Source organism: Henckelia pumila, chromosome 1 (genome assembly GCF_033568475.1).
Source record: "Henckelia pumila isolate YLH828 chromosome 1, ASM3356847v2, whole genome shotgun sequence".
Classification (NCBI taxonomy): domain Eukaryota; kingdom Viridiplantae; phylum Streptophyta; class Magnoliopsida; order Lamiales; family Gesneriaceae; genus Henckelia; species Henckelia pumila.
The window spans coordinates 127,445,301-127,589,479 of record NC_133120.1 but is presented as its reverse complement, the minus strand read 5'-3'; the positions used below and the strand labels follow the sequence as shown (position 1 = coordinate 127,589,479).

The window sequence follows — 144,179 nt, the reverse complement described above, 5'->3', positions numbered from 1 at the left end:
GATGGACATTTTTGGAAACCACTGAATTCGGATTCAGGAAAATTTATCTTGACTTTATAATGTGCGGAAATGATTTCTGTGCACATTGGTGAAATCGGTTCATCAATCAGAGTCACGATGAATTTTATATTAATTTCTGAACATGTGGGCTTTGCTTGTCGGGCCTCAACTTATGACTAATGGGCCCTAAGGGGTTAGTGGCCTGCATTATAAATAAGTTATTACAGTACAGAAATTACACACAACAGGTCATAATTTGAGAGACAAAAATCGAAAACCCTAGTCTCCCTCTCTCAATTTTCGGCCGACCCCTCCCTCTCTCTGTCAGAGAAATTCCGGTCTGTGATTTTGAATTGCAGTCTGGAATAAGCGAATCAAATTCGTTATTCTCTTCGCAGAAAACTTCTGATAGATTTTCTAGTGCAATCTATCAGAGGGATTAAACCTCTATTCGTGGACCTGATTGAAGGAGTTCATCGGTTCCAGGGAGAGACAACAAGAGCAGAGAAATCTGTTGGAGTCCAATAATCTCGCTTCGAGATTGAAGGTAAAATTTAATAATTGTTATTTAATTTTACACACACTTATAATTTAATCGTTGAACGGTTGATACCCACACTATGGAATTTTTCCATAATAAAATTTTAAACTTCCGCTGCACCGGGTATCAATCGTGATTGATCTGAGAGCCGCGTTTCCAACAGTGGTATCAGAGCCAGGTTGATCAGATCAAACGATTAAATTAATCCATTGTACAAAAATTTTTGAGTCTCGGTTTTTGAAACAATATAAATATTTTTAAATAAAAAAAAAAAATTTTCGGGGCAAAACCCGGGCAGCGATTGGATCGCTGCCCGGTGGGGCAGCAATTGTTGCTGCCCCGGGCGGCGCACGGCGCCGCCCAAAGGGGGCGCACGGCGCCGCCCACGGCGGCGCACGGCGGCGCCAGGGCAGCAACTGTTGCTGCCCTAAAGGGGCAGCCGGGCTGCCCCGGCCCGCGCCCACGGGTGCGGGCCGGCCCGGGAGTGTCCCGGGCGGCCCGCGGGAAAAATTAAATTTTTTATTTTAAAATTAATTTTAATGTGTTAAAATTTTATTTTTGGTCCGGTCAAAAATTGTTTTTGATTGGTTCACGAGATTTCGGATCGAATTGTTCGAGTCCGTAAACTTTAAAATTGATTTTTGGATAAATTTGAATTTTTGGAAAATTTTAATATTTTATCCTTAAATTGAATTTTGAAATCAATTATTTTTGGTACAATTGATGATAAGATTTGATCTTATGAATATATTAAGTAAAATATGATTTTATCTATAAAATTGGATTTTGTAGATAAAATATGATTTTATTTGATAAAGAGATAAAATATGATTTTATATGTAAAATGAGATTTTATATATAAAATATGATTTTATCCTGTTTAAATTTGAAATGCCACTGCATGTTATCCAATAAATTAATTTTGAATTAAATGTTATTGGATAAGGATGATCGATTGTCATGACCAATTTTGTAGGTGTATGTTAGGAATTTACATTTGTTTTTATTGTTGTTGGTTTTATTAATGGGCCTGGTTTATGGCCCGATATGAATGTCATATGTAATAAAAGTGGGCTTGGTTTATGGCCCGTTCCCACCCCTAAAAATGTATCCCCTGCTTGTCATTGTTATTTATTGTAAATACATTAGATTTAGTGGGAGATCAAGATTTGAAGATGGTGGGCCCAGCAGACAATAAAGACGAAGAAATGTAGATTGGAAGCTAATGTAATAGGATTGCATTGCATACTGCATATTACCTAGGATTGGACTAAGACTCGTGATTGGCAACCACGGGTCAATTAGAAATGGAATCGATCATCCTATATAATATATGATATTATGATTGTATGCATGTTTTAGACATAATTGCGTGAATCCGGCAAGCATGCAATAATTCGAAATTGATGAGACAAATTTTTATAATTAAAATCCCTCATTTTAAATATGATTTAAAATTGATATCAAGATAAATAAAGGAAATTTAAATTTGTTTAAATGTTCCTACCTTCCATCAACGGTCAATGTATGTGATGCTACCCGCGGATACGGTCCGGCTCATATTATTGGGGGGGCCCGTCCGTCGGAAAGCTGTACATTGGATCGACAAATGTTGTAAGTTGGGTGGAACTCCCATGGGATCGGCTCATATTATTGGGGATCCACATGGCGACCGTCCATCACAACTTAATATTGATGGGTCATCTTGACATGTCACTATAAACGGCGTCATATTATTGGGCCCTTATTGGACATGAGGTAAAAACATGGGGGTTGCTTTGGAAGCAATTGGGCTCTACCTTTTGAGAATTATGGTTGGCTGATATTATTCGGGACCATAAGTTTGTCAATTGGACTCCATGTTCTCACTAAGGAAAAAGTTTCCCGTTTTCACTAGAGGGTAGTGAAATCGTTAAAATAGTGGGAGTGAGATTCATAAAATTAAATTCGCCTATTTTATGTCTTAGTAAATTGCTTAAACAATCATTGATATATGTCTGTTTTTCTTTTCAGTATTTCATACAATGAATTCGCGTAATCCATTATTCTCGATCCTCGAACAAAACAAGTTAACTGGCGCAAACTATACGGAATGGTTCCGGAAGTTGAAGATTGTCTTGACTTCGGAGAAGATGCTCTACGTGTTAGAGAAATCACCTCCGAAGGAAGCACCAGCTGACGTAAGTCCGGAGGAATTGGCCAAACTTGATACATGGTGGGACCATGACATCAAGACCAAATGCTATATGCAAGCCTCGATGTCTGATGAACTCCAGAGGCGATTTGAGGACACCGTGAATGCTGCTGACATTCACGCTCAACTCAAGGAACTTTTTGGGGCTCAATCGAGGGCTGAAAGGTTCGCTACTGTTAAGGAGCTAATGACGTGTCGCATGCGTGAAGGGACTTCGGTCCGTGATCATGGGGTACGAGTGATTTGGCTCATACAAAAGTTAGCGACCCTTGATTTGGTATTGGAGCATGAACTCAACGTGGATTTACTGCTTCTGTCTCTTCCTTCTTCGTTTGACGGATTTGTGGTAAATTTTAATATGAACAAGATAGAGGCCACCCTTGAAGAGATGGTCAATATGCTTGTGACATATGAATCCACACTTAAGAAGGATAAGCTAGCTTTCTTGGTGGGCTCCTCATCTTCTGCAAAGAAGGGGCCAAGTATGAAGGGCAAGAAATGTTCTGCCCCACCCAAGAAAGTCGAGCCCGAGAAGAAGCACAAGACAAAGGCTTCAAACAATGCAAAATCCAAGGATGTTTGCCATTACTGCAAGAAGCCCGGTCATTGGAAGCGCAACTGCAAGGAATATCTAGAGCAGTTGGGAACTGCAAAGGGTATGTTCTATATTGAAATAAACATTTCACTTAATACAACTTCTTGGGTATTGGATACCGGATGTGGATCTCACATTTGCAATGATTTGCAGGTGATGACAAGAAGTCGCAGGCTTAGAATGGGTGAGACCCAGCTGAGGCTCGGGAATGGTTCCAGAGTTGAAGCTACGGCCATTGGAGATGTTTGTTTAACTTTGCAGAATGGTTTTAAGTTATTTTTAAGAGATGTTTTATTTGTTCCGGATTTAATTAAAAACATTATTTCTGTTTCTATGCTAGATAGAGATGGTTATTCTTGCAATTTTGTGAATGGGATTTGCAATATTTACAAGAATGAATGTTTGATTGGAAATGGACAACTTGAAAACGATCTATACAACTTAAAACTAAAATACGTTCCAATAAATTATATTGATAAACCGGAGACAACAAACAAAAGAAAAATGGATAGTCAAAACCCAGCAAACCTTTGGCACGCTAGACTAGGTCATATTTCCTCAAGGAGGATGAACAAGCTAGTGGGAGAGGGCATGTTTGATATGTCTGATATTAACTCTCTACCTACTTGTGAATCCTGCCTAAAAGGAAAAATGACTAAATCTCCTTTCAAGGGGAAACCTGAGCGTAGTCAAAATCTGTTGGATTTGATCCATACAGATGTTTGTGGACCATTTAGAGTTGGGACTCAATATGGCCACACCTACTTCATTACCTTTACTGACGATTATTCAAGGTATGGGTATTTATATTTAATGAAATATAAGTCTGAAGCATTTGAAAAGTTCAAAGAATTCAAGGCTGAAGTAGAAAACAAGCTAGGTAAAAGTATTAAAGCACTTCGATCGGATCGAGGTGGAGAATACTTAAGTACCGAGTTTTTGGACTATCTAAAAGAGAATGGGATTCTCTCTCAGTGGACTCCTCCTATGACACCACAGCTTAATGGTGTATCGGAGCGTCGTAATCGAACTTTGTTGGACATGGTTCGATCCATGATGAGCTTCACTGAACTTCCACCTTCGTTTTGGGGCTATGCGCTTGAAACGGCGGTATTGTTGTTGAACAACGTCCACACTAAAGCAGTGGACAAAACACCATACGAGTTATGGAATGGCAAAGCTCCTAAGTATTCGTACTTGAGGATTTGGGGATGTCCTGCTTACGTGAAGCGGACAGTGGGAGATAAGTTGGATAGTCGATCCAGCTTATGTTATTTTGTAGGGTATCCGAAGAATTCAATCGGATATTATTTCTATTATCCTGCTGAAACAAAGGTGTTTGTTTCTAGGAATGCCACCTTCTTGGAGAAGGAGTTCTTATTGGATAAGAAAGGCGAGATGATGGAACTCGAAGAAGTTCGAGAAGAACCCGAAATACAAAATAACGATCCTACGCCTCAGGAACCATTACCGGACACGCCTGAACCTAGAAGATCCGAGAGGACTTCTAGACCTCCTGTTCGATATGGTCTTCTTCTTGAAGGGGATCAAGATGAACCCGACATTGGATGTGATCCAAGAAACTTCAAGGAAGCAATTTCTGATGCGGATTCAAATTTTTGGCTTGAAGCTATGCAGTCTGAATTGGATTCGATGCATACAAACCAAGTTTGGTCTTTAGTAGATCCTCCTGATGGAATTGTTCCAATAGGGTGTAAATGGATCTACAAGAGAAAGCTTGGGCCTGATGGTAAGGTATTGACCTACAAGGCACGATTGGTGGCAAAAGGTTATACTCAAAGACAAGGAGTTGACTATGATGAAACTTTTTCACCAGTTGCAATGTTCAAGTCCATAAGAATCCTTATTGCCATAGCTGCATGGTATGACTATGAGATATGGCAAATGGATGTGAAGACTGCCTTTCTTAATGGAGACATTAAGGAAGAAATCTATATGAAGCAGCCTGAGGGGTTCACATCCATGGGAAGCGAGCATAAGGTATGCAAGCTTCAGAGATCAATTTATGGTCTAAAACAAGCATCAAGAAGTTGGAACCAGAAATTTGATGAAACAATAAAAGATTTTGGTTTCATCAAGAACCCGGAGGAACCGTGCGTGTACAAGAAAGTAGTTAAGGATGCTGTGAAATTCTTAGTACTTTATGTTGATGACATCCTACTCATTGGGAATGATGTAGGGATGTTGCAATCAACAAAGATATGGTTATCAGGTAGATTCTCGATGAAGGATTTGGGTGAGGCATCCTACATTCTTGGGATACAGATCTATAGAGATAGATCTAAGAGAATGATAGGACTCACTCAATCAACCTACATCGACACCATATTGAAACGGTTTTCAATGGATGGGTCCAAGAGAGGACATCTACCCATGTGTCATGGAGTTTCTTTATCCAAGTCTATGTGTCCCAAGACTGATGCAGAGATAGAGAATATGACACATGTACCATATGCGTCAGCTATAGGTAGTATCATGTATGGGATGATATCTACCAGACCGGATGTAGCATTTGCTCTGAGTGTCACGAGCAGATATCAGTCTAATCCTGGTCAAATGCATTGGAAAGCCGTGAAGGACATTCTTAAGTACTTACGAAGGACTAAGAATATGTTCATGGTATATGGAGGACGAGATCTGAAATTGGAAGGCTATACCGACTCTAGCTTCCAAAGTGACGTGGATGACTCGAAGTCAACCTCTGGATTTGTGTTCATGCTCAATGGCGGTGCTGTCTCTTGGAAAAGTTCCAAGCAGGACACCACAGCGGATTCCACCACTGAGGCTGAATACATTGCAGCATCAGCTGCTGCTAAAGAGGCCGTTTGGATGAGGAAGTTCGTCCAAGAGTTGGGCGTCATTCCTGAATTTGTTGGTCCAGTCCCGGTGTACTGTGACAACACGGGTGCCGTTTCTCAAGCAAAGGAACCAAGGTCTCATCAAAGATCCAAACACGTACTGAGGAAATACCACATCATCCGGGAGATTGTGGAAAGAGGAGACATCACTGTCGAACGAGTGGCCTCTGCAGACAATATCGTTGATCCGCTTACTAAGCCCTTGCCAGGACCATTGTTTGACAAACATCGCGAAGCAATGGGTCTACGTAGTATGACTAGTTGGCTATAGGGCAAGTGGGAGATTGAAAGAGTGGGTGCCCAGTGAGCCAACTTGTGGCTATGGGCTTTGATGACTCTTTGTACAAACAATCTTTTGTTTAATATAATTTACACTTTTATTAATGGCAATGACTTTATCTTTCTTCATATTGTTATATTGTGATATACTATTGTTGTTTTGATAAAGACCTTGAATATACTATAGTGTATGTAAGATGTGGTAGAACATGGGGATGTCTATCATGAAATACATCTTATAGTCACTGTATATTCTAAACTGTTCCTAGTCGATTGAGCCGTCCGAGAATAAGGATAAGGATCGCTCGAGTTTGAGACTAGCATTTGCGATGCGGAGTACCACGTTTCATTGGTAGGGAACATGGAGATGTTCGAAGCATGCAAATGGATATTCATAGGATGAATAATCGAACTACCCTATCCGGACTTTCCAAGTGGTTATCACTTATCGAGTGGATAAAGTCCGCGGTTTTGGTTGTACACCATTAGTCCTTACTACTTGAAACATCATGGAGACTCTATATGCTAGTACTGTGCTTTGACTCGTTTACCGACTCTATGGGGGTCATCAGGTGTCGGGATTGGGTACAGTTACAACACATATAGGAGTCGATGTATTGTTGTCAAGGATTCACCACATACTTGCGAGTGTGGATATCCTATGCGATCTGAGGAGATATTAGTGTGACGAATCTCTGGCCAGAGTACTTGATGTGATTTAAGAAATGGTTTCTTAGTAGCACATGCGATGTCACTAATTGGATCTTCAAGATGTATTGCATAGTTATCGAATCTTGAACGACTCTCGATATACCAATGGTTGTTGATTCGATCGGGATATATGGATGAAGGGACCGTATTGTACGCTAACCAAAATCTACTGGTTCTTGTAGGCACTATCAGTGATACCTAGGGAATCATGGGGCGATGTTGCTAGGCGCTTTACCATGATTCGTTGGGCAAGTCGGAAATCGTTGTTCCGAGTCACAAGGAGTTGTGAGCCCACGGCTAGCTGTATCCCTGAACCATTGAGGGTCACACAGTGTAATGGAGTTTTAATCCCCGTTGAGATAGTTAAATTTAAAGAGTTAAATTTAATGAATAAAGAAGTTGGACTTCTTAAATAAGAGTAAGGGAGTAGGATTTCCTAAAATGACATAGGGATGGACATTTTTGGAAACCACTGAATTTGGATTCAGGAAAATTTATCTTGACTTTATAATGTGCGGAAATGGTTTCTGTGCACATTGGTGAAATCGGTTCATCAATCAGAGTCACGATGAATTTTATATTAATTTCTGAACATGTGGGCTTTGCTTGTCGGGCCTCAACTTATGACTAATGGGCCCTAAGGGGTTAGTGGCCTGCATTATAAATAAGTTATTACAGTACAGAAATTACACACAACAGGTCATAATTTGAGAGACAAAAATCGAAAACCCTAGTCTCCCTCTCTCAATTTTCGGCCGACCCCTCCCTCTCTCTGTCAGAGAAATTCCGGTCTGTGATTTTGAATTGCAGTCTGGAATAAGCGAATCAAATTCGTTATTCTCTTCGCAGAAAACTTCTGATAGATTTTCTAGTGCAATCTATCAGAGGGATTAAACCTCTATTCGTGGACCTGATTGAAGGAGTTCATCGGTTTCAGGGAGAGACAACAAGAGCAGAGAAATCTGTTGGAGTCCAATAATCTCGCTTCGAGATTGAAGGTAAAATTTAATAATTGTTATTTAATTTTACACACACTTATAATTTAATCGTTGAACGGTTGATACCCACACTATGGAATTGTTCCATAATAAAATTTTAAACTTCCGCTGCACCGGGTATCAATCGTGATTGATCTGAGAGCCGCGTTTCCAACAGTTCCCATTCGTTTCATTGTCGACTTTTACCTTTTCTCAAAACTTCAAGTGATTCCTGTCAATAAGAGATAACTCGATATCATAGTCTATTCGGATAACAAACTCAAAGTCGATACAACAATCAATAATATATCGTCTTTAATTCTTCAATCGATAAACAAGTCTCCAAGTTCGATCAACTCCCAAATCCTCAATCAAGTGCCAAAACATCGAATACGGACTCAAAATCAATTCGGAATTCAAACTCAATCAAATTCGATATACAACTAAACCGAACCAAAAACCGACAATTCAAACTCGATTTCGACGACATAACGGCTATAAATTGACTACCCGGAAATACAAACCATCAAACAACAATCACAATAACTCAATCATCATCCCAATTCATCAAAACAACTCAAATCCAACCTCAATCAAAATCATCATTTTTGAATTTCACCTCTAAAATCATATAAAATCCAAACTTCGTTTTTTTTTTCCAAACCGACTTCGAATACACGATCTATACTAGCTCAAAAATGACATACTCCAATATTATCAAATTTTGACAACCCAACAAAATTCAAAGTTCGAGGATCGAAGCAAAACTTACGTCAGAATGAAGCCCTCGCTGCGGTGATCGTGAATCTCAACTCGGAATGAAAATCTAACGGTCGGATCGAGCGAATCGAAGGAAGAAGAAGCTCAAAATGGCGTCTCCCATGGCTTCCTGTTCGGTACGTGAAGGGAGAGGGAAGGAGAGAGTGAGGGTGATGGGTTGAAGTGACTTGAAAGTCAACTTGCCAAAGATAATATATAAAATCCCACTTTTTGCATTTCAGTCCTTTATTTCTCAAAAGTTTAAAAGTGACCCTCTACGAAATATCAAAACAATCCTCAATTACTGAAAACCCTGATTAACTCGATTAAACTTAATTATAATAAAATCGGGGCATTACAGGTTATATGAGATTTTATTATACCATCCTCCGATTAGTGGACTATCAGATGTGATTATCCAGATTTCCGAGGTATTCTCATAACTATAGTACTAGATTTGATATTAGCTGATTAACTTTCTGCCACTTGATTACTACCTGTGACAGCTATCTAATAGATATAGAGACGGTGTTTTGTTTATCAGATGATAAGAAAAGTATAATTATCTTTATATTGAAAAGATATTTCAGAAGTATCAGCTATCAGATCAGATATAATTCAAGAAAATATAGAGAATGTGAAGATTTATCCGAACAAAATAAGAACAAAGCAGAATCAACAGAGATAGCAGAAGAATAACAGATACAAATTTTGATCTGTGAACAGAATGATCAGCCAGAAAATTTCTTTTCAGAGCATTATCCAATTCAGAAAGGGATTTCAGAAGTTATTTAATAATTGATTCTTGTGAGTATTCAATCTAGCTTCTTGATTCATACTCAATCCAGAATTGTCAGATATATGAAATGTGATCCATATGCATAAGCTGAAGAACATCAGCTAGAATATGTTATGTGAATTCAATCAGATAAAGCAGAAGCTGATATGATTATGAGTTAAGCAGAATATCCGATGCATATTTTGATCTGGAGGAAAAGTAGCTCAGCTATAAGTTGACGTAGTGATTACAACACAATGGATAGATATGATTGAAAAAGTGATCAGATAAAAGAATAAGAGAAGATGTCAAAACAGATATCTAAAGCTCACAGAATTGAAGTAAGTATTACTTCAGTTAGCTATACAGCTTACGAGATTCAGTAATAAGATCGAATGCGATTTTGAGAAAGAAATCACCTTAGAGGGGGGGAATTGTAAGACCCAAAAATATTAAGTTATTAATTACGGAATTAAAGATTTAAATTTCGGGTCGAAAATATTTAATTTGAGGATTTATGAATTTTAAGATTTTAATATCCGAAATTCTTAAATTAAAAGATTACAATATTTGAATTGATTAATTATGGGATTGAAGATTTAAATTCCAAGTTTCGGGAATTAAAGAAGATTTTATTTGAAGGTGAAACTCGCGCAGGAATCGAATTGTAATTATCGAAGTGTCAGTGGTAAGGCCCGAGATTATTTAATTTTAATTCGAAAATATTTAATTTGAGAATTTTTAGAGTTTAGAAGTAAATTCTAATATTTTTAAATTATATAGGATTGAAATTGAATTAAAAAATTGGTCGAGGATTGATTTGCAATTACTGAAGAGTTCAGGGGCTAAATTGTAAATAGATAAATATATATCTAAATTGTCACCCTTTTCCTTTCAATTCACGTGGAATCAACAGAAGCTAAGGAGAGAAGTCTGAAAACCAATTTCACGCCATTTTCAACCTTTTTAAGCTCCGATAAAAATTGATCCGCCCAGTAGAATTTTCGATTGATCATATATTTGCGATCACGGCTTCGAGTGCTACGTTTTGACGTAAGTTTAAGAAGTTTTACCATATTTGAATTTTAAGATGTTGTTAGAATTAAGATTTGATTGTATAAACATGTTCTAGTATATACGACGATAACATATCTAAGACGGATCGAGAAAAGATCGTCGTTTGGACATGTTTTCGAATTATTGAAGAATTTTGTAAAACCTGAATTTTTGGGGTTGTTGATCACGTGTATGACTTGATGAATTGGTGATGATATAATGTTTAAATGTTGGTATAATTGATGTTCAAGCTTTTGAAAATACTGAGTTCGAACCGTTATGCCGGCGGTTTGCTTTTTAATAAGATTTCAGCTATAGATTGAACTTAGCAATGAATATCAGATTCGATAAAGATATTAGACATGTTGTACACTTCATTTCAATTGGGAATTGAAGTTATCAAAGTCGAGTCATCGAGTTCGAGCCATTTGGAATATTGAATCAGAAATGAGAGCAACAAAGAGCTTGAGCTATCAAGGTTGAGTTGAGCAGAATTTGATGACAGATTTGGCTAGCTTGAAGTTGATCAGTATTTGCAAGAGTTTGCAAAGATTCAAGTTGTTTGAATCAAGATCAAAGGTATGAATAGACATTAGATTTAATGGAAAGAATAACTCGAGATTGATTTTGATTATCGAGTTTCCAAAATCACATACTTAAATGTTTATGTGCTTTTATATGCTTTAATTAACATTGTTGCCTTGAATGATTATTGAATTATGTGTTCAAGATGTTTTACAGTATTTGTATGGTTTAATGCATCAATATTATGTTTCATTCATCTTGAACCCTACCTCGAAAAAATCATAGAGGGATGATTGGCCTAGATTGCGAAATGACGTTTGGAGGGCTATAGTTGAGTGGCACGGAATGTAGATTTACTTCCAGAGCTAGATGACTCACTATAGTTGCACAAAGTTAGGGGAATTGAGATATTTAACGCCACCTCGATTGGGTAAGTTGGTGGTCGATTAAAGATTTTACTTCCCCGGGATCCCAAGAACTATGATTTATTGATATCAGATTTGATAGCCTATTCCTTGAAACATGCATTACATTTATACATTAACCTAGAGATTTCTACGATTTAGAATATGCGTTTATAAATGCTAGCATGTTATTATACGCCATTCAAGATATGAATGTGTTTATATGTTTGGTGTGATATTGCCATAGATGAACAGCTATGCTTTAAGAATTTAAGAATTGATTACGCTTTTATGATTTACATGTTATTACATGTTTATAATTTAAGATTATTATGGCATATAGATTCAATATGTTTATATGATGTATATGCATGCCGTTCATACTGAGATGTATTCTCACCGGAATTATTCGGTTGTTGCTTTGTTTGTATGTGTGCATTGCATCAGGTTGGGGCATGAACGAGTCAGATATGACTTGGATTGTACGGGATTGAAAGATTAGAAGTGGTGACTCGGATTTTAAGCATATGACATGTATTTTATGATTTATGAAACATGTTAGAAAAACAAGAAATATTGTATATGTTTTTGTTGTCGAGTATTGATTAATACTGGAGATCTCATGTATTACAGATGTGTAGATTGATGTTGAAATGCATGTCAATTATGTAGAATCATGTTGAAAAACTTATATGATAGATTGTATCATTTTTTAGATTTGAAAAGCTTAAATGTTGAATTTTGAGTACAGGGCACGGACCACGTGCATGCCCTGTGCATGGGTCCGTGTACCCGAATGATGTTGAAGATGTTCAGAATAAAGAAGGCACGGACCCCGTGCCAAGATCCGTGTAGGGGTCCATGTGGTCTGGAATGAAATCAGTAGCTTCAGAAATTTTGAAACTTGGGCACAAACCCGGGCATGGAGGCTGGCACGGGGTTCGTGTACCTTGCATCTTTTAATTGTGCGTACAGGTTAATGCACGGACCCGAGAACGGACCTGTGCACGGAGTCCATGTACTTTTAAAAAATAATTCAGTCTTTGATTATATTGTTTCTAGTTTGATTCAATTATGATTAATTATTAATTTGCCCTAAGAAAATATTAGTAACCCGAGGTCCCCACACCATCTATTACCAACAAACAATGCATTGGTCCAACTCTGTGGGTCAGAATTTACAATAAACCCTCTGGCAAGTGTCATTGACTCAAATATATATTTTTTATATGTTGTTCGTACTCTTGAAAAGACGGAGCATACACAGTTTTCTTGAATACCGAAGACCAATGCTTTTTGTTATGTATGGGATAACTTCTCAACACCTAAAAATATTAATAATAATTTAGATTGAGCTTAAAAATGATCAGATGATATGAAAAAATTAAATTAAAATTGCTCAAGGATACGCAATTTTGAACTTACCTGCTTCACAAAATTATCCACTAAATGTCTCAAACAATAAGCATGGTGACTCCCAAAAAATACTTGATTCACTGCCTTGATGATATTGGGATGTCTGTCCGAGAAAATTGTGAACTCGCCGAATGGAATGCATTGATAGTAAAGGAGCACACGACTCAAATGATAACAAAACCAATCACAGTTTGCATCATTCTCCGCATCTACTATGGCATAAGCAATTGTGAACAGATCATCGTTCACATCTTTCGACACAACAACTAAGATACATCCTTTATACTTATTATTTATATGAGTATCATCCAAAAATATCAATGGCCTACAACCACTAACAAAACCAACGGCACATGCATGAAAACAAATGAACAACCGTCTGAATTTTTTCGTCAAAGGTTCTATCTCACACTCTACAACACTACCAAGATTAGTCTTTTTAACAGCATCACAGTACCATCTTAATCTATCATAGCATCCTTCATCTGTGCCATGAATTTCATGCATCGCCAACTCCTTACCCTTCCAAATTTTGCGGTATTCTAACTCTACCCCAGAAATCTTTTTGCAAGTCCATCTACATTGTACACGGACGATAAGAGGGCTCTTCTCTCAATTTTTCTTTCACAACATTCGCTATCCAATAGGCATCGGCTCTAGGATGCCCTCTGCTACGTAGATTGTTCTCACCACAACTATGTAGCAGTTTACATTTTTTGATGTCAAAAAGATCGTCTCTTTTATGTTTCGAAGCATAAATTCTCCAATCACAGCTCTTTTCACCAAAAATCACAATAACCTTCTCGTTGTCATTTTTTACATACACAAATAAGCGTATTATAGCAACAGAAAAGTTTTTCAAACATTTTCTAAATTCACCGGCACCCTTGAATGTTTGTCCTACACCACGAATGCAATTAATCAAGGCATCTATAGTGTTGGAGCAAGGGGTCTGTTCAACCTCGTTATCACTTTTCGACTGCATGTCTTCCTCATCAACCCTTACCAGTTTAATATACAATTAATAAGATAAAAAAGAACAATAACCACAAAAAGAAATTTTAAATTTTTAAAAATTAATCTTGGTTTCAAACAACTAATTGATAATTTATACAAAGAAATCTAAAATATTTTAACTTTATTTTTTTTATTAAACATGTTACTAAACATATCAAAATAGGAGAATGAAAATACGTCTAATAATATATTTTACCTCCCATCATTCAAGTTGTTGAAGTGTTCATTTCTTTTCTCTGCCCTCAATTCAATCGTCGTAAGCTTTACATACATATGAAGATGAATCATATTCAAGACACCATCATCATCATTCAAAGACACAAGCATCTTATGCAATGGAGCTACGTATTGAAAAATAATGGATTTCGGAGATATTTCTGCACATTTTTTACTCAGACTCGCAAAAACATCCATCAAGCTACAACCATTGAAGATTGAGATGACAAACAACTGCTTCTTGAATTTACAGCAATCCAAAAATGAAAGATTGCAAGGACCACTTTCAAATTTCATTCTCAAACTACAAAAGGGGAATGTTCTTCAATACAGTAAATCAAAGCATAATACATTCTTTCATAATATATTACACACAAACAGTACAAAATAACAACTTTTCAGAATACTAGATTTTAATTCTAATAATTTTATTCACAGTATAAATATAATAGTACAGCACAAAAACCCCCAAATTAAGAATTAAAATATTGTAATCGAGAACAATACGAAATATCAGCTAATCTATCATAAATGCTCATCAAATGAACTGCATTCCCAGCAACAAACGTAAAAATTAATATTGATAAGCTAATCTGTAAAACTAACGCAATGCACGAAAACTCAACACCACCTCTATAATCATAAAAAATCTCAAACAATTCCATCAATTTAACATTTTAAATTTGTAAGACATACATCAAACTGTGACAATAATTTATTCGCCCAAAATTTAAAAAATTTCAAATCTAAAATCTAACCTGCAAATCTGTGAAAATTTCACTTTGAGCACAAAGATGGGCAATTTCCTTCAACCCACGTCAATGCAGATCTTCAACATTGTCGGAGTAAACACAGATCTGCGACATTTTTGTTGATGGATTAAAACGTTTAAGATTGAGAGAGAAACGCTCGGGAGAGAAGAATCAAGAAGGATTGAGGGAAAGTAACAATTTCCCAGGAGAATCTTGTTTTATTTTTTTTTCAGTAAACAATATCAGGAAATTTTGGTAAATTGCCCAAAATAGGGAGTTGAAATAAATGACAGACTTTTGTCAGGGATTGAGAACAAAAAATTTCTGAAACAGAAACTGAGGAAGTATGTAAGTTTGCTGTTAAAGATTTATTACAAATTTCACCAATTTTTAATGTATTTTTTTCATGTAGTTATAATGTATTTTTTTTTTTTGAAGGCGTAGTTATAACGTATTTAATTCTACAAGGTAGTGAAAAATGATTGAGCGAGCAGCCCCGTCCAAAACTACAAACAGAAAAGGTAGATATGTCCAGGTTCAATGTACTAAGCCTTTGATGCCTTCTCCAGGATTTCCTTTACTAATGTCTTTGACTCATACGACCTGTGTTCTTTACCTCACGCGCTTCTTTTTCCTTTGTTGTTAAAAAAAAACATTTTCATTCATTTTTTTTTTGCTGTTGATTTTCTTATTGGTATGAATAGCACTTAAAAAATCGGATTTCCAAACTCTTAACACCTTCAACTTCAATTATTTCATTTTAATTAGTTTTTTCCCTCAAAACTTAACTAATAAGTAAAATATAGACACGTCCATGACTTATAGAAAATCTCATATCTCATATTAACGTCATATTATTAGAACGAAATTTCATGTTCAATACTCAATTATCATAAATTTTTTTCTAACTCAATACATATAATATGATAAATTCCCTAATCATCCGAAGTTTGTATAAAAATAAATAAAAAATTCTCTTTCTTTTAAAAAATAAACTATTGTTTTTTTATATATATTAAGTAAGATTTGTGAGATGTATATTAGTGAGAGAGATCGACTTAATTTATATTAACAATGAAAAATAATATTCTTAATATAAAATATAATAATTTTTTAATAAGTTATATTAGATCAACGATTCATTTCATAAAATTTATTCATGATATCGTGTTATAATTGGAATTGATGAAGGGGTAAATCAAAAAAAAATTTATAAATAAATCAATTTAATTTTAGCCTTTGACGAAATTTAGAGGAGCGTGCGGACCAAGCGTGGATGGAGCGCGTGGAGGGCCACAAAAGCTAAAAAAATGCGATTCAAGTGGCAGCCACGTGACAGATTCCGTTGTAGAGTTGAGTCATTCATCACCTCCAGTTGAGTTGCTGTTCTTCATCCACCAAAAATATCTCTCAATCGATCGAAACCCTAGCTGCGAGGATTTTTCTGACTGTTTTCGCGCAGCATGACAACGTCGTTTGGGGCACCGAACGCAGCAATCGCCAAAGATCCGAAGTTGCAGATTGCTAGAAGCTTTAGTGGCTTGAAAAATGTGTCCAGTTTGATTCTGCTTACGAAATTCCCTCGCGCATCATCCCCTGCTTGCAATTTGGCCTCGCCTACTGCCATTAGAGCTGTTTCCACGGTAGCACTTCGATTTTCGCTTCTCAATAGAGTTGCTTCTTTTTTTCTTTTTCTTTTTTTTTTTTCCTTTTTTCGATGTTTATAGATTGGTCATCCTCGATTTTTCGGATTGGGGATGGCAAAAAGATATTATTGTTAGCTTGTGGAAACAAATTTCTTTAAGTTTGGAAGTTTTGGTATTTTGTTTAATGGATAAAGATGTTTTTCTTCTTTTCTGTTGAAGGAAAGGGTGGAAAATGTGTGCAGTTATTTGTGTTCTGTTTTTGGTAGATGTCATTGAGAATATTTACATTTCCAGTCAAACTCGGGAGCAGGGGAGGTTGCCGCCCGGCCCGCCCCTACTGCATGGGAAAAAAGTTCGAAAATCCTGTATTTCTGGAGTAAACTTTGCCATCCCTAGGACAAGATGTAGTGATGTTTCGGCCATGCAAGGGGTGCACCATTGGGTTATTGCTTGTATTGCAATGAACACGAATATGTTTTACATAGAAAAATCACATTATTGGTGTTGTCATGACTCATTGATGGTATGGTCAATATTGCAAGAATTTGCATTTAAAAAATTATAATCTCGATTCATGTAATCAACAAATTATTGATTATGTTTGTGCTGCAACTTGTTTTTATTCCACGTGGCTTGTCCAATTTTGTTTGTGGGATCATTGTTTCTTTCCATCTTAGTTCTAACCAATTTGACTTCTATGCAGCTGACACAATATTTTTTTATTTTACTACCTTTTTTGCAGCCAATTAAACCAGATACTTCAGTCGAGCATAAACGCAGTAAGGTCGAAATCATCAAAGAGCACAGTAACTTCATAAGATATCCTCTCAACGAGGAGTTGTTAACTGATTCTCCAAATGTTAATGAAGCTGCTACACAAATAATCAAGTTCCATGGTAGCTATCAACAGTATGACCGAGATGAACGCCGCACAAGGTCTTACTCATTTATGCTTCGAACAAAGAACCCGAGTGGGAAGGTTTCGAACAAACTCTATCTGGTTATGGATGATCTAGCTGATCAGTTCGGGATTGGAACACTTCGTTTGACAACTCGGCAAACATTTCAGCTCCATGGTGTTTTAAAAAAAGATCTTAAGACAGTTATGAGTGCGATCATTAAGAGCATGGGCTCGACACTTGGTGCTTGTGGTGATCTCAACAGAAATGTTCTTGCCCCGGCAGCACCTTTGGTTCGAAAAGATTATCTTTTAGCACAGAAAACTGCGGAAGATATCGCTGCACTTTTAACTCCACAATCAGGGTTTTATTACGATATGTGGGTGGACGGAGAACAATTCATGTCTGCTGAATCTCCAGATGTAGTGAAGGCTCGAAATGATAACTCCCATGGTACAAATTTTCCCAATTCGCCTGAGCCCATATATGGAACGCAGTTCATGCCAAGAAAGTTCAAGATTGCAGTCACCGTTCCGACAGACAATTCGGTGGATCTTTTTACTAATGATATTGGAGTTGTTGTTGTATCTGATGCTGATGGAGAGCCACAGGGCTTTAACATATATGTAAATACAATTCTTCTTCTTTTTCTTTTTCTTTTTCCCCACAGAAATTGTCAGCTTCTATTTCTGATATTTGATGGTTGCACATGATAATATCTGCAGGTTGGTGGTGGGATGGGAAGAACACATAGATTGGAATCAACTTTCCCTCGATTGGCAGAACCATTGGGTTATGTGCCGAAAAATGATATATTATATGCAGTCAAGGCCATCGCTGTCACACAAAGAGAAAATGGAAGGAGAGATGATCGAAAGTATAGTAGAATGAAATACTTGCTTAGTTCATGGGGGATCGAAAAATTCAGAAGTGTGGTCGAAGAATATTATGGGAAGAAGTTCAAACCTTGCCATGAGTTACCCGATTGGGAATTTAAAAGCTATCTTGGATGGCATGAGCAGGTTGGTCGTTGGCTTGGCATTTTATTTATGAGATAAAGCTTTTACGAGAAACTTTTTGATCTTTTTGCGGCATCATGCCATTTAGTTAATCCATCTATCATGTGACTGGCTTGTTCTGCTATTGATTGTTCAAATGCTTGTCTTGTAGGGAGATGGTGGTTTATTTTGTGGTCTTCATGTGGATAATGGCAGAATCAAGGGAACAATGAAGACGATTTTGAGGGAAATTATTGAGAAGTATAATTTGAATGTGCGCATCACGCCGAACCAAAATATTATCTTGTGCGATGTCCGACAAGCATGGAAGCGCCCTATCACCACAGCTCTTGCTCAGGGTGGTCTACTGGTAAACTATATTTAGAAGTTTAGATTTTATAAATTCTATAACTTTTGAGAGTATTCTTCCTGTGTTTGTAATTAGTATTTCAAAAATGTATTAGTATTTCCCAAGGATTCATTTAAAAACAAATTTGGGTCTGCAGCAAGGAGACAGTGGGAAGGGATGCATTCAAAACTTGCGAATCTTAAAAAAGTTGTTACATTCGAATTTTTAGCATTGGTTTTATCTTGAAATTTGTGCTACTATTCTTTTCTAGAAATCTGATTTCTTGAATTCTGAGGCGGCCATATGAACCGAACTTTTTTCCTTTTGGAACAGCAACCAAGGTTTGTAGATCCTCTCAACTTGACAGCAATGGCATGCCCTGCTTTTCCTCTTTGCCCTTTGGCTGTTACTGAAGCTGAACGAGGAATTCCTGACATCTTGAAGAGAATTCGAGCTCTTTTTGAAAAGGTGACATCTTCCACCTCTTTTTCTCTACAAATACTAAACTGAAAATACACAGAAACTCCAGTTCAACATGCTCCAATTGGAGTTGTCATTTGAGGCTTGTCAAACAAAAAACCTTCCCATTTCAGGTTGGTCTCAAGTATAATGAATCCATGGTAATAAGGATAACAGGTTGCCCCAATGGTTGTGCTAGACCGTACATGGCTGAGCTTGGGCTTGTTGGTGACGGTCCAAATAGTTACCAGGTAAACTAACCACATCATCATTTTACAACTCAAATGAATCGAAACTCTTTCATTTAAACAAGTGCTGCTGCTCCATCTGTGGTACAGATTTGGCTAGGTGGAAATCAAAACCAAACTTCTTTAGCAAAAGCATTCAAGGATAAGGTTAAGCTGCATAGTCTTGAGGAAGTTCTTGAACCTCTATTTTACAACTGGAAACGCAAGCGACTTTCAAAAGAATCATTTGGAGACTTCACAGTTCGGATGGTAAGTCATGATAAATACAAGGTTATGAAACTACACTAGGGTCTAAAAATTCTGAAGAGTCTTTGATCCATTATTGCAAGGTGGCCGAGCCAGAAAATTGTGTTGAAAATTTGAAAAACTTTTGGAGAGTGAAATCATATTTTTGTATATATAATATAATGCATAAAAATACCCAAGTCAAAATATGAATTAATTGCTAGTTCAAGCATCCGAATGAACATATTGGCCAGGGAATGGAGAAGCTTTCGGAGATGGTGGACAAATGGGAAGGAATACCGGTATCAACATCGCGGTATAACTTAAAACTCTTCGCAGACAAGGAGACATTTGAAGCCATGGATGCTCTAGCAAGACTGCAAGATAAGAATGCCCATCAGTTGGCAATGGAAGTCATACGCCATTACGTTTCTACACACAAAAAGCATCATTGAATAATCAAATCCAAAATACGATTCAATCTACCCTTGCAATGGTACATGAAGATGCACAAAATCTTACCTGTTACTGGTCGGTAACAGCTAAAACACTGATGGAGCACCATTCGGTATCCGGCAGCGAGTTTTTAACCTGTATGTGAACCTTAGTTTTGCATTCAGTTTTTTGAGTATAAGAATTTTGGATTATTCCTGAGGGTTCCTCTGCAGTTTTTACCCTTTTTTCTTTTTATGTTTGGAATTGGGCAAGTTAATGCCATCTTGTGCGTGAAACCTTCATTAATTGGATTTGGGAAGTTGAATCTAGTTTATGTTAACATGAGCCATTTTTTTGTGTAGATTTGGTTATTTCATGATAGGATGATGTTGCGGTATTTTCGCTCGCAAGTGTATGGTTCCAAGTTTTATTATAGTTGGATTGAAGTCCGAGTCGATCCATAGTGAATGAATTAAATGTATTATACTAAATATTCGAAATTAATATGATTTTAATCATATTCATAGCTACGAGAATGAGTTGATTTTAATTAATTAATTATTGCAATAAACAAAATAAATAAATTTGCAAGATGAAAGGATCAAGAAGAGACAAATTCTAGAGGTTTGATATCAACCAGTTAAATTCCTAAAGATATCCATATCATAAATTGTTTGAGTTTACTGACCAAGAACGTTAAATCTCTTAGTTTTGATAATAACAAACAATAATTCATTGTTGTAGAACTTGTTGTCTTGCTTTGTAAAACAGGTTATCGATTGCTTGCTTTGAAGATCTATCGCCCAGTCTTGAGAAGTGAATTGCTCGTGTGGAATAGCACTCGCACGGTTGCATTAAAAGTTGGCACTCACCCGGTCGCATTTAAGAAGAAAATAACTCGACTGCTCACCATACATATATATACTTGCCTACTCTAGACAGTCCTCGATCGTTCACCATTACGAGCATATTTTCACGATGACATAAAGGGATGTCTTCTTATTCAAACTACACATTGTTCAGAGTTGTCTCACTTTTTAGAAAAAGTATATTGGCAAGGCATGCATAGGCAACAAGATATCCAAAAAATTAAAATGTTTTCTTGAATTGCACGCTAATAAGCTTACGATTAGAGATTGTCTGCTATCGTTGCTTACTTGATTTGGAAAGAGTCAAATTTCACATTTATTAAAACGTACTACATTTCAAGAAAGGACAAATTCAACAGTACTTTTGCATTAATACTCTCCATATGAACGTTGAGTCTTTCCATGCAAAAGTCATTAAAATAGAGATTACTTGAAGAGAAAAAAAGTACTGAAGCTTTATTTCTGCAATTTGAATATCTCTCTTGCTCACTGAACTAGCAATCTCGCTACTCCTTTGAGCACTCAGAAAAGTTCTATCTACCTTGAAAATCAATCCTCACTTATAAGAAATATATCAGATCTTCAAGGATCAGTCCAGGGTTTTTCAAGCTCCTCGATCGCTTCATAAAAAAAGCTTGTGAATGAGAGTTTGATAGTTTGGATCTAATGATTCAAACAATGACATTGTGTTTATTGTTGTTTGATAAGAACTGTAATCTTATCTTGTGGTGTACTACAAGTTTCGACTTATCTTGAGTGGAAGGAGAGACGTAGAAAAATTCAACTTTCGAACTTCCATATCTCTTGTATTCCTTACTCTCTTAGTCTCTTTTATCTTGTTGATTTACCTGTGATTTGAGTATAAAGCTTCATTGAAAGCTATCAAACTATTTTCGCACTTTTAAAGTTGTTAGAGTACCTTCATTTAAGAGTATGTATTCCTCCTCCCCCCACCCCCCTGCACACAACCGATCCCAACAAAGAATTCTATTATCTTTCCCAATTAAAAAGTAAAACTTCATATCTAATATAAAATTCAATTCTTATCAAATGTTAAATATTAAATCCGATAAATAGCACGTCAATTTTTCTAACAGTTCCAATGGAGTTATAGGCCTCTCGAACTATATATTTACTACCATACCCTATTCCTCCTTTATCAAAGCTACATTTTTGCATGCTCAGTAGATTGTTTAATTTATTACTACTTGTAGTAACCCAGAACCCATTTTAAGGTAATAATATGTTAAACATGATTAAGGATTAGTAATTAACCAATTTTGGCGCTTAAAGATGATTTGACGAACGGAGCTTCCGTTGGCAATCGGACGCAACGATGGAGGGGCAGAACGGACGCAACATTCCTCAACGGACGCAAAGTTCCTTGAGATACAGGCAGACATGAGGTGGCTTGATGACTAAGCTACGAGTTTTGACAAGTGTCAAACATACAGGAACAGACGCAATGAACCCGAACAGACGCAACGTTCATATCCGGAAATTTTGGTTATAAATAGGGGTCTCCGGAGTTCATTTTCAAATACGAATTCCAAGTTTCCTTCTTCGATCAATTATATAGAGTGAGTTATACACTTGAGGGCCCTATCGGTTATAATAGAGGTTCTGGAATAACCAAGGTGTGGTTATAGTCATCCGGGACTAGCGACTCCAAAAGGCTATCTACGGACGAATGTATGGTCCGGGAATCTATTTAATTTTTGGGAGTACTTATTAGCTTAGTTAAGGCTTATAGAACTTGTGTAGTGATACGGTGAACTTTTGAATATAGGCTTGGAACCTAGGATCTACTATACTTGAACTAGCCTAGAGGTACATACACATTGACTGAGATTGCCAGCGAGTATACATGTTTATATGTTGCATTTATTTGGTATTATTATATGGCATGATATATGATTTACCGCTTTCTATACTCATATGTCATGTGCATATACACGTTGAGCTTATACCTTGTTATACCTGATTATAGAGCCGCTCAGCTCTATACTCGATAGTCTGTCACTGAGAGTACCGCGATGGCGCGAATATGTATGTCTGACTACTCTGGTGTACTAGAAAAGTGTGGTTGCACCCAGAGGTTGATCCGTGCTGTGGCAGCACTCATGTGGCGCCGGTACTGAGCATGACTTTTCAGATGACCCTTTACCAGTCATCATGTTGCATGCACTATATACATATGTTTACTCATGTTTATGTACTGGGCGTTAGCGCTCACGTCCTAGTTGTTATCTTGGACATCCTATTTTACGGGGCAGGTCGCAGGATGGACGGAGCTGGTAGTTCAAGGCAGGACTAGGGAGCAGGAGCCTTGAGGAGTTAATTATACAGCAGGATCCGATATAGCTATATAATGTTTACTTTTAAGTTTTTCGATATGGTTGTATCACTACAGTATTAAGCCTGGATATATTTTACTAAGCTGATATGTAATTTATGGATTATGTTTCCGCACATTTTACTCTGTTAAGTATTTTGCTATATTAAGTTTAATGCATGCTATTAGTTGCCAGTTAGTAGGTGATTCCATGCAGGGTCACTACATTTTTGCTATCAGAGCATGCATAGATTTTGGAAATTAGTACTTGGGATTTAGAATTAGTCTTGAGTAATTATTGCGCATTTGGGATTTTAATGTGCAATTCTTTTCAGGATATGACTGACGAGAGTCACGGTAGTGTTGGCCAGGGAGGTGGTCATCATCGTCATCATCGCCATCGTGATGATCAGTATCGTCCTCATTAGGGTAGTCGTCGCTACACTATCAATAAATTCATGCAAGTAGGACCAAAACCCTTGGTGGGAGGCGAGAATCCAGAACAGGAAAGAGGCTGGATGTCTAAACTCGAGAGTGCGTTTCGAGCTTTTAAGTGTACTGAAGAGCAGAAATTGGAAGTTCTAGAATTCGTTCTAGAGGATCGAACACGCTTATGGTGGGATTCCAAAGCTACCCAGGCACGTACTGAGAGAGGACAGGTGACTTGGGGGGATTTCTGTCAGCAGTTTCAGAAACTGTATTTTCCTCCAGCTGTTCGTCAAGCACGATCTATGGAGTTGCTGACTCTGAGGCAAGGATCAATGACTATTGATCAATATCAGCAACGATTTCTTGATATGCTACCTTTCAGTCCTCATTTTAGTGACAGTGATGCGTCCAAGTATGATATCTTTCTGCAAGGATTGAATCAAGATATCTACTCACAAGTTGTCGTCTGTGATGATCCGATATCTTATGAGATTTTGGTGAACCGTTGCCGTCAAGTGGAGAACAGCAATAGGCGGGCACTGTTGATGATGCCAGGATAGCCTAGTGGATCTTTTGAGCCTAGGGATCAATCTGTTGTGCAATCTGGACCTATGTCTTCTTCTACTACTATTATTTCATCTGGTTCTCGTGGTTCATGAGGTACATTCCGTTTTGGGAAAAAGAAGAAGGAGGAGGAGTTTTGCAGTCACTGTGGTGGGAAGCATCCTGCAGCTTCATGTCGGAAGGCTACTGGTGCTTGTTATATTTGTGGTGAGCGGGGACATCTGCGGAGAGATTGTCCTCAGCGTATGAGTTCTGCTAGTGGATCAGGATCTCAGGTTGGATCTCAGGCTTCTACTTTTCCACGTCAGCAGCCAGCACCATAGAGTTCTTCTGGTTACCGACCACAGTCACGAGGGCAGGTGTTTGCTCTGTCTCAGGATCAGGCTACTGAGGGAAGCGATCGCATGTTGGCAGGTACCTTTTTGTTATGTGGTATTCTTGCACTTGTTTTAATTGATACTGGAGCATCGCATTCCTTTATTTCTAGCCATTTTGTTAAGAGACATAGATTACCTTATGTATAATTAGATATAGATTTAGTTGTATCTACTCCGCTAGAGCAGGAGGTAGTAACTAAGCGTCTAGTGATGGGTTGCCTTCTAGAGTTTGAGGGTCATGTGTTATCGGCTAATTTGATGATATTAGCGATGGCAGATTTTGATTGTATTTTGGGAATAAATATGCTGACTTTGTATCATGCTACTGTGGATTGTTATTAGCGTCTGGTACAGTTTCATCCGGATGAGGGTGATAGTTGGTACTTTTATGGTGAGGGTGCACGACCTCCGATGCCACTTGTTTCGGCTCTGAAGGCATGCCATGTTTTGGAGTCAGAAGGGGAGGGCTACCTCATTTATGCAGTTGATATGTCCACGAGTAGTCCGGGTATTGATCAGCTATCGGTTGTCAGCGAGTTTCCTGATGTATTTCCTGATGAGATTCCTGGTTTTCCTCCGGTTCGAGAGGTTGAATTTGGTATTGATCTAGTACCAGGAACTACACCTATATCCCGAGAACCTTATCGTCTGGCACCGTCAGAGATGAGAGAATTGAAACAACAGTTGCAGGATCTGCTTGATAAGAGATATATTTGTCCGAGTGTTTCTCCGTGGGGAGCACCTGTTTTGTTCGTCAAGAAGAAGGATGGATCGATGCGATTATGTATTGATTACAGGCAGCTGAATCGTGTCACCATCAAGAATAAGTATCCTTTGCCGTGGATTGATGATCTGTTCGATCAATTACAGGGTACTTCTGTCTACTCTAAGATAAATCTGAGATCTGGATACCATCAGATGCGGGTACGAGATTCAGATATTTCTACGACTGCTTTTAGGACCAGATACGGGCATTATGAATTTCTGGTGATGTCATTCGGTTTGACGAATGCACCGACAGATTTTATGAATCTGATGAATCAGGTATTTCGAGAATATCTGGATAGATTTTTCATCGTCTTCATTGATGATATTCTTGTCTATTCTCATGACAAGAATGAGCATGCACAGCATCTGAGGATTATTTTACAGACGTTACGAGATAAGCAGTTGTATGCGAAATTGAGCAAGTGTGAATTCTGGCTTGATCGGGTAGTGTTTCTCGGTCATGTGATTTTTATTGAAGGGATATCTGTTGATCCTAGTAAGATAGAGGCAGTGCTGAACTGGTCTCGTCCGACGACGGTTGCTGAGATTCGTAGTTTCTTGGGTCTAGCTGGTTATTACCGTCGGTTCATCGAGAATTTTTCACAGTTGGCCAGGCCTTTGACACAGCTTACTCGGAAAGATGTTTCCTTCATATGGTCCTCGGATTGTGAGGAGTCATTTCACGAGCTGCGTAGACGTCTTAATACTGCACCTGTGCTAGCTCTACCTTCTGGATCTGGAGGTTATGTTGTCTATACTGATGTCTCTGGTCAGGGGATAGGATGTGTTCTTACACAACATGGACATGTTATTGCCTATGCTTCTCGACAGTTGAAGACGCATGAGAATAATTATCCAATACATGATCTCGAGTTAGCCGCCATTGTATTTGTGCTCAAGATGTGGAGGCATTATCTTTATGGCGAGAAATTTGAGATATTCACGGACCACAAGAGTCTGAAATATTTATTCACTCAGGCAGAGTTGAATATGCGACAGAGACGCTGGATGGATCTCTTGAAGGATTATGATTGTTGTTGGATAACGCGGCGATCAGATCAATTATGATTGATACCCGGTGCAGCGGAAGTTTAAAATTTTTGTATGGAACGATTCCATAATGGGTATCAACCTTACGATTAAATTGTGTGTGTAAAAATTAAATAACAATTATAAAATTTTTACCTTTAATCTCGAATCGAGATTTTGGACACAACCAGATTTCTCTGCTCTTGTTGTATATCCCTGGAACTGATGGACGAACTGTTCTTCAATCAGGTCCACGAACCGATATTTAATCCCTCTGATAGATTGCACTAGAAAATCTATCAGAAGTTTTCTACGAAGAGATTAACGAATTTGATCCGTTAAACCAGACTGTAATTCAAAATCACAGGCTGGATTTTTCTCGAGTAGAGGGAGAAGGGGGGACGGCCACCTTTTGAAAATTAACTAGGGTTTTCGAAAAATCCTTGTGACCTGTTGTGTGTAATTTCTGTACTGCAATAACTTATTTATAATGTAGGCCACCAACAGCTTAGGGCCCATTAGTCATAAGTTCAAGCCCGACAAGCAAAGCCCGCATGTTCAGAAATTAATATAAAATTCATCGTGACTCCGATTGATAAACCGATTTCACCAATGTGCTCAGAAACCATTTCTGCACCTTTTAAAGTCAAGATAAATTTTTCTGAATCCGAATTCAGTGGTTTCCAAAAATGGCCATCCCTATGTCATTTTAGGAAATCTTACTCCTCTACTCTTAAATAAGAAGTCCAACTTCTTCGTTCATTAAATTTAACTCTTTAAATTTAACTACCTCAACGGGGATTAAAAATCCATTACACTGTGTGACCCTCAATGGTTCAGGGATGCAGCTAGCCGTGGGCTCACAACTCCTTGTGACTCGGAACAACAATTTCCGACTTGCCCATCGAATCATGGTATGAGCGCCTAGCAACATCGCCCCATGATTCCCTAGGTATCACTGATAGTGCCTACAAGAACCAGTAGATTTTGGTTAGCGTACAGTACGGTCCCTTCATCCATATATCCCGATCGAATCAACAACCATTGGTATATCGAGAGTCGCTCGAGATTCGATAACTATGCAATGCATCTTGAAGATCAAATAGTGACATCGCATGTGCTACTAAGAAACCATTTCTTAAATCACATCATGTACTCTGGCCAGAGATTCGTGACACTAATATCTCCTCAGATCGCATAGGATATCCACACTCGCAAGTATGTGGTGAATCCTTGACAACAAAGCATCGACTCCTATATGTGTTGTAACTGTACCCAATCCCGACACCTGATGACCCCAATAGAGTCGGTAAACGAGTCAAAGCACAGTACTAGCATATAGAGTCTCAATGATGTCTCAAGTAGTAAGGACTAATGGTGTACAACCAAAACCGCGGACTTTATCCACTCGATAAGTGATAACCACTTGGAAAGTCCGGATAGGGTAGTTCGATCATTCATCATATGAATATCCATTTGCATGCTTCGAACATCTCCATGTTCCTTACCAATGAAACGTGGTACTCCGCATCGCAAATGCTAGTCTCAAACTCGAGCGATCCTTATCCTTATTATCGGACGGCTCAATCGACTAGGAACAGTTTAGAATATACAGTGACTATAAGATGTGTTTCATGATAGACATCCCCATGTTCTACCACATCTTACATACACTATAGTATATTCAAGGTCTTTATCAAAACAACAATAGTATATCACAATATAAAAATATGAAGAAAGATAAAGTCATTGCCATTAATAAAAGTGTAAATTATATTAAACAAAAGATTGTTTATACAAAGAGTCATCAAAGCCCTTAGCCACAAGTTGGCTCACCGGGCACCCACTCTTTCAATTGTGAAATCAAATATCATCCAGGTTCTGCTAATCTTACTGCTGATGTCTTGAGTCGGTAGGTGAGACTTTCTGCACTTCAGACTAGTGAAGTATCTCATATGATTCAAGAGTTTTGTTCATTGAGTTTTACGCTCAAGCACAGGAAAGGAAGAAATGGGATTCGATTGTATACTATTCTATCTGAGCCAGCATTGTATTCTCAGAACAGAGATGCTCAGATATCTGATGTTAAGACTCAGCGTTTGGCACGTCTAGCCAATGGAGTTAATACATCTGGATTCCATTATCAGGCAGATGGTTTATTGTGCTTATCGAATCGGGTGGTTGTACCTGATGTTGCGGAGCTCAGGAATGATATCCTTTCTCAAGCTCACAGAAGTCGATTGTCTGTTCATCCTGGAAGTATGAAAATGTATAAGGACTTGCGAACCAGATTCTGGTGGAAAGGGATGAAGCGGAGTGTTTATCAATTTGTTTCGAGATGTTTGGTTTGTCAATAGGTCAAGGCTGAACACCCACGACCAGGTGGATTACTACAGAATCTTGAGATTCCCGAATGGAAGTGGGAGCATGTGACTATGGATTTTGACACCCACTTGCCTATGACTTCACGTCAGTGTGATGCTATCTGGGTCATTGTTGACCGTTTGACGAAATCAGCACATTTCATTCCTTACAACCGGGAGTATTATTATGATCGCATGACACACTTATACATCCAGCAGATAGTGCGATTGCATGGGATTCCAGTGAGCATAGTTAGTGATAGAGACCCGCGATTTACCTCACATTTTTGGGGTAGTTTTCAGCAGGAGTTGGGTACCACTTTGAGTTTGAGCACTGCATATCATCCAGAGACTGATGGGCAGTCAGAGCAGACGATTCGTACATTGGAAGATATGCTACGTTCTTCTGTCATGGACTTTGGGTTATCTTGGCAGAATCAGTTACCTTTGATCGAATTTGCCTACAATAACAGTTATCATCGTAGTATTGATATGGCACCTTTCGAGGTATTGTACGGTCGATGGTGTCGTACTCCGTTATTCTGGGATGAAGTCGGGGAACGACAAGTCGAGGGTCCTGAGTTGGTGCAGCAGATTTTAGACAAGGTAGATTTGATCAAGCGGAGGATCAAAACTGCTCAAGATAGACAAACCAGTTATGCTAATATTCATCGCAGGCCATTGTAGTTTGAGCCTGGTGAATATGTGTTCTTGCGAGTATCACCTTTCAGAAGCACTCATCAAAGAGCGGTTGATGCCCAAAGTAAGTGTCATATGACACCACCAATGGGTGTTTGTTCCATGTGCCCTCAAGCTTGGCCAGATGTAAGCAGTTTATGCTCGTCACCTCAACAACACTCCATAGCAGCTGATAAACATGGGAGGAGAACATCTCTGTAGGTTCTCGGAGAACAAATTCTTGTGAAATTTGTGTTGGCGGTGTATCTGCATAAATTTTCTCCTTCAGAACTTCTTCCGGCTGAGGTTCAATGGGAAGAGAAAACTCAAACACCTCTAGATCTTTAGAATGAATTGATTCGCACTCCAAATCATGGTTCTCTAAGTCATCATCATCGAACCAAATTTTGGGAATCACTGTTTGAGTATCTTTCTTCACTTCATGTTCTCGGTGGTCATGAAAAATTGATCTATTCACATTCTCTATCTGCTCGACAAGGTGGCACCGAGAACTGATTTGATCTTCTATAGCTGTCTCAGTCAGTGCCACGTACTTGCTCACCATATCCTCTAGTGACTGCAAGATCAATTGAGAACAACTTACCTCCTCCTCTTGGAACTCAAATGGTTGGTCTGAAAACTCTGGGTAATGAGTATCTTGCGGGTATTGGTGGCTCCAAATCTGTGGTGTAAGATCCCAATACCCATGGTAGTCAAATTCTGCCATATCATCTAATATGTGTATTGCACTGTCCTCATCGCGGCAAAATAGTGAACAACCAGTTTGCAAAGCTCTATTAATTACCCATCTCCTTGTCAGTGCATCCAAACCATTAAGAAAAAATTTAAGAAGAGAATAATTAGAAAAGTCATGATACCGAAAAGTATTCGCCAAATAATTGAATCTCTCCCATGCTGCGTAGAATGGCTCTCCATGTTGCTGGGTAAAACTTGTGAATACTTGTCGATGGAACATCTCAAAGTATTACACCAGATAAATTCCTGCAAAAATAAAATAGAAAACGGTAGATCACGCAGGAATAAAGTAGAATAAATAAAAGAATTAACCAAAGAAAATAAATAGGAAGTAAAAATTGTCAATTTCAATCCCCGGCAACGGTGCCAAAAACTTGATCGAGCAAATACTACCACGAAAAATCAACATAAATATATCTATCAATTAAGCTCGAATAAATCGCAAGTGCACGAGTCAAGTAATAATATAGTGTACAAAGTACGAGTATCGTCCCACAGAGATTGATTTATGACAAGATTACCTCAAGTATGATTCTTTAATTAATTAAAACGAGAGAGAGAATAAATTAATAAACTAAAATAAAAAGATAAATTAAAAGCAAAACAATAAATTAAGTTCAGAAAATAAATAAACGATTGTTAGGATCTCGGTTCACCTACCCCTTTTCTCGTCTAATGATTGAATTTTAATTCTCAAGTCATGCTTTTGACGGAATTCCCTAATCTATCAATATACTCTCTCGAGCTATATTAATCTAATTAACGAATTGTAATAACCAAGTCTCCTTGTGTTATTTAACAACTGCAATTCCATTAACGATTTTTGGAATCCTCTAGCTTTCACCCTGGTGGACTATGACTATCAACATGTATCCAACCTCATATCTCTATGTAAGTTGTAGATCCATGGATTATATTACCCTATCATGTCATAAAATCTCCTCTCGGTATCAATTATAACACATAAAATCAATAAGAAGCTGATCAATCTCCAAAATTGCAATAAACACAATAATATAATCAAGAATCCTTAAAAACTAATTTCAATCTTCAAGAAGAAATCAAAACATAAGTTTTGGGGGTAGGATCCCCTAAATTCCAACAAATAAAAGAAAAGGAAAAGAGAAAACTAGTTTGTGGTTCTTGAGTTCTTCACGTTCTTCTCCCTCTTTTCGTTCTTCTCCTTGGATGGCCGCCTTTCCCTACGTTTCTGATGTGTGGAACCCTTAAAACGTCAGATTTTTATCTATTTATAGTGCCCAAGAGTTCTTTCCATGTAAAACACCCAGAAATATCTTTTTTTCAACTTACGCACGGGCGCCCGAGCGGTAGAAAAGTGCAGCTCGCGCGCTGGGGCTTCTGTTCTAAACTTTTTTCTCAAACAGGCATGCGCCCGCGCGGTAATAAATAGCAGCCCGCGCGCCCACTATTTTTTCCAGCGCGCAACAATTTTGTAAAATTCATAACTTGAGAGCCGTCGGATTGAGCTGAAATTTTGAAAGTAGCTTTAAAACATCTTAAACTACAATCTGGACGGTGGAGATTCGATTTGAAGCTTCCTAAAATTAAATTTGAATTTTTTACCAAGGCTGCTCCGTAATTCATTCTTCAAAAACCCATTTCCTACAAAATTAACCCGGAGAGTGAAATGCTCATGCATGAGATTAATTACAAATAAAACATATAAAAATACACAAGAAACCATATGAATGCATGCCAAATAGACATAAAATAATGCACACAAAATGCACTTATCATTAGCCGATACAACGATAACATGATCACCACGTCTCTTGAACTTTAGGGCTCGAAGGATAGCCTCACAAAAACTCGAAACACTTGGCCTTAAGGGCTCCAAAGATAGCCACGACAACTCAATAAACTCGGCTTCACACATGAGTATACACAACAATGATTTTCTAGTACTTATACAACTAGAAACACAAATATATATTGAGGAACTTTGAAATGGGCTTGGAATTCTTGAATAATCACTCAAAAGATGCTTGAATGCTTGAGAGATTCGAATGGTGAGTTGTGATTGAAATGGTCACGGAATGCCTCTATTTGTAGTGCTGAACCGGGTGAGATCGGACCGTCCGATCTGGGCATTGGAGCCTCCAAACTATATTGATTCAAATTCAAATATATGCGGTTGTGGCATTGTTCGGACCGCCCGAACTAAGATCGGATCGTCCGATCGGCTGCATTAAATTCACTGTCGAGCAAAAGTCTCCAGACAAATATTTCATCACGTAAAGAGATCGGACTGTCTGATCATGCCTTTGGATAATCCGAACACTGACTTCGTGCACTATGAACTTGGCTCCGAACAATATAAAATTTGATTAATTACTTCGAACCGTCCGAACTTCAACGGATCCTCCGAACTCCTTCACATCGCAGCATCCGAACCAGGTTCCGAAGAATAAAATATTATGGAAAAACTTCGGACCATCCGATCTTGGACCGGATCGTTCGAACTCAACCTTCGCAGTATCCAAAGTAGCTTCCAAAATTTTAATTAAATCATAAAAACTCTTCGAACTGTTGGAGAACGGCGATCAGATCAATCAGAATTGATACCCGGTGCAGCGGAAGTTTAAAATTTTTATATGGAACGATTCCATAATGGGTATCAAAACTTAACGATTAAATTGTGTGTGTAAAAATTAAATAACAATTATAAATTTTTACCTCCAATCTCGAATCGAGATTATGGACACCAACAGATTGCTCTGCTCTTGTTGTATATCCCTGGAACTGATGGACGAACTGTTCTTCAATCAGGTCCACGAACGGATAATTAATCCCTTTGATAGATTGCACTAGAAAATCTATCAGAAGTTTCTACGAAGAGAATTAACGAATTTGATCCGTTAAACCAGACTGTAATTCAAAATTCACAGACTGGATTTTTCCGAGCAGAGGGGAGGGGGCGGCGGCCACACTTAATAAAATTAGGGTTTTTCGAAAATTATTTTGTGACCTGTTGTGTGTAATTTCTGTACTGCAATAACTTATTTATAATATAGGCCGCTAACAGCTTAGGGCCCATTAGTCATAAGTTCAAGCCCGACAAGCAAAGCCCGCATGTTCAGAAATTAATATAAAATTCACCATGACTCCGATTGATAAACCGATTTCACCAATGTGCACAGAAACCATTTTTGCACCTTTTAAAGTCAAGATAAATTTTTCCGAATCCGAATTCAGTGATTTCCAAAAATGCTCATCCCTATGTCATTTTAGGAAATCTTACTCCTCTACTCTTAATTAAGAAGTCCAACTTCTTTGTTCATTAAATTTAACTCTTTAAATTTAACTATCTCAACGGGGATTAAAAATCCATTACTCTGTGTGACCCTCAATGGTTCAGGGATACAGCTAGCCGTGGGCTCACAACTCCTTGTGACTCGGAACAACAATTTCCGACTTGCCCATCGAATCATGGTGAGAGCGCCTAGCAACATCGCCCCATGATTCCCTAGGTATCACTGATAGTGCCTGCAAGAACCAATAGATTTTGGTTAGCGTACAGTACGGTCCCTTCAACCATATATCCCGATCGAATCAACAACCATTGGTAAATCGAGAGTCGTTCGAGATTCGATAACTATGCAATACATCTTGAAGATCAAATAGTGATATCGCATGTGCTACTAAGAAACCATTTCTTAAAACACATCATGTACTCTGGCCAGAGATTCGTCACACTAATATCTCCTCAGATCGCATAGGATATCCACACTCGCAAGTATGTGGTGAATCCTTGACAACAAAGCATCGACTCCTATATGTGTTGTAACTGTACCCAATCCCGACACCTGATGACCCCAATAGAGTCGGTAAACGAGTCAAAGCACAGTACTAGCATATAGAGTCTCAATGATGTTTCAAGTAGTAAGGACTAATGGTGTACAACCAAAACCGCGGACTTTATCCACTCGATAAGTGATAACCACTTGAAAAGTACGGATAGGGTAGTTCGATCATTCATCATATGAATATCCATTTGCATGCTTCGAACATCTCTATATTCCCTACCAATGAAACGTGGTACTCTGCATCGCAAATGCTAGTCTCAAGCTCGAGCGATCCTTATCCTTATTATCGGACGGCTCAATCGACTAGGAACAGTTTAGAATATACAGTGACTATAAGATGTGTTTCATGATAGACATCCCCATGTTCTACCACATCTTATATACACTATAGTATATTCAAGGTCTTTATCAAAACAACAATAGTATATCACAATATAACAATATGAAGAAAGATAAAGTCATTGCCATTAATAAAAGTGTAAATTATATAAAACAAAAGATTGTTTATACAAAGAGTCATCAAAGCCCTTAGCCACAAGTTGGCTCACCGGGCACCCACTCTTTCAATCTCCCACTTGCCCTAAAGCCAACTAGTCATACTACGTAGACCCATTGCTTTGCGATGTTTGTCAAATAATGGTCCTGTCAAGGGCTTAGTAAGTGGATCAGCGATATTGTCTGCAGAGGCCACTCTTTCGACAGTGATGTCTCCTCTTTCCACAATCTCCCGGATGATGTGGTATTTTCTCAGTACGTGTTTGGATCTTTGATGAGACCTTGGTTCCTTTGCCTGAGCAACGGCACCCGTGTTGTCACAGTACACCGGGACTGGACCAACAACTTCTGGAATAACGCCCAACTCTTGGACGAAATTCCTCATCCAAACGACCTCTTTAGCAGCAGCTGATGCTGCAATGTATTCTGCCTCAGTGGTGGAATCCGCTGTGGTGTCCTGCTTGGAACTCTTCCAAGAGACAGCACCGTCATTGAGCATGAACACAAATCCAGAGGTTGACTTCGAGTCATCCACGTCACTTTGGAAGCTAGAGTCGGTATAGCCTTCCAATTTTAGTTCTCTTCCTCCATATACCATGAACATATTCTTAGTCCTTCGTAAGTACTTAAGAATGTCCTTCACGGCTTTCCAATGCATTTGACCGGGATTAGCTTGATATCTGCTCGTGACACTCAGAGCAAATGCTACATCCGGTCTGATAGATATCATCCCATACATGATACTACCTATGGCTGACGCATATGGTACATGTGTCATTTTCTCTATCTCTTCATCAGTCTTGGGACACATAGACTTGGATAGAGAAACTCCATGACACATGGGTAGATGTCCTCTCTTGGACCCATCCATTGAAAACCGTTTCAATATGGTGTCGATGTAGGTTGATTGAGTGAGTCCTATCATTCTCTTAGATCTATCTCTATAGATCTGTATCCCTAGAATATAGGATGCCTCACCCAAATCCTTCATCGAGAATCTACCTGATAACCATATCTTTGTTGACTGCAACATCCCTACGTCATTTCCAATGAGTAGGATGTCATCAACATAAAGTACTAAGAATGTCACAGCATCCTTAACTACTTTCTTGTACACGCATGGTTCCTCCGGGTTCTTGATGAAACCAAAATCCTTTATTGTTTCATCAAATTTCTGGTTCCAACTTCTTGATGCTTGTTTTAGACCATAAATTGATCTCTGAAGCTTGCATACCTTATGCTCGCTTCCCATGGATGTGTACCCCTCAGGCTGCTTCATATAGATTTCTTCCTTAATGTCTCCATTAAGAAAAGCAGTCTTCACATCCATTTGCCATATCTCATAGTCATACCAAGCAGCTATGGCAATAAGGATTCTTATGGACTTGAACATTGAAACTGGTGAAAAGGTTTCATCATAGTCAACTCCTTGTCTTTGAGTATAACCTTTCGCCACCAATCGCGCCTTGTAGGTCAATACCTTACCATCAGGCCCAAGCTTTCTCTTGTAGATCCATTTACACCCTATTGGAACAATTCCATCGGGAGGATCTACTAAAGACCAAACTTGGTTTGTATGCATCGAATCTATTTCCGACTACATAGCTTCAAGCCATAAATTTGAATCCGCATCAGAAATTGCTTCCTTGAAGTTTCTTGGATCACATCCAACATCGGGTTCATCTTGATCCCCTTCAAGAAGAAGACCATATCGAATAGGAGGTCTAGAAGTCCTCTCGGATCTTCTAGGTATAGGCGTGTCTATCAATGGTTCCTGAGGTGTAGGATCATTATTTTGTATTTCGGGTTCTTCTCGAATTTCTTCGAGTTCCATCATCTCTCCTTTCTTATCCAATAAGAACTCCTTCTCCAAGAAGGTGGCATTCCTTGAAACAAACACCTTTGTTTCAGCAGGATGATAGAAATAATATCCGATTGAATTCTTCGGATACCCTACAAAATAACATAAGGTGGATCGACTATCCAACTTATCTCCCACTGTCTGCTTCACGTAAGCAGGACATCCCCAAATCCTCAAGTACGAATACTTAGGAGCTTTGCCATTCCATAACTCGTATGGTGTTTTGTCCACTGCTTTAGTGTGGACGTTGTTCAACAACAATACCGCCGTTTCAAGCGCATAGCCCCAAAACGAAGGTGGAAGCTCAGTGAAGCTCATCATGGATCGAACCATGTCCAACAAAGTTCGATTACGACGCTCCGATACACCATTCAGCTGTGGTGTCATAGGAGGAGTCCACTGAGAGAGAATCCCATTTTCTTTTAGATAGTCCAAAAACTCGGTACTTAAGTATTCTCCACCTCGATCCGATCGAAGTGCTTTAATACTTTTACCTAACTTGTTTTCTACTTCAGCCTTGAATTCTTTGAACTTTTCAAATGCTTCAGACTTATATTTCATTAAATATAAATACCCATACCTTGAATAATAATCAGTAAAGGTAATGAAGTAGGTGTGGCCATATTAAGTACCAACTCTAAATGGTCCACAAACATCTGTATGGATCAAATCCAACAGATTTTGACTACGCTCAGGTTTCCCCTTAAAAGGAGATTTAGTCATTTTTCCTTTCAGGCAGGATTCACAAGTAGGTAGAGAGTTAATATCAGACATATCAAACATGCCCTCTCCCACTAGCTTGTTCATCCTCCTTGAGGAAATATGACCTAACCTAGCATGCCAAGGGTTTGCCGGGTTTTGGCTATCGATTTTTCTTTTGTTTGTTGTTGCCGGTTTATCAACATAATTTATTGGAACGTCTTTTAGTTTTAAGTTATATAGATCATTTTCAAGTTGTCCATTTCCAATCAAACATTCATTCTTGTAAATATTGCAAATCCCATTCACAAAATTGCAAGAATAACCATCTCTATCAAGCATAGAAACAGAAATAATGTTTTTAATCAAATCCGGAACAAATAAAACATCTCTCAAAAGTAACTTAAAACCGTTCTGCAAAATTAAATAAATATCTCCCACAGCTTTAGCTTCAACTCTGGAACCATTTTCGAGCCTCAGCTGGGTCTCACCCATTCTAAGCCTGCGACTTCTTGTCATCACCTGCAAATCATTGCAAATGTGAGATCCACATCCGGTATCCAATACCCAAGAAGTAGTATTAAGTGAAACATTTATTTCAATATAGAAGTAGCGAACCTTTCAGCCCTCGATTGAGCCCCAAAAAGTTCCTTGAGTTGTACGTGAATGTCAGCAGCATTCACGGTATCCTTAAATCGCCTCTGGAGTTCATCAGACATCGAGGCTTGCATATAGCATTTGGCCTTGATATCATGGTCCCACCATGTATCAAGTTTGGCTAACTCTTCCGGACTTATGTCAGCTGGTGCTTCCTTCGGAGGAGATTTTTCTAACACATAGAGCATCTTCTCCGAAGTCAAGACAATCTTCAACTTACGGAACCATTCCGTATAGTTTGCGCCAGTCAATTTATTTTGTTCGAGGATCGAGAAAAGTGGATTACGCGAATTCATCTTTATGAAATACTGAAAAGAAACAGACAAATATTAGTGATTGTTTAATTAATTTACTAAGACATAAAATAGGCAAAATTTATTTTATGAATCTCACTCCCACTATTTTAACGATTTCACTACCCTCTAGTGAAAACGGGAAACTGTTTTCCTTAGTGAGAACATGGAGTCCAATTGACAAACTATGGTCCCGAATAATATCAGCCAACCATAATTTTCAAAAGGTAGAGCCCAATTGCTTCAAAAGCAACCTCCACGTTTTTACCTCATGTCCAATAAGGGCCCAATAATATGACGCCGTTTATTGTGACATGTCAAGATGACCCATCAATATTAAGTTGTGATGGACGGTCGCCATGTGGATCCCCTAATAATATGAGCCGATCCCATGGGAGTTCCACCCAACTTACAACATGTGTCGATCCAATGTACAGCTTTCCGACGAACGGGCCCCCCCAATAATATGAGCCGGACCGTATCCGCGGGTAGCATCTCATACATTGATCGTTGATGGAAGGTAGGAACATTTAAACAAATTTAAATTTCCTTTATTTATCTTGATATCAATTTTAAATCATATTTAAAATGAGGGATTTTAATTTTGAAAATTTGTCTCATCATTTTTAAAATTTTGTATGCTTGCCGGATTCACACAATTTTGTCTAAAACATGCATACAACAATAATATCACATATTATATAGGATGATCGATTCCATTTCTAATCGACCCGTGGTTGCCAATCACGAGTCTTAGTCCAATCCTAGGTTATATGCAGTATGCAATGCAATCCTATTACATTGAGCTTCCAATTTACATTTCTTCTGTCTTTATTGTCTGCTGGGCCCACCTCCATCTTCAAATCTTCATCTCCCACTAAATTTAATGTATTTACAATAAATAACAATGACAAGTAGGGGATACATTTTTAAGGGGTGGGAACGGGCCATAAACCAGGCCCACTTTTATTACATATGACAATTCATATTGGGCCATAAACCAGGCCCATTAATAAATCCAACAACAATAAAAACAAATGTAAATTCCTAACATACACCTATAAAATTGGTCATTGCAATCGATCATCCTTATCCAATAACATTTAATTCAAAATTAATTTATTGGATAACATGCAATGGCAATTTAAATTTAAAAGGATAAAATCATATTCCATATATAAAATCTTATTTTACATACAAAATCATATTTTATCTTTTTATCAAATAAAATCATATTTTATCTATAAAATCCAATTTTATACATAAAATCATATTTTACTCAATATATCCATAAGATCATATCTTATCATCAATTGTACCAAAAATAATTAATTTCAAAATTCAATTTAACGGATAAAATATTTAAATTTTCCAAAAATTCAAATTTATCCAAAAATCAATTTTAAAATTTTCGGACTCGAACAATTCGATCCGACGCCTCGTGGACCAATCAAAAACAATTTTCGATCGGACCAAAAATAGAATTTTAACATATTAAAATTTAATTTTAAAATAAAAAAATTAATTTTTCGCGGGCCGCCCGGGACATTCCCGGGCTGCCCGCGCCCCAAAGGGCTCGGGCCTGGCAGCCCGCTGCCCCCCCCCCCCCCCGGGCAGCGATCCAATCGCTGCCCGGGTTTTGCCCGAAAAAAAATTTTATTTTTAAAATATTTATTTTGTTTCAAAAACCGAGGCTTAAAAATTTTTGTACAATCGATTAATTTAATCGCTTGATCTGAGCAACTTGTCTCTGATACCATTGTTGGAGAACGGCGATCAGATCAATCAGAATTGATACCCGGTGCAGCGGAAGTTTAAAATTTTTATATGGAACGATTCCATAATGGGTATCAAAACTTAACGATTAAATTGTGTGTGTAAAAATTAAATAACAATTATAAATTTTTACCTCCAATCTCGAATCGAGATTATGGACACCAACAGATTGCTCTGCTCTTGTTGTATATCCCTGGAACTGATGGACGAACTGTTCTTCAATCAGGTCCACGAACGGATAATTTATCCCTCTGATATATTGCACTAGAAAATCTATCAGAAGTTTCTACGAAGAGAATTAACGAATTTGATCCGTTAAACCAGACTGTAATTCAAAATTCACAGAATGGATTTTTCCGAGCAGAGGGGAGGGGGGCGGCGGCCACACTTAATAAAATTAGGGTTTTTCGAAAATTATTTTGTGACCTGTTGTGTGTAATTTCTGTACTGCAATAACTTATTTATAATGTAGGCCGCTAACAGCTTAGGGCCCATTAGTCATAAGTTCAAGCCCGACAAGCAAAGCCCGCATGTTCAGAAATTAATATAAAATTCATCATGACTCCGATTGATAAACCGATTTCACCAATGTGCACAGAAACCATTTCTGCACCTTTTAAAGTCAAGATAAATTTTTCTGAATCCGAATTCAGTGATTTCCAAAAATGCCCATCCCTATCTCATTTTAGGAAATCTTACTCCTCTACTCTTAATTAAGAAGTCCAACTTCTTTGTTCATTAAATTTAACTCTTTAAATTTAACTATCTCAACGGGGATTAAAAATCCATTACTCTGTGTGACCCTCAATGGTTCAGGGATACAGCTAGCCGTGGGCTCACAACTCCTTGTGACTCGGAACAACAATTTCCGACTTGCCCATCGAATCATGGTAAGAGCGCCTAGCAACATCGCCCCATGATTCCCTAGGTATCACTGATAGTGCCTGCAAGAACCAATAGATTTTGGTTAGCGTACAGTACGGTCCCTTCAACCATATATCCCGATCGAATCAACAACCATTGATAAATCGAGAGTCGTTCGAGATTCGATAACTATGCAATACATCTTGAAGATCAAATAGTGACATCGCATTTGCTACTAAGAAACCATTTCTTAAAACACATCATGTACTCTGGCCAGAGATTCGTCACACTAATATCTCCTCAGATCGCATAAGATATCCACACTCGCAAGTATGTGGTGAATCCTTGACAACAAAGCATCGACTCCTATATGTGTTGTAACTGTACCCAATCCCGACACCTGATGACCCCAATAGAGTCGGTAAACGAGTCAAAGCACAGTACTAGCATATAGAGTCTCAATGATGTTTCAAGTAGTAAGGACTAATGGTGTACAACCAAAACCGCGGACTTTATCCACTCGATAAGTGATAACCACTTGGAAAGTCCGGATAGGGTAGTTTGATCATTCATCATATGAATATCCATTTGCATGTTTCGAACATCTCTATGTTTCCTACCAATGAAACGTGGTACTCTGCATCGCAAATGCTAGTCTCAAGCTCGAGCGATCCTTATCCTTATTATCGGACGGCTCAATCGACTAGGAACAGTTTAGAATATACAGTGACTATAAGATGTGTTTCATGATAGACATCCCCATGTTCTACCACATCTTATATACACTATAGTATATTCAAGGTCTTTATCAAAACAACAATAGTATATCACAATATAACAATATGAAGAAAGATAAAGTCATTGCCATTAATAAAAGTGTAAATTATATAAAACAAAAGATTGTTTATACAAAGAGTCATCAAAGCCCTTAGCCACAAGTTGGCTCACCGGGCACCCACTCTTTCACGAACCGCCCGAACTCTCTTCGGACCCTCCAAACTCTACAATCCAAACACTTAGAATATTTTCTTCAATTTTTGGCTATTGGTACTTGCTTCCAATATTTTTATTTAGCGAGAAATATTAATATCTGTAAATTTCTCACTTTAAAATATTAGTAACAATTAACCTAGTTTGTAATCATCAAAACAAAATATTTGAGACTTGTTAATGCATTAAAAATATTAATTTCACAACACGATATTTGTATGCGTTTAAAGACGTAACACATGCCACATAATATCAATGCACATAATAATGCCACAAAAATATGAAAACATAAAACATGTATATTCAACCTGGTTTCTTGGATAATACGTCCGTACCTCTATTGAGAAACCCAAGCACCCTAGCAACTCTAGTAGTCCAGGTACTCAAAATCCACGCCTATGAGTAATAATCACTATATCACTTATTGTAACGCCCCAAAATTATCTTAATGGACGTTATTTGAGATAATCAGAGATTTTAGAAGTCGAGGGCCGATTCGATTTGGATCAGGGACTAGAATGCAATTTTTGGAATTTTCAGGGACTAAAACACAATAAATGGATTTATTAGATATTTAAGCATGTAATTGGATTTATTTTCATTCCCATCCCTTCTCCTCCATCGCCTCTCACCATTTAAGACGCCCCATTTCAATTCCAAGCTTTGGGATTTCCTTTTTAGCTCGATCCGTCCGTTGGAATTTGATCTGAAGTTGATATTTGCGATCGCAGCGACGAGTGATCCATTTGGAAGTAAGTTTATCTTATTTCTGAGAGGTTTGAATTTTTGGTTGTCTTTAGAATTGATTTATATTCGGAGAGGATGATTATGAGATAGCCGTGATAGTATATCTAAGACGGTTCGAAGAAATAACGACGATTGGAATTGATATGATTTTTTGTTGTGAAATTTCGAAAATGGAGCTTTTAGATTTGAAGGATTTGAATTGTTTTGATGATATTGAGATGATTATGAGTATATTGGATTGTTGAATTGCTGTCTGCGTTTCCGGTTTGATCAGTTTATAGCCGTTATGCCGTCAGTTTGAGTTTTGGATATCGTTTTGATGTTTTGATCGTATCGGGTTTGATTGAGCTTTTGATGTCGATATTAATCCTTATGACTTCTTCTGATAAATTGAATTGAAGTCAGCAGAGTTGCAAGATAGCAGCTTTGGTCAATTTGGAAGATTGAAGTCGGTACAGTATCGATTTTCTTATTTATCAATCGAAGAAGTTTGATTGAGTTTTGAATGAATTGTTTTGGATTTTGATTATTATCCTTATTATTGATTTTCAGATTGAAGTACCTTCGAAGTGAATAAGGTAAAAGACGACTTAGACTTGAATGGAACGATAACTCGAATTAGACTGGATTCGAGTGTTCCAAAGAAATCACATACTTGCATGATTGAATGATTATTTGAAATCATGATTGAATGCTTAGTTGAAATCATGATTGAATGCTTAGTTGAAATCATGATTGAATGCTTATTTTAATTGATTATTGAATTTATGATTGAATGCATGAGATGACATATGCATTCATATTGAGCTGAATGATTATTCGTTTTGAATTAGACGATCTGGTGATTATAGTTGAGTGACATTGGTTAGCAGATTTTTACCAATTGTTAAGAAACACTCTCTATAATGCTCCGGAATCTAGAGGATTAAAATATGCCTCGTCCACCTCGAGAGGGTAGTCGGTGTGATTGTTGGATATTTTAACCTCGGGATCCCAAACCAAATAAAGAAAAAAAGAAAGAAAGAAGAATTCCATTTGATTATCTGAGTCTGATAATCCAGAAGTTTTAAAGGCATGCATATCATTTCAATTCAGTACTTGTATGAATTACTTGATTTGATCTTGATGTGATAGATATTTGGAAGTTGATACATATCATGAAATTATGTGTTTATTTGATATGCATGATAGTCTCTTTTCCTGGGAATATTATTCTCACCGGATTATTCGGCTATTGTCTTTGTTTGTATGTGTACTTGGTAACAGGTGGGGCAGGATCGAGTCAGAGACGGCAGGAATAGAACGAGAATGAAGATTAGAAGTGAGACTTCGAAATAGAATTGGAAATGCATGCCAATCTAGTTTATGTTTTGAAATCATGTTAGAATTCGAATGGGTTGTATTTGATTTTGAAGTATTGAATATTAGAACCGATTTCGATTGATGATTATTGATTATCGAAGATAGTTCATTGATTGCATGTTACTAGATTCGGAATCGAGCAGGATAGAATTTTGAAGTATGATTTGATTATGGATTAATGCATGAAGTTGAGCTATGCATGTTAAATGATTTATGGATTGGAGTTTGAAGCATTGCCCTGTTTCTGTTAATTTTTCTGTTGCCCAGGGGGCGCTCGATCCTATGAAATGCTGGGATCGAGCGCAGCCCCTGTAAAACTGGAGGCAGTGACTTTGTTCAATTGGTGCGCTCAATCCTGGCTTTTTGCCGGATCGAGCGCGGCACTTATTTTGATCTCGGCAGAGAGTTCAGGAATATGGTGTGCTCGATCCTGGATTTTTATAGGATCGAGCGTAGTACTGTTCACAAGAAAAATAAATTTTTTTTTAATTTCATTTGATGTCTTATCTTTTGGACTTTGAATGGTTCTCGATAGGACTAACTCTTGATTAGATGATTAGAATCGGGGTCTCACATTAAGTGGTATCAGAGAGATAAGATCTTGGACTGAATTTAGAAGTGAGCGGGGCAGATTGAGTCCGCTTGAACTTAATTTCTCGCATGTGATTGATTAATTCTATGATTGAAGAATATACGAGCATGCTTTATGATTGAGAATTATTTGAATTACTTGGATATGTGATTTAAATTTTAAAGCATGAATTAATTGAGATACGAATTGTTTCGGGTTACTGGTTGCATTGAATACTCTTGAGATCGAATGAGTATGTCGAGCTGAGGTTGTTGGACACCAGATAGATGTAATTGAGATGTTGTGTCCTAATCCTCTTGAATCAGATTTTATATTCGGCAAGTTTTGAACAGGATTCAATTAGCAGCAAACCCGATTGTACAGAATTGTTTTGTGACTGAACTGATGGATGTCACTCCGACACTGATGGAATCATTACTGATGAGATTTCAGTCATTTAGCCCTTCAACTCTGAGGAGTTCTGAGAATGAGTTTGGGTGTGAAAGCTGATTAGAAGAGATAGATCAGTTGTTTGATTCCCTAAACTTCACCAATAAAAGACGGATTCAGTTAGTTGGTTACCAACTGCAGGTATTGCGAAAAGTTGGTGGATATCGAAGAAGAAAGCCTTAGAGAAATAAGGTTTGATCGTTTCGTAGAATTTGTTTAAATCCGAATTTCTACGACAGGCTGTGGTATTTGCTCTTATAGAAGATTCACAGACTCTAACTGCTCCTGACGATGATGAAGCAGGTAACTGTTCGATTTTGGTCTTTCGACTCTTATACTGTTAGATATTGATGCAACTTTTCTTCTTGTGGAGAAGTTAGATTGATGCTTCCTCTACTTTTGAGTATCTGAATTGGTTGCGGTGAGTTTAGTTCGAATTTCTGAACTTTGTTTCGATGAGAGTTGATTGTACTGAACAGTACTATACTTCGGTTATCAGATTTTGATTATATTATCGATGTAGTGTATTAACCGAGTACAGGGCAACCGAGGTTGATTTCAGATTGTTGCCAGATTCGGATCCGAGATGATAGACGAATGGATTTTTCCTCTGGTAAGAATTCCTTCTTGTAGTTTGTCGATTACCGTTTATTACAGAAAGGTGCGGAGGAATGTTTGAGGTATGCAGATGATGTCTTCAATTAGCTGTGTTGGTTGATTTAACAGAATTTTTGAGTTTGCTAATGTTGTTCTAGTTGAGATTCCAGATTTACCTCCGAGTCGAGAGGATGAGTTCAACGTTAATTTTAGATCAGACATCATTTACTGATAATCTGAATGGAAGAGGTTTCAGAAATCGAATTCGGAATGAGGTACGACCGATTTGAATTTTAATCGTACAGATTGAATTGGAATTGCATCTGCAATGTTTATGAGTCCCTTGAACCGAATCTTTCGGAGATTTGTAAATGAGTTCTTGAGTATTCTTATCGATGAATCTCTTGTCCTTTGAAGATCCGTATTGATCTTTCAGATTCTTTAAGTATTGTTCGCAGATTTTCATGCCGATCAATTATGCTATTCTTTTGACGTTTGAATCTTGTGAGACCGAGTTGTATTTTTCCTCGATCTTTTATCTAGGAAGATGGAATTTTATTGAATACCTCGAGACTAGAGCTGTTATGAATTGATCTGGATCGCGTCCTTATCTGAATTTGAAGATTTTTGGATTTAGCGAATTCTATCGCGAATCCTTTGAAGAATTCTTATTGTTGAGAAGACGATTACTCAGCAGATTATGTTCTTCTGTTTAGTTTGTATCTTTGAGACCAGTTTTTATTGAATTGAAGGAGAGATTGATCAGCACCTCAGTATTATTGACTTCTTCGGTATTGATGACCTTTCGGTGCTTTGCACTCCTTCTTATTGAGAGTTGAGACTTATTTTTGTTCAGAAGAACTCCTTGTTATCTTGAGAATCGAAGAAGTTGAAGACGCTCGAGATGCAATGTTAGTTTCCGATTTGAGTCTCACAGTGATCTTCTTGCTTGGAAGATCTAGCATCTTTTTATTTGCTTGGAAGATTTCAGTAATCTGTTCTGATCTTGGAAGATAGAAGTTTTGATTTTCGCAGTTCGAACTGATTTTGAGTTGGGAAAAAGAGTTTTAGAGGACGATTAATCTGAATGCGAATTCTATTGTTATCCGGAGAATTGATTGTAACAGCTAAGAGTTTTAAGCTGAATGATCTGTTCTTATTTTATCTACTTCAGTTGTCCTCTTTGACAGATGTTTGCTGCACTTCTGTTAGATTCTGGAACAGATGGAATGTTTATCTTGACTCCTTCATTAGACTTCGAACCAGAGTTGATTGAGAAGATTGAGAATGCTTTGGAATCTGATTCGACCTTTCAGAATCCGGTGAAGATAGATCTGATCTGAGTATAATATGAGTTTCAGGTTTTTATTGATGCCTTATAAGCGAATAACTTTTGTTGTGCCAGATGTTTTGTTTGAGACAGAGTATTAGGAGATTGGCGTTTTGAAGTTTATTCAGAGTTCTTCCAGATGATCGGAAGATGTTTGATGAATTGAGGAATCAGATCGAATAAAGGATATTGAAGCATGAAGTTCGAAGTATGGCTTCTGATGTTATGAATTGTCAACAGTCAGAGAGAGAACGATCCGATTTTATGTTGTACAGTCTATTCTGATTCAGAATGGAATTGGGATCACAATTCGATGATTTTCATAGCAAGGCTACTTTGTTGAGTCTGAGATGAGATGTCATCGGAGTATCATTGAACGAGTGATGGAATCCTCCGATAAGAACTCTCGATTCTAAGAATTCTTGATTTTTTCTGTAGAATGACTGTTGTTACAGAATAGTATGAACGAACTCTCGAAGCTTTACAGTTGATGTATTGGATTGTAACCCGAACTGGTTGATGTGCCAGTGGTTATTGAACGACTGAAGTTGTTCGGAATGAACTTCTAGATTGGTCCCGATTGTCAGAACGAGTTCGACACTGAATGGGGATCCGAATTTTATCTTCAGGAAGTTCGTGAAGAGAACTTTCTCAGAATCGTTTCCAAATTGAGGTATGGTCGTTTTGAACTTTTGACAGGCCGTTTGATTTGACGAATACTCCGGTATTGTTGAAGAATTTTCTGTTGAACGAATCTCTCAGAAGTATTAGTAGAAATTAGGAATTCTTATTGATGAATTTCTTGCTTTCTGGTTATGAGTATTGTACTGATCGTACAGAGCTTTCTACAATATTTTCATAATTGTACGCCGATCAGTTGTTTGCTAAATTCAATGTTTGAATTCTGATTGGACCGAATGAATTTCTTTGATCTTATTATCTGATGATGGAATTTCTGATTATCCGCTCTTTTGTATTCTGAGTTTCAGTACTGACGATCTTGCAGTACTTGGTTTTCTTCTTATTGAGATTTTGGAATTATTCTTATTTCATCTACTGTCTGATTTTGATTGATTGATGGATAGAATCCATTACAGTTTTCTGTACAGAATGATTTTTGATGAAGAACAGAGGATTGATATCTGCTCAGAGGTTTTCAGATGTCATGAATTGCCGAAGTCTGTCAATCTAGACAGAGATCCTTGATGTAATTGTTCTTTCGGCATAGACTTAGAAGAGACTTTTTACTGTTGATTCAACTATTTTCGATTCGATACCCTCAAAACGACGTACAGCCAGATCAGATGATTCGAACTTTAGAGGAATTGCCATGAGTTGTAGTGCTCGACTTAGCACTAGTTGGGAGAATTCTTTATTTTTGTGGAAGCATCGTACAACGATAGCGATCAGATGATTACACCTTTCTGGAAGTTGTACGAGGAGAGATGAAGATCTCCTTCCTTTTGATATGAACTTTCTATGTCACAGGAGTTAGAACGAAAGAAGATTCGAATTGTGACTGAAATTGGAAGGATGTTCTGACGAGGATGAGATGACTTTTGATAGATGGACGGAATGTTGATGAATTAATCGCCTAGAGCTTTTGACATTATCTTTTGTTGAGATGCCGAACTGATTGAGACGAATGTTTCAGAGTTAGATTGGAAGCAGATTTTGAACTTAGTTCCGATATGTAAATTCTTATTGCAGCCTTGTGACTCAAGCCTCGACCTTGTGATAGAATTATGTTTGATTTCGAGGACGAAATCGATTCTTAGAGGGGAAGAATTGTAACGTCCCAAAATTATCTTAATGGACGTTATTTGAGATAATCAGAGATTTTAGAAGTCGAGGGCCGATTCGATTTGGATCAGGGACTAGAATGCAATTTTTGGAATTTTCAGGGACTAAAACGCAATAAATGGATTTATTAGATATTTAAGCATGTAATTGGATTTCTTTTCACTCCCATCCCTTCTCCTCCATCGCCTCTCACCATTGAAGATTCCCCATTTCAATTTCAAGCTTTGGGATTTCCTTTTTAGCTCGATCCGTCCGTTGGAATTTGATCTGAAGTTGATATCTGCGATCGCAGCGACGAGTGCTCCGTTTGGAAGTAAGTTTATCTTATTTCTGAGAGGTTTGAATTTTTGGTTGTCTTTAGAATTGATTTATATTCGGAGAGGATGATTATGAGATAGCCATGATAGTATATCTAAGACGGTTCGAAGAAATAACGACGATTGGAATTGATATGATTTTTTGTTGTGAAATTTCGAAAATGGAGCTTTTAGATTTGAAGGATTTGAATTGTTTTGATGATATTGAGATGATTATGAGTATATTGGATTGTTGAATTGCTGTCTGCGTTTCCGGTTTGATCAGTTTATAGCCGTTATGCCGTCAGTTTGAGTTTTGGATATCGTTTCGATGTTTTGATCGTATCGGGTTTGATTGAGCTTTTGATGTCGATATTGATCCTTATGAATTCTTCTGATAGATTGAATTGAAGTCAGCAGAGTTGCGAGATAGCAGCTTTGGTCAGTTTGGAAGATTGAAGTCGGTACAGTATCGATTTTCTTATTTATCAATCGAAGAAGTTTGATTGAGTTTTGAATGAATTGTTTTGGATTTTGATTATTATCCTTATTATTGATTTTCAGATTGAAGTACCTTCGAAATGAATAAGGTAAAAGACGACTTAGACTTGAATGAAACGATTAACTCGAATTAGACTGGATTCGAGTGTTCCAAAGAAATCACATACTTGCATGATTGAATGATTATTTGAAATCATGATTGAATGCTTAGTTGAAATCATGATTGAATTCTTAGTTAAAATCATGATTGAATGCTTATTTGAATTGGTTATTGAATTTATGATTGAATGCATGAGATGACATATGCATTCATATTGAGCCGAATGATTATTCGTTTTGAATTAGACGATCTGGTGATTATAGTTGAGTGATATTGGTTAGCATATTTTTACCAATTGTTGAGAAACACTCTCTATAATGCTCCGGAGTCTAGAGGATTAAAATATGCCTCGTCCACCTCGAGAGTGTAGTCGGTGTGATTGTTGGATATTTTAACCTCGGGATCCCAAACCGAAGAAAGAAAGAAAGAAAGAAAGAAAAAAAAAAAAGAAAGAAGAATTCCATTTGATTATCTGAGTCTAATAATCCAGAAGTTTTAAAGACATGCATATCATTTCAATTCAGTACTTGGATGAATTACTTGATTTAATCTTGATGTGATAGATATTTGGAAGTTGATACATGTCATGAAATGATGTATTTATTTGATATGCATGATAGTCTCTTTTCCTGGGAATATTATTCTCACCGGATTATCCAGCTGTTGTCTTTGTTTGTATGTGTACTTGGCAACAGGTGGGGCAGGATCGAGTCAGAGACGGCAGGAATAGAACGAGAATGAAGATTAGAAGTGAGACTTCGAAATAGAATTGGAAATGCATGCCAATCTAGTTTATGTTTTGAAATCATGTTAGAATTCGAATGGGTTGTATTTGATTTTGAAGTATTGAATATTAGAATCGATTTCGATTGATGATTATTGATAATCGAAGATAGTTCATTGATTGCATGTTACTAGATTCGGAATCGAGCAGGATAGAATTTTGAAGTATGATTTGATTATGGATTAATGCATGAAGTTGAGCTATGCATGTTGAATGATTTATGGATTGGAGTTTGAAGCATTGCCCTGTTTCTGTTAATTTTTCTGTTGCCCAGGGTGCGCTCGATCCTATGAAATGCTAGGATCGAGCGCAGCCCCTATAAAACTGGAGGCAGTGACTTTGTTCAATTGGTGCGCTCGATCCTGGCTTTTTTCCGGATCGAACGCGGCACTTATTTTGATCTCGGCAGAGAGTTCAGGAATATGGTGCGCTCGATCCTGGATTTTTATAGGATCGAGCGCAGTACTGTTCACAAGAAAAATAATTTTTTTTTTAATTTCATTTGACGTCTTATCTTTTGGACTTTGAATGGTTCTCGATAGGACTAACTCTTGATTAGATGATTAGAGTCGGGGTCTCACACTTATTGTGCTCTAAAAGTCTTAACTAAGATATTACATACTCTCTAATCTCTATAGGAATCCAAATTTATACCTGCGTCCGTCGTTAGTCAACTGATGGCGACTGCCTCAAAACTTAGGCACAGCTCCGCTGATATCCCCGAAGCGCTCTGCCACTCCCGAATTTCCAGTAGGACGCCTAGAAATCCCTAAAAGTCGAAAAGACTACTAGAATTGAGAGAAAAGAGAGGAAGGTGCGAGTTCAGAATTAGACATTCAACCTCTATTTATAGGCGCAGTTCGAATCGTCCGAAGCCTGAGATCGGACAGTCCGAACTCTCCAGTCAACCCCCTCTAAACAATTGTCCTGGCTGTGATGTCACTGCTAACATAATATGATCGGAGCATCCAATCCAAGCCTTCGGAGCGTCCGATCTTAGCATCCTATCCAATCAAATCCATATCCACTTATCTGGATGTGATCGGATCGTCCTATCTCTCTTCGGAGCGTCCGATCTGCATGGGGCCTCCGAACTAGGCTCCGATCTGTTTGGAGCGTCCGAACTTGGTTCGGACCATCCGAACTACCCAAAACCCAAAACTCTTCCGCGCCCTTTTTGATCATTCTGAGTTCGTTCTTCAACTTTTAAAACCCATTTGAAGATCCCTTAATGATGTTTTAGCCATTTACACATAATTAAACACTTGATTAACTTAATTTGGAGACGAGTTACTACATTAGGTGTCAAGGACACACCAACACGTGGTAGATTGAAAGCACCGATCAAGAGTTCGGAGCGTCCGAACTGCTACAGCTAGTGAGGTGACAAAATGTTATTGACACGTAGTATTCCTGCAAGTTGGATTGTCCGAAGTGCAGGATCTGACCTTTTGAAGTTTAGTTTGGAGCTTCTGAAGACAAGTATATAGAGATGTGGCATACATGCAAGTTCGGATCATCCGAACTAGGGTTCAGAGCATCCGAACTCCGTCTATAAATACGTCGAGAAATCCTCACAATAATGTGTGTTTTGAGGTGTGAATTTGATACAGTGTATATTTTTGTGTGTTTTAGTCTTGTACTCGAGGGCCGGACGATTGCAAGGTTCTACGGGACTTGAAGTGGAGTTGTGCCAAAGTTGTGACCTTCGACATCAATGGGATGAGGACAGACACATTTATTGTCCGAGATCCCTAATAGATAGTGGGAGTATCTATTATCTTAGTTAAAACTTTTAGATCAATATTAATGATATTGTTTTCACTTGTCTTGTATTAATGGACTATAGGCAACTAGTTGTAACACATATTAGTAGTTAAGGTACGTAAGTACTAACTGAGATATGCATCGAGTATGCATGCTTATATGTTGCGTCTTATGTGTTATGTATATGTTTTACTACTTTATACATATGTTGCATGTGAATATATCATGTCGAGCATGTATCTACTTCGAGATAGTCGTTGCGATAGGGTCGCTCAGCCCTATATTCTTGTTATATGGTCGAAAACCGAGATACTTCGTGTTGACGGGGATTGAAGCTACGGTGATTTTGACGAGTGAGGAAGATATCCAACGAAGTTGATACCAAATTATACTACTCACTCATTGATGCTTAGTTCTGAGCAAGATTTGATAGTTGACCATTTACCCAGTCACATCATTTGCATACATCATATAGGTTTTGTATACTCAAGTTTACGTATTAAATGATTGTCGCTCACGTCTGTGTTTTTAAAGCTGGACACATCACATCCGACGGGGCAGTTGCAGGTTGTTCAGGAGTTGGAACAAAGATTAGTCGTGACCAGGACCTGGGGGCAAATGTTACCGGTGGCTTAAATTAGGTTAATTATAGTTTTTCGATTGTGTTTTATTATTTAGTTATCTTGAGTTTTAAGTTTAATTTTAGTTGTATTTTGTCGGATTGATATTTATTTAGGTTCAGTTTACTCTGATTGTGTTTATTTATTTAAGTTAATTGCATGCCTAAGTTTCTGATTAATAAATGATTTGGGAATATTTAATACAAATATCGTTTTACCAGAGTTTTGTCTAAGAAGTATTATTTTAAGACACCGTTTGGTTCGAGAATAGGATAAATAATATTTGGATAAGTAATATAATGTAATAAAAAATAAATAGAAAATGATAGTTAATTTAGTATTTGATTTGATTGATAGATTATAGTTTATTGGATTTGATTGATTGAATTTTATATTAAAAATATAAATTACCATTTTGTCCTTTTGAGAATAAATAAAATATGAATAATATTATTTATAAGGGTAATATAATAATTTAAATTTAATTATTTGATTGATGTAAGATAAATGATTAATGATTTGATTGATATAAAATAAATAATTAATAGATGGATAAATAATATGAGGAGAAGAAGGATAGTATAAGTTGTACAAGTTGTATAAGTACAATTTGTACTTGTACCAAACGGTACCTAAAAATATGCAACTCAAAAATATTTAAAAATATCTGAATTCGGTTTAAAATAAAACACGACCATATTTGCCCCATTGCTAGTTATACAGAAGAACTAAAATCAGTGCATGACTCGTGGAACCTAGTCTTAATTTAGAATAAAGTATCCATTAATTTAAAAACATCATATTATTGTAAACGAAGTTTAGTCTTGGAATATTGGATTTTTGTAGTCTAATTAATTAATTAATTAATTAAAATTTGGAGTAACATTCCAGTGAGACGGGTCAACCAAGGGCGGAATTATATTAAAGCCCGGGTAGGCCCGAATTTTTTTTGAATTTTGTATATAAAAATTTTGAATAATTTTGGTTTAATTTGGTGGTAGTTCGGATAGTTCAATTCAAAATATTAAATGATACGAGGGTTTATAATTTTAGTCCGGATATACTAAAAATCCTGGGTCTGCAATTGGGGTCAACCTTAGCCATATTTATAATAATAAGTAATACTTTTGGCATAAAATATAATATTTTTTAATGAATAACCCATATAAGAGACTCGTCTAAAAAAATGACCCTTGAGACCGCCTCATATGAGTTTTTGTCTAAAATTTGATCTTAATGTAATAAATAGAGTTGTTTTACATTTTTAGTATTTTATTTTTGAGAAAGATATATATTATTGAAGAATTTGAAATAAAACGTAGGTTTAGAGCGAATAACATATAGCTTATTATCACAAAAATCTAAAAATTTAAACGAGTCTCCGTTCCAATCCTACCTCATTTACATATACGATATGAAAATCTTAAATTTGAGATTACAAATCTAAATTCAACACCAAAATTATAACCAAAAAAGAAGAAAAATTAGGCCATGGACGGTAAGTAGGTGCAGCTGCACCTTCCGCAGTGTATAATTTCTATTTCTAAAACTCCACCAACCTAAAAAGGACTTTCGCTCCCAGACACCGCACACCCAAAAGTGCCCGCCGCGCCAACACAACCATCTTCACGCACAGCCGCCGAGATGCCGATCTCCGCCACCCTTAGCTACGCCCCATCACTACCGCGCCATCTCTGTCTACACCACCAACCCAGCTCCTTTCCGCCACCATCCTCCTCCCTCTCCCTAAAACCCAACACCCTTTCTCTTTCCTTAACCACAACAATCCAGCGCCCGCTATTCATTGCCTTCTCTGCCAATGCCGCCACTACAAGCTATGAGACTGACTCCGAATTGTCCGTAGGCGGCGGAGGCAACGGAAAGGCCGGAGGTGGCGTTGGAGGTGGAGGTGGAGGAGGAGGAGGCGGTGGCGATAACAACGAAGGAAATGATGATATGGACAAGAAGAAGAACAAAGAAGAAGCTTTGATGGCTTTGGCGGAGGCTGGGAGGAGCATCGAGAGTTTGCCCAAGGATCTGAAGGCTGCCATAGAAGACGGCAGAATACCCGGATCGATAGTTTTGAGGTACTTTGATCTTGAAAGATCGGGGTTTATGTCGTGGCTTATGAAGTTCGGAGGATTTAAGGAACGGTTGTTGGCGGATGATCTGTTCTTGGCCAAAGTTGGTATGGAATGCGGCGTGGGAATATTCACTAAGGTACTCCAAATAAGACAAACAAAAAAGAAGTTTTAAAAAATTCATCACTGGTTTCTTTAATCCTCAATTTAAACACATGATCTTGATCTGGGTTGTTCTCTTTATATTATGTGTGAGTTATGTTTACTTATCTTGAAACCCGGAGGGAAATCAAGAAGTTAGAGATGAGGGGCCAATTGATGGGTTTCGGGTAAATCGAAAATCTACGTGAATTTGAAATTCTTTTAGTTGGGGTGATGCTATGTGTTAAGCCAGCTGGTTCTCCGGACGCCACCCCACACCCTTTTTCATAGTTGAAGAAGGTGGTGAAATCCCATGTTACGAAACTGAGTGCAAGGGGAAGTAAAACAAAGAATGGATTCATATGGGGCAGCTTTTGTTTTTTGAAGGGTGTTTCTTCGAAGGTTGTATCATGATATTCAGATATGACTTTTCTTCTAAGCATACATCTTGATCTTCTTTAATGTAATCAATTCAAAAAAGCCAGGTAGTAAATAATTACTATTATATTGTCGTTCCCCATTTTGAATGTGGACGGGATGTATCTCAGTTCGTATTTAATTGGCATGTCAATATGTAGGTCGATGACTGCCTTTTTGTAACGTGGTCTGGCACTTTCAACTCAAATTTCTTCTTCGTAAAGTTCTTCCCCTCCGCAGGCTGTTTTCTGGAATATTGTCACATTGAGGGAAAATGAACCGGATCATAGTAAAAATCTAAGGCTCGAGTTCTGCTTGAATAAAATATATTCGAGTTCGAGCTCGATTCAAAGCTCGAAAATTTCAAATATTTTGGCTCGGCTCAACTCGAAATGAAGTTCGAGTTCCGCTCAAAATATTCGAACTTATTCGTTAAGCATTCGAACTATTGCTCAAGTATTACGGTTTGAAACTTCGTTCAAAAGCTCGAAATGTCCGAAAAAGTTCGAAATGGGTATATATTTATTATATCATTATATTATATTATATTAATAAAATATTAAGGCTCGCGAACTAATCGAACAAAATAATTTTGGCTCGAGCTTGGCTAGAAAAAAAGTTCGAACATGTTCGGATTCGTCTCGAGTTCGACAAGTTCGAATGCGAATCAAATATTTATCGAGTCGGCTCGAAAAGCTCGCGAACAGGCTCGATTCGTTTACACCCCTAGAGGGAACTGAAAGGAGACTGAACCGGCCTTAGTTTATACTTCGCACTTTCTTTTGATACATCTCAAGAATTCATAGGTAGAGTTTTTAATCTTGGAGTCATCGCCCAGTTTCAGTATTCTCTTTAGCTTTTACTCCTTACCTTTCGTATTGTTTTTGTAATGTGCTTGGTTTGCATCCTCACTACTGATTATTTTTTTCATTCAGACTGCCGCAGAATACGAGCGTCGCAGGGAAAACTTTTTCAATGAACTGGAAATTGTTTTTGCTGATGTGGTACGTATCTATGATTCTGTGTCTCATTTTTTTTAAAATCAGTATTCAAATTCCTTTATGTTAATATATCACAATGTATAGATTATTAAAAAAGAAAAAAGATTTTGTGCAGATTGAAGCATTTAATTGATTAATTCAAATAATTCGGGATTTGAAATGCATTACTTCTTGTGAAAAATATTATTTGCAAAAGTTAAGGTATTTGTTTTCTTTTCGGTGGCATACCAATTGGCGCTAAGTTACTTCTGGTTAATATATAGGTGTAGAAGACTTAGATTTATAGAAACCTGGTTACCGTCCCATTTTTTTTGTTTGCTTTTGCTCAGGTGATGGCCATCATAGCAGATTTTATGCTTGTCTATCTTCCTGCTCCCACAGTTTCTCTCCGCCCTCCTCTGGCTCTCAATGCTGGACGCCTAACTAAATTCTTTTACAGCTGTCCTGACAATGCTTTTCAGGTCAGTTTTCTCATATATGATTGTTGCTTCATTAACACGTAAAATATGAACCAAGTGGTGAAATTCTTGTTCAATCTCATTGCAGGTTGCTTGGGCTGGAACCTCATTCTCATTGTTACAGAGATTTGGTGCTATAATTGTAAGGAGATCTCTCTCATTGGTTTCGAGAAAAAATGTAAATTTAAAACTTTGAACTCGCATCTCATATTTTCACGGCCTTTTCTGCAGCGAAACGGGGCTAAGCTATTTGCTGTTGGCACTACTTCATCGTTGGTAATTCCCATTTGCAAGCACATTAAATATTGGGCCAAACTGTATAAAAATTATTGTTGCTGGCAACAGTTCAATACCAATGCTTAAAGCTGTACAATAGTCTAGATGCTATATTTGGAACTCTATGTATACCATGGACAGTCATATAATCGCAGTTAAAAAAAATGATGGCACTGGTTGCTCCCCATCATTGATTTCTGATTTATGGATCTAGATTCTTTTGGCTGGCGTGTATCAGATCTTACGACTGTTAGTCCATGCTTCCCCATTTTGTGTCAATTCTATATTAGATCCTACTTTTTTGCTGCTATTTCTGGTGAAAGCTTAAAATATTACACTTTGTTAATACGTAGGTTGGTACAGTGGTGACAAATGCATTGATAAATGCCCGAAAGGCGGTCGAACACTCTTCTGGCAATGAGGTGGAGAATGTTCCTGTATTATCAACAAGTGTCGGCTATGGTGTTTATATGGCCATATCCAGCAATCTTCGGTATGCAAACTAATTATGTAATCCTTTACCTTGTCCTCTGTCCTATAATTATACCTGTATCGACTTCCATGTTTCTTGATCTTTCCCAAAATTCTTTAAAAATGCGGATAGAAAATAGGACACAGGCCGACTTCCGTGTAGTATGTCCCAGCAAAATCTTCTGCTGTAAACTTCTCTGTTTATTCAACAGATACCAGGTCTTGGCTGGTGTTATCGAACAGAGATTTTTAGAGCCATTGCTTCATCAACACAAGTTGATCTTGAGTGCCATCTGCTTTGCTGTTCGAACGGGGAACACGTTTCTTGGTTCATTGCTGTGAGATTCTTCACCTATTTCTTCCACCCTTTTGTCGGTTCTCCTTTGCCTTAACGATTCGATTTTACTTCAAACCGTTTTGCAGGTGGGTCGATTATGCCCGTTTTATCGGTATCCAGAAAGCTCACGATGCAGAATCATAACTGGAAAAAATTTACCATCAGTTGACATTTCATGATGTGAGTAGTTTATGTGATTTATTATAGCTCCGTGTAGCTGTATGCTGTTGGATAATAGTGCAAGTTCCTATTTTTATGCTGAATATTGTTATTCATCATCTAGTTATGGTAAAACATTCATTTTTATATCATGTAATCTTGAATATTTTTTGGAAAAAAGTAAAATACGTTTGTACTAGAAGTGAAATGATCTGATTTAAAACATGGGAAGTATATAATCACGTTGTGTTTAAGTTGAGGTAAGATGCAGAGTGAATTATTTATAGTGCAAATTGCTCAAAAATCCCCAATGCAAACATGTTTTGCTCTGCATTCCCTAGCCACTTTTTTGTACTTCAAATTTTGTTAATTTGTACCACATTTTGTAGGATTTTGTACCACATCTTGTATGGTTTTGTACCACATTTTATGACTAGGAATCCCAAAGCAAAACATGTTTGCATTTAGGGATTTTTGAACGAATTGCCCTTATTTATATAGATAAATTTAAAAAACACCAAGTTTATTTGTTACCATAAAGCTCAAAAATATTTGTGTTTTTAACCAACAGGATTTCACTTTCAAGCATGGATGTTACTGACTGGATTGGATTGGATTGGTTCCATTCGAAACTGAAATAAATTGAATCGGATTAACATAATTGGAATCATATATACATATATATATATATATATATATATATATATTAAAACAATTTAAGATATTTATTAAGTAAAGTAATCGAAAATAAGTTATTCATTTAACTGGACCAGATTGAAGTGATTCTGGATTCGTTTTCAATGTAACCAACCTCATAATTCGATATTGTTGGCGGATTAAGTTCATCGGTTCTGGACCGAACCAGATTAAATCCAACTGCTTGGGTTCGGAATCAATCCGATAAGATTTTCCAGTTCATCCGATAACGATTGGCTTCGCGAAGCCAGAAAATCAAAATTAGAGGGAGGCGAAAATAAATATTCTAATATAATTATATAAATATAAAGAGTAAAAATTATTTTGGTATACGAAGTATTGATAAAATGTTAAATTGATGTATGAACTATTGAAAATGGTTTAATTGGTATATAACTAAACTTAAAGTAAATTTTACCACTTAAATTGTTTTTAAGATTTAATATTGTTATTAAATTAAACTAAATAAATATTTAATTTTTTAAATTATTTTATTTATTAAAATTGTAAAAATAAATTAATATTTATATTTTATAAAAGAAAGTTGTATATAAATGAAAAGGCATATATATTGATAGGATCGAAAAATGTGTGTAGAGGGGGTGAATACACACTTTTAAAAATTTTGAGCTGGAATAGCTCGTTTTTTAAATGTACAAAAATGAACAATGCACCGAGATATTATATCGAGTTTGGTTACAAAATTAAGCGAAAGACACTCAACATAATCCTCTAAAAACCGATTAAGCATTTTGGAAATAGTTTGAAAAGATTGCAAGTTGAGATAATAAAAACATTTTGGTTGAAGCATTGTATCAAATACTTTGTGTGCAACATTTTGGTACTTTAAAGAAAATATAAAATGTTTCAACAAATCATCCAAAAAAAAAACAATAATAAGTAAATGCGATAAAGTAAAGAGACACCAATTTGTTTATGGATGTTCGAAACTCAATCTCCTACGTCACCCCTTCTTCCTCCTAAATTTTGTAAAATTTTATAAAAGTTGTTTTAAGAATTAATATTTGTCTGAACAACTATTCTATAAAAACATTTTAACATTTCTAAAGTAAATTTGTCCATTTTTACTTTCATAATTCCATTAAAAATATTTAAAAATAACTCTCAATTGTTCTTTAAAAATTATATTTAGGAAAGAGTTTTTAAAAATATTATTCAAAAATGATCTGATCTAACACGTTGTACTGTATAGTATAGCTAACGTACATCACGACAATTTATTTCAAAAACATCTCATATAATAAGTATATATTGCGACATCCGAATTTTAAATCCATTATCATCGTCTTAGTCGTATATCTTTTACAGTCCCGAAATAGTTTCGATCCATCATGCAATAATTTCATCAACCTCGCATTCTCTATACTTGAGTTCAACCATCGTGCCTTGGACATCAACATCGCAGCATTCACATCGATCCATCTGAGATGGTAAATCAAATACGTAAACGTGTCATAAAAATGAGAGTAGGATTTCTGTAAGACAATTTCACGGATACATATGCATAAGATTGGTTGACTCAATCCATATCTGCAATGAAAACAATATTTTTGACATAAAAAGTAATGTTTTTCATGAATCGATTCAAATATCTGTTTAACAAAATGTGGACCCGTGAAATGATTTCACAATATTTTCATATAAATATATATATATTTATTTATATTATAATAGTTTCATGCCTTAAAATAACTGTTTTAGTCTTTTATGTGTTAGGACTGAATTACACCTACCTAAAATTAAGAATTACACGTCTTTCCTATTGAAAATCTATTTACGCCACTTTGACCCATTTTTTACCCCCAGTACACCTTTTGGAGTAATGGTAAATTGTGTTGCACTTTTCAAAATTTTATTATTTACATATGCTTCATAATTTTTAAACTTTTATATAATTCATTTTATATATATTTTAAAAAATAAAATATTTAAACTTTACACACGCATAATGTGTGCCAGGGTGACTAGTATATATAAAAATTGTATATTAATTTAATTATGTATGTATAGTCCTTACAATAACAAAATGCAATTTTTTTAAAGAATAATGTCTTCATAGATGAAAACGAACTAATACGTACGTACGTACATATCTTTTCACATGATATATGAAGGGTGAATTAGTGTTCAGTCCCCAAAACCAAAGTCAAATTAAGAATCAGTCCTTTGTCAGAAAAAAGTTGTTTGCACTCCCTGGGCCCACTTTATTTTTTTTGGATAAAATTAAGTACAAAACATTGAAAATATGATATAAATACATGATATTTGAGAACTAATTGTTCAAGATCGAGTACAAAAAATAAGATTTTGAGTATAAAATCTAAACATTTTTATTAATGTGAACTTGCAACATATGTTTGAGTACACAAAAATCATATATTTGTACCAGATCTAACACATTGAGTACTCAAATATCACATATGAGTACTATATTTTAAATATTTTGTACCGATTTCCATCCAAATAAGATAAATGTGTTATTAATGTCAATATTTTTTAGTACTCGAAAATCATATATTTATACCAGATCTAACACATTTGATACTCAAAATCTCATATATTAGTACCGTATTTCTAATATTTTGTACCAATGGTCATCTAAAAAAACAAATGTGTCATTATAACAATATTTGATTACATATTTGAGTACTCAAAAATCATAAATTAGTACCAATATTTGAAACAGTCGATACTCAATTACCTTGTACTTGTACCGTATTTTTCATGTTATGTACCGAATTTCATCCAAAATAAAACATGTGGGCCCAGGGAGTTTAAACAAAGTTTTTTCTAATAGGGACTGATCACCAAATTTGATTTAGGTTTGGGGACTGAATGTTAAATTACCGATATATTATATGAATGTGATTTAAATTTTTTTTTGTGTGTATTAAATAATATTTGTGTAAAAATTTAGATATTATACGAAAATTTAAAATTGTATAAAAGTATAATTATAAGAATATTTAAAGAAAACAATTATTCGATTAAGATTGAGATAACCTAACTCTATGCTATTGAATTAACAATGATAGACCTTTTCTTTTATACTAATAAATTATATATGCACGTAAATTAATTTTTTTATCTAAAATATAGTTTCATATTTTTATATAATAAATTGTATATGAAATATAATAAGATTAAAGTAATTTATATTTAATACTATGTTTTTTTTATTCCTTAATGATATTTTCCTAATTTTAATGAGATTTTATTTTTGAGTTTTGTCTTTCTAGACTTGTTATTTTCTAGATTTATAATTATTCTTGATTAGTAAGATATTATTTCTTTGTATTTAAAAGAGTTTATTTCCTAATGAACTTGGTTTCCTTATTGTGTAGGAATCTAATTAAAGAATACTATTAAAGCTTGAAAACCTATCTATTTAAGGATTATTGCACGCATAGAAATGAGAGGACAAGAGCAACGAAGTGAGATCAACAAAGAGATTAATTCAAGACATAACTGAGAGTTGATCAAGATTTTCCTGAAGAAGCTTTATTGCCGATCGTTGCTGAATAACCGTGTTGCCGAGTAGTGTTGGAAACACTGAAGAACACGCGAGTGAAGCGTTGTTCTGAAAGTGATTCCTTGGTTTTTGTTTTTTGGCACATGTGTTTAGAACTTCCTATTGGTTTTTCTATTCTAGTTTTTACTAAATTTTAGAAAAATATTTATTTGAAAAGTAGGTTTTTCATATACAATCACTAGTTGGTTTTTGTAAACTGATTTATTTTCTAGTGATTATTTTGTCATGAGGCATCGCGCAAATACTTAGTACTTGTGCATAAATAACTTCGTGTTATTTATTTTTATTTAATTATTCCGCTTCGTAGTTTGTCTTAAAGTATTGATAACACTAAGAGATAAAACTTATTCAAAAAGTAATTCAAATTAATTTCTGGTATTTTCGTAGTCGAAACTGTCAAAACCCTTACAAGTGGCATCAGAGCAATTACTCGACGATACTAAGTGCTATTCTAGTTTTTGTGTTTTGACAGGATGGATTTATCACTTGTTGAATTTACACAGGATGTCAATGAGTCTGATCTAGGGGATGAATCCATTGTCTTGCTTACCAAAAAATTTGGTGATTATCTCAGAAGGATGAGGGATACCAAGAAACCAGAACAAAAATCCAAAGTCCCGGTCCCTCCTACTCCTAACATGCCCTTGAGAATTTGCGTATCAGATCAAAATAAGTCACCAGCTAAAGGTCAATCTCAAACAAAAACTGAGGGAAGTGTCCTTACCATATCCAAGAGAGTTGACTCTGTACATTGTCATGAGTGCAAAGGATATGGGCACTATGCAAATGAGTGTGTCAACAGATTTAGCAAGGGTATGAATGCCTCTTTGAGTAATTGTGAGTCTGAAGAAGATGAACTAGGAGAGGAAGAAACTCACAATGCACTGACTGTTCTGATGCATAAGAAAAGCAGTGTTGTCGCAGATATCACTACACTTGACCACAATTGTCTGAATGCATATGTGACTGAAGACTCAAATAATCAGGATGCTCGTGAGAATGAGCTTTCTCTAGAAAATGTCCAGAATATGTATGAAGAATTGTATACAGATTGGGTGATAAGGAACAATTCAAACTCTGCTCTATCAAAAGAGAACAGTGAACTAAAGGCTGCAGTTGCAAGATTTGAAGTCATTCTAAGCAGGAGGGATTTGGAACTATGAAAAATCAAAGAAGAGCTTGTAAGGGCAAATGCAACTCTCGCAAAGTTTAATTCAAGTAAGACCAAGATGGAGTCAATATTGATGATGGGAAAAGATGACAGAGCTAGTCTAGGTTTTCAAAATAACAAGTTTGAAGTCGGAGAGTCATCAAAAGTTGTCTTTATCAAGGAGGACAGTAACTCTACTAGTGTTCCAAGCGCAACTCTTAAGGGAAAACTAGTTCCACCGAAAGCACAAGTTCCTGTTCAGAGGACAAAGCAAAGGAAGCGTCGGGTCGGGTTGTCTGCCATTATTGTCACAAACAAGGTCACATCAAGCCTTATTGTTTTAAACTTAGGTATGATTATATGTACTGGAATACCAGGCAAGTGTTGACACCAATGTTGCCAACACTGAACCAAAACACTACCAGGAAGAAAAACACTGAGAAAGAGGTTTGGGTACCAAAATCAAAATCAAATTGTAATGTTGTTTATACTTCCTTGGAAACCAATGTTTTAGGTAATTGGTACTTAGACAGTGGAAGTTCACGTCACATGATAGGAACGAAGAAGTATCTCTCAGACTATGTTGAATAGGATAAATGAAAAGTGACATATAGAGGAGGAGCCAATGGAAAGATTGTTGTTAGAGGCACTTTGAATGTAGAAGGACTGCTCACGCTTCAGAATGTTCTACATGTTGAAGGATTAAATATAATCTTATTAGCATTAGTCAACTTTGTGATGGTGATATTTATGTTAAATTTGATAAGAATCTTTGTCAAGTATTTGATAAGAATAATTCTTGTGTTTTGATAGGTACCAGATCATCGAACAATTGCTATCAACCTGGAGAGGATATTGCTTGCAAGCACACCAAAGAGAAGGTTGCCTATCGAAAGATGAATGAGTTAGTATGCATAAATTCCGTGTACTCACAGGTAAGTGATAAGTGCATTTGGTATGTATTAGTTCATGATAGATTTATGTCTATTTTGTGTGAATTCATATTATTTTTATGTGTTTTTATGTGTTTTAGTGCATGTGTGTGTATTTCACTCCTTGGGTTAATTTTGTAGGAAAATATATTTTTGAAGAGTGAATTACGGACCAGCTTTGTTCAAAAATTCAAATTTAATTTTAGAGAGCTCCAAATCCGATCTCTAACATTCAGATTAAAGTTCAAGATTTTTAAAGCTTCTGTCCAAATTTCAGCTCAATCCGACGGCTAGATCTTGAGATATGAATTTTTGAAAATCATCGCTCGGTGCAGAATTTTTGTACTGCGCGCGCGAGAATCAAGCTCGCGCGTGCGCGAGTTTCGTGTCCAGCCTTCTGTTTTTATGTGCTGCGCGCGTGCGAGGCCTATGCCGCGCGCGCGCGCATGTTCGGGGGTCATATGTGCTTCGAAAAGTCCTATTTTGTGAAGGAAATTAACTGGTAGGCGTTTCGGACCATATATATACGAGATATAACATATTTTTGAGGGTTTCGGAAGCTCCAGAGCGCAGAAAACGCAAGAGGAGGCGGCTACAAGGCTTGGGAGAGAAGATTTCTCTTTTCTTTTCTTCTTCTTATTTTTATTTTTGAATTATTATTTTTAATTATTGAGTAGTTTATTTTCAACCAAGACGGCGTGATTGGGCCGAACAAATTCATGTAGAAAACATGGATATTTGTTTGGGATTTTTTAGAGTTGATTTTATTTTACTGATTGTCAGATTTATATTTGTCTTGTGAATAGTCTGATCAACTGTTTGCTTGCATGTTAATCAATTCCAAATCGACAGAGGAGGTTTTGATTTTGATCACTCTGATAATTAACATATTGTAAAACTGACTAGAAATAGAATTCGGTTTCATTATGCGGTTTGGGTGTAAACAGAATTTTCATAAATATTTAATGCATTCAAATTTGATTAGAATTACGAAAGATTAGTTCATCAATATTTGAATGGATTTGATTGTTCTAGAAATAGACCTTTGAACAAATTAGGAAAATTCCCGTGAATTAAGATTAAATCTGAGTCCTGAATCAACTACATGTTACATGATTTGTTCGGTACCTACGTATGCCTTGGTTGTCTTTATTTTAATTATTTTTATCTTTAGTTATTTTTATTCGTATTTCTTAAGTAGTTTTTATTTTATTTTCTTATTTTATTTAAATCAAATTGTTTTTTATTATTTTGTTTAGATTAAGTAAAATAATTAATTCTTGAGAATTGACAACAGTCTCTGTGGGATCGATACTTGGACTCTCAGTCCACTTTACTATTACTTGACCTGGTGCGCTTGCCAGTAGATATTTATCACACCGATTTTGCCGGTCAAGTTTTTGGCGCCGTTGCCGGGGACTGTTCTGTAAGAGTGGGTGCCCAGTGAGCCAACTGTGTGGCTATGGGCTTTGATGACTCTTTGTATAAACAATCTTTTGTTTAATATTATTTACACTTTTATGGCAATGACTTTATATTACTTCATATTGTTATATTGTGATATACTATTGTTGTTTTGATAAAGACCTTGAATATACTATAGTGTATGTAAGATGTGGTAGAACATGGAGATGTCTATCATGAAATACATCTTATAGTCACTGTATATTCTAAAAACCGTTCCTAGTCGATTGAGCCGTCCGATAATAAGGATAAGGATCGCTCGAGTTTGAGACTAGCATTTGCGATGCGGAGTACCACGTTTCATTGGTAGGGAACATGGAGATGTTCGAAGCATGCAAATGGATATTCATAGGATGAATAATCGAACTACCCTATCCGGACTTTCCAAGTGGTTATCACTTATCGAGTGAATAAAGTCCGCGGTTTTGGTTGTACACCATTAGTCCTTACGACTTGAAACATCATGGAGACTCTATATGCTAGTGCTGTGCTTTGACTCGTTTACCGACTCTATGGGGGTCATCAGGTGTCGAGATTGGGTACAGTTACGACACATATAGGAGTCAATGCATTGTTGTCAAGGATTCACCACATACTTGCGAGTGTGGATATCCTATGCGATCTGAGGAGATATTAGTGTGACAAATCTCTGGCCAGAGTACTTGATGTGATTTAAGAAATGGTTTCTTAGTAGCACATGCGATGTCACTAATTTGATCTTCAAGATGTATTGCATAGTTATCGAATCTTGAGCGACTCTCGATATACCAATGGTTGTTGATTCGATCGGGATATATGGATGAAGGGACCGTACTGTACGCTAACCAAAATCTACTGGTTCTTGTAGGCACTATCAGTGATACCTAGGGAATCATGGGGCGATGTTGCTAGGCGCTTTACCATGATTCGTTGGGCAAGTCGGAAAGTGTTGTTCCGAGTCACAAGGAGTTGTGAGCCCACGGCTAGCTGTATCCCTGAACCATTGAGGGTCACACAGTGTAATGGAGTTTTAATCCCCGTTGAGATAGTTAAATTTAAAGAGTTAAATTTAATGAACTAAGGAGTTGGACTTCTTAAATAAGAGTAAGGGAGTAGGATTTCCTAAAATGACATAGGGATGGACATTTTTGGAAACCACTGAATTCGGATTCAGGAAAATTTATTTTGACTTTAAAATGTGCAGAAATGGTTTCTGTGCACATTGGTGAAATCGGTTCATCAATCGGAGTCACGATGAATTTTATATATTAATTTCTGAACGTGCGGGCTTTGCTTGTCGGGCCCTAGCTTATGACTAATGGGCCCTAAGGTGTTAGTGGCCTGCATTATAAATAAGTTATTGCAGTACAGAAATTTGACACAACAGGTCATTATTTTGAGAGCAGAATTTTCGAAACCCTAGCCCCTTTCACTCTCACAATTCGGCCGCCCCTCCTTGCTCTGTCAGAGAATTTCCGGTCTGTGATTTTTAATTGCAGTCAGGAATAACGAATCAGATTCGTTTAATCTCTTCGCAGAAAACTTCTGATAGATTTTCTAGTGCAATCTATCAGAGGGATTTAAACCCCATTCGTGGACCTGATTGAAGGAGTTCATCGGTTCCAGGGAGAGACAACAAGAGCAGATTAATTCTGTTGGTGTCCAATAATCTCGCTTCGAGATTGAAGGTAAAATTTAATTAATTGTTATTTGAATTTTACACACACTTATAATTTAATCGTTGAACGGTTGATACCCACACCATGGAATTGTTCCATGATAAAATTTTAAACTTCCGCTGCACCGGGTATCAATCGTGATTGATCTGAACGCCAGTTTTTTCCAACAGTGGTATCAGAGCCAGGTTGCTCAGATCAAACGATTAAATTAATCGATTGTACAAAATTTTTTGAATCTCGGTTTTTGGAAAACAAAATAAATATTTTAAATAAAAAAAATTTTTTTTTCCGGGGCAAAACCCGGGCAGCGATTGGATCGCTGCCCGGTGGGGCAGCAATTGTTGCTGCCCCGGGCGGCGCACGGCGCCGCCCAGGACGGCGACCGTCGCCGTCCAGGGCGGCGCACGGCGCCGCCCAGCGGCGGCACCAGGCGCCGCCAGGGCAGCGATAGTCGCTGCCCTAAGGGGGCAGCCGGGCTGCCCCCGGCCCGCGCCCCGGGTGCGGGCCGGCCCGGGAGTGTCCCGGGCGGCCCGCGGGAAAAATTATTATTTTTATTAAAAATTAGTTTTAATATGTTAAAATTTTATTTTTGGTCCGATCAAAAATTTGTTTTGATTGGTTCACGAGATTTCGGATCGAATTGTTCGAGTCCGTAAATTTTAAAATTGATTTTGGATAAATTTGAATTTTTGGAAAATTTTAATGTTTTATCCGTAAATTGAATTTTGAAATCAATTATTTTGGTACAATTGATGATAAGATATGATCTTATGATATATTGAGTAAAATATGATTTTATTTGTAAAATTGGATTTTATAGATAAAATATGATTTTATTTGATATAGAGATAAAATATGATTTTATATGTGAAATGAGATTTTATATATAAAATATGATTTTATCTTGTTTAAATTTGAATTGCCACTTCATGTTATCCAATAAATTAATTTTGAATTAAATGTTATTGGATAAGGATGATCGATTGCCATGACCAATTTTGTAGGTGTATGTTAGGAATTTACATTTTGTTTTTATTGTTGTTGGTTTTATTAATGGGCCTGGTTTATGGCCCGATATGAATGTCATATGTAATAAAAGTGGGCTTGGTTTATAGCCCGTTCCCACCCCTAAAAATGTATCCCCTACTTGTCATTGTTATTTATTGTAAATGCATTAGATTTAGTGGGAGATCAAGATTTGAAGACGGTGGGCCCAGCAGACAATAAAGACTGAAGAAATGTAAATTGGAAGCACATGTAATAGGATTGCATTGCATACTGCATATTACCTAGGATTGGACTAAGACCCGTGATTGGCAACCACGGGTCAATTAGAAATGGAATCGATCATCCTATATAATATTTGATATTATGATTGTATGCATGTTTAGACATAAATTGCGTGAATCCGGCAAGCATGCAATAAAATGAATATGATGAGACAAATATTTTTATAATTAAAAATCCCTCATTTTAAATATGATTTAAAATTTATATCAAGATAAATAAAGGAAATTTAAATTTGTTTAAATGTTCCCACCTTCCATCAACGGTCAATGTATGTGATGCTACCCGCGGATACGGTCCGGCTCATTATTGGGGGGGCCCGTCCGTCGGAAAGCTGTACATTGGATCGACAAATGTTGTAAGTTGGGTGGAACTCCCATGGGATCGGCTCATATTATTGGGGGATCCACATGGCGACCGTCCATCACAACATAATATTGATGGGTCATCTTGACATGTCACTTTAAACGGCGTCATATTATTGGGCCCTTATTGGACATGAGGTAAATACATGGGGGTTGCTTTGGAAGCAATTGGGCTCTACCTTTTGAGAATTATGGTTGGCTGATATTATTCGGGACCATAAGTTTGTCAATTGGACTCCATGTTCTCACTAAGGAAAACAGTTTCCCGTTTTCACTAGAGGGTAGTGAAATCGTTAAAATAGTGGGAGTGAGATTCATAGAATAAATTTCGCCTATTTTATGTCTTAGTAAATTTCTTAAACAATCATCGATAATTGTCTGTTTCATCTCAGTAATCCACATGTTTCTATTCTCCAACAAAACAAACTTATTGGCGCAAACAATACAGAATGATTCCATAAGTTAAGATTGTCCTAAGTTCGAAAAAGATTTTCTAAAGTGTTAGAAAAGGATTCTCCGAAAACAGCCCCGGCTGATGTAACTACCGAAAGGTTGGCCGAACTAGAGAAATGGTTGGACCATGATCTCAAGGCCAAATGTTACATGCAAAATTGGACAAGTCTAAACAAGTTTGCCATCACTGCAAGAAACCCGGTCATTGGAAACATAACTGCAAGGAATACCTCAAGCAGTTGCGAACTGCAAAGGGTATGTTTTACATTAAAATGTTTTTCTTAATACTACTTCTTGGGTATTGGATACCAGATGTAGATCTCATATTTGCAATGAGTTGCAAATGATGACAAGAAGTAATAGGCTAAGGATGGGTGAGACCCAGTCAAGGCTCGGGAATGGTTCCAGAGATAAATCCAAAGCTATAGGAGACATTTTTGCAGAACAATTTTAAGTTTTTTGAGAGATGTTTTATTTGTTCCAGATTTGATTAAAAACATTATTTCTGTTTCTATGCTTGATAGAGATAGTTATTCTTGCAATTTTGTGAATGGGATTTGCAATATTTACAAGAATGAATGTTTGATTGGAAATGGACAACTTGAAAACGATCTATACAACTTAAAACTAAAAGACGTTCCAATAAATTATGCTGATAAACCGACAACAACAAACAAAAGGAAAATCGATAGCAAAAACCCGGCAAACCTTTGGCACGCTAGACTAGGTCATATTTCCTCAAGGAGGATGAACAAGCTAGTGGGAGAGGGCATGTTTGATATGTCTGATATTAACTCTCTACCTACTTGTGAATCCTGCCTAAAAGGAAAAATGACTAAATCTCCTTTTAAGGGGAAACCTGAGCGTAGTCAGAATCTGTTGGATTTGATCCATACAGATATTTGTGGTCCATTTAGAGTAGGGACTCAACATGGCCACACCTACTTCATTACCTTTACTGATGATTATTCAAGGTATGGGTATTTATATTTAATGAAATATAAGTCTGAAGCATTTGAAAAGTTCAAAGAATTCAAGGCTGAAGTAGAAAACAAGCTAGGTAAAAGTATTAAAGCACTTCGATCGGATCGAGGTGGAGAATACTTGAGTTACCGAGTTTTTGGACTATCTGAAAGAGAATGGGATTCTCTCTCAGTGGACTCCTCCTATGACACCACAGCTTAATGGTGTATCGGAGCGTCGTAATCGAACTTTGTTGGACATGGTTCGATCTATGATGAGCTTCACTGAGCTTCCACCTTCGTTTTGGGGCTATGCGCTTGAAACGGCGGTATTGTTGTTGAACAACGTCCACACTAAAGCAGTGGACAAAACACCATACGAGTTATGGAATGGCAAAGCTCCTAAGTATTCGTACTTGAGGATTTGGGGATGTCCTGCTTACGTGAAGCGGACAGTGGGAGATAAGTTGGATAGTCGATCCAGCTTATGTTATTTTGTAGGGTATCCGAAGAATTCAATCGGATATTATTTCTATTATCCTGCTGAAACAAAGGTGTTTGTTTCTAGGAATGCCAACTTCTTGGAGAAGGAGTTCTTATTGGATAAGAAAGGCGAGATGATGGAACTCGAAGAAGTTCGAGAAGAACCCGAAATACAAAATAACGATCCTACACCTCAGGAACCATTGCTGGACACGCCTGCACCTAGAAGATCCGAAAGGACTTCTAGACCTCCAGTTCGATATGGTCTTCTTCTTGAAGGGGATCAAGATGAACCCGACATTGGATGTGATCCAAGAAACTTCAAGGAAGCAATTTCTGATGCGGATTCGAATTTATGGCTTGAAGCTATGCAGTCAGAATTGGATTCGATGCATACAAACCAAGTTTGGTCTTTAGTAGATCCTCCCGATGGAATTGTTCCAATAGGGTGTAAATGGATCTACAAGAGAAAGCTTGGCCTGATGGTAAGGTATTGACCTACAAGGCGCGATTGGTGGCGAAAGGTTATACTCAAAGGCAAGGAGTTGACTATGATGAAACCTTTTCACCAGTTGCAATGTTCAAGTCCATAAGAATCCTGATTGCCATAGCTGCATGGTATGACTATGAGATATGGCAAATGGATGTGAAGACTGCTTTTCTTAATGGAGACATTAAGGAAGAAATCTATATGAAGCAGCCTGAGGGGTACACATCCATGGGAAGCGAGCATAAGGTATGCAAGCTTCAGAGATCAATTTATGGTCTAAAACAAGCATCAAGAAGTTGGAACCAGAAATTTGATGAAACAATAAAAGATTTTGGTTTCATCAAGAACCCGGAGGAACCTTGCGTGTACAAGAAAGTAGTTAAGGATGCGGTGACATTCTTAGTACTTTATGTTGATGACATCCTACTCATTGGGAATGATGTAGGGATGTTGCAGTCAACAAAGATATGGTTATCAGGTAGATTTTCGATGAAGGATTTGGGAGAGGCATCCTACATTCTTGGGATACAGATCTATAGAGATAGGTCTAAGAGAATGATAGGACTCACTCAATCAACCTACATCGATACCATATTGAAACGGTTTTCAATGGATGGGTCCAAAAGAGGACATCTACCCATGTGTCATGGAGTTTCTCTATCCAAGTCTATGTGTCCCAAGACTGATGAAGAGATAGAGAATATGACACATGTACCATATGCGTCAGCTATAGGTAGTATCATGTATGGGATGATATCTACCAGACCGGATGTAGCATTTGCTCTGAGTGTCACGAGCAGATATCAGTCTAATCCTGGTCAAATGCATTGGAAAGCCGTGAAGGACATTCTTAAGTACTTGCGAAGGACTAAGAATATGTTCATAGTTTATGGAGGACGAGAACTCAAATTGGAAGGCTATACCGACTCTAGCTTCCAAAGTGATGTGGATGACTCGAAGTCAACCTCTGGATTTGTGTTCATGCTCAATGGCGGTGCTGTCTCTTGGAAGAGTTCCAAGCAGGACACCACAGCGGATTCCACCACTGAGGCTGAATACATTGCAGCATCAGCTGCTGCTAAAGAGGCCGTTTGGATGAGGAAGTTCGTCCAAGAGTTGGGCGTCATTCCTGAATTTGTTGGTCCAGTCCCGGTGTACTGTGACAACACGGGTGCCGTTGCTCAAGCAAAGGAACCAAGGTCTCATCAAAGATCCAAACACGTACTGAGGAAATACCACATAATCCGGGAGATTGTGGAAAGAGGAGACATCATTGTCGAACGAGTGGCCTCTGCAGACAATATCGCTGATCCGCTTACTAAGACCTTGCCAGGACCATTGTTTGACAAACATCGCGAAGCAATGGGTCTACGTAGTATGACTAGTTGGCTATAGGGCAAGTGGGAGATTGTAAGAGTGGGTGCCCAGTGAGCCAACTGTGTGGCTATGGGCTTTGATGACTCTTTGTATAAACAATCTTTTGTTTAATATTATTTACACTTTTATGGCAATGACTTTATATTACTTCATATTGTTATATTGTGATATACTATTGTTGTTTTGATAAAGACCTTGAATATACTATAGTGTATGTAAGATGTGGTAGAACATGGAGATGTCTATCATGAAATACATCTTATAGTCACTGTATATTCTAAAAACCGTTCCTAGTCGATTGAGCCGTCCGATAATAAGGATAAGGATCGCTCGAGTTTGAGACTAGCATTTGCGATGCGGAGTACCACGTTTCATTGGTAGGGAACATGGAGATGTTCGAAGCATGCAAATGGATATTCATAGGATGAATAATCGAACTACCCTATCCGGACTTTCCAAGTGGTTATCACTTATCGAGTGGATAAAGTCCGCGGTTTTGGTTGTACACCATTAGTCCTTACGACTTGAAACATCATGGAGACTCTATATGCTAGTGCTGTGCTTTGACTCGTTTACCGACTCTATGGGGGTCATCAGGTGTCGAGATTGGGTACAGTTACGACACATATAGGAGTCAATGCATTGTTGTCAAGGATTCACCACATACTTGCGAGTGTGGATATCCTATGCGATCTGAGGAGATATTAGTGTGACAAATCTCTGGCCAGAGTACTTGATGTGATTTAAGAAATGGTTTCTTAGTAGCACATGCGATGTCACTAATTTGATCTTCAAGATGTATTGCATAGTTATCGAATCTTGAGCGACTCTCGATATACCAATGGTTGTTGATTCGATCGGGATATATGGATGAAGGGACCGTACTGTACGCTAACCAAAATCTACTGGTTCTTGTAGGCACTATCAGTGATACCTAGGGAATCATGGGGCGATGTTGCTAGGCGCTTTACCATGATTCGTTGGGCAAGTCGGAAAGTGTTGTTCCGAGTCACAAGGAGTTGTGAGCCCACGGCTAGCTGTATCCCTGAACCATTGAGGGTCACACAGTGTAATGGAGTTTTAATCCCCGTTGAGATAGTTAAATTTAAAGAGTTAAATTTAATGAACTAAGGAGTTGGACTTCTTAAATAAGAGTAAGGGAGTAGGATTTCCTAAAATGACATAGGGATGGACATTTTTGGAAACCACTGAATTCGGATTCAGGAAAATTTATTTTGACTTTAAAATGTGCAGAAATGGTTTCTGTGCACATTGGTGAAATCGGTTCATCAATCGGAGTCACGATGAATTTTATATTAATTTCTGAACGTGCGGGCTTTGCTTGTCGGGCCCTAGCTTATGACTAATGGGCCCTAAGGTGTTAGTGGCCTGCATTATAAATAAGTTATTGCAGTACAGAAATTTGACACAACAGGTCATTATTTTGAGAGCAGAATTTTCGAAACCCTAGCCCCTTTCACTCTCACAATTCGGCCGCCCCTCCTTGCTCTGTCAGAGAATTTCCGGTCTGTGATTTTTAATTGCAGTCAGGAATAACGAATCAGATTCGTTTAATCTCTTCGCAGAAAACTTCTGATAGATTTTCTAGTGCAATCTATCAGAGGGATTTAAACCCCATTCGTGGACCTGATTGAAGGAGTTCATCGGTTCCAGGGAGAGACAACAAGAGCAGATTAATTCTGTTGGTGTCCAATAATCTCGCTTCGAGATTGAAGGTAAAATTTAATTAATTGTTATTTGAATTTTACACACACTTATAATTTAATCGTTGAACGGTTGATACCCACACCATGGAATTGTTCCATGATAAAATTTTAAACTTCCGCTGCACCGGGTATCAATCGTGATTGATCTGAACGCCAGTTTTTTCCAACATGTTCAGTTAATATTAGGATAGATTATTTGCTTGAGACTAGACATTTTTTTTCTTGCATTTGTTTTTTTAAATTATTAATTATATTATTTTTCTTACTTGTGAGGTACTTGGAGATGGATCATCATCAGGTGTTCACAAGATTTGGCCAGCAATACTTGGAGCCTTTCTATGCTGCTTGGGGGAGATTCAATGATTTGGCGAACAGATTTCTATGCCATCAATTTTCGACCTACACCCTCACTCAAATTTTTTATGGTGGTTTGGATGAGACTACAAGAAGTTGGGTGGATTATGGAGCTCTGGCCACTGGCAGACAATTGTTTAGAAGAGATGAAGACAGTGCGATGCACTTGTTGAACGATATGGCAGATTTTGACTACCATTGGCATTGTGATCCTTCACTGCAGGGTTGGAGTCACCAATATCATCCAGATATCAACTCTAAAAATTTTGCGAACCAACCACCAGAGCATCAAGAAGAGTGTATAGGGCGTTCCGAAGATTATGTGGCTCAGTTGGAGAATTTTTTGCGGCAACAGACAGAGACAAATCAATTTTTAGAAAGCCGCATAAGTATTTTGGATGAACAGATTGCGCTTTTTAGAGAACCAATTTTGGATATCTGCCAATTGAGTGAAGTAACTGAGCCAGAGCATGAAGAAATCATTTTTGAGGAATTTTCTTGTGAGGATGAGCCAAACATGATAGTGGAGGATGAAGAACCATTCAAGGAGAGAGATTTTACCTCGTCAGTGGTCGTTCCATGTACACCGTTAGAAGATACTTTCTTGCCATTGACGCCAATCCCACAGTATTCCATCCTCTATGACCTTCAGCCTAGATTCGGAGTCTCCTTCCAAAAGAAAAATTTCAGAACAAGTGTTGTTGGACCGACGAGCTTACAAAGTATATATCACGCCAAGCTTGAGGGCGAAGGAAATCAAGACCCATACGTAGAGTTGTATGATTCTTACTATGGGCGGCAGCCGCTCTTTGATGGTTGCTTCTGCATAGTCAGACATTAGACTATAAATTTAGCGCTGACTGGGAGGCAACCCAGTGTTCTTTATTTTTGCTTTTTATTTTATTTTTTGTTTTTGTTTTTGTTTTTGTTTTTGTTTTTGTTTTTATTTTTGTTTTTGTTTTTGTTTTTGTTTTTGTTTGATTTTTGTTTCTTTCCCATGCCAGTTGGTCGTGCCTGCCGATATATATAATCTGCTGCTGCTGTCCCAGCTGATACTATCAAGAAGAAAGAGGATGCATCGAAAACCAGGGGAGTGTTATATTTGTTCTCATTGTGTTTTTGTTTGTCTTTGCATTTGTGGGTTTGTTATGCATTCTATTCATTGTTCTGAAGCATTAAGGGCAATGCTTTGGATAAGTATGGGGGGAAGACTAGTATTGCATTGTCTATGTGTTTGTGTTGCATCTGTCATGTTTCGTATTTGTTTTCATATTGTTTGTTTTTGTTCGTTTATGTTGTCTTGCATGAGTTGGATGAGTCATGATAGCCAATGATGATGAAGTTTATTTGAAAAAAATGGATTTTTGAAAAAAATTTTCTCTTGACTGGACATGAGAAACTGTAGGTTGAACCGTGAATATTTTTAAGCACTAATGTTAGACCAGTGAATTGTAGCGAAAGATTTGATGAAGTTTCTATCTGTTTGACCACTGCACGGCAATAGGTGGTTTGTGGATCTTGATTGTGTTTTATGAATTTTGATGAGGCTCTAGTTTACACTTATAATCTTGGGCGCACCTAGAAAAAATTTATATACAATTCTATCCGGGCCTTGAAAGGATTAAAATCCTAAAAAAAAAAAAAATTAAATTTAAGGCTAAGTATGCGGATTCAATGGGATTGATGCTCCATCCGGGCTATAGACGAGGGGATTAGAAAGAAAAAATAGAATGATTTTTCGTATCCTAGCCAGTTATAGCTAAGTCAGCGGGTAATTATTGGGGCTAATGCAATACCGGGTGCAAAATCCGAAGGTGTGTAATTCATTATCTCAAGGGAGGTGGGTTTAGTCTAGAGGTCGTTGGAAGGAATGGGCACTTGAAGAGTGAAACTTGCACTGATTTGTCATAGGTCGCTAAGCAGTTTTGAGATGAATTCGGTCTAAGTTGTATGAAACTGGAATGACATTTCACACACACACGTTCACGTTAAACCGAAGGTGTATTATGAAAAGTTGAGAGCATGTCTGTGTTTTTTATTTTGTGATTGAACTTCTCGGAGGCTTTGCACATTTATGAATCGTCCTTACTTATGTTTTTGTTTGCATATTGTTTTTGCATGTCTTGCTCGAGGCGAGCAAGGTTTAAGTATGGGGGTGTTGATAAGTGCATTTTGTATACATTAGTTCATGATAGATTTATGTCTATTTTGTGTGAATTCATATTATTTTTATGTGTTTTTATGTGTTTTAGTGCATGTGTGTGTATTTCACTCCTTGGGTTAATTTTGTAGGAAAATATATTTTTGAAGAGTGAATTACGGACCAGCTTTGTTCAAAAAATCAAATTTAATTTTAGAAAGCTACAAATCCGATCTTCACCGTTCATATTAAAGTTCAAGATTTTTGAAGCTTCTGTCCAAATTTCAGCTTAATCCAACGGCTAGATCTTGAAATATGAATTTTTGAAAATCGTCGCTCGGTGCATAATTTTTGTACTGTGCGTGCGAGAATCAAGCTCGCGCGCGCGCGAGTTTCGTGTCCAGCCTTCTGTTTTTATGTGCTGCGCGCGTGCGAAGCCTATGCCGCGCGCACGCACGTGTTCGGGGGTCATATGTGCTCCGAAAAATCCTATTTTGTGAAGGAAATTAACTGGTAGGCGTTTCGGACCATATATATACAAGATATAACATATTTTTGAGGGTTTCGGAAGCTCCAGAGCGCAGACAACGCAAGAGGAGGCGGCTACAAGGCTTGAGAGAGAAGATTTTTCTTTTCTTTTCTTTTCTTCTTCTTATTTTTATTTTTGAATTATTATTTTTAATTATTGAGTAGTTTATTTTCAACCAAGACGGCGTGATTGGGCCGAACAAATTCATGTAGAAAACTTGGATGTTTGTTTGGGATTTTTTAGAGTTGATTTTATTTTATTGATTGTCAGATTTATATTTGTCTTGTGAATAGTCTGATCAACTGTTTGCTTGCATGTTAATCAATTCCAAATCGACAGAGGAGGTTTTGATTTTGATCACTCTGATAATTAACATATTGTAAAACTGACTAGAAATAGAATTCGGTTTCATTATGCGGTTTGGGTGTAAACTGAATTTTCATAAATATTTAATGCATTCAAATTTGATTAGAATTACGAAAGATTAGTTCATCAATATTTAAATAGATTTGATTGTTCTAGAAATAGACCTTTGAACAAATTAGAAAAATTCCCGTGAATTAAGATTAAATCTGAGTCCTGAATCAACTACATGTTACATGATTTGTTCGGTACCTACGTGTGTCTTGGTTGTCTTTATTTTAATTATTTTTATCTTTAGATATTTTTATTCGTATTTCTTAAGTAGATTTTATTTTATTTTTTTATTTTATTTAAATCAAATTGTTTTTTATTATTTTGTCTAGATTAAGTAAAATAATTAATTCTTGAGAATTGACAACAGTCTCTGTGGGATCGATACTTGGACTTTCAGTCCACTTTACTATTACTTGACCTGGTGCGCTTGCCAGTAGATATTTATCACACCGATTTTGCCGGTCAGTAAGCCACTCCTGTTTTATCTCTAATATTGTGCCAAAGAAAACACCTATGGATTCAAATGAAAAGTTGTGTAAGTACAGTGTTTCAAACTGTGTTGACAACACTGGATACTGCAAGATTATTGGTAGTATATTGTATTTGAATGTGAGTCGTTCTGATAGTATGCTCATTATGTGTTTGTGTGCCAGTTTTTATTGTGATAATTCGAGAGAAATTGACATTTCAAAGAACCCATCTCAACACTTTCGCACAAAACACATTGACGTTGGACATCACTTTATTCAAGATTTAATAGAGAAAGGTTTGATCCGTATGGAGTTTGTTGAAACAAATAACCAACTGGCAGATATATAATTATTATATTTTGAGAGATTCTCCAACCTAATGAAATCTCTTAGCATGTGTTCATTATAATCACTCACGATTGTTGTCCCTAAGTGTTGCCAACACTGAAGGACAACACCAAATATGCATGTGCATTTTTAGGACTTTAGACATACTGCATTTTCATAATGTGCTATGTTTTGCACTGCTTGATGACATTAACTAACATGTTGTAGTTATTTTGCAAAATTTCTTTGTAGATCACACTTGTTATGATAATGTGCTCTAACTAAACCACGAATTAGCTGAGGGATGTTCGTGTATTCCATGATCTTGTCCCATGTGAAAAGTGGTTTCAAAAATTTAGAGTATAGTTTGATAAAATTTCAGTGACCAATGTCTTGAAAATAAAACTAAAATCGGAAAAAAATTGAAAAAATCTATCTAAAGGAGTCCAATGAAGACCATTCTTTTAGTGTGCAGAATAATATTGAAACATGGCTCTGGAAGTGTGAAAAATTCATCAAAATATTTTGAGGACTGCAGTGTTGTTGGAAGGTGTTGCCGACACTAGTGCTTAACACGTACTGTGCACACACTCTATATGCATTTTATTGTTGATCTAATATCATTACATTCTGTTTTAGGCATAACTTAGGTCATGCATATATCATAAATTGTGAATATTTTTTGTTCAGGGTTGTAAGTTCTAAACGGACAAAATAAGGTGAAATACCCTATTTTCTAAAAATTGATATTCTGTGATTGACAATGATTTAGTGGAGTTGAGCCGATGTGGAGTTATTTATGAGAATTTTTTGGGTTGCTCTGGATCTCGGATTATTTTCATAATTGTGTTGGATTTTATTTCTTTAAATTCAAAGGTTTACCCATTGGTTTTTTTAAGTGTTTCTACATTGGTCTTTTGAAACGTGAAGGGTTGATATTAGATTTTTTGGATGATTTGTTCACCTTATATTTTGCAAAAATTTGATTAACATCACATTCATTGTTTTGTGCTGTTCAATTTGTTCTCTAACTCCCTGCTTAATATTTCTATTTCACTTACTTGGAAGACAAATGTTTTGACTCTCATGATATACTAACTCGTGTGTTTTGATGAGAGGAGGTTTTACTGAGCAAAATCTGACCATTTTAAAGAATGAAAAAACTTTTAAACATGTGCCTACTTCTTTTGTCATTGAGTAAGATAGACCTAACTTGGTGTGAACCTAGTGTGAAGTCAAGTGTTACCAACACAATATGCCAACACTGTTGAAGCTCTGCGCTACACTGCTCCCGCCACTGATTTCTCCAGATAACTCATTGTGTACTATGAAGCTTTATTGGCTGAGTATTGATTGATTCTTGGACTGAAACTTTCTGGTTAAAAAGGGGTAAAGATAGTGCACAAACTTTTGATGTTGGACTGAAGATGCTGGATTGAAGATGGAAATGCTAAAGATAAAGAAGCAGTATCCTTAGTCTATATATTCTTTTAGTCTAGTCTCAATGCTTTGAATTTTTATACCTTTTTACTATGCCTTAATTTTAACTCACTAAGTAACTCTGATGATATACTCCCATATTGCTCTAATATGAATAGGATCCCCATGCTGCTATGTTACACATGGTATCCCTCGTGTTTCCAACACGAGTGACAACACTGTGTGTAAGTTTTAAATTCAGGAGAAGACTTAATTATTAAGGGGGCGAAATGGTTTTAAACTAAGGAGGAGTTTACTGGAACTCTTTTGTGCGAGTTTTGTCTAGAAAGACAAAAATAGGGAAATTGAAAGGAATATGACTTGCCTTACAAGACATAAATTCCTTAATGATATTTTTCTAATTTTAATTAGATTTTATTTATGAGTTTTGCCTTTCTAGAGTTGTTATTTTATAGATTTATAATTATCCATGATCAGTAAGATATGATTCCTTTGTATTTAAAAGAGTTTATTTTCTAGTGAACTTGGTTTTCTTATTGTGTAGGAATCTTATTAAGGAATCCTATTAAAGCTTGAAGACCTATCTATTTAAGGATGACTGCACACATATAAAAGAGAGGACAAGAGCAACGAAGCAAGATCAACAAAGAGATTAATTCAAGACATAATTGAGAGTTGATCAAAATTTTCCTGAAGAAGCTTTATCGTCGATCGTTGCTGAATAATTCTGTGCCGAGTAGTGTTGGAAACACTGAAGAACACGCGAGTGAAGCGTTGTTCTGAAAGTGATTCCTTGGTTTTTATTTTTTGGCACATGTGTTTAGAACTTCATATTGGTTTTTGTAGTAGCCCATAACCAAAATCAGTAATTAAGGAATTAATCATAATAAATTGGGTATCGGATGGATCGGAAGCTCCGAAGGCACGATCGAAAGCTCCAAACAAGATCGGAAGCTCCGATGAGCGATCGGAGGCACCGATGATATTACGTCATTCATGACGTGTGGTTGGATCGGAAGCTCCAAACAGGATCGGAAGCTCCGATCACCCCTATCCGAATTCAACAAGTGATATTTTGACACGTGGCAGATCAGGATCTTCGGAAGCTCCGATGTCAGGATCAGACGTTCCGATCGAGGATCGGAAGTTCCGATCGTTGTCTATAAATAGAGGGCCGAGGCTTCATTTCCAATTGCCAATTCCGAGTATTTCCCTATCCTTTCTAGTCTATTCGAGATGTTCTAGCCTTCCTAGGCTTGACCCGGCGGTCGGCGAGGCGTTCGGTATTCGTAACGGAGTTGTGCCCAAGTTCTGGAGGCACCGACATCAAAGGGCTAACGACGGACGAAGGTATAGCTTTTGCTTCCTATAAATATTTAGAAGTATGCAATAGCTTAGTTAAGACATTTAGAGCACTTTAATGATAGTAGTATCATTTGGCAGTGTAGAGCAGACTATAGGCGTGGACCTAGAGTTGGTAGAGCTTGCATTGTTTTGAGGTACGAAAAAACTGTTCGAGATATCATGACTGAGTATGCATGTATTATGTGACTGCATGGTTTATATGTCATTGATTTATGCTGCATTCATTTGCATACTGAGCTATCTCCTTCGAGATGTCTGTTAGTAGGGTTTTTCCCTATCCTGTTAGTGGTTGGACTTCCATCGATTTGGGTCCGGCATATCCACTTGTATTATGGTATGGGAGTCACCTCCTGAATCGACGGCACAGCATGCTACATACCAGGGCCCGGTCTGTCTCTGTTATCTGATCCTTGACCTCGAGTTTATAGGGAGTTCACTTTGCATGCATGTATACTCATACTCTCGTACTGAGCGTTTTATGCTCACTTCTCGTACTCTGTGTTTCTGGACACCCTATTCCATGGGACAGGTTTGCGATTGGACGAGGAGGGTGGATCCAGGAGGGGCTAGTCAGTGGTTGGCCAGCTGGAGCTTTGTCTAGGTTTTATTTATGTTGTTTTGGGTTGATACAGCTATTAGATTTGGTTGTATATTATTTGGAAAAATTACGGATTCCTTTCCTTGGGATTGTATTTTATTTATGGTTTCCGCAGATTATTCTGATATCTGTTTTTTTAAGTTAATTGCATGCCTAAGTTCTGTTTAGTAGGTGATCCGGGTAAGGGTCACTACATTTATGGTATCAGAGCATGCAAAAGTATTCTTGGGATTTAGTCTCATCATGAGGTATTTTTGTAGATGGCAAATCGTGATGACCAGAGTTCTCATGGCAGTATTGGTGGGCGTTGGGGTGATGCCGACCGAGAGCATCGTCGAGAACGGCGTCATCGTCATCATGACGACGAGCGTTTCACTGTGCGTCGATTCTTAGCTATGGGTCCTAAGCCCTTAGTTGGAGGTGAGTCTCCGGAGGATGCGGAGAATTGGTTAGACCGCATGGAGATGACTTTTCAGACTTTCCACTGCACCGAGGAGCAGAAGATGGAAACCCTTGGCTATCTTCTGGATGGGCGAGCGCGCAGGTGGTGGAGGTTTACTTCTGCACCCTTTATTGCGGCAAGATGAGTGGCCACCTGGGCCGAGTTCCGCACAGCTTTCCAAAAGCGGTATTTACCTCCTGCACTCCGTCAATCGAAGGCAGGCGAGCTACTGAGTCTGCGACAGGGAGCCATGTCTATTGATGAGTATCAGCAGAGGTTCTTTGATCTGCTATCCTATTGCTTCGAGATTTCTGATAACTCAGAGATGAAGTATAATCTGTTCCTTTAGTGCCTTAACATTGAGATCCATGACCATGTGGCAGTTGGCGACGACATGTCCTACGAGGGTTTGGTGAGCCGTTGTCACCAGGCGGAGGACAGCATTCGGCGGAACAGGTCTTTCCCTCAGTCGAGGCCTGCTAGTTCTTTGGGTCCCCGTGCCCAATCTTTCAAGAAGTCTGGATCTACTTCTTCTTCCTCTGGCTCTGCTGGTGTTGTCCGTTTCGGTAAGAAGGACAAGTGTGATCACTGTGGGAAGAACCATCCATCCGAAAAGTGCCGTAGAGCTTCTGGAGCTTGTTTCCATTGTGGAGAGACGGGTCATATCCGGAGGGATTGTCCACTGTCTGGGGGAGGCGGTTCTAGTTCTGGTTCAGGATCTGGTTCTCAGGCCACCGTTCAGCAGAGGTCGCAGGGACAGCCTGCTGGGAGTTCTCATTTGAGGCCACGAGCTTCTGGACAGGTGTTTTCCCTGAGACATGATCAGGCAGTGGAGGAGAATGAGAAAGTCATCGCAGGTACATTTTTGCTTTATGGTATACCTGCTCTTGTACTTATTGACACTGGTGCTTCTCATTCCTTCATTTCTGCACGTTTTGTTAAGAGGCATAAGTTACCATGAATTGCACTAGACGTAGTGATGTCTGTTTCTACTCCGATGGGCCAATCTGCTTTGGCTAAGCGTCTAGTGATGGGTTTCCCTTTAGAGTTCGAAGGGAACATTCTGTTAGAAAATCTCATGGTCCTGGCGATGGATGACTTTGATTGCATTCTGGGAATAGATATGTTGACTACCTATCGAGCTTCAGTGGACTGCTATCAGAGATTAGTACGCTTTCATCCGAAGGGGAGTGAGAGCTGGTTTTTCTATGGTGAGGGAGCGCGACCCCCGATGCCTTTGGAATCAGCTTTGAGAGCCTGTCGAGCTCTCGAGTCTGGCGGGGAAGGCTACCTTATCTATGCAGTTGATTTGTCCGCTGAGAGTTTTGGGATAGAAAGCATTCCTGTTGTGGATGAATTTCCAGATGTATTTCCTGATGAGATTCCGGGTTTTCCTCCTGTTAGGGAAGTCGAGTTTGGCATAGAGTTGATGCCGGGTACTTCGCCTATTTCTCGAGCACCGTATCGTCTGGCTCCGTCAGAGATGCGTGATTTGAAGAATCAGCTACAGGATCTTTTGGACAAGGGGTACATTTGTCCTAGTGTATCTCCTTGGGGAGCTCCTGTTCTCTTTGTGAAGAAAAAGGATGGGTCGATGCGGTTATGCATTGACTATCGGCAGCTAAATCGAGTCACTGTGAAGAACAAGTATCCGTTGCCTCGTATTGATGACTTGTTTGATCAGTTGCAGGGCACGTCAGTTTACTCCAAGATTGACTTGAGATCTGGGTATCATCAGTTGAGAGTCCGTGATCAGGACGTAGCCAAGACTGCATTCCGTACTCGCTATGGGCATTACGAATTCCTAGTGATGCCATTTGGTTTGACTAATGCGCCGGCTATATTCATGGATTTGATGAACCGTGTCTTCAGGGAGTATTTGGACAAGTTTGTCGTGGTCTTCATTGACGACATCTTGGTGTATTCACGTAATACGGAAGAGCATGTTTCTCACTTGCGGTTGGTACTGCAAACTCTTCGGGATGAGCAGTTGTACGCCAAGCTGAGCAAGTATGAGTTCTGGATGGATCGAGTGGTCTTTCTTGGCCATATCATATCCAGGGAGGGGATTTCTTTCGATCCAAGCAAGATTGAAGCGGTACTTAATTGGTCGCGTCCGACGAAAGTTGCTGAGATACGTAGTTTTCTGGGTCTAGCAGGGTATTATCGACGCTTCATTCTGAACTTCTCTCAACTAGCTCGACCTTTGACGCAGCTTACCCGCAAGGGTGTGGATTTCGAGTGGTCCTCCGAGTGTGAGGAGAATTTCTGTGAGCTTCGATGGTGGTTGACTTTTGCGCCGATGTTGGCATTACCGTCAGGATCTGGAGGGTATGTGGTATACACTGATGCTTCTCTTCAGGGGTTAGGTTGTGTTCTGACTCAGAATGGGCATGTGATCGCATACGCTTCTAGACAGCTGAAGCTTCACGAGGACAACTATCCAGTCCATGATTTGGAGTTAGCAGCCATTGTGTTCGCTTTGAAGATCTGGCGTCATTATCTGTATGGCGAGAAATTTGAGATCTTCACCGACCATAAGAGTCTCAAATATTTGTTCACTCAGGCGGAGTTGAACATGAGGCAGAGACGTTGGATGGACTTGCTTAAGGACTATGATTGCGAGATTAAGTACCATCCGGGAGCTGCTAATCTCACCGCTGATGCTTTGAGTCGCAAGGTGCGACTATCCGCACTTCAGACTTGTTCGATGTCTAGTGCGATCGGTGACTGTTGTACTTCGGGATATACCTTCAAGCATAAGAAAGGTATGCAGAGTATCCAGATGTTTGCGATATTATCTGAGCCAGCTTTGTATTCGCGGATTCGAGATGCTCAGATGTCTGATTCGAAGACCCAGCGTTTAGCTCGTCTAGCTAACGAGGGTAGCTCATCTTGATTTCATTATCAGTCAGATGGTTTTTTGTGTTTGTTTGGTAGGCTTGTGATTCCGCAGGATGAAAATTTGCGAGAGGAGATTTTGTCTCAGGCACATCGCACTAAGTTGAGTATTCATCCTGGGAGCAACAAGATGTACAAGGATCTACGTACTCGTTTCTGGTGGAAGGGTATGAAACGCAGTGTTTATCAGTTTGTTTCGAGATGTTTGGTCTGTCAACAGGTCAAAACAGAGCACCGACGACCTGGAGGTTTGCTTCAAAGTCTGCCTATTCCTGAATGGAAATGGGAGTTTATCACAATAGACTTTGTGACCCATTTGCCGGTATCCCCGAAGAACTGTGATGCTATCTGGGTTGTGGTGGACCGACTCACCAAGTCAGCGCATTTCATTGCCTATAGCCGAGAGTACAATGTGGATCGTATGGCTCGGTTGTACATTCAGGAGATCGTTCGACTTCATGGAGTGCCTGTGAGCATTGTCAGCGATCGGGACCCCAGGTTCACTTCTAGATTCTGGGGGAGTGTTCAGCGTGCGATGGGTACTACTCTCAGTTTGAGTACTGCCTATCATCCAGAGACTGATGGTCAGTCAGAGCGCACTATCCGTACTTTGGAGGATATGCTTAGAGCGTGCGTCATGGATTTTGGTTCATCCTGGCAGGATCATTTGCCGTTGATCGAGTTCGCGTACAACAACAGCTATAATACTAGTATTGGGATGACACCTTTTGAGGCGTTGTACGGGCGACGTTGTCGTACTCCACTCTTCTGGGAAGAAGTGGGGGAGAGACAGGCTGAGGGACCAGAGTTTATCCAGCAGGCGATAGACATTGTTGATCAGATCAAGAAACGGATTAAGACTGCACAGGATCGTCAGGCCAGCTATGCTAATATCAAGCGTAGGCCTTTGCAGTTCGATGTCGGGGAGAAAGTGTTTCTGAGAGTGTCACCTTTCCGCAAGATTCTCAGATTTGGCCTTAAGGGCAAGTTGTCTCCCAGGTTTATCGGTCCGTTTGAGATCTTGGAGAGCATTGGCGATTTGGCTTATCGGCTAGCTTTGCCACCGCATCTTTTCAGTATTCACGACGTGTTCCACATATCTCTGTTGCGACGATATGTGGCGGATGAATCTCATATTTTGCAGCGGTCTGAGGTTCAGGTGAGCAAGGATTTGACTTATGTTGAGAAACCTATTCGTATCCTGGATTATAAGGATATGGTTTTACGGAACAAAGTCATTCCTTTGGTTTTAGTTCAGTGGCAGCGCCGAGGCACTGAGGAAGCTACTTGGGAGCTTGAGGACATGATGCGTGAAGACCATCCTGAGTTGTTTTGATTTCATTCTTAAGTTGTATTCAGTTGCAAACTCTGTAAACGTTTGATTTGAATAAAGAATGTTTCTGATTTCTGTATTACATTCGGTACTTAAGATCTGATTTCGAGGACGAAATATCTTAAGTGGGGGAGAATGTAGTAGCCCGTAATCAAAATCAGTAATTAAGGAATTAATCATAATAAATTGGGTATCGGACGGATCGGAAGCTCCGAAGGCACGATCGGAAGCTCCGATGAGCGATCGGAGGCACCGATGATATTACGTCATTCATGACGTGTGGTTGGATCGGAAGCTCCGATCACCCCTATCCGAAGTCAACAAGTGATATTTTGACACGTGGCAGATCAGGATCTTCGGAAGCTCCGATGTCAGGATCGGACGTTTCGATCGAGGATCGGAAGTTCCGATCGTTGTCTATAAATAGAGGGCCAAGGCTTCATTTCCAATTGCCAATTCCAAGTATTTCCCTCTCCTTTCTAGTCTATTCGAGTTGTTCTAGCCTTCCTAGGCTTGACCCGGCGGTCGGCGAGGCATTCGGTAGTCGTAGCGGAGTTGTGCCCAAGTTTTGGAGGCACCGACATCAAAGGGCTAACGACGGACGAAGGTATAGCTTTTGCTTCCTATAAATATTTAGGAGTATGCAATAGCTTAGTTAAGGCATTTAGAGCACTTTAATGATAGTAGTATCATTTGGCAGTGTAGAGCAGAATATAGGCGTGGACCTAGAGTTGGTAGATCTTGCACTGTTTTGAGGTACGAAAGTACTGTTCGAGATATCCTGACTGAGTATGCATGTATTATGTGACTGCATGGTTTATATGTCATTGATTTATGCTGCATTCATTTGCATACTGAGCTATCTCCTTCGAGATGTCTGTTAGTAGGGTTTTTCCCTATCCTTTTAGTGGTTGGACTTCTATCGATTTGGGTCCGACATATCCACTGGTATTATGGTATGGGAGCCACCTCCTGAAGCGACGGCACAGCGTGCTACATACCAGGGCCCGGTCTGTCTCTGTTATCTGATCCTTGACCTCGAGTTTATAGGGAGTTCACTTTGCATGCATGTATACTCATACTCTCGTACTGAGCGTTTTATGCTCACGTCTCGTACTCTGTGTTTTTGGACACCCTATTCCATGGGACAGGTTTGCGATTGGACGAGGAGGGTGGATCCAGGAGGGGCTAGTCAGTGGTTGGCCAGCTGGAGCTTCGTCTAGGTTTTATTTCTGTTGTTTTGGGTTGATACAGCTATTCGATTTGGTTGTATATTATTTGGATAAATTACGGATTCCTTTCCTTGGGATTTTATTTTATTTATGGTTTCCGCATATTATTCTGATAACTATTTTTTTAAGTTAATTGCATGCCTAAGTTCTGTTTAGTAGGTGATCCGGGTAAGTGTCACTACAGTTTTTCTATTCTAGTTCTTTCTAGTTTTTAGAAAGTTATTTATTTTCTCAACTTGTTGAGAAAAGTAGGTTTTTTCGTATACAATCACTAGTTGATTTTTGTAAACTGATTTATTTTCTAGTGATTATTTTGCCATGAGGCAACGCGCAAGTACTTAGTACTTGTGCATAAATAACTTCGTGTTATTTATTTTTATTTAATTATTCTGCTGCGTAGTTTGCTTGAAGTGTTGATAATACTAAGAGATAACACTTACTCAAAAAGTTATTAAAATTAATTTCTTATATTTCCGTAGTCGAAACTGTCAAAACCTTACAATCACTAATTAAATATATGCACGCAAATCAAATTTTTTAACCTAATGTATAGATTTATATTTGTACCAAATAAATTTTATATGAAATATAATAATTATATTAATAATCTGTTTTTAGTGAATTAAAAAAATTTGTGATATATACTACCAAAAGAATTATTTTATAATAATCAATAGTAATAGTATAAATTTTTTATATATCCTACCATGACAATAAAAATTTTGACATAAAAATTAATATATTTTTATGAATCAAACAAAATAGAAGATCCGTCTCACAAAATTGACCGGACCATCTTATAAGAGATTTTTCGTGTTAATTAAAATCCAGAATAATAGTTAAATAATTTAAATAAGTTTTTATTTTGTGAAAAAGATTAAAAATTAAGTTTAACATTAACAAAAACAACACCAAAATGCAAATTATACAATTCTAAAACATCTTTATTAGTGTGACATACCTGAGTCCGCTTGGTAGCCGGCGACAAGACGTGAATCTCAGTGACAACACTCGCTGACCGATTGTCCGGCGGCCCACACGTCCCCAACCCACGAGGCGCGACGCTCGAATACACTGTCCGAATACCCATCAAACTCTTATTCACTTCCTGGAGAAAGAGGACATGAGGAGCTTCACAAGGATCATTGGAAGGCAACCTCGTGTTGAACATATACTGCGGCGGCGGTCGAGGTTCGCCGACCCATATCTCAAACGTTTCAATGGGTTTATGTATGTAACTCCGAGACATAATTCTCTCGTATATGTGTGCAGAATATCCCCAAGATATGGAAAATGTCCAGTCTTTTTTCCTGTCATAGCATATGGTTTGCTGTAAGAGACGGGATTGGTCGGCATCCGCTGCCTTCATGAGGTGGCGCGTAGATTCGAAGCGGTCCTTGGAGGGGAATATGGGTTCCACATTGTCGAAATGATGAAGAGACATTAATGGAGATTTGGGGTGATATGATAAGAATCCAGATAAATCACCATGTAAGTCAATCTGCATGTAGTTCGAAAATTTGTGTTAATTTGTGTTGGTATATAAGGTATTTTAAAAAAATGGAAAATAATTTTTTTCTCTACATTAATTTGTTTAATTCTGCATTTTGATCCACTTGAAGTAATCAATTTGATTATTTTTTATTTTTATTTTTCTTCTTTTAGTCCTTTTTTATCACCGCGGTTTTAATGCACTTGAAAATATTAAAGTATGGGGAAATGCTATGTGTCCATCATTATGTCAAAAATTTGATCAGAGTAGCCGAAATCTAAAAGTTTTTTGGGTAATGTATTGAAAGAGTTAATGCTCCGCTAGCCAAGTTGTGGCTAAGGGTTTTAAGAGTTTCTTATTGTAAATAATTTTTGTTTAATATAATTTACATTCATTAATGACATTTTCTTTATCTTTCTTCATAATGTTATATTGTGATATACTACTGTTGTTTTGATAAAGACCTTGAATATACTATAGTGTAAGTAAGATGAGATAGTGAATAAAGAGAGATCACTATCATGAAACACATCTTATAGTCACTGTATATTCTAAAGAGTTCCTAGTCAATTGAGCCGTCCGCAAATAAGGATAAGGATCGCTCGAGATCGAGACTAGCATTTGCGATGCCAAGTACCACGTTTCATTGGTATGGAATATAGAGATGTTCAAAGCATGCAAATGGATATTTATATGATGAATGATCGAACTACCCTATTTGAACTTTCCAAGTGGTTATTATTAATTGAGTGGATAAGTCCGCGGTTTGGTTGTACACCATTAGTCCTTACTACTTGAAACATCATGGAGACTCTATATGCTAGTACTATACTTTGACTCGTTTACCGACTCTATGAGGGTCATCAGGTATCAGGATTGGGTACAGTTACGACACATATAGGAGTCGATGCTTTGTTGTCAAGGATTCACCACATGCTTGCGAGTGTGGATATCCTATGCGATCTGAGGAGATATTAGTGTGACAAATCTCTGGCCAGAGTACTCGATGTGATTTAGGTTACTTGGTTTCCTAGTAGCACATGCGATGCCACTATTTGATTTTCAAGATGCATTGCATAGTTATCGAATTTCGAACGACTCTCGATGTACCAATGGTTGTTGATTCGATTGGGATATATGGATGAAGGAACTGTACTGTACGCTAACCAAAACCTACTGGTTCTTGCAGGCACTATCAGTGATACCGAGGAAATCATGGGGCGATGTTTCTAGGCGCTCTTACCATGATTTGATGGGTAAGTCGAAAATTTTTGTTCCGAGTCACAAGGAGTTGTGAGCCCACGGCTAGCTGTATCCCTGAACCATTGATGGCCACACAAGTAATGGATTACTAATCTCCGTTGAGATAGTTAAATTTAAAGAGTTAAATTTAATAAAAGAGAAGTTGGACTTTTAAACTAAAGGAAGTGGAATTTCCTAAAATGACATAGGGATGGACATTTTTGGAAATAACTGAATTCGGATTCAGAAAAATTATCTTGACTTTAAAAGGTGCAGAAATGATTTCTGTGCACATTGGTGAAATCAGTTTATCAATCGGAGTCATGATGAATTTAATATTAATTTCTATAAAAACAGGCTTGGCTTGTTGGGCTTAAGTTATGGATTATGGGCCCTAAGGAGTTAGTGTCCTAATAGACATATAACTTAATTCAGTCTAGAAATTATATATATATATATATATATATATGTGTGTGTGTGTGTGTAGTTTTCGAAAATACTAATTGATTCAACCTTGGATTTTTCAAAAATCACACAGATTATTCCAAGGGGAATTTTCGAATTCCTCTGCTCCCTTTTTGAGAGAATTCAGTCTGTGATTTTTATGAAAAATTACATTCTGAATTGACAGATCAAATCTGTTTAATCTCTTCGATAAACATCTGATTGATTTCTAGTGCAATCAATCAGAGGGTTTTAGTTTTTTGTTCGTGGACCTAATTTCGGAGATTGATCGAGCAAGTCATCAGTTCCTGGGATTTACAACAAGAGCAGATTAATCTGTTGGAGTCCATAATCAAGCCATAGCTTGAAGAGGTAAAATGTTAATTGTTATTATTATTTTACTTGCATAATTTAATCGTTAGGATTTGATACCCATGATATGGAATCGTTCCATATAAAAAATTTTAAACTTCCGCTGCACCGGGTATCAGATCTATGATCTGAAAACGTGTTTCAACAGTGGCGTCAGAGACAGGTTGTTCTCAGATCTAACGATGAAAATTAATCGATTGTACAAAATTTTTAGCCTTGGTTTTTGAAACAAAACAAAATTTTAAATTAAAATTTTTTTTGAAGGGCAACACGGGCAGCGATCGTCGCTGCCCGGGGCAGGGATGTGATTGCTGCCCGGGGCAACGACGAGCTGCCCAGCTCCACGTGGGCAGCCCTGTCCCACGTGGAGGCGGGGCTGCCCGGGAACGTCCCGGGCAGCCCGGAAAATTAAAATTTGATTTTTAATAAGAATTTTAATTTTTTGAAATTTTTGTTTTTGGTCCGATCGAAAATTGTTTTTGATTGGTCCATGAGGCATCGGGTCAAATTGTTTGAGTCCGAAATTTTTAAAATTGATTTTTGGATAAATTTGAATTTTTGTAAAATTTATAAATTTTATCCGTTAAATTAAATTTTATAAAATTAATTATTTTGGTACAATTGATGATAAGATATGATCTTATGTATATATTAGATAAAATTTGATTTTATTTTTTAATTATATTGTCATTGCATGTTATCCAATAATTTAATTATTGAATTAAATATTGGATAAAGGATGATCGATTGTCATGACCAATTTTGTAGGTGTATGTTAGGAAATTTACATTTTGTTTTTGTTATTGTTGTTGGGTTTTATTAATGGGCTTGGTTTATGGCCCAATTTGATTTGTCATTTGTAATAAAAAGTGGGCCTGGTTTATGGCCCGTTCCCACCCTTAAATATGTATCCCCTACTTGTCATCGAAATTTATTGTAAATTTATTAGATTTAGTGGGAGATAAAGATTTGAAGACAAAGGTGGGCCCAACAGACAATAAAAACCGAAGAAATGTAAATTGGAAGCTCAATGTAATAGGATTGCATTGCATACTTGCATATCACCTAGGATTGGACTTAGATTCGTGATTGGCAACCACAGGTCGATTAGTTTTGGGTTCGATCATCCTAAATATAATATATGATATTATTGTTGTATGCATGTTTAGACTAAATTGCATGAATCCCGCAAGCATACAAATATGATATGATGAGACAATTTTTCAAAAATAAAAAATCCCTCATTTTAAATATGATTTAAAATTGATATCAAGATAAACAAAAGGGAATTTAAATATTGTTTAAATTTTCCTACCTTCCATCAACGATCAATGTATGAGATGCTACCCGCGGGCACGGTCCGGCTCATATTATTGGGGGGCCCGTTCGTCGAAAAGCTGTACATTGGATCGACACATGTTGTAAGTTGGGTGGAACTCCCATGGGATTGGCACATATTATTGGGGATCCACATGGCGACCGTCCATCACAACTTAATATTGATGGGTCATCTTGACATGTCACAATAAACGGCGTCATATTTTTGGGCTCTTATTAGACATGAGGTAAAAACATGGGGGTTGCTTTGGAAGCAATTGGGCTCTACCTTTTGAAAATTATGGTTGGCTGATATTATTCGGGACTATGATTTGTTAATTGGACTTCATGTTCCCACTAAGGAAATCGGTTTCTCGTTTTCACTAGAGGGTAGTGAAATCGTTAAAATAGTGGGAGTGAAATTCATAAAATTAAATCTCGCCATATTTTATGTCTTAGTAAATTAATTAAGCAATCACTGATTATTGTCTGTTTCTTTTCAGTATTTCATTACAATGAATTCGCGCAATCCACTATTCTCAATTCTCGAACAAAACAAACTGACTGGCGCAAACTATACGGAATGGTTCCATAAGTTAAAGATTGTTCTAAGTTCGGAAAAAGGTTTTCTACGTGTTAGAAAAGCCTCCTCCGAAAGAAGCCCCGACTGATGTGAGTCCGAAAGAATTGGCCAAACTTGACAAATGGTGGGACCATGATATCAAGGCCAAATGTTACATGCAGGCTTCGATGTCTGATGAACTTCAGAGGCGATTTGAGAATGCAGTGAATGCTGTTGAAATTCACGATACTCTCAAGGAACGTTTTGGAGCTCAGTCAAGATCGGAGAGGTATGCCACCGTCAAAGAGCTCATGACATGCCGCGTGCGAGATGGGACTTTGGTCCGTGAGCATGGGGTACACATGATTGGGCTCATTGAAAAGTTGGTAACACTCGATTTGACATTGGAGCATGAACTAAACGCGGACTTGTTACTTCTTTCTCTTCCTTCGTCGTTTGACGGCTTTGTGATGAACTTCAATGTGAATAAGATAGAGGCCACCCTTGAAGAGATGATCAATATGCTTGTGACTTATGAGGCCACATTAAAGAAGAATAAACCGGTACTCTTGGTTGGTTCCTCTTCTAACTCTAAGAAAGAGCCAAGTGGAAAGGGCAAGAAACGTTCTGCTCCACCCAAGAAAATTTTACCAAAGAAGAGCAAAACAAAGGCTTCAAATGGGAACGGATCTAAAGACGTTTGCCATCACTGCAAGAAACCCGGTCATTGGAAACGTAACTGCAAAGTATATATCGAGTAGTTGCGAACTGCAAAGGGTATGTTTTACATTGAAATAAATGTTTCACTTAATACTACTTCTTGGGTATTGGATACCGGATGTGGAACTCACATTTGCAATGATTTACAGGTGTTGACAAGAAGTCGTAAGCTTAGGATGGGTGAGACCCAGCTAAGGCTCGAAAATGGTTCTAGAGTTGAAGCCAAAGCTGTGGGAGACGTTTATTTAGTTTTGCAGAACGATTTTAAGTTATTTTTTAGATATGTTTTATTTGTGCCAGATTTGGTTAAAAATATTATTTCTGTTTCTATGCTTGATAGAGATGGTTTTTCTTGCAATTTTGTGAATGAGATTTGCAATATTTACAAGAATGAATGTTTGATTGGATGCAGATAACTTGAAAACGATCTATATAACTTAAAATTAAAAGACGTACCAATTAATTATGTTGATAAACCGTCAAAAACAAATAAAAGGAAAAACGATAGTCAAAACCCAGCAAACCTTTGGCATGCTAGGCTAGGTCATATTTCCTCATGGAGGATGAACAAGCTAGTGGGAGAGGGCATGTTTGATATGTCTGATATTAACTCTCTACCTACTTGTGAGTCCTGCCTAAAAGGAAAAATGACCAAATCTCCTTTCAAAGGAAAACCTGAGCGTAGTCAAAATCTGTTGGATTTGATCCATACAGATGTTTGCGGTCCATTTAGTATTGGTACTAAATTTGGTCACACCTACTTCATTACCTTTACTGATGATTATTCTAGGTATGGGTATTTATATTTGATGAAATATAAGTTTGAATCATTTGAAAAGTTCAAACAATTCAAGGCTGAAGTAGAAAATAAACTAGGTAAAAGTATTAAAGCACTTAGATTGGATCGAGGTGGAGAATATTTAAGTACCGAGTTTTTGGACTATCTAAAAGAGTATGAGATTCTCTCTCAGTGGACTCCTCCTATGATACCTCAGCTTAATGGTGTTTTGGAGCGTCGCAATCAAACTTTGTTAGACATGGTTTGATCCATGATGAGCTTCACTGAGCTCCCACCTTCGTTTTGGGGCTATGCGCTTGAAACGGCGGTATTGTTGTTGAAAAATGTCCACACTAAAGCAGTGGATAAAACCCCAAACGAGTTATGGAATGGCAAAACTCCTAAGTATTCGTACTTAAGGATTTGGGGATGTCCTGCTTACGTGAAGCGGATAGTGGGAGATAAGTTGGATAGTCGATCCACCTTATGTTTTTTTGTAGGGTATCCAAAGTATTCAATTGGATATTATTTCTATCATCCTACTGAAACAAAAGTGTTTGTTTCGAGGAATGCCACCTTCATGGAGAAGGAGTTCTTACTTGATAAGAAAGGAAAGATGATGGAACTCGAAGAAATTCGAGAAGAATCCGAGATACAAAATAACGATCCCACACGTCAGGAACCATTAAACGACACGCCTCTTTCTAGAAGATCCGAGAGGAATTCTAGACCTCCTATTCGATATGGTCTACTTCTTGAAGGGGATCAAAATGAACCCGACATTGGATGTGATCCAAGAAACTTCAAAGAAGCAATTTCTGATGCGAATTCGAATTTATGGCTTGAAGCTATGCAGTCGGAAATAGACTCGATGCATACAAACCAAGTTTGGTCTTTAGTAGATCCTCTCGATGGAATTGTTCCAATAGGGTATAAATGGATCTACAAGAGAAAACTTGGGCCTGATGGTAAGGTACTGACCTACAAGGCACGATTGGTAGCAAAAGGTTATACTCAAAGACAAGGAGTTGACTATGATAAAACCTTTTCACTAGTCGCAATGCTCAAGTCCATAAGAATACTTATTGCCATAGCAGCTTGGTATGACTATGAGATATGGCAAATAGATGTGAAGACTGCATTTCTTAATGGAAACATTAAGGAAGAAATCTATATGAAGCAGCCCAAGGGATTCACATCCATGGAAAGCGAGCATAAGGTATGCAAGCTTCAGAGATCAATTTATGGTCTCAAACAGGCATCAAGAAGTTGGAACCAGAAATTTGATGAAACAATAAAGGATTTTGGTTTCATCAAGAACCCGAAGGAACCATGCGTGTACAAGAAAGTAGTTAAAGATGCTGTGACATTCTTAGTACTTTATGTTTATGACATCCTACTCATTGGGAATGATGTAGGGATGTTGCAGTCAACAAAGATATGGTTATCAGGTAGATTCTCGATGAAGGATTTGAGTGAGACGTCCTATATTCTAGGAATACAGATCTAAAGAGATAGATCTAAGAGAATGATAGGACTCACACAAGCAACCTACATCGACACCATATTGAAAAGGTTTTCTATGGTTGAGTCCAAGAGAGGACATCTACATATGTGTCATGGAGTTTCTTTATCCAAGTTTATGTCTCCCAAGACTGACGAAGAGATAGAGAAAATGACACACATACCACATGCATCAGCCATAGGTAGTATCATGTATGGGATGATATCTACCAGACTGGATGTAGCCTTTGCTCTGAGTGTCACGAGCATATATCAGGCCAATCCCGGTCAAATGCATTGGAAAGCTGTGAAGGATATTCTAAAGTACTTGAGAAGGACTAAGAATATATTCATGGTTTATGGAGGAAGAGAATTGAAATTGGAAGGCTATACCGACTCTAGCTTCCAAAGTGACGTGGATGACTCGAAGTCAACCTTTGGATTTGTATTCATGCTCAATGGCGGTGCTGTCTCTTGGAAGAGTTCCAAGCAGGACACCACAACGGATTCCACCACTGAGGCAGAATACATTGCAGCATCAGCTGCTGCTAAAGAGGCCGTTTGGATGAGGAATTTCGTCTAAGAGTTGGGCGTAATTCCTGAATCTGTTGGTCCAGTCCCGGTTTACTGTGACAACACTGGTGCCGTTGCTCAGGCAAAGGAACCAAGGTCTCATCAAAGATCCAAACACATACTGAGGAAATACCACATCATCCGGGAGATCATGGAAAGAGGAGACATCACTGTCGAGAGAGTGACCTCTACAGACAATATCGCTGATCCACTTACTAAGCCCTTGCCAGGACCATTGTTTGACAAACATCGCGAAGCAATGGGACTACGTAGTATGAATAGTTGGCTATAGGGCAAGTGGAAGATTGAAAGAGTTGATGCCCCGCTAGCCAAGTTGTGGCTAAGGACTTTAAGAGTTTCTTATTGTAAACAATATTTGTTTAATATAATTTATATTCATTAATGACATTTTTTTTATCTTTCTTCATAATGTTATATTGTGATATACTATTGTTGTTTTGATAAAGACCTTGAATATGCTATAGTGTAAGTAAGATGAGATAGTGAATAAAGAGAGATCACTATCATGAAACACATCTTATAGTCACTGTATATTCTAAAGAGTTCCTAGTCAATTGAGCCGTCCGCAAATAAGGATAAGGATCGCTTGAGATCGAGACTAGCATTTACGATGCCAAGTACCACGTTTCATTGGTATGGAACATTGAGATGTTCAAAGCATGCAAATGGATATTCATATGATGAATGATCAAACTACCCTATTCGGACTTTCCAAGTGGTTATTATTAATTGAGTGGGTAAGTCCGCGATTTTGGTTGTACACCATTAGTCCTTACTACTTGAAACATCATGGAGACTTTATATGCTAGTACTATACTTTGACTCGTTTACCGACTCTATGAGGGTCATCAGGTGTCGGGATTGGGTACAGTTACAACACATATAGGAGTCGATGCTTTGTTGTCAAGGATTCACCACACGCTTGCGAGTGTGGATATCCTATGCGATCTGAGGAGATATTAGTGTGACAAATCTCTAGCCAGAGTACTCGATGTGATTTAGGTTACTTGGTTTCCTAGTAGCACATGCGATATCACTATTTGATCTTCAAGATGCATTGCATAGTTATCGAATTTCGAACGACTCTCGATGTACCAATGGTTGTTGATTCGATCGGGATATATGGATGAAGGGACTGTACTGTACGCTAACCAAAACCTACTGGTTCTTGCAGGCACTATCAGTGATACCTAGGAAATCATGGGGTGATGTTGCTAGGCGCTCTTACCATGATTCAATGGGTAAGTCGGAAATTGTTGTTTCAAGTCACAAGGAGTTGTGAGCCCACGGCTAGCTGTATCCCTAAACCATTGAGGGTCACACAAGTAATGGATTATTAATCTCCGTTGAGATAGTTAAATTTAAAGAGTTAAATTTATTGAAAGAGAAGTTGGACTTCTAAACTAAAGGGAGTGGAATTTCCTAAAATGACATAGGGATGGACATTTTTGAAAATCACTGAATTCGGATTCAGAAAAATTATCTTGACTTTAAAAGGTGCAGAAATGGTTTCTGTGCACATTGGTGAAATCAGTTTATCAATCGGAGTCATAATGAATTTAATATTAATTTCTATAATAACAAGTTTGGCTTGTTGGGTTTAAGTTATGGATTATGGGCTCTAAGGAGTTAGTGTCTTAATAGACATATAACTTAATACAGTCTAGAAATTATATATATATATGTGTGTGTGTGTGTGTGCATGTGTGTGTGTAGTTTTCGAAAATACTAATTGATTCAACCTTGGATTTTTCGAAAATCACACAGATTATTCCAAGGGGAATTTTCGAATTCCTCTGCTCCCTCTTTGAGAGAATTCAGTCTGTGATTTTTATGAAAAATTACATTCTGAATTGATAGATCAAATCTGTTTAATCTCTTTGATAAACATCTGATTGATTTCTAGTGCAATCAATCAGAGGGTTTTAGTTTTCTGTTCGTGGACCTAATTCCGGAGATTGATCGAGCAAGTCATCAGTTCCTGGGATTTACAACAAGAGCAGATTAATCTGTTGGAGTCCATAATCAAGCCATAGCTTGGAGAGGAAAAATGTTAATTGTTATTATTATTTTACTTGCATAATTTAATCGTTAGGATTTGATACCCATGATATGGAATCGTTCCATATAAAAAATTTTAAACTTTCGCTGCACCGGATATCAGATCTATAATCTGAAAACGTGTTCCAACATCTAGGTGGTGTGAAGAACTTGAAAATAATATAAACAGACGAAAGTTGAGGTTCGTGTGGAACATGATTTCTTTCAGAAATTTTTACCCCGCTCTTGGTACTAACGGTATTTGAAAAACTTCTCCCAAGTTACAAGAATTGTTACTTGTGATAATAGTACAATAAATCACAAGTTCAATAACCAGAAATGATGATATGAACTTTTTTTACAGAAAAGAATAAGAAAGAACACAAGATGAATGCAAGTGCCTTTTTCAGAAAACTAAATGAATGTACTTCAAAATGAACTTTAATGTGATATTTAAAGTTGTTTGCACGCAGAGAGAGGTTATTCTGTGATAAAGGGTTACTCTTTGTCCAAAAAACCGACTAGAACCATCAACAAACACTCTTAAATTAAATACATATCAGAAAACTTGACAACCATTCGTGAAACAACACCATCCAAAATTTTTATCTCCCCAGCACACTGCCTAGTGGTCCAAGAAGAACTCTATGTGCTAGGGCGCAACATTTTGCATGCCCCCTACTGCCTGGAAATCTAGGCAGCCTCTTGATGCGTTGGGGCACCCTTTTTTGGGCGCCATAGCCCTATCCCTGTTGGTTTGGAGCACCGATTGTCCTCTGTTTTTTTTTTTCATTTCGAGTTTCTTTCACTTAATTTCAATTCATTAAGCAAAAAAAATTCCAACAATCCCCAAAATTATGAAATTAATGCATGAATGCACGTGATGTCAAAAGAGAGTTCACACGGAAAACCATTGCATCGGGAGAGGTAGATGTGGCTTTGAACCTTTCTTAGTAGAATACTGTCGAATTTATTAGGCCACGAAGTGAACACTTGTCTTGAACTTATTGGCGGTCCGTGTAAAAGTAGAAAAGATTACTTACACAACTTCCCTTCATTTTTATTGGTTTTCCGGTTGTGTCTATTTTGTCCATGAAACACATCTTGGCTTCATAAGTGTTTCATTGATGTGGCATGTCCTCAAAATTACATAGATGGTCTCATTTTAGGAGTATCCTACCATACTCCGCATATTTCCAAGCAAGGAACCATTAAAAGTTCAAATTTTAACCTCGCTACATTTGTAGGCTACACCACTCTTTGTCCTAGCTAGGAATGTGTTGGAAAAATTTCTGAGTGTTAACTCAAGTTCTCATAATTTAGTTGTCCCATTGAACCAAAATTTTGGGATCTTCAATCAACAAGCTTGGGTTACCTATGTGGTCTTTATTTTGTAGAATTTAAGCTCATTCCTCTTAACAAGTTATATACTTGATCTCTATTCAAAGCTTTTGTAAGAGAGTCCGCCAAATTATCTTTTGATTTGAAAGAATCAATTGTGATAATTTCATTTGAGATCAACTCTTGCATGGAATTGTGTATTCGATGAATATGTCGAGACTTACCACTATACATACTATTATGTGCCCTTGTAACTGCAGACTGACTATCACAATGTATCATTATTGCAGGCACTGATTTGGACCAACATAGAATATTCTGTAGAAAATTTCTAAGTCATTTCGCTTCCTCTACGACTTTATCAAGTGCTGTAAGTTCAAATTTTATTTTGGATCTAACAATGAAAGTTTGTTTTGATGACCTCCAAAATATTGCGCCACCACCATGTTAAAAAAATAGCCACTGTATTTAGAGTCTTTGGTGTCAGAAATCCAATTTACATAACTGTAACCCTCAAGCACCTCAAGTCTTGTGTAACGCAATCCATAATCTAGGATGTAGTATCTAAACACCCTTTTCGAAGCTTTACAATGAGTCTCATTTGGATTACTCGTGAATTTAACCAACTTATTTACTGCATAAACGATATCTGACCGTGTACAATTCATGATGTACACAAGTTCTCCAATAATTTTGGAGTTTTCCAATTGAAAAAATGGTTCCCCGTGATTCTTACACAAGTAGACGCCATATTAAGAGGCTTATTTATCGGGGAACATTCACGTGCATTAAAATTTTTTAAGACGGTCTCAACATAATGAGATTGAGAAAAGACTATTGCCTCTAAAGTTCTAAAGATTTTAATCCTTAGTATTACATTGACGATGCCTAAATCCTTCATAAAAAAAATGTTTGGTCAACATTTTTTTTGTTTCATTTTTCAAGTTTTGATTACTCCACATTATAAACATGTCATCAATGTATAGACATACTACTATATAAAAGTATCTTGTGCCCCTAATGTAGACACATTTGTCATACTCATTAATCTTAAATCCATTTGACAACATTTTGTCAAATTTTTCATGTCATTGTTTAGGCACTTTCTTTAGCTCATATAAAGATTTAATGACTCGACTCACTTTTTTTCTTGAACTCGGACATCAAATCCTTCGGGTTGATCTATGTATATCTCTTCATCTAACTCACCATTAAAAAAATATGGTTTTGACAACTATTTGGTGTATCACAAGGTTATGCAGTGCTGCAATAGTAATGAGTACACGAATGAAATTAATTCTTGAGACATGTGAGTATGTGTCGAAAAAATCAAGGTCTTTTTTTTTTGTCTATATCTTTTAGCCACAAATCCAGCCTTGTATTTTTTGACTGTTCCATCGACTTGATATTTTCTTTTTAGGAAGATCCACCAATTTCCAAAAGAGAAATTGCAATTTGGAATCCATTTCAGTATTGATGGCTTATTTCCAGTATGGAGTTTCAGGGCTAGACAATGAGTCTTGGCTTATTTTCCAACATGTAAGCGAGAAAATCTGGACCAAAGGACCTTTTAGTTCTAGCTCCTTTTCTCCTTCTAGGTTCTCCACTTTGTGCAGAACCTCCGTTCATCATTTCTCTTGTTCTTTTACTAGAACTAGGAGTGTTCTTTTCAGAATCATTTTTCATTTGAATAGGCAATTATATTTGAGGAATTCTTTTACTTTCCATTTCAGTTAATCCTTTATTAGTACTTGGACGTTCTTCTCCTAGAGAAGAAATTTCTTTTGGCATTTCTATTGTTCCTTGAGCATCAGTTTCATAATTCATCTCTTTGCAAGGAAATATGTTTTCAAAGAACACTGCATTTCTTGCCTCAATAGTCATTCCTTTGTTCATTCCAAAAATTTCAGATTTGTGAACTATAAACCTATAGGAAATATTTTTAAGCGCATATCCAATGAATATGCAATCAACCATTTTTGGATCAATTTTAACTTGCTTTGGCTTTGGTATTTCAACCTTTTACAGGCACCCCCATAACTTTCCACAATTTATAGGTTTCTTGTGGGATTTCTTGTGGGGTATAGAATATAGTTAGCCGATAAAATTGCTTCTCCACATAAGTTTTGAGGTAAGACCCAACTTATTTATAACATGACGTTCATATGATTATCCTTTCAACAACTACGTTTGATTGAGATAAGTATGAAACATTAGTTTGATGAATAATGTCCTATGAATAACAAAACTCATCAAATAGTGCTCCGTATTATCCACCTCTATCACTTCATTATTTATTTGTTTAACAAGCTGATTTCCAACCTTGATTTTTATAGCTTTTGAATGCTTCATCTTTACTTCTTAAAAATATACATAACAGTATCTTGTGCAATCGTCTATAAACGCCGCAAAGTACTTTTTCCCTCCTAAGTTTTGCACAAATTTTAAATCAAATAAGTATGTGTAAATTTGTAGAGGAGTTGTACATCTTTCAACATAATGCAATGACTGCCTTTCATTTTTTCTTTAACACATATCTCATATTTAGGTGTTAGATTAACATCAAATTTAGACAATAATTTCAGACTCATTAAACATCGTCGTGTGTTATAATTTATGTGTCCTAAACGAACATGCCATAAACTAGAACACTCAATCAAGTAAAAATAATTCTTGATTTTATTGTTATCAAACTTGTGGTGAACCCCTATTATATTCATTTTGAAGAGGCACTTGTCAAGATACCACTTCCCTGCAAAATGATCATTCTTGATCAATATAAATTTGTTTGACTCAAATACAAGTCTAAAGTCTAAACCAATGTTTGACCCAACGATGACATTGATACAATATTCTTCCGTATTTCAGGAACTTGCATTACATCAATTAGGGTCACCTCTATTCCATATGTCATCTTCAAGATGACCTTTCCAAGTCCCATGATGTTCGACGGCGTAGAATTTCCCACATACAGTTTTCTCCCAAAACATCTTTGTCGTAACATATGAGGTACGTAGCACCTGCATCGACCCACCAATAATTTTCTCATCCACCATATTAGCGTAAAAAACACTAGCTACAGATCAAGTGGATGTGAGATATTGGAGCTTTGATGCCAAAGGTATAGGGGTGCAAACGAACCGAATGGAGCCGAATAATGTTAAAATTTTAAGGCTCGAATTCGGCTCGATAAGAGTATATTCGAGTTCGAGCTCGATTCGAAGTTCGATAATTTCAAATATTTTGGCTCGAGCTCGGCTCGAAATATTCGAACCTATTCTTGAACTATTCAGATATTATGGTTCGAAAAAGCTCGAAATGTTCGAAAAAGTTCAAAATGTATATATATTTATTATATAATTATATTATATTAATTAAATATTAAGGCTCGCGAACTATTCGCGAACTATTGAATAAAATAATTTCGGCTCGAGCTCGGCTCAAAAAAAAGTTCAAACATGTTCGAGTTCGGCTCGAGTTCGATAAGCTCGAATACGAATCAAATATTTATCGAGCGGACTCGTAAAGCTCACGAACAGGTTCAGTTCATTTGCACCCCTACAAAGGTAAATATTATATTAGTGAGGGCTATAAGATGGAGACTGGAGTATATGAATCCCCACGGCATAGCTCTGTTCTTCACTTTATACAGTGGTGGAAATTCATGTGGACCTTATCTCTACCTCCCGGTTCGTATTTTTTGGTGGCGTACTCAGCTAAACATCATCCCCACTTCTAGGAATCTACTAGCACATCATGTTCCTGTGGTGGAAGCCTGCCTGCTATGCAGCTACGGAAGTGACTCAATCGAGAACGCCTTGTTCTGGTTTTCACGAGTCCTGAGTTGTTGGAAGGGAACTGTGTTCTGGCCGATCTTGAAGTCGGCTAAAATTCTGGACATTGTGGACATTTTTTTGTGTATGAAAGATGCAGTGGATAGGATGGCCCTTGAGGAGTTTATTATGCGGAGCTGGGCTATCTGGAATGAAAGGAATATATTGATACATGACAAGGAGCGCAAGGATATCAACTTTTCTACAGATTGGGGTGAAGGGTTTCTCTAGGAATTCAGGAAGGCTTGTGAGGCTTTGCTCCCTGTACATCAATACAGTGACCTGGGCTCCTCTTCGAGCTGGTCTGCACCTCCTACCAATCATGTAAGACTTGACGTTGATGCGGATTTTAATGTAGTCACAAATGTTTATGAGATCGGAGGGGTATTTCGAGACCATGAGGGCGGGATCATTGCGGCGTTTGGGAAGAAAATTGATAAACCACAGACAGTTGTTTATGCTGAATTAGTTGCGATACGAGAGGGACTTCTATTAGCACATGATCAAGGATTCAGGATCCATAAAGTCTCTTTCGACTCTCTCTTGGCGGTGCGAGCAGTCACTTTCCAGAGGAAGATCATAGTTATAATGGATCAATTGCTACAGATATTACTCGCTTGTTATGTATTTTTCTTCCCAAGGCCTTGTCACTTGGGAGCATGGGAATTTTCTGGTTTGGTTGGTAGATCTTGTAACTAAAGAATTTTCTTTGGATCAATAATATTACAAGCTTTACCTGTAAAAAAAAAAAAAACACTGGCTATCAAATCTAATACAGACAAATCAACTTGTATTGATCTTTCTTGAACCATGTTGGCTTGTTCCTTCCCTTTCTTTGGATGATTGTAGTCTTTTGCCTTATAGTTTGGTTTTCGCAATTTTAGAAAGTTTTTTGGAATCTCTTTTGATTGGGATACTGATTTTGTGGTTCTTTTCCAAACATAAACTTCCTCTTCTTTCTTTTGTTGTCATTCGACTCAACCGTATTCACCTTTGATTCCATCTTGTTGTTGTTATTCTCACTATTCCGATTGTCTTCTTATATCCTTATTATCGCAACCAAATCTTATATTGGCTTATCTCTTTTCTCTTGTGCTTCAGATAATTCTTGAAATTCTTCCACAAAGGAGGGATTTTTTCAATCATAACAGCCACTTGAAAGGAGTCGCTCAGTCTCATCCCATTTGCATGAATCTCATGCAATATTACTTGTAGTTCTTGCACTTGACTCATAATATTCTTGGATTCTATCATTTTGAATTCCAAAAAACGTCCAAAACTGAGCTTTTTTAGTACGTCATCTTTGCCCTGTACTTATTTTCAAGTTTTCCCCTGAGTTCTTTGTCCGTCTTAACTTGACAATACACATTGTAAAGTGCATTGTCCAGTCCATTTAGTATGTAGTTTTTGCATAGAAAATCACTTTGATTCCATGAATCACCGCTCTCATATGAAGATCGACTTTATTCTCCGAAATTCTATGGGGATCTTCCTCGAGAAACCTTGTCGAACTCAAGGTTGTGAGATTGAAAAACATTTTCTGTTGCCATCGTTTGAAGTCTGTTCCATCGAACTTTTCTAGTTTTCCTCCATGTATCTCAGGAACATTAATTATTGATGATGATGTCGTCTTCAAATTTAATTACAAAAAACTTCTTAAGATTGTTGGGTAATGTATGTGGTGTAAATAAATTGAAGATGATAAAAATAAAAACATAAGAAAGTTGAAGCTCGTGTTAAACACGGATTTATTAAGAAGTTTTTTTTCCCGCACTTGGTGCTAACAGTATTTGGAAAACTTCTCTGGAGATACAAGAACAGCGACTTGTGATAATAGCATAATAAATGACAAGTTCAATAACCAAAAATGATAATAATTCTCTTTGCAGAAAAGAATAAGAAAGAACACAAGATGAAGGCATGCAAGTGCCTTTTTCAGAAAACTGAATGAATGTATTTCAAAATGAACTTTAATATGATATTTAAAGTTATTTGCATATAGGGACATGTTATTTCGTGATTAGAGGTGTCTATTGGTCCAAAAAACCGACTAGAACCCTCAAGAAACACCCTTGGATTGAATAGATATTAAAAAAACTCGACAATCATTCGTGAAACAACACTATCGGTGCTGGGGTGAAAACTTTTGTGCGTCATAGCGCGCTGTCTGGATGATCTAGGAAGAACACTGCACGCTAGGGCGCAACATTTCATGCGCCCCTGCTGCCTGGAAATCCAAGCAGCCTCTTGGCGCACTGGGGCACCCCTTCCCCGTTGTTTTGGAGTGCTGGTTGTCCTCCGGTATTTTTGTTTCTAGTTTCTTTTGCTTAATTTTAATTCATTAAGCCTCAAAAATTCCAACAAAGTTAGTGTAGGAAAGCCAAAGTTTTATGAGTTAATAGACTAAAACCCAAAAATATGACAAGTTAGTAGAAAAAAAAATATTTTTACAAATTATTAATATCACGAAAATTCTTATGAAACAATCTTATTTTTTAATTTTTTGAAATGGATCTCCAACCCAACCTGATCCATGAAAAAATATTACTTTAATTTTCACTACATGTATGAAACGGGTCAACCCTTGACATTGATATTGATCCGTAAACAGTCTCACATGTGATGTACTCTAAGAAACATTACACATTAGCAATTTTTTTATGAGGAATGTACTTGTTAGCATTTCAGGAAGAGTAAATTTGCATTAAACATAATTTTACATTCAATTTCTTTTAGAAAAATATATGTTCGCACTCCCTGATTCATAAAAAGTTGCTCCTATGCTCCTTGGGCCCAATGTTTTTTTTATCGGATGAAAGTTAATACAAAACATTGAAAAAATGGCATTAATATATCTATTTGAGTACCCACAATTTCAGATCTGATACTAATATTTGATTTTTGAGTATTCAAACATGTATGAAAGTATTGGTATTAATGACACATTTGTCTTTTTTTTTTGGATGAAATCGGTACAAAATATTGAAAATATAATACTAATATATGATAATTGAGTACCAATTGTTTTAGATCTAATACTAATATATGATTTTTTAGTATTCAAACATGTGTTGCAAGTGTAATATTAATAAATTAAAGTTGTTCAAATTTTATACTCAAAATCTTATTTTTGTTGCAGATCTAAACCATTTTGCGATCAAATATCTTATATTAGTACAATAATTTAAATGTTTTGTACTGATCATTTTCGTTCATGAAAAGACATGATCTCAGGGAGTACTATAGAAACAATTTTTGTGGATCAAAAAATGCAAACACACATATATATATTAGCATTTGAAGAATGAATGAAATATAATTATAATGAATTGACCTGATGAATCCCTTTGTGGGGAGAAAGATTGACCCCAACATCAGCAATACAAGCCATTGTTATCAAATCAGCAGAATTCATTTGTGCATATCTCGTCAAGCAACTCACCATATCTTTCGCAAGTGCTTTAGCCAAAGGGTAACTCATAATAATCCCAGCCCCGCCAAAACCTTGGTTAAACGAAAACCAAAAATTTGACATGATGAACTCGGATTGGCCTCCTAGGTAATAATACCTCGTGTGATCATATTCACCTAGTACATCAACGATATTCTCCATGAAAAATATCGAATCATCGTCCCCCATCACGACCCATCGTATCTGTTCATGATCAACCTCCTCTACTTCCCTCAAAACCTCCATTATTCCATGAACCATCCGGATCATGATAGGTGCGGCGGCTTTTGTCTCGTTCAAGAATGTGGTAAGATCGTCCGAGACTTTGTAAGGTGGCGAGGCTTTCGACCAAGGTAGAAGTTCTCCTGTCGGGTATTTGTCCAGAAAGAGAAACCCTCGACTTATGTTCGGCTTCCACCAAGATTCGATGTATGATTTTCGCTGGTGCCAAGCACCCTCGGACCCCAGAAGCCCGAAAACGATGTGGTTCAAATTTGTGGCTGAATCAACGAGCTTTTCTTCAGAAGAGGTCAGCGAAGAGGGGTTTTTCTTGAAATAAGAAAGGAAATATGAGGATGAGCAAGTAGGGTTTTGATCATTGGATACGAAGATGGAGATGACGTAAATGGCTATTCCTAAGACTAACAAGGCTTTGCAGAGATTATTTAGAGCAAAATTTCCAGATGAAAATGAAGAAATCATTCTTTGTTCGATTACTACGGTTGGATTATAAATTTAAAACGAAGGAAACTAATGAAGAAGGAATGAGCTAGCCTTGATATATACATTTGATATATATATATATATATATATATTGTGTCATTTAATCTCTCATAAAATGTCACGTCAACATTAAATACTTATGTTCACACAAAAAATCTCAAAAAAGGCTTTTAAAAAAACCAAAAAAAGTTTTGCGTCAACTCATCAATTGGCGCCTCCACACTAGTGTGCAAAAGTAACAAATTATACTTCAATACAATGTATCAAGGTTGGTCAAAGCCCCTTGAATTTTTATTTGTGCACTTCATATCTTTAATTTATATATTATTTTATGTGATTCAAATATGACTAATAATTAAAATTAAAATTTATAAATGCTATATATATATATATTAATATATATATATATATATATATATATATATATATATATATATATATAATTTTTGTTATGTTTCTCATCTACCATGCCTACTTAATGTGTCCACCATGAGGTGATACTCAACTATTGAATACGATGAATTGTGCATCTAATAGTTGAGTGTCACCTCATGCTAGGTGTATTAGATGAACACGGTAATATTTTCTCACCTCGTCTCCGACCACTAAAACTCGATACCGGGTTTTAGTTTTTTTTTTTATTTAATTTTTCGCATAATTAAAACACGGTACTGAGTTTTAGTGGTCGGGGACGAGTTGGACATCATTGGTTGGGCAGCTAAAAATTTCTATATATATATATATATATTGTTTTTTGTGGTGAGTAGGATGATTCTCCAAAAGTTTCGAAGAGTTTTGTAATATGATATATATAAAAGTAACCTCTTTCATCTAAGCTTTGTCCAATAGGTTATAGGTTCCGACGTCATGTGGTTTTAGTACCATTTATGATCATATGTATGAATATATTAGTTTTTGTTAAAAATAAAAATAAAAATTCGACCATTCTACTATCAATAGAAAATTTGAAAATTGTGAAAGAGTGTTTGCCCTAAAAAACAATCAATTTTGGATGCTCTTTTATTAATTCGTAACATTCGAAAATGATGAGACTAATTAAGTGATGGATTTTGATGGTTTTTGCAAAGACCAAGTCCAAATAATTGCAGGAAAACTGCAACTCCCAAGTGCTGGCAACAGTCGGGAAACCAGTGTGCAAGAATTCAGTTAAAAAAGCAGAAACATGAGAAAAACAAATTTTCTAGTTGGAATTATTCTCAGCTTTATTTTTTATTTTCATTATAAAAGTTTAGAATATAATATCTTGTTTTCTAGTTTCCTTCAAGATTTCTAGCTTTTTATCTTTTCTTGATCGTAATGTTTTGTGCATCCTCAGTCACAATATCTATTGTCGTTTGTAGAATTTCCATTTTTTTCATCACTTTTATGAATCAATTTCTTAGCTTCCGACGCCTATAGCTAACCAAGAATATTAAAACCGACGGTCAAATTGCGGCTCACTTTTCTTTGTAAAAAGTTAAATTTTCATATTTTTTTGTTCACCTTTTGAGTACACATCATGCTTAGCAAGCCCGCAACAAAATGTGCAAAGAAAAAGGAACATCATTCATGTGTTTAATAGATTTTCTTTACAGCTGGCCTTATACAAAATTTTGCTCAACTAATTAATTACAAAAATATGTCGTGGTTTATTTACTTGTAAAAATTAATTTATTATGTAAAAACTAAATACTATGATTAAATTAATCACATTTCATTAATATGAAAAATATTTGAAAGTGATTTTATGAGTAATTACAGCTTAATTTGATTAATTGTATTCGGAAAAATTTATATTTAAAAAATGGCATTAGGCCTATAGTAGTTTTGTTTTCCTACTGTATGAGCCTCCATCTATATATATAATAAATATATGCACATATATATTTAAATATTAAATATCGTTAGCTTTAATTTTTATTCAAAATAAATATAAGTGATTTGTCCCGTGATACTTAGACATGATGAGTTTTTTGAACTACGCGCGTACCGTGCAAGAATATAGCTTACAAAATCTTTCTATTTTTCTTAATAAAAAGAATCACGCAAATGTATTTTTGTAAATTCTAGTTCACCTTTAACTATTATATCTTATGTACAGTACTTTTCAAAATTTTTAAAAATATTAAAATATTTAGTTTTCTTTATTTAGATTTTTGAATGTTTACATGATCATATATATAATTAGTACGACTGTCAAAAAATATATATATAACTAGTACATAATAATTATTCCAAAAAATATAAATTTAAAAGTAACAAAAATATTGTAACACCAATGACCAATAGTTTTTGAGGCATATGCTTGCAAGCATCATGTGTCAAGTGACTCAAGTGGTGTTAATGTTAATTGTTAGATTAAGTGTGGTCATTAGAAATTTTAGTAATGCCTTTTATAAATTCTTTTTGTTAAATTACAAAATCTCATAATTCTAAGATAGATATATTTGCAAATGGTTAAAAAATGATTATGAATTTTTTTTGGTGATTATGGACTTTTTTCTATACATTTTTTAATTGTTTGCAAACACTGCCTAAGAATAAAAATAAAATAATACTAAACCTACAAAATATAAAAATAAAATTTGTTTTTCTTCCCTCTTGAATGGAAGCGTAAACGTTACGTACAAATTTGGGTTGCCAGCGTTAGGCATAACTATATTGTAGTTTACTATTATGGTTTTGACTAAAACGATGTCTGTGGTATGTATTCAATGGAAGTACTCTGTTAAATTCAATTGTGCAATTAATTCTTTTGACTAATTAATTGTTAAATATTTGACAACAAGATTTCTAAATAATATATATTACGAATCATATTTAAGAGGAATTTATTTAAATCACGTTCCGGATCTGTTTAATGTCGAAATTCGATTTGATTAATTTGCATATTAATTTTTATTTTGTAAAAATGGTTATTTTTTTTGGGTTAGTTCGATGGTGTCCCTACTGGGGTATCCAAGGATCCACATTTTTTATGTTGGGTTATGAAACACAAGCAATCTTAATTTTGATGATAACAAAACTTTTTATTATGTTTCTAATATATTTAATAAAGTGTGTAGTTAGTAAATCAAAGTAGAAAGTTTTGAGCTGGAACTTAAATTCATTCAAGCTAGAATTCTGGCGCAGTTGATTGATTTGAACATATCTCATACATCGGTGATCCAAATGACTAGAGGCTAAAACTGTTGGGAAGCCTACTCAAAACTCTACAAGTCATATTCAGACCAGATCAGTTAGTTCGGAATCTAGGCGAAATGGTGTTCGCAACATCAAGCTGGATGCAATTGATACAGTAATCAGATCAAACAAGATCAGCATTGGTATTTTGGTCATATCTTTCAGCTCGATTATTCAAATGGAACGATTCATTATGAGTTATGAAGATAAAAACATGATCTACAAATCATCCTCACAGTCAAAGTGTGAATCGGAGTTTAAGAAGCTGATAAACTGCATTGAAATCTCTGGTTTTGCACTGAAATTCTGCAGAGCAGCATTTCTGGCACAGCTGAGTATTTAGAGCGTATTGCTCTCGTACGAATGCGAAGTGATTCTTGATTTCATGAAAAGCCAAAACAAAGGGTACAACTTTTATGTTCATCACTTTGCTTAGAAATTAGTGAATCAAGAGTTATAATCAAGTGAACAGATAAGATCAAACTGAGACTATACAGATCAATTGAACCAGACCAGATCAAAGTTGATCTATACCAGATCAGTTGGACCAGACCAAGATAAATTGAAACAGACCAGATCAAAGTCGAGCTATACCAGATCAAAGTTGGACCAGACTAGATCAGTCAGGCCAGATCAATCAAACCAGTTCGATGAACAGTAAAATCAGCTCAACTTCAAAAAAATATCAGCAACTCAAATATGACCGTTTCAATATCAGAAAGTGTCTAGAAGCTTCCCAAACGGTAATATTCTTGAATCTAACGTTCATATCATTATTGGAGGCTATAAATACAACATCTTGAAAATCAAATACAAGCTTTTGAAGAGGATTCAAGGCATGGTAGCCTACTTGAAGAAATTAGCTAGAACGAGAGCAAGTCCAATGTGAGAGGATACATTTGAGAGATAAATACACTGTAAAGATTTATTTCCTCACACACACATTCACTCACATATACAAGAGAGATGAGCTTCAAAGATCAGTTGAGTGAGTCTTAGCACAAAGACATTAAAGATTGTGTTTGTAATCTTGGTATAAGAGATGTTAATCATTATGCGGATTGTGTGGTTGAGACCTACAATCAAGTGGCTAAAAGTTCTTGTTTAGGCAGTGGGTAAGTCTTAAACCGAATTGGACTTGTACAAATGGGTTGTATAAACCAAAGTCTTTTAGTGGATCCTTCCAATGAGAAAATGGGTGACGTAGGAGTTTGATCTTCATACATCCATAAATAAATTAGTGTCTATTTATTTATCGCATTTACTATACTATTACTACTGTTTTGGATTGCATTGTTTAAATATTTTATGTGTTTGATAAAATACCAAAATATTGCTAACAAAGTATTCGATAAAATACTTCAACCAAACTATTTTTATCATTTCAACTTGCATTATTTTCAAACAATTTCTAAAATGTTTAATCGGTTTTTAGAGGGATTATTTTGAGTATTTTCCGCTCGGTTTGAAAACCGAACTCGATATAATCTCTCGGTGTTTGGTTAATTTTTGAACATTTTAAGAACGAGCTATTGTAGCTCTAAAATATTTTAATGTTTGTATTCACCCCCACTCTACTGACACTCACGATCCTAACAAAAAGGGGGAGAAATATGTTGCATAAAATATGATTTTCACTCTTTGCATTTCTTGAGTTTAATTGTGCATATTTTTATCCAAGTTTTGTGATCATCAAAAAAGGGGATTGTTGGGTTGTGATACACAAGCAATACTAATTTTGATGATAACAAAACTTGTTATTGTGTTTCTAACATATTTAATCAAGTGCGTAGTTGGTATATCAAATTTGGAAGTTTTGTGAAGTTGGAACTCAAAGTTATTCAAGCTGGAATTCTTGAGCTGTTGATTGATTCGAACATATCTTATAGCTCTGTGATCCAAATGACTAGAGGCTAAAAATTTTGGAAAGCCTACTCAAATATCGACAAATCATATTTCAGATCAGATCAATTAGTTTGGATGTTATCTAGATGAAATGGTGGTCGTAATATCATGCTGGATGCAATTGATACAGCAACCAGATCAAACATGACCAGCTTGTTGGAAAAACTGGCGTTCAGATCAATCACGATTGATACCCGGTGCAGCGGAAGTTTAAAATTTTATCATGGAACAATTCCATGGTGTGGGTATCAACCGTTCAACGATTAAATTATAAGTGTGTGTAAAATTCAAATAACAATTAATTAAATTTTACCTTCAATCTCGAAGCGAGATTATTGGACACCAACAGAATTAATCTGCTCTTGTTGTCTCTCCCTGGAACCGATGAACTCCTTCAATCAGGTCCACGAATGGGGTTTAAATCCCTCTGATAGATTGCACTAGAAAATCTATCAGAAGTTTTCTGCGAAGAGATTAAACGAATCTGATTCGTTATTCCTGACTACAATTAAAAATCACAGACCGGAATTTCTCAGACAGAGGGGGAGGGTTCGGCCGATTTCTTTTGAGAGGAGGCTAGGGTTTCGAAAATCCTGTCTCAAAAATTATGACCTGTTGTGTCTAATTTCTGTACTGCAATAACTTATTTATAATGCAGGCCACTAACACCTTAGGGCCCATTAGTCATAAGCTAGGGCCCGACAAGCAAAGCCCGCACGTTCAGAAATTAATATAAAATTCATCGTGACTCCGATTGATGAACCGATTTCACCAATGTGCACAGAAACCATTTCTGCACATTTTAAAGTCAAAATAAATTTTCCTGAATCCGAATTCAGTGGTTTCCAAAAATGTCCATCCCTATGTCATTTTAGGAAATCCTACTCCCTTACTCTTATTTAAGAAGTCCAACTCCTTAGTTCATTAAATTTAACTCTTTAAATTTAACTATCTCAACGGGAATTAAAACTCCATTACACTGTGTGACCCTCAATGGTTCAGGGATACAGCTAGCCGTGGGCTCACAACTCCTTGTGACTCGGAACAACACTTTCCGACTTGCCCAACGAATCATGGTAAAGCGCCTAGCAACATCGCCCCATGATTCCCTAGGTATCACTGATAGTGCCTACAAGAACCATTAGATTTTGGTTAGCGTACAGTACGGTCCCTTCATCCATATATCCCGATCGAATCAACAACCATTGGTATATCGAGAGTCGCTCAAGATTCGATAACTATGCAATACATCTTGAAGATCAAATTAGTGACATCGCATGTGCTACTAAGAAACCATTTCTTAAATCACATCAAGTACTCTGGCCAGAGATTTGTCACACTAATATCTCCTCAGATCGCATAGGATATCCACACTCGTAAGTATGTGGTGAATCCTTGACAACAATGCATTGACTCCTATATGTGTCGTAACTGTACCCAATCTCGACACCTGATGACCCCCATAGAGTCGGTAAACGAGTCAAAGCACAACACTAGCATATAGAGTCTCCATGATGTTTCAAGTCGTAAGGACTAATGGTGTACAACCAAAACCGCGGACTTTATCCACTCGATAAGTGATAACCACTTGGAAAGTCCGGATAGGGTAGTTCGATTATTCATCCTATGAATATCCATTTGCATGCTTCGAACATCTCCATGTTCCCTACCAATGAAACGTGGTACTCCGCATCGCAAATGCTAGTCTCAAACTCGAGCGATCCTTATCCTTATTATCGGACGGCTCAATCGACTAGGAACGGTTTTTAGAATATACAGTGACTATAAGATGTATTTCATGATAGACATCTCCATGTTCTACCACATCTTACATACACTATAGTATATTCAAGGTCTTTATCAAAACAACAATAGTATATCACAATATAACAATATGAAGTAATATAAAGTCATTGCCATAAAAGTGTAAATAATATTAAACAAAAGATTGTTTATACAAAGAGTCATCAAAGCCCATAGCCACACAGTTGGCTCACTGGGCACCCACTCTTACAATCTCCCACTTGCCCTATAGCCAACTAGTCATACTACGTAGACCCATTGCTTCGCGATGTTTGTCAAACAATGGTCCTGGCAAGGGCTTAGTAAGCGGATCAGCGATATTGTCTGCAGAGGCCACTCGTTCGACAATGATGTCTCCTCTTTCCACAATCTCCCGGATTATGTGGTATTTCCTCAGTACGTGTTTGGATCTTTGATGAGACCTTGGTTCCTTTGCTTGAGCAACGGCACCCGTGTTGTCACAGTACACCGGGACTGGACCAACAAATTCAGGAATAACGCCCAACTCTTGGACGAACTTCCTCATCCAAACGGCCTCTTTAGCAGCAGCTGATGCTGCAATGTATTCAGCCTCAGTGGTGGAATCCGCTGTGGTGTCCTGCTTGGAACTCTTCCAAGAGACAGCACCGCCATTGAGCATGAACACAAATCCAGAGGTTGACTTCGAGTCATCCACATCACTTTGGAAGCTAGAGTCGGTATAGCCTTCCAATTTGAGTTCTCGTCCTCCATAAACCATGAACATATTCTTAGTCCTTCGCAAGTACTTAAGAATGTCCTTCACGGCTTTCCAATGCATTGACCAGGATTAGACTGATATCTGCTCGTGACACTCAGAGCAAATGCTACATCCGGTCTGGTAGATATCATCCCATACATGATACTACCTATAGCTGACGCATATGGTACATGTGTCATATTCTCTATCTCTTCATCAGTCTTGGGACACATAGACTTGGATAGAGAAACTCCATGACACATGGGTAGATGTCCTCTTTTGGACCCATCCATTGAAAACCGTTTCAATATGGTATCGATGTAGGTTGATTGAGTGAGTCCTATCATTCTCTTAGACCTATCTCTATAGATCTGTATCCCAAGAATGTAGGATGCCTCTCCCAAATCCTTCATCGAAAATCTACCTGATAACCATATCTTTGTTGACTGCAACATCCCTACATCATTCCCAATGAGTAGGATGTCATCAACATAAAGTACTAAGAATGTCACCGCATCCTTAACTACTTTCTTGTACACGCAAGGTTCCTCCGGGTTCTTGATGAAACCAAAATCTTTAATTGTTTCATCAAATTTCTGGTTCCAACTTCTTGATGCTTGTTTTAGACCATAAATTGATCTCTGAAGCTTGCATACCTTATGCTCGCTTCCCATGGATGTGTACCCCTCAGGCTGCTTCATATAGATTTCTTCCTTAATGTCTCCATTAAGAAAAGCAGTCTTCACATCCATTTGCCATATCTCATAGTCATACCATGCAGCTATGGCAATAAGGATTCTTATGGACTTGAACATAGCAACTGGTGAAAAGGTTTCATCATAGTCAACTCCTTGCCTTTGAGTATAACCTTTCGCCACCAATCGCGCCTTGTAGGTCAATACCTTACCATCAGGCCCAAGCTTTCTCTTGTAGATCCATTTACACCCTATTGGAACAATTCCATCGGGAGGATCTACTAAAGACCAAACTTGGTTTGTATGCATCGAATCCAATTCTGACTGCATAGCTTCAAGCCATAAATTCGAATCCGCATCAGAAATTGCTTCCTTGAAGTTTCTTGGATCACATCCAATGTCGGGTTCATCTTGATCCCCTTCAAGAAGAAGACCATATCGAACTGGAGGTCTAGAAGTCCTTTCGGATCTTCTAGGTGCAGGCGTGTCCAGCAATGGTTCCTGAGGTGTAGGATCATTATTTTGTATTTCGGGTTCTTCTCGAACTTCTTCGAGTTCCATCATCTCGCCTTTCTTATCCAATAAGAACTCCTTCTCCAAGAAGGTGGCATTCCTAGAAACAAACACCTTTGTTTCAGCAGGATAATAGAAATAATATCCGATTGAATTCTTCGGATACCCTACAAAATAACATAAGCTGGATCGACTATCCAACTTATCTCCCACTGTCCGCTTCACGTAAGCAGGACATCCCCAAATCCTCAAGTACGAATACTTAGGAGCTTTGCCATTCCATAACTCGTATGGTGTTTTGTCCACTGCTTTAGTGTGGACGTTGTTCAACAACAATACCGCCGTTTCAAGCGCATAGCCCCAAAACGAAGGTGGAAGCTCAGTGAAGCTCATCATAGATCGAACCATGTCCAACAAAGTTCGATTACGACGCTCCGATACACCATTAAGCTGTGGTGTCATAGGAGGAGTCCACTGAGAGAGAATCCCATTCTCTTTCAGATAGTCCAAAAACTCGGTACTCAAGTATTCTCCACCTCGATCCGATCGAAGTGCTTTAATACTTTTACCTAGCTTGTTTTCTACTTCAGCCCTGAATTCTTTGAACTTTTCAAATGCTTCAGACTTATATTTCATTAAATATAAATACCCATACCTTGAATAATCATCAGTAAAGGTAATGAAGTAGGTGTGTCCATGTTGAGTCCCTACTCTAAATGGACCACAAACATCTGTATGGATCAAATCCAACAGATTCTGACTACGCTCAGGTTTCCCCTTAAAAGGAGATTTAGTCATTTTTCCTTTTAGGCAGGATTCACAAGTAGGTAGAGAATTAATATCAGACATATCAAACATGCCCTCTCCCACTAGCTTGTTCATCCTCCTTGAGGAAATATGACCTAGCCTAGCATGCCAAAGGTTTGCCGGGTTTTGACTATCGATTTTCCTTTTGTTTGTTGTCGCCGGTTTATCAACATAATTCACTGGAACGTCTTTTAGTTTTAAGTTGTATAGATCGTTTTCAAGTTGTCCATTTCCAATTAAACATTCATTCTTGTAAATATTGCAAATCCCATTCACAAAATTGCAAGAATAACCATCTCTATCAAGCATAGAAATAGAAATAATGTTTTTAATTAAATCTGGCACAAATAAAACATCTCTCAAAAAACTTAAAATTGTTCTGCAAAAATGTCTCCTATAGCTTTGGATTTATCTCTGGAACCATTCCCGAGCCTTGACTGGGTCTCATCCATCCTTAGCGTATTACTTCTTGTCATCATTTGCAACTCATTGCAAATATGAGATCTACATCTGGTATCCAATACCCAAGAAGTAGTATTAAGAAAAACATTTTAATGTAAAACATACCCTTTGCAGTTCGCAACTGCTTGAGGTATTCCTTGCAGTTATGTTTCCAATGACCGGGTTTCTTGCAGTGATGGCAAACTTGTTTAGACTTGTCCAATTTTGCATGTAACATTTGGCCTTGAGATCATGGTCCAACCATTTCTCTAGTTCGGCCAACCTTTCGGTAGTTACATCAGCCGGGGCTGTTTTCGGAGAATCCTTTTCTAACACTTTAGAAAATCTTTTCCGAACTTAGGACAATCTTAACTTATGGAATCATTCTGTATTGTTTGCGCCAATAAGTTTGTTTTGTTGGAGAATAGAAACATGTGGATTACTGAGATGAAACAGACAATTATCGATGATTGTTTAAGCAATTTACTAAGACATAAAATAGGCGAAATTTATTCTATGAATCTCACTCCCACTATTTTAACGATTTCACTACCCTCTAGTGAAAACGGGAAACTGTTTTCCTTAGTGAGAACATGGAGTCCAATTGACAAACTTATGGTCCCGAATAATATCAGCCAACCATAATTCTCAAAAGGTAGAGCCCAATTGCTTCCTAAGCAACCCCCATGTGTTTACCTCATGTCCAATAAGGGCCCAATAATATGACGCCGTTTAAAGTGACATGTCAAGATGACCCATCAATATTAAGTTGTGATGGACGGTCGCCATGTGGATCCCCCAATAATATGAGCCGATCCCATGGGAGTTCCACCCAACTTACAACATTTGTCGATCCAATGTACAGCTTTCCGACGGACGGGCCCCCCCAATAATATGAGCCGGACCGTATCCGCGGGTAGCATCACATACATTGACCGTTGATGGAAGGTGGGAACATTTAAACAAATTTAAATTTCCTTTATTTATCTTGATATAAATTTTAAATCATATTTAAAATGAGGGATTTTTAATTATAAAAATATTTGTCTCATCATATTTAATTTATTGCATGCTTGCCGGATTCACGCAATTATGTCTAAACATGCATACAATCATAATATCAAATATTATATAGGATGATCGATTCCATTTCTAATTGACCCGTGGTTTCCAATCACGGGTCTTAGTCCAATCCTAGGTGATATGCAGTATGCAATGCAATCCTATTACATGTGCTTCCAATTTACATTTTTTCAGTCTTTATTGTCTGCTGGGCCCACCGTCTTCAAATATTGATCTCCCACTAAATCTAATGTATTTACAATAAATAACAATGACAAGTAGGGGATACATTTTTAGGGGTGGGAACGGGCTATAAACCAAGCCCACTTTTATTACATATGACATTCATATCGGGCCATAAACCAGGCCCATTAATAAAACCAACAACAATAAAAACAAAATGTAAATTCCTAACATACACCTACAAAATTGGTCATGGCAATCGATCATCCTTATCCAATAACATTTAATTCAAAATTAATTTATTGGATAACATGCAGTGGCAATTCAAATTTAAACAAGATAAAATCATATTTTATATATAAAATCTCATTTCACATATAAAATCATATTTTATCTCTATATCAAATAAAATCATATTTTATCTATAAAATCCAATTTTACAAATAAAATCATATTTTACTCAATATATCATAAGATCATATCTTATCATCAATTATACCAAAATAATTGATTTCAAAATTCAATTTACGGATAAAACATTAAAATTTTCCAAAAATTCAAATTTATCCAAAATCAATTTTAAAATTTACGGACTCGAACAATTCGATCCGAAATCTCGTGAACCAATCAAAAACAATTTTTGACCGGACCAAAAATAAAATTTTAACATATTAAAATTAATTTTTAATAAAAATATAATTTTTCCCGCGGGCCGCCCGGGACACTCCCGGGCCGGCCCGTACCCGGGGCGCGGGCCGGGGGCAGCCCGGCTGCCCCCTTAGGGCAGCAACAATTGCTGCCCTGGCGGCGCCTGGCGCCGCCCCTGGGCGGCGCCGTGCGTCGCCCCTGGGCGGCCCTGCGCAGCGCCCAGCGCTGCGCTGGGCAGCGCACAGCGCTGCCCTGGGCGGCGCCGTGCGCCCCCTTTGGGCGGCGACGGTCGCCGCCCTGGGCGGCGCCGTGCGCCTCCCCCGGGGGCAGCGACCATCGCCGCCCCCTCCGGGCAGCGATCCAATCGCTGCCCGGGTTTTGCCCCGTAAAAAAAAAAAATTTATTTAAAAATATTTATTTTGTTTTCCAAAAACCGAGATTCAAAAATTTTGTACAATCGATTAATTTAATCGTTTGATCTGAGCAACCTGGCTCTGATACCACTGTTGGAAAAACTGGCGTTCAGATCAATCACGATTGATACCCGGTGCAGCGGAAGTTTAAAATTTTATCATGGAACAATTCCATGGTGTGGGTATCAACCGTTCAACGATTAAATTATAAGTGTGTGTAAAATTCAAATAACAATTAATTAAATTTTACCTTCAATCTCGAAGCGAGATTATTGGACACCAACAGAATTAATCTGCTCTTGTTGTCTCTCCCTGGAACCGATGAACTCCTTCAATCAGGTCCACGAATGGGGTTTAAATCCCTCTGATAGATTGCACTAGAAAATCTATCAGAAGTTTTCTGCGAAGAGATTAAACGAATCTGATTCGTTATTCCTGACTGCAATTAAAAATCACAGACCGGAATTTCTCAGACAGAGGGGGAGGGTTCGGCCGATTTCTTTTGAGAGGAGGCTAGGGTTTCGAAAATCCTGTCTCAAAAATTATGACCTGTTGTGTCTAATTTCTGTACTGCAATAACTTATTTATAATGCAGGCCACTAACACCTTAGGGCCCATTAGTCATAAGCTAGGGCCCGACAAGCAAAGCCCGCACGTTCAGAAATTAATATAAAATTCATCGTGACTCCGATTGATGAACCGATTTCACCAATGTGCACAGAAACCATTTCTGCACATTTTAAAGTCAAAATAAATTTTCCTGAATCCGAATTCAGTGGTTTCCAAAAATGTCCATCCCTATGTCATTTTAGGAAATCCTACTCCCTTACTCTTATTTAAGAAGTCCAACTCCTTAGTTCATTAAATTTAACTCTTTAAATTTAACTATCTCAACGGGGATTAAAACTCCATTACACTGTGTGACCCTCAAGGGTTCAGGGATACAGCTAGCCGTGGGCTCACAACTCCTTGTGACTCGGAACAACACTTTCCGACTTGCCCAACGAATCATGGTAAAGCGCCTAGCAACATCGCCCCATGATTCCCTAGGTATCACTGATAGTGCCTACAAGAACCATTAGATTTTGGTTAGCGTACAGTACGGTCCCTTCATCCATATATCCCGATCGAATCAACAACCATTGGTATATCGAGAGTCGCTCAAGATTCGATAACTATGCAATACATCTTGAAGATCAAATTAGTGACATCGCATGTGCTACTAAGAAACCATTTCTTAAATCACATCAAGTACTCTGGCCAGAGATTTGTCACACTAATATCTCCTCAGATCGCATAGGATATCCACACTCGTAAGTATGTGGTGAATCCTTGACAACAATGCATTGACTCCTATATGTGTCGTAACTGTACCCAATCTCGACACCTGATGACCCCCATAGAGTCGGTAAACGAGTCAAAGCACAACACTAGCATATAGAGTCTCCATGATGTTTCAAGTCGTAAGGACTAATGGTGTACAACCAAAACCGCGGACTTTATCCACTCGATAAGTGATAACCACTTGGAAAGTCCGGATAGGGTAGTTCGATTATTCATCCTATGAATATCCATTTGCATGCTTCGAACATCTCCATGTTCCCTACCAATGAAACGTGGTACTCCGCATCGCAAATGCTAGTCTCAAACTCGAGCGATCCTTATCCTTATTATCGGACGGCTCAATCGACTAGGAACGGTTTTTAGAATATACAGTGACTATAAGATGTATTTCATGATAGACATCTCCATGTTCTACCACATCTTACATACACTATAGTATATTCAAGGTCTTTATCAAAACAACAATAGTATATCACAATATAACAATATGAAGTAATATAAAGTCATTGCCATAAAAGTGTAAATAATATTAAACAAAAGATTGTTTATACAAAGAGTCATCAAAGCCCATAGCCACACAGTTGGCTCACTGGGCACCCACTCTTACACAGCTCTGGTAATTTGGTCATATCTGCAGAATTTCTGGCACAGCTGAGTATTTCGAGCATATTTTTCTCGTAAAACTCAAAATTGAGTGATTATTGATTCCAAGAAAAGCCAAGACAAAGGGCTACAACTTTTATGTTTATCAATTTGCCCAGAAATCAGTGAATCAAGAGTTTCATCAAGTGAACAGACCAGATCAATTGGACCATATAATACAATATCAATTGGCCAAGACCAGATCAGTTGGACCAAACCAAATTAATTGGACTAGACCAGATCAAAGTTGAATTATACCAGATCAAATTTCGACCAGACCAGATCAATCAAACCTGTAACACCCTAGATTTGACGACTGTCCTCACTGTATCAAGACGAGTCTTTCCAGCGTGATTATGTCCTCACTCACACGCCCCCTGAAAAACTTTTCAGGGGGTCACCCATCCTATAATTATCCCAAGTCAAGCACGCTTAACTTTGGAGTTCTTATGTGATGAGCTCCCGAAAAGAAGATGCACCTTCTTGATATGAGTAGTCCCTATCAAATCTTTTAAACCCTCCTCAACCGTGTAGTCCTATACCTACATAGTCTCAGAATCCCTCTCATTCCGACATGAGATCAGTTCATTCATGTCTCCCTCCGCCTAGAAGCCTGCCAGGAGCCGCTCATTATCCGTGCAACCTCTTGGCGCCGGCGATCACTCCCCGCCCTCTTATTATCCCCGGGCGTCACATGTGTAACGCCCCAGATTTGACGACTGTCCTCACTGTATCAAGACGAGTCTTTCCAGCGTGCTTATGTCCTCACTCACACGCCCCCTGAGAAACTTCTCAGGGGGTCACCCATCCCATAATTGCCCCAAGTCAAGCACGCTTAACTTTGGAGTTCTTATGTGATGAGCTCCCAAAAGAAGATGCACCTTCTTGATATGAGTAGTCCCTATCAAATCTTTTAAGCCCTCCTCAACCGTGTAGTCTCATACCTACACAGTCTCAAAATACCTCTCATTTCGACATGAGATTGGTTCATTCATGTCTCCCTCCGCCTAGAAGCCTGCCAGGAGCCGCTCATTGTCTGTGCAATCTTTTGGCACCGGCGATCACTCACCGCCCTCTTATTAGCCCCGGGAGTCACAAAACCAGTCCGATGAACAGTAAAATTGCAGTGACCCACACTTTGATCACCTACTAATAAAAAACTTAGGCAAGCAATTAAAAAATAAGTAATCTAGATCAAAGTAAATGCGGAAACTCAAAATAAATAACTTAATACCAGCATAGTAAAACCTAATGGCCGACCCTGCAATCCTGCCTTGGTCACCACCCATTAACCAGATCTCTAGGAGAACTACCTGCAACTGCCCCGTCAAATGGGGTGTCCAAAAACAGTACGAGGACGTGAGAATAAAACGCTCAGTATGAGATTATGAGTATATAATATTATATGTGCATGAATGAAAATGTGTGGGTACCAAGACTCGAGGTCAAGAACAAACTAGGGCCCTAGTAGATAGCACGATGTGTCGTCGCTTCAGTAAGTGACCTACATACCCAACTGATGGTGACCTACACAAGTCCATGTGTCCAACCATCCACTAACAAGATAGGGTAAACACCCTACTACAGGATATCACAAGGATACAAGCTCAAGATGATCATGCATGAAGCATAAGAACATGTCATAATATATGCAGATAAAATCATGCCATATAATCATGCAACACATAATACATGCATATTCAGTCAGGATATCTCGTACAGTACTTTCGTACCTTAATCTACTAGGCAATCCTAGAAGCATCCATCAAGGATTCCAAGTTTGTCAACAGCACTACAATTCATAATAACCATGCATCATCTAACATGCTCCAAAAGTATTAATTAAACTATATCATACTATCTATTTTCTATAAGTAGCTAGAGCTAGACCTTCATCCATCGTCAGCCCATTGATGTCGATTGCCCTAGAGCTTGGGCACAGCCTTGCTACGATCTCTGGACACCTCGCCAAAGCTCCGCTGCTTGGCAACTATTACGGACATTGTCCGCTAACTATAAAAATACTACTACATACTCCAACTCTTTATAAAAGAGTCCCGAAGCCATTAAAATCAAGTCATTACAGGAGAGGAGAGGTTTTGGAATTGGTGTGGAAATGAGCTCCTCGGAACCCATATTTATAGAGCATGATCGGATGCTCTGATCCGGGCATGCATGCCACGTTTTGTACGACTACGATCGAAAGCTCCGATCTGCACTTCGGAGGCTTTGATCTCCATGCATGCAACTACGTGTTCAAACCACCTTGACACCTATTTCTGGTTGAGTTAGGAAGCTCCAAAATGGATCCAAAGCTCCGATCGGTTCGGAAGTTCCGAACTGGTTTGGAAGCTCCGATCTGTTTACTTCTTTCGAACTGTTTTTGGGTGCTTCCGAACTGGTTTGGGACCCCCGGGGACCCTTCCTATCATTTTCGGACGTTTTGGATCTGATTCTCCACTTATTTTTACCAAATAATGATTCCTTAAACATTTTTGACACTTTTAAAATTATATTTCATTTTCTAACCTGTTTAAAATCACTTAATCCTGTAAAATGTAACGGTCTACTACATTCTCCCCCATTTAAGAGATTTCATCCTCGAAATCTTGTCTTAAGTACTAGTATGAATTTTAATTAAGAATTCACATATTCTTATTATCTCAAAACATTTTACAAGATACTTCACTGAATTCAAGGATCAAATGATCTTAGGATGCTTTGAACTCATCAAACTTTCTAATTCCCAAGTGGCTTTCTCAGTGTCTTAACACTACCACTGAACCACAAACAAAAGTAATAATCTTATTACACAATACTTTTTTCAAAATACAGGCATTACGTTCTGACTAATCATCAGTCTCTGAATGATGTAATCACATTGAAATAGTCCCCAAGACATGCTAGAAACTCCCTCAGAATCTTGAAACAAATCTGGGATCTCTATCACTGACAATGCTTATTGGCATGCCATGAAAATGCACAATCTCCTGAATGTACAAACGAACCATTTAGTCAAACTGAAATATAGGTTATATGGAAAGAAATGCGCTAACTTGGCAAGTCAATACATCAAACCCTGATAACATCATAATTCCTCGAGAATACTGGCAAATGGGTCACAAAGTCCATTAGCACTCACATTTTCACTCAGGAATCAGTAAACTATGATACAAACCTCCAGGTTGTCGATGTTCTGTCTTAATCTGTTGACACATTCAATAATCAGAATCATATTGATACACAATGCGCTTCATACCTTTCCACCAGAACCGAGTAAATAAATCCTTGTACATGTTTCAATAGTAACTTTATCCTTGAACACACTTACCTTATCAGTTCTAAAGTACCCCGGCTAATCTTGTCATTAGATAATACAATTAGCACAAAGTTCTTGTAATCATTCTAATTATTTGACTGAAAAAGTAATTACTGACTAAAAATCTGAGTTATGAAACTTCTACGAAAATCGCAATTAGTCATCAACTAACTCTGGATACGCATAATTACTTTAATTATCCTCTATCAGTATCAAATGAAAAGATAAGGTTCATCTATAATGTATCTATTATATGATCTAACATTGATCCTGACGTTCCACTGTTAAAAACATGATTGATAACTGTCAATCACAAATTTCTAATTCCCAAGTCACAACTCTTAGGAAAACTTTCTTAGAAATACCGGATTGAAATATTCTTATCACTGTAGACTAGATCCTTATTCAGCAAAAGGATACTACTACTCATATCAAAGAATGACTAATACTCTGTCAATTCTCTTGCACATGTGACAAAAATTTTGTCCACAATTCTTGATTTTCTGAACCCTCCAGGTTCTCATCTTGGCAATACCAATACTATTCTGTTGACTCAAAATTCGATTATTACAATCCCTAGTACTAATAATCCGGGTCGAATAATGAAATCTATATATTAACTTGAGATAACATCTGAAATGATGATACTGATTATCCTGTCATGGATGTAACGCCCCAAAATTATCTTAATGGACTTTATTTGAGATAATCAGAGATTTTAGAAGTCAAGGGCCGATTTGATTATGATCAGGGACTAGAATGCAATTTTTGGAATTTTTAGGGACTAAAATGCAATAAATGGATTTATTAGATATTTAAGCATGTATTTGACTCATTCTTCACTTCATCCCCTCCCTCCATCTCGCCTCCCACCATGGAAATTGCCCCTTTCATTTTCCAAGCTTTGGGATTTCCATTTTTGATCGATCCGTCCGATAGAATTGATTTCTAACTGGATATCTACGATCACAGCGACGAGTGCTCCGTTTGGAAGTAAGTTTATCTTATTTCTGAGAGGTTTGAATTTTTGGATGTCTTTAGAATTGATTTATATTCGGAGATGATGATTATGAGATAGCTATGATAGTATATCTAAGACGGTGTGAAGATCTAACGATGATTGGAATTGTTATGATTTTCTTAGTGATTTTCGAAATTTTTGCATTTGAGATGTGTAGGGATTAGATTGGAAATGATATGTATTGATTGAAATGAGTTTATTGGATTGTTGAATTGCTGTCAGCGTTTCCGGTTTGATCAGTTTATAGCCGTTATGCCGTCAGTTTGAGTTTTGGATATCGTTGCGATGTTTTGATCGTATCGAGTTTGATTGAGCTTTTGATGTCGATATTGATCCTTATGAATTCTTCTGATAGATTGAAGTGAAGTCAACAGAGTTGCGAGATAGCAGCTTTGGTCAGTTTGGAAGATTGAAGTCGGTACAGTATCGATTTTCTTATTAATCGATCGAAGAAGTTTGATTGAGTTTTGAATGAATTGATTGGATATTGATTATTATTCTTATTATTGATTTTCAGATTAAAGTACCTTCGAAGTGAATAAGGTAAAAGACGACTTAGATTTGAATGGAACTATTTGAAAGAGTGGGTGCCCGGTTAGCCAACTTGTGGCTAAGGGCTTTTGTGACTCTATGTATAAATAATCTTTTGTTTAATATAATTTATACTTTTATAATGGCATTGACTTTATCTTTCTTCATAATGTTAAATTATAATATACTATTGTTATTTTGATAAAGACCTTGAATATACTATAGTGTATGTAAGATGTGGTAGCACATAGGGATGGCTATCATGAAACACATCTTATAGTCACTGTATATTCTAAACAGTTTCTAGTCAATTGAGCCGTCCGCAAATAAGGATAAAGATCGCTCAAGATTGAGACTAGCATTTGCGATGCCGAGTACCACGTTTCATTGGTATGAAACATAGAGATGTTCAAAGCATACAAATGGATATTCATATGATGAATGATCGAACTACCCTATTCGGACTTTCCAAGTGGTTATCACTAATCGAGTGGATAAAGTCCGCGGTTTTTGTTGTACACCATTAGTCCTTATTACTTGAAACATCATTGAGACTCTATATGCTAGTACTGTACTTTGACTTGTTTACCAACTCTATTGGGGTCATCAGGTGTCGGGATTGGGTACAGTTACGACACATATAGGAGTCGATGCTTTGTTGTCAAGGATTCACCACATACTCGCGAGTGTGGATATCCTATGCGATCTGAGGAGATATTAGTGTGACGAATCTCTGGCCAGAGTACATGATGTGTTTTAGGTTACTTGGTGTTCCTAGTAACACATGCGATGTCACTAATAGATCTCCAAGATGTTATGCATAGTTATCGAATCTTGAACGACTCTCGATGCACCAATGGTTGTTGATTCGATCGGGATATTTGGTTGAAGGGACCGTACTGTACGCTAACCAAAATCTACTGGTTCTTGCAGGAACTATCAGTAATACCTAGGTAATCATGGGGCGATGTTGCTAGGCGCTCTTACCATGATTCGATGTGTAATTCGGAAATTGTTGTTCCGACTCACAAGGAGTTGTGAGCCCACGGTTAGCTGTATTCCTGAACCATTGAGGGTTACACAAGTAATGAATTATTAAAACCCGTAGAGATAGTTAAATTTAAAGAGTTAAATTTAATGAAAGAGAAGTTGGACTTTTTAATTAAAAGGGAGTGGGATTTTCTAAAATGACATAGGGATGGGCATTTTTGGAAATCACTGAATTCGGATTCAGAAAAATTATCTTGACTTTAAAAGATGCAGAAATGATTTCTGTGCACATTAGTAAAATCAGTTTATCAATCGGAGTCACGATGAATTTTATATTAATTTCTAGAACAACGGGCTTGGCTTGTTGGGCTTAAGTTATGGATTGTGGGCCCTAAGGAGTTAGAGTCCTAATGCAATTATAACTTAATCTAGTCTAAAAATTATCTATAAATATATGTACTGTGTTCGAAAATTACACAAGATTTCAGTCTAGCAATTTTCGAAAATCAGTCTATATTATTCAAGAGGTTTTTCGAAAATTCCTCTGTCCCTTTTGGAGAAAATTCGACTTGTGATTTTTGTGAAAAATTACAAATCGAATTAATAGATCATATCTGTTTATTCTCTACGTAAAACTTCTGATTGATTTCTAGTGCAGTCAATCAGAGGGTTTCTGTTTTTCATTCGTGGACCTAATTCCGGAGTTAGATCGTGACTGTCATCGGTTCCCGGGATTTACAAGAAGATCAGATTAAATTTTGTTGGAGTCCACGATCAAGCCTTTGCTTGACGAGGTAAAAATTTAACTGTGTTTTTATTTTTACTTGAACAAATTTAATCGTAAAAGTTTTGATACCCATATATGGAATCGTTCCATATAATAAAATAAAATTTTAAACTTCCGCTGCACCGGGTATCAATTCTTAATTGATCTGAACACATTTTCCAACAGTGGTATCAGAGCCAGGTTGCTCAGATCAAACGATTAAATTAATCGATTGTACAAAATTTTTAAGCCTCGATTTTTTGAAACAAAACGAAAATTTTAAAATTGAATTTTTAATGGGCAAATCGGGTAGCGAGCGTCGCTGCCCAAGGGCAGCGATTGGATCGCTGCCCTGCCCGGGTCCCTCTTTGGGGCGCGGGCTGCCCGGGAAAAAATATTTTTAATTTTTAATTAAAATTTTAATTTTTTTGAAATTCTAGTTTTTGATCCGATCGAAAATTGTTTTTGATTGGTTCACGAGGCATCGGATCGAATTGTTCGAGTCCGAAAATTTTAAAATTGATTTTTGGATAAATTTGAATTTTTGGAAAATTTATAAATTTTATCCGTTAAATTAAATTTTATAAAATTAATTATTTTGGTACAATTGAAGATAAGATATGATCTTATGGTTGGATAAGATAAAATATGATTTTATCTTTTAAATTATGATGCCTTTGTATGTTTATCCAATTATTTAATTATTGAATTAATTATTGGATAAAGGATGATCGATTGCCATGACCAATGTTTTAGGTGTATGTTAGATAATTTACATTTGTCTTATTGTTGTTGGATTTTATTAATGGGCTTGGTTTATAGCCCAATATGATTGTCATATGTAATAAAAGTGGGCCTGGTTTATGGCCCGTTCCCACCCCTAAAAATGTATCCCATATTTGTCATCGAAATTTATTGTAAATTTATTAGACTTAGTGGGAGACAAAGATTTGAAAAAATGGTGGGCCCAGCAGACAATGAAGACCGAAGAAATGTAAATTGGAAGCTCAATGTAATAGGATTGCATTGCATACTTGCATATCACCTAGTATTGGACTTAGACTCATGATTGGCAACCACGGGTCGATTAGTTAATGGGATCGATAATCCTTAAATAATATATGATATTATTGATGTATGCATGTTTAGACTAAATTGTATGAATCCCGCAAGCATACATAAATTGCATGATGAGACAAATTTTCAAAATTAAAAATCCCTCATTTTAAATATGATTTAAAATTGATATCAAGATTAATAAAAAAGGGAATTTAAATATTGTTTAAATATTTCTACCTTCCATCAACGATCAATGTATGAGATGCTACCCGCGGATACGGTCCGGCTCATATTATTGGGGGGGCCGTTCATCGGAAAGCTGTACATTGGATCGACACATGTTGTAAGTTGGGTGGAACTCCCATGGGATTGGCTCATATTACTAGGGATCCACATGGCGACCGTCCATCACAACTTAATATTGATGGGTTATCTTGACATGTCACAATAAAAAGCGTCATATTATTGGGCCCTTATTGGACATGAGGTAAAAAAATGGGGGTTACTTTGGAAGTAATTGGGCTCTACCTTTTGAAAATTATGGTTGGCTGATATTATTCGGGATCATGATTTGTCAATTGGACTCCATGTTCTCACTAAGGAAAACAGTTTTCCGTTTTCACTAGAGGGTAGTGAAATCGTTAAAATAGTGGGAGTGTAATTCATAAAATTAAAATTCGCCATATTTTATGTCTTAGTAAATTAATTAAACAATCATTGATTATTGTCTGTTTCCTTTTCAGTATACTATTACAATGACTTCTCGCAATCCACTGTTTTCAATTCTCGAACAAAACAAATTGACTGGCGCAAACTATACGGAATGGTTCCGTAAGTTGAAAATTATTCTTACTTCGGAAAAAGCTTTCTACGTGTTAGAGAAGCCGCCTCTGAAGGAAGCCCCGACTAATACAAGTCCGGAAGAGTTGGCCAAACTTGATTTATGGTGGGACCATGATATCAAGGCCAAATGCTACATGCAGGCTTCGATGTCTGATGAGCTTCAAAGGATATTCGAGGATGCCGTGAATGCTGCTGACATTCACAAGAACCTCAAGGAACTCTTTGGAGCTCAGTCAAGGTCGGAGAGGTATGCCACCGTCAGAGAGCTCATGACGAGCCGCATGCGAGATGGGACTTCGGTCCGTGAGCATGGGGTGCGCATGATTGGGCTCATTGAAAAGTTGGTAACACTCGACTTGACTTTGGAGCATGAACTTAGCGCGGACTTATTGCTTCTATCACTTCCTTCATCGTTTGACGGTTTTGTGATGAACTTCAATATGAACAAGATAGAGGCCACCCTTGAAGAGATGGTCAATATGCTTGTCACATATGAAGCCACACTAAAGAAGGATAAATCGGTACTCTTGTTTGGCTCCTCTTCTAACTCTAAGAAAGGACCAAGTGGAAAGGGTAAGAAACGTTTTGCCCCGCCCAAGAAGATTGTACCAAATAAAAAGGGAAAGGCCAAGGCTTCAATTGGGATAAAAGATGAAAACGTTTGCCATTACTGCAAGAAACCCGGTCATTGGAAACGTAACTGCAAGGAATACCTCGAACAGTTGTGAACTGCAAAGGGTATGTTTTACATTGAAATAAATGTTTCGCTTAATACTTTATCTTGGGTATTGGATACCGGATGTGGATCTCACATTTGCAATGATTTGCAGGTGATGACAAGAAGTCGTAAGCTAAGGATGGGTGAGACCCAGCTAAGGCTCAGGAATGGTTCTAGAGTCAAAGCCAAAGCTATAGGAGACATTTATTTAGTTTTGCAGAACAATTTTAAGTTATTTTTGAGAGATGTTTTATATGTTCCGGATTTGGTCAAAAACATTATATCTATTTCTATGCTTGATAGAGATGGTTTTTCTTGCAATTTTGTGAATGAGATTTGCAATATTTACAAGAATGAATGTTTGATTGGAAATGGACAACTTGAAAACGATCTATATAGCTTAAAATTAAAAGACGTTCCAATTAATTATATTGATAAACCGGTAACGTTAACAACAATTAAAAGGAAAAACGATAGTCAAAACCCGACAAACCTTTGGCATGCTAGGCTAGGTCATATTTCCTCAAGGAGGATGAACAAGCTAGTGGGAGAGGGCATGTTTGATATGTCTGATATTAACTCTCTACCTACTTGTGAGTCCTGCCTAAAGGGAAAAATGACTAAATCTCCTTTCAAAGGGAAACCTGAGCGTAGTCAAAATCTGTTGGATTTGATCCATACAGATGTTTGCGGTCCATTTAGGATTGATACTAAATGTGGCAACACCTACTTCATTACCTTTACTGATGATCATTCTAGGTATGGGTATTTATATTTAATGAAATATAAGTCTGAAGCATTTGAAAGGTTCAAAGAATTCAAGGCTGAAGTAGAAAACAAACTAGGTAAAAGTATTAAGGCACTTCGATCGGATTGAGGTGGAGAATACTTAAGTACCGAGTTTTTGGACTATCTAAAAGAGAATGAGATTCTCTCTCAGTGGACTCCTCCTATGACACCTCAGCTGAATGGTGTTTCGGAGCGTCGCAATCGAAATTTGTTGGACATGGTTCGATCCATGATGAGCTTCACTGAGCTCCCACCTTCGTTTTGGGGCTACGCGCTTGAAACAACGGTATTGTTGTTGAACAACGTCCACACTAAAGCAGTGGACAAAACACCATACGAGTTATGGAATGGCAAAGCTCCTAAGTATTCGTACTTGAGGATTTGGGGATGTCCTGCTTACGTGAAGCAGACAGTGGGAGATAAGTTGGATAGTCGATCCACCTTATGTTATTTTGTAGGGTATCCGAAGAATTCAATCGGATATTATTTCTATCATCCTGCTGAAACAAAAATGTTTGTTTCAAGGAATGCCACCTTCTTGGAGAAGGAGTTCTTATTGGATAAGAAAGGCAAGATGATGGAACTCGAAGAAATTCGAGAAGAACCCGAGATACAAATAGCGATCCTACACCTCAAGAATCATCACAAGACACGCCTATTACTAGGAGATCCGAGAGGACTTCTAGGCCTCCTATTAGATATGGTCTTCTTCTTGAAGGGGATCAAAGTGAACCCGACATTGGATGTGATCCAAGAAACTTCAAGGAAGCAATTTCTGATGCGGATTCGAATTTATGGCTTGAAGCTATGCAATCGGAAATAGACTCGATGCATTCTAACCAAGTTTGGTCTTTAGTAGATCCTCCTGATGGAATTGTTCCAATTGGGTGAAAATGGATCTACAAGAGAAAGCTTGGGCCTGATGGAAAGGTATTGACCTACAAGGCACGATTGGTGGCAAAAGGTTATACTCAAAGACAAGGAGTTGACTATGATGAAACCTTTTCACCAGTCGCAATGTTCAAGTCCATAAGAATCCTTATTGTCATAGCAGCATGGTATGACTATGAGATATGGCAAATGGATGTAAAGACTGCATTTCTTAATGGAAACATTAAGGAAGAGATCTATATGATGCAGCCTGAGGGATACACATCCATGGGAAGCGAGCATAAGGTATGCAAGCTTTAGAGATGAATCTATGGTCTCAAACAAGCATCAAGAAGTTGGTACCAGAAATTTGATGAAACGATAAAGGATTTTGATTTTATCAAGAACCCGGAGGAACCATGCGTGTACAAGAAAGTAGTTAAGAATGCGGTAACATTCTTAGTACTTTATGTTGATGACATCCTACTCATGGGAAATGATGTAGGGATGTTGCAGTCAACAAAGATATGGTTATCAGGTAGATTCTCGATGAAGGATTTAGGTGAGGCATCTTATATTCTAGGAATTCAGATCTATAGAGATAGATCTAAAAGAATGATAGGACTCACTCAATCAACCTACATCGACACCATATTGAAAAGGTTTTCAATGGATGGGTCCAAGAGAGGACATCTACCTATGTGTTATGGAGTTTCTCTATCCAAGTCTATGTGTCCCAAGACTGACGAAAAGATAGAGAAGATGACACACGTGCCATATGCGTCAGCCATAGGTAGTATCATGTATGGGATGATATCTACCAGACCGGATGTGGTCTATGCTCTGAGCGTCACGAGCAGATACCAAGCCAATCCCGGTCAAATGCATTGGAAAGCCGTGAAGGATATTCTTAAATACTTGCGAAGGACTAAGAATTTATTCATGGTTTATGAAGGGAGAGAATTGAAGTTGGAAGGCTATACCGACTCTAGCTTCCAATGTGACGTGGATGACTAGAAATCAACCTCTGGATTTGTATTCGTGCTCAATGGCGGTGCTGTCTCTTGGAAGAGTTTCAAGCAGGACACCACAGCGGATTCCACCACTGAGGCAGAATACATTGCAGCATCAGCTGGTGCTAAAGAGGCGTTTTGGATAAGGAAATTCATCCAAGAGTTGGGTGTAATTCCTGAAGCTGTTGGTCCAGTCCCGGTGTACTGTGACAACACGGGTGCCATTGCTCAGGCAAAGGAACCAAGGTCTCATCAGAAGTCCAAACACGTACTGAGGAAATACCACATCATCCGGGAGATCGTGGAAAGAGGAGACATCAGTGTCGAGAGAGTGGCCTCTACAGACAATATCGCTGATCCGCTTACTAAGCCCTTGCCAGGACCATTGTTTGACAAACATCGCGAAGCAATGAGATTGCGTAGTATGACTAGTTGGCTTTAGGGCAAGTGGGAGATTGAAAGAGTGGGTGCCCGGTTAGCCAACTTGTGGCTAAGGGCTTTTGTGACTCTATGTATAAACAATCTTTTGTTTAATATAATTTACACTTTTATAATGACATTGACTTTATCTTTCTTCATAATGTTATATTATAATATACTATTGTTGTTTTGATAAAGACCTTGAATATACTATAGTGTATGTAAGATGTGGTAGCACACGGGGATGACTATCATGAAACACATCTTATAGTCACTGTATATTCTAAACAGTTCCTAGTCAATTGAGCCGTCCGCAAATAAGGATAAGGATCGCTCAAGATTGAGACTAGCATTTGCGATGCCGAGTACCACGTTTCATTGGTATGGAACATAGAGATGTTCAAAACATACAAATGGATATTCATATGATGAATGATCGAACTATCCTATTCGGACTTTCCAAGTGGTTATCACTTATCGAGTGGATAAAGTCCGCAGTTTTTGTTGTACACCACTAGTCCTTATTACTTGAAACATCATTGAGACTCTATATGCTAGTACTGTACTTTGACTCGTTTACCGACTCTATTAGGGTCATCAGGTGTCGGGATTTGGTACAGTTACGACACATATAGGAGTCGATGTTTTGTTGTCAAGGATTCACAACATACTCGCGAGTGTGGATATCCTATGCGATCTGAGGAGATATTAGTGTGACGAATCTCTGGCCAGAGTACATGATGTGTTTTAGGTTACTTGGTGTTCCTAGTAACACATGCAATGTCACTAATAGATCTCCAAGATGTTATGCATAGTTATCGAATCTTGAACGACTCTCGATGCACCAATGGTTGTTGATTCGATCGGGATATTTGGTTGAAGGGACCGTACTGTACGCTAACCAAAATCTACTGGTTCTTGCAGGAACTATCAGTAATACCTAGGGAATCATGGGGCGATGTTGCTAGGCGCTCTTACCATGATTCGATGGGTAAGTCGGAAATTGTTGTTCCGAGTCACAAGGAGTTGTGAGCCTACAACTAGCTGTATTCCTGAACCATTGAGGGTTACACAAGTAATGGATTACTAAAACCCCGTAGAGATAGTTAAATTTAAAGAGTTAAATTTAATGAAAGAGAAGTTGGACTTCTTAATTAAAAGGGAGTGGGATTTCCTAAAATGACATAGGGATGGGCATTTTTGGAAATCACTGAATTCGGATTCAGAAAAATTATCTTGACTTTAAAAGATGCAGAAATGATTTCTGTGCACATTGGTAAAATCAGTTTATCAATCGGAGTCACGATGAATTTTATATTAATTTCTAGAACAACGGGCTTGGCTTGTTGGGCATAAGTTATGGATTGTGGGCCCTAAGGAGTTAGAGTCTTAATGCAATTATAACTTAATCTAGTCTAGAAATTATCTATAAATATATGTACTGTGTTCAAAATTTACACAAGATTTCAGTTTAGCAATTTTCGAAAATCAGTCTATATTATTCAAGAGGTTTTTCGAAAATTCCTCTGTCCCTTTTGGAGAAAATTCGACTTGTGATTTTTGTGAAAAATTACTAATCGAATTAACATATCATATCTGTGTATTCTCTACGTAAAACTTCTGATTGATTTCTAGTGCAGTCAATCAGAGGGTTTCTGTTTTTCATTCGTGGACCTAATTCCGGAGTTAGATCGTGACTGTCATCGGTTCCCGGGATTTACAAGAAGATCAGATTAAATTCTGTTGGAGTCCACGATCAAGCCTTTTCTTGATGATGTAAAAATTTAACTGTGTTTTTATTTTTACTTGAACAAATTTAATCGTAAAAGTTTTGATACCCATATATGGAATCGTTCCATATAATAAAATAAAATTTTAAACTTCCGCTGCACCGGGTATCAATTCTTAATTGATCTGAACACGTTTTCCAACACTATTAACTCGAATAGGACTTGATTCGAGTGTTCCGAATAAATCACATACTTGCATGATTGAATGCTTATTTGAAATCATGATTGAATGTTTATTTGAAATCATGATTGAATGATTATTTGAATTGATGAATGAAATCATGATAGAATGCTCAATTGAATTGATGATTGAAATGATATTTAAATGCATGAGATGACATATGCATTCATATCGAGCCGATTGATTATTCATTTTGAATTATATGTTCTGGTGATTATAGTTGAGTGGCCTTGTAGGCGAATTACTACATGTGCGGAAATAGCTCTCTATAATGCTCCGGAGTCTAGAGGATTAAAATATTCCTCGTCCACCTCGAGAGGAGTGTCGGTGCGATTATAGGTTGTTTTAACCTCGGGATCCCAAACCGAAGAAAGAAAGAATAGAAGAATTCCATTTGATTATCTGAGTCTGATAATCCAGAAGTTTTAAAGAAATGCATATCATTTTAATTCAGTACTTGAATGAATTACTTGATTTGATCTTGATGTGATAGATATTTGGAAGTTGATACATGTCATGACATGGTGTGTTTATTTGATATGCATGATAGTCTCTTTTACTGGAAATATCAATTCTCACCGGATTATCCGATTGTTGTCTTTGTTTGTATGTGTACTTGGCAATAGGTGGGGCAGGATCGAGTCAGAGATGACAGGGATAGAACGAGAATGAAGATTAGAAGTGAGACTTCGAATTAGAATTGGAAATACATGTCAATCTAGTTTATGTTTTGAAATCATGTTAGAATTCGAATGTGTTGTATTTGATTTTGAAGTATTGAATATTAGAATCGATTATGAATGATGAATATTGAAGTTTGTATGTTGATTGCATGTTGTTGAATTCAGAATTGAGCATGTTAGATTGATATTAGATTGTGTTGAATTGTTTATTTTGAGATTGGAAGCATGTTCAGTTTTCTGGAAAAATTCTGTTTCCCAGGGTGCGCTCGATCCTATGAAATGCTGGGATCGAGCGCAGCCCCTGAAAATATTGAGGCAGTAGACTCAGCATTTTGGTGCGCTCGATCCTGGGTTTTTGTAGGATCGAGCGCGGCTCATATTATTTTCTTGGCAGAGAGTTTTAAAATATGGTGCGCTCGATCCTGGACTTTTATAGGATCGAGCGCAGCACTGTTCATCAGAAAAATAATAATTTTTTTTGTTATTTATTTAATGTCTTATCTTTTGGCCTTTGATTGATTATCGATAGTACTAACTCTTGATTAGATGATTAGAATCGGGGTCTCACATTAAGTGGTATCAGAGCAATAAGTTTCTGGATTTTATTTCTAGAAGTGAGCGGGGTAGATCAAGTCCGCTTGAATTTAATTTCTCGCATGTGATTGATTAATTCTATGATTGAAGAATATGCGAGCATGCTTTATGATTGAGAATTATTTGAATTACTTGGATATGTGATTTAAATTTTAAAGCATGAATTAATTGAGATACGAACTGTTTCGGGTTACTGGTTACATTGGATACTCTTGAGATCGAATGAGTATTTCGAGCTGAGGTTGTTGGACACCGGATAGATGTATTTGAGATGTTGTGTCCTAATCCTCTTGAATAATATTTTCTACTCGGCAAGTTTTGAACATGATTCAACTAGTAGCGAACCCGATTGTACATAATTGTTCTGTGACTGAACTGATGGATGTCACTCCGAACTGATGGGAGAATTACTTATGAGATTTCAGTATTTTAACCCTTAACTCTGAGGAGTTCTGAGAATGCGTTTGGGTGTGAAAGCTGATTAGAAGAGATCGATCAGTTGTTTGATTCTCTAGACTTCACCGACGAACAACGGATTCGGTTAATTGGGTACCAACTGCAAGGCATTGCAAAAAGTTGGAGGTTATCGAAGAAGAAAGCCTTAGGGAACAAGGTTTGGTCATGTTGTGGAGTTGTTTAATCCGAGTTTATGCAATAGACTTTAGTACTTGCTCTTATCGAGGATTCACAGACTCTAACTGCTCATGACGATGACGAAGCAGGGCAACCGAAGTTGATTTCAGACAGTTGCCAGATTCACATATGAGACGATAGATGAATGGATTTCCTCCGGTAAGAATTCCTGAATTAAGAATTCATTTCTTATTGTTTGTTGATTACCGTTTGTTACAGAAAGGTACGGAGGAATGTTTGATGTATGTTGATGATGTCTTCAATTAGCCCGTGTTGGTTGATTTAACAGAGATGTTAAGTTTGCTGATGTTGTTCTAGATGAGATTCCAGATTTGCCTCCGAGTCGAGAGGATGAGTTTAGCATTAATTTTAGATCAGACATCATCGACTGATAATTTGAAGGGAAGAGGTTTCAGAGATCGAATTCGGAATGAGGTACGACCGATTTGAATTTTTATCGTACAGATTGAATTGGAATTGCATCTGCAATGTTTATGAGTCCTTTGAACCGAATCTTTCAGAGATTTGTAGATGAGTTCTTGATTATTTTTATCGATGAATCTCTTATCCTTCGAAGATCTGTATTGATCTTTCAGATTCTTTAAGTATTGTTTGCAGATTTTCATGTCGATCAATTATGCTATTCTTTTGACGTCTGAATCTTGTGAAACCGAGTTGTATTTTCCTCGATCTTTTATCTAGGAAGATGGAATTTTATTGAATACCTCAAGACTAGAGCTGTTATGAATTGATCTGGATCGACGTCCTTATCTGAATTTGAAGATTTTTGGATTTAGCGAATTCTATCACGAATCCTTTGAAGAATTCTTATTGTTGAGAAGACGATTACTCAGAAAATTATGTTCTTCTGTTTAGTTTGTATCTTTGAGACCAGTTTTTATTGAATTGAAGGAGAGATTGATCAGCACATCAGTATTATTGACTTCTTCGGTATTGATGACCTTTCGGTGCTTTGCACTCCTTCTTATTGAGAGTTGAGACTTATTCTTGTTCAGAAGAACTCCTTGTTATCTTGAGCATCGAAGAAGTTGAAGACGCTCGAGATGCAATGTTAGTTTCTGATTTGAGTCTCACAGAGATCTTCTTGCTTGGAAGATCTAGCATCTTTTTTTTTGCTTGGAATATTTCAGTAATCTGTTCTGATCTTGGAAGATAGAAGTTTTGATTGTCGCAGTCCGAACTGATTATGAGTTGGGAAAGAGAGTTATAGAGGACGATTAATCTGACTGCGAATTCTATTGTTATCCAGAGAACTGATTGTAACATCTAAGATTTTAAGCTGAATGATCTGATCTTATTTATCTACTTCAGTTGTCCTCTTTGATAGGTGATTGCTGCACTTCTGATAGAGTCTGGAACAGATGGAACGTTTATCTTGACTCCTTCATTTGAATTCAAACCAGAGTTGATTGAGAAGATTGAGAACGCTTTGGAATCTGATTCGACCTTTCAGAATCCGATGAAGATAGATCAGATCTGAGTATAATCTGAGTTTCAGGTTTATATTGATGCCTTATTAGCAAATAACTTTTGTTGTGCCAGATGTTTCGGTTTTAGACAGAGTATCAGGAGATTGGCACTTTGAAGTTTATTCAGAGTTCTTCCAGATGATCGGAAGATGTTTGATGAATTGAGGAATCAGATCGAATAGAGGATGATGAAGTATGAAGTTCAAAGTATGGCTTCTGATATTTTGAACTGTCAGCAGTCAGAGAGAGAACAATCCAAATTTCTGTTGTACAGTCTATTCTGATTCAGAATGGAATTGGGATCACAATTCGATGATTTTTGTAGCAAGGCTACTTTGTGAGTCCAGATGAGATGTCATCTGAGTATCGTTGAACGAGTGATGGAATCCCCCGTTAAGAATTCTCGATTCTAAGAATTCTTGATTTATTCTGTTGAATGACTATTGTTACAGAATAATATGAATGAACTCTCGAAGCTTTACAGTTGATGTATTGGATTGTAACCTGAACTAGTTGATGTGCCAGTGGTTATTGAACGACTGAAGTTGTTCGGAATGAACTTCTAGATTGGTCCTGATTGTCAGAACGAGTTCGACACTGAACGGGGATCCGAATTTTATCTTTAGGAAGTTCGTGAAGAGAACTTTCTCAGAATCATTTTTGAATTGAGGTATGGCCGTTTTGAACTTTTGACAGGCCATTTGATTTGACGAATACTCCTGTATTGTTGAAGAATTTTCTGTTGACCGAATCTCTCAGAAGTATTAGTTGAAATTAGGAATTCTTATTGATGAATTTCTTGTTTTCTGGTTATGATAATTGTACTGATCGTACAGAGCTTTCGACAATCTTTTCAGAATTGTACGCCGATCAGTTGTATACTAATCTCGATGTTTGAATTTCTGATCGGACCGAATAAATTTCTTCGATCGTATTATCTGATGATGGAATTTTTGATTATCCGCTCTTTTGTATTCTAAGTTTCAGTACTGACGATCTTGCAGTACTTGGTTTTCTTCTTATTGAGATTTCTGATTTGAATCTTTTTAACTGAAGGAGTGAATGCAGCAACTGATGTTTCAAACCGAAGAATTTATCCTTATTTTATCGGCAGTTTGATTTTGATTGATTGATTGATGGAATCCATTACAGTTTTCTGTACAGAATGATTTTGATGAAGAAGAGAGAATTGATATCTTGTCAGAGGATGGCAGATGTCATGAATTGCCTAAGTCTGTCAGTTTAGGCAGAGATCCTTGAAGTAATTGTTCTTTTGGCATAGACTTCGAAGAGAATTTTGTTGTTGACTTCAACTATTTTTTATTCGATACCCTTAAAACGACGTACAGCCAGATCAGATGAGTCGAACTTTAGAGGAATTGCCATGAGTGGTAGTGCTCGACTTAGCACTAGTTGGCAGAATTCTTGATTCTTGTGGAGAATTCGTAAAATGGCAGTGATCAGATGATTTATGAAAGAACCTCTCAAGAAGTTTTACGAGGAGAGATGAAGATCTCCTTCCTTTTGATATGAACTTTATGTGTCACATGAGTTAGAACGAAAGAAGATTCGAATTGTGACTGAAATTAGAAGGATTTTCTGACGAGGATGAGTTGACTTTTAATAGACGGACAGAGTGTTGATGAATTAATCGACTAGAGCTTCTGACATTCTCTTTTTGTTGAGATTCCGAACTGATTGAGACGAACGATTCAGAGTTAGTTTGGAAGCAGATTCTGGAATTAGTTCCGAGATTTAAATTCTTATTGCAGTCCTTGATTCAAGCCTCGACCTTGTGATAGAATCATGTTTGATTTCGAGGACGAAATCGATTCTTAGAGGGGGAGAATTGTAACGCCCCAAAATTATCTTAATGGACTTTATTTGAGATAATCAGAGATTTTAAAAGTCGAGGGCCGATTCGATTATGATCAGGGACTAGAATACAATTTTTGGAATTTTCAAGGACTAAAATGAAATAAATGGATTTATTAGATATTTAAGCATGTATTTGACTCATTCTTCACTTCATCCCCTTCCTCCATCTCGCATCCCACCATGGAAATCGCCCCTTTAATTTTCCAAGCTTTGGGATTTCCATTTTTGATCGATCCGTCCGATAGAATTGATTTCTAACTGGATATCTACGATCACAGCGACGAGTGCTCCGTTTGGAAGTAAGTTTATCTTACTTCTGAGAGGTTTGAATTTTTGGATGTCTTTAGAATTGATTTATATTCGGAGAGGATGATTATGAGATAGCTGTGATAGTATATCTAAGACGGTGTGAAGATCTAACGACGATCGAAATTGTTATGATTTTCTTAGTGATTTTTGAAATTTTTGTATTTGAGATGTGTTGGGATTAGATTGAAAATGATATGTATTGATTGAAATGAGTTGATTGGATTGTTGAATTGCTGTCTGCGTTTCCGGTTTGATCAGTTTATAGCCGTTATGCCGTCAGTTTGAGTTTTGGATATCGTTGTGATGTTTTGATCGTATCGAGTTTGATTGAGCTTTTGATGTCGATATTGATCCTTATGACTTCTTCTGATAGATTGAAGTGAAGTCAACAGAGTTGCGAGATAGCAGCTTTGGTCAGTTTGGAAGATTGAAGTCGGTACAGTATCGATTTTCTTATTTATCGATCGAAGAAGTTTGATTGAGTTTTGAATGAATTGATTGGATATTGATTATTATCCTTATTATTGATTTTCAGATTGAAGTACCTTCGAATTGAATAAGGTAAAAGACAACTTAGATTTGAATGGAACGATTAACTCGAATAGGACTTGATTCAAGTGTTCCGAATAAATCACATACTTGCATGACTGAATGCTTATTTGAAATCCTGATTGAATGTTTATTTGAAATCATGATTGAATGATTATTTGAATTGATGAATGAAATCATGATAGAATGCTCAATTGAATTGATGATTGAAATGATATTTGAATGCATGAGATGACATATGCATTCATATTGAGCCGATTGATTATTCATTTTGAATTAGACGTTCTGGTGATTATAGTTGAGTGGCCTTGTAGGAGAATTACTACATGTGCGGAAATAGCTCTCTATAATGCTCCGAAGACTGGAGGATTAAAATATTCCTCGTCCACCTCGAGAGGAGTGTCGGTGCGATTGTAGGATGTTTTAACCTCGGGATCCCAAACCGAAGAAAGAAAGAATAGAAGAATTCCATTTGATTATCTGAGTCTGATAATCCAGAAGTTTTAAATAAATGCATATCATTTTAATTCAGTACTTGAATGAATTACTTGATTTGATCTTG

At 37.3% G+C, this 144,179-nt stretch overlaps 3 protein-coding genes across 3 annotated transcripts; 2 read left to right on the top strand and 1 right to left on the bottom strand.

Annotated features, from left to right (window-relative positions):
* Positions 1–16,460: 16,460 nt before the first annotated feature.
* Positions 16,461–20,755, top strand: LOC140881205 (sulfite reductase 1 [ferredoxin], chloroplastic-like). Its single transcript, XM_073286334.1, has 8 exons — positions 16,461–16,742; positions 17,488–18,270; positions 18,370–18,666; positions 18,815–19,012; positions 19,325–19,459; positions 19,585–19,701; positions 19,789–19,947; positions 20,178–20,755. The coding sequence occupies exons 1-8, from the start codon at positions 16,563–16,565 to the stop codon at positions 20,376–20,378; spliced, it is 2,070 nt and encodes a 689-aa protein (XP_073142435.1). The 5' UTR covers positions 16,461–16,562; the 3' UTR covers positions 20,379–20,755.
* A 33,695-nt stretch (positions 20,756–54,450) lies between these two features.
* On the top strand, positions 54,451–58,485 carry LOC140893049 (protein RETICULATA-RELATED 4, chloroplastic). Its single transcript, XM_073302126.1, has 8 exons — positions 54,451–55,136; positions 56,491–56,559; positions 56,886–57,017; positions 57,103–57,156; positions 57,246–57,290; positions 57,644–57,783; positions 57,974–58,099; positions 58,185–58,485. The coding sequence occupies exons 1-8, from the start codon at positions 54,561–54,563 to the stop codon at positions 58,240–58,242; spliced, it is 1,200 nt and encodes a 399-aa protein (XP_073158227.1). The 5' UTR covers positions 54,451–54,560; the 3' UTR covers positions 58,243–58,485.
* A 1,759-nt stretch (positions 58,486–60,244) lies between these two features.
* LOC140876234 (uncharacterized) lies at positions 60,245–108,827 on the bottom strand. The gene is made up of 3 exons (XM_073280142.1): positions 107,975–108,827; positions 89,364–89,903; positions 60,245–60,396 (listed from the first exon to the last, which is right to left on the bottom strand). The coding sequence occupies exons 1-3, from the start codon at positions 108,791–108,793 to the stop codon at positions 60,304–60,306; spliced, it is 1,452 nt and encodes a 483-aa protein (XP_073136243.1). The 5' UTR covers positions 108,794–108,827; the 3' UTR covers positions 60,245–60,303.
* Positions 108,828–144,179: the final 35,352 nt, after the last annotated feature.

Coding starts and splice junctions, on each gene's coding strand:
- LOC140876234 (XM_073280142.1), bottom strand. CDS start 108,793: ATGATTTCTTCATTTTCATCTGGAAATTTTGCTCTAAATAATCTCTGC. Junction 89,904..107,974: donor CCCACAAAGGGATTCATCAG/GTCAATTCATTA, acceptor AACTACATGCAG/ATTGACTTACATGGTGATTT. Junction 60,397..89,363: donor CGGCTACCAAGCGGACTCAG/GTATGTCACACT, acceptor TTACCATCTCAG/ATGGATCGATGTGAATGCTG.
- LOC140893049 (XM_073302126.1), top strand. CDS start 54,561: ATGCCGATCTCCGCCACCCTTAGCTACGCCCCATCACTACCGCGCCAT. Junction 55,137..56,490: donor GCGTGGGAATATTCACTAAG/GTACTCCAAATA, acceptor TTTTTCATTCAG/ACTGCCGCAGAATACGAGCG. Junction 58,100..58,184: donor ACGTTTCTTGGTTCATTGCT/GTGAGATTCTTC, acceptor ACCGTTTTGCAG/GTGGGTCGATTATGCCCGTT.
- LOC140881205 (XM_073286334.1), top strand. CDS start 16,563: ATGACAACGTCGTTTGGGGCACCGAACGCAGCAATCGCCAAAGATCCG. Junction 19,013..19,324: donor TTGCTCAGGGTGGTCTACTG/GTAAACTATATT, acceptor CTTTTGGAACAG/CAACCAAGGTTTGTAGATCC. Junction 19,460..19,584: donor TTCGAGCTCTTTTTGAAAAG/GTGACATCTTCC, acceptor TTCCCATTTCAG/GTTGGTCTCAAGTATAATGA.